Raw genomic sequence first — 144,179 nt, 5'->3', positions numbered from 1 at the left:
AGGGGTATTTCTTTCTTTTTTGAGGACTTTTATTCTGGATGGGTACTCCGTCACACTTAAGGGGTGCGCCATCGCTTTGAGGGGGGGGGGGGGGCGGTAACCCTGAATTTACATTCTAAAATCAACTATTGCACTGAAGTTTACGAAAAAATTTCCCTGACTTAAACTTTTCCGAAGTACAAAATGCCTCACAATGATATGGTAATGTCAGAATGATAATTCTACAAGATCTAAGCGAGCTCAGTAACCAAATTATTTGTGACTGGAGTTATTAAACTGTTTAGAGCGCTGGAAAACAAAATTCCTGTGCAGCATAAAAAAAGTCCAAATTGACCAAAGTTTCCCTACTTCTTCTTGATTAACTTACTTCAACTTTTCTACAATCTTTTGCCATCACCGTACGGGTGGGACAAACCGGAATTGAGACGGAATTGAGACGGGCAATGCTGCAATTCTGCGCCCTCTAAGTCGGTTGGGGTTCTCATTTGCAAACACCAAGCTACCTCTCTTTTACGCACCGCAGGGCCGCCGTTTGGGGGGGGGGACACCGGACCTATAGTACCGGGGCCCGGAGCTCTGGGGGGCCCGTAAAGTAATGAAACAGTTTTTCCAATAATAATGTTAATAATTTCTCGAAAAAAATTAAGCTTTTGTTCATGAAGCGCTAAGCTGAAATCAACCTGACCACTGGAATTTTGCAACGCAAACTTTTCTTCTCCCGCTACAAAAACTCGTTAAGTCAATTTTTCCGCGCGATCAGCGTTGCCTAGGAATCTACCTTGGCTAGCTGCACGCTGTTTGTCCACTCGGCACATGTTGATGCGACCAATGGTCGCGACATCGCGACGGGTAGGCGGATAGCGGCCTGGGAAACCACTGCTTCCAAGAACCACAAGACAATGCAAGCCAGCGTTTAGCAATGCGCTGTCGGTTACAATGCAATCCGCAAGGAGAGTCGGTTCGAAATCTCATTTTCTTGCGATTCGTGAAAGACGTAGTATTTCGAATGTGCTTTGATTTTGTTTTCACGGTAATCTACGATCTCGCTTGACGCGTGTTTTAATTTACGTGTTAGAGAAAGTTTTACTGCAGGTCTTGGTCAAAATGTCCTACAAACACAAATCAGGGGCTGAAAAGAAAAGGCTCCGAGCTGAAAAAGAAAAAAAAAGTGCTATTGGCAGGCAAGAGATTACTAATTTTTTTCAATCCTCTGCTTGTTTTTCTGTTCAACCGTTATTTTCTGGAACAACTGAACTGGAATCAAATCAACCAACTACTTCAGCGTTTGAAATAACTGAAGAAAATTCTCTGGGCTCCGAAATTAATGAAAGTAGAGGAGAAAATGTAAATCAGCTGGATTTAACTAATAATGCAAATCTGAACGATCCTGAAGTGCAACCAGTATTTTCTGAAACAACTGAACTGGAATCAAATGAACCAATTACATCAGCGATTGAAATAACTCAAGAAGATTCTCTAGGCTCCAAATTTGATGAAAATAGAAGTGAAAATATAAGTCAACTGGATTCAACTAGCAATGCAAATCTGAGTGATCCTGCAGAATGGCCGGACTTTATAAATGATACTCTTCGCTCAGAAATAATAAAAATTGGAGCTCCAAATTTTAATAAACTGTCTGCAGTTAAGTTTCCACGAGACCTAAACAAGCAACAGTTTCAAAAGAAGCTTCTATACAGCAAAAGCTCAAACCAAAGAGAAGAATTGCAGCGAGACTGGCTTGTATGGAGTTCTATGAATCAAGCTCTTTACTGTTTCCCCTGCTTTTTATTTAAAAACTCCATTTCTAGTAAAGGCAATAGCAGTCTTGCGAAGAAAAGTGGTTTTTCACCAGCTCAAGTGCCTTGGAAAAAATGTTATTCTCGATTTCCCTCACATGAAGAAAGTGCAGGACATAAGAATTGCTATGTTTCGTGGAAATCTTTGGAGCAGTCTCTGGCTGGGAAGGGTATTGACAGCAACATCCAAACTCTGATAATGTGCGAGACAGAAAGATGGAAAGCAATTCTTAAAAGAATAATTGATGTTACACTTCATCTCGCTTCTCGAGGTCTCCCCTTCAGAGGAGATAATTCCCACATAGGGCATGTGAGCAACGGAAACTTTTTAGGATGTTTAGAATTGATAAGCCATTATGATGAAATAACTAGAGATCATCTGAACAAAATTAAACTTGAACAGGAACGTGGGGAAAGCAAAAAACATACGCATTATCTGTCATGGCAGAGCCAAAATGAATTTATTTCCTTATGTGGTGATCAGGTTTTGAAATTAATTCTTGCAGAACGTGAAAAGGCAATTTATTATGCTATCATAGCTGATGCAACACCAGATGTAAGTCATCAAGAACAGAATGTATTGATATTAAGGTATCTTTCTTTCTCATCAGATAAGAATTTGTTTGAAATTCAGGAGAGATTTATTGAATTTCTGAATTTCTCAAAAAAAACGGGATTTGATATTGCTCAGGAATTGTTGAATTGCCTTAAAAAGCATGCGATTCCATTAGAGGATTGCAGGGGACAAGTATTCGACAATGGGTCGAATATGAAGGGCGCTGTGAAAGGAGTCAAGAGCCGAATTCTAAACGAAAACCCACTTGCTCTATTTTCACCTTGTGGGGCCCACTCGTTAAATTTAACTGGAGTAAATGCTGCAAAGATGTGTCCTCAAATAATGACATTCTTTGGTTCTGTGCAAGCATTATTTGTACTCTTTGCAGCCAGTCCTTCCAGATGGTCCATTCTTTTAGAAGAGATACCAATTTCTCTCATGGCATTATCAGAAACGCGCTGGAGTTCTCGCATTGACGCTGTTCGACCCATCTCCTTGCACCGTCCAGGATTATTGAAAGCTCTCGATCGTTTGTGTGATGAACTACAATTAACCGAGAAGGCCTTCAGTGAAGCTCGAGCATTAAGAAAATACTTTAGCTCTTTTGAGAGCATGCTTATGTCAGCTTTCTGGTTAAAAGTGCTGTCATGTATTGACGAACGAAACGTGATTATCCAAACACGTGGAATTTCCCTGGATGTGGAACTGAACCTTCTAAATGATATCCATAAAGATCTCCAAAAGTTAAGGGATGGTTGGCCTGCAATTTTTCAAGAAACAAAATTGGTTTCTGAAGCCATGGACTTGGAGATCGAATTTTCAAATTCAAAAAAAACGAACAAAAAAGAGAAAAGTATTTTTTGACGAAGGAGCAGAAGTTGAAGAAGAAGCAATGCATCAAAGTACTGAACTCTTACCCGGTGAATATAAATTTCGAACAGAAGTAATTTTTACAGTTTTGGACTTTATTATAATTGATATAAATACTCGTTTTGAAGAAATGAAAGAAATTTGTTCTCTATTTAAACCAATACTGAAATATATGTCCTTAGATGATGAAGAAGTGCAAAAGCTGTCTGCATGCTTGTCATCAAAGTATGCAATCGACTTAAATAGTCAACTTGGAAATGAGATTATTCACATTAGAAACATTCATTCGTCAGTGTTTAATGAAGTAACTGAACTTTCTCCCCTAGTGCTTTTGAATGAGATTTACAACAGAAAGCTTCAAACAATATTTCCTAACATATGTATTGCCCTTCGCATATTCTGCACTCTCCCCTTGACTGTCGCCCAAGCTGAAAGGGCATTTAGTAAATTAGGAAATCGAATTAAAACATGGACTAGATCAACAATTGGACAAGACAGACTAAATTCGCTAGCTATTCTTGGCATTGAGCACCAGTTGGCAGCACAAGTGGATTTTAATTCAGTCATACACGAGTTTGCGACAAAAAAAGTACGTAGGGTGAGAATATGTTAGTGAATGTTACTGACAAAAAAAAAAAAAAAAAACCCACTAAATGTCCATTCTGTAATCCAGACAGGTATATCTATATTCGTTAGAAGTTAAAGTTATGGAAACGTATGTAAGTTAATTTAAATATAAATTTAAAATCTCATGTTCGGAGAGATTATATGTATATGTTATTTTCGATTATTAATTTATATTTACTCTAGAAACTCAATACTTTCTCCTGACTGTGGATTATCTAAGTCAAATGTAATATGTATGTGTGGTAATAAATTCAGCATTTATTTCAATGATATTTCGACTTATAATATCATTACGGTACCATTGTTCCGGCTTTAATTTTTACGTCTAGAGCTTTTTATTTCGTAATTCGGATTTTTTTTTCCCTTCGTTCATCCGGCTTCGCCTTACTGAACATTCATAATTCACAATCATGTAACTTCACTTATCTCAAACATGACAAATTATCCAATTTTTACCGCATGAAGTTACTGTATTTGAAAACATATTTTATAAAAGATGATTAAATTTTAAATTAACATTAAAATTAAAAAAAAAAACTATCGGCAACTAAACAATTGAACATCACATATGAATGCAATTTTAAACTACTCATTTTGAAGTTAATAAGTGTGTGAGTGAAAGGAAATGAAGCGCGACAGTTAAAAAAAGGAATGGGGGTGCGGGGGTCATGGGGGGGGGGGCCCGGAATGAAAATTGGTACCGGGCCCCATTGCTGGTAGCGGCGGCCCTGCGCAGCTGGTTATGTGAATTATGCTAAATATGCGGACATATACTTGCAACACTATCTGAAACCTTTTAGTACATTATGCGATAAGAAAATTTTGATCACATCAAACATCAGCTAAAACATCAGCTATCCAAAGATGTAGTGATTCAACGATAGAACAAGTCTTGATGAGAGCAATGAGCAATACAACAATAGAATGCTAAATATTTACACTTTTTTAGCTCCCAGTTTGGAAATCACAATCCGTGTCTAAAGCCCCCAGAAGTTTCTTCCCTCTCAAGTTGGTAGTGGTAGTAACATCAAAGGAAATTGAAGGCAAACAATTTTGTAGCATTTCTTTGTAAAGGAGGTAAGCAGTTATGTTTTTAGCTTCTGTTACGAGAGTAGTTACTATCTGTAAAGATGTGTAAGTCCAAACTATCTTTTACACCGAATGGTATGAACAGTAAAGATGGAATAACAAATTGCTAAAAACTTCTGGTACGAGTTATGCGCTGATCCTCCATCAGTATTCGATGAATCCAGTTTCAGAAGGAAAAAAATCCTGTATCGTTAAAGTGCTATTATCTGAAGCAAAAGGTTCATCCAACATCACAGAACGAACAACTGGTGTCATATATGAGGCAGTAAGGCAAAGGGATGTAAGTGGACATTTTCAAGTTTTGAATAAAACGCGTTTAAATATAAGATTCTAGGTAGGCTTTCATTGATTTTCTTTTCTAAATCATGCTGTATAGAAGCAAGTACCAGGTCTACTAGTACCATTTCTTGCCCCAAGATAGAGGAGAGGTTCACCAACCATTTGCACTGGTTATCTCCAAATATTTAATTTTGCCACTTACATCCCTTTGCTTCTCACTGCCTCATATGTAATAGATGGAAGATACCTGCTTAATCATATTTTTGGTAATGATATGTAAGCTTCAAGGAAATGTGCCAGCAATGCAGTGTATAGGTCACTTGTAAGTATGGGAAAGCTAGTGTCATTTTGATGGGTGCAAAGAAAGCACCACAGAAATATAATCTGCGTCCTATTACAACAGCCAAGCCTCCTGCTCTAGAAGACTTTCTGCGTCTCAAATCTTGTGCTTGCTCTGAGGGGTTCATTGGATATAGTGAATGTTAGAAAAGTCTGAAAGTGGACTGAAGTGCTCAATTATATGCACAAACTGTGTTAGACATAGCTGCAACAATAACAATTTTGCTGAGGATCTAGATTCCAAAAACCATCTTGATAACGAAGACTTTTTGTTACAAGCTTAGGAGAAATCATTTGAAAGCAAAAAACAGCTCAGCGTAATTTTTCTGGCCATTTAATCAAATGTGCACCATCAGAGGAGGTGGGGGGGGGGATGGATAATATTTTAGTATATAATTTCATTTTGGGAGGTGAGCTACTGTTCTTATGGGGTGGACAGAACTGATTTAATGCGTTTTAGATTTGCATGAAATAATACTTCTACTTGAAATAAAAGGGGGGGGGGGGAGTATTTATTTTATTCGGCGGAGGGGGGGGGGGTGCTGTATCTTTGAGAGGAGGTGCACCATCGCTCTTGGAGGATGGACACACTTGATTTCTAACTTTAACTTAGCATAAAATAATGTTTCCGTATGAAATGTATGGAGGGGGGTTCGGGGGTGCTGCTTCGTTTTACGGGGATAGGGGGACTCTGTAGCATTGGTGGGTTATGTCATCCCTTTTGGGGGGTCAAACACCTTTAATTTCATGCATTTAAATTTAGTATAACATAATAATCTCACTTTAAATTTACTCTAAAAATTCTGGAAAAATACTCAAAACAGCAATTTTTAAATGCCCCCCATTCGAAAACCCGACGCACAATGGGGTGGGACTTTTTACCTGTTCTTATTGGGAGGGTAATAAACAATTTGCACCAGGTTTAGCTTTTTTTTTTGGATGTTTGGGTCCGACCCCTATTTTTACTGTACTATTTGGAGGCCGCTCTCTATTCCATCACTTTAAGTCAACGCAAAATAATGTTTAACTTCTTCTCAGTGGAGAGTCTTTTTTTTTTCTATTTTACGCCATGGGGCCCGGTGCAGTCGCTGTTTGCCCATGTCTAGCACCAGCACTGCTTTTTTATAGTCATTTTAAATGTATCCTATACTGCTTTTTTATATTCATTTTATAACATATTACAGCTCAATTAAATAGTGAAGGGGATATTGCCCGCCCCCTTCCACGCAAATATTCAAAAGAAAAAAAATAGTAATGTACCAAACAGTTTTTTTTATTTTTTTTTAAAGTCTTGTTCGTTTTACTAGCCAGTTTATTAATGAAAATAAACTTATTATACTTTGGGTGAAATTTAAGGAATAAAGCTTTCGTACTCAGAACATCTAAATAAGACAATTGCTAATAAAGCATCAAAAGTTTTTTAAATAAATAAACCATTGATTTTTTTATTATTTTCTAAACAATACACGATTCTTTATTGCTATGCATAGGCTTTTCAAAAATTTGGGCCCCCTTAGGAAAATAGTGCCTCATGCCCAGACATACACTATATGACCAAAAATATTGGGACACTTTCAAAAATTCACAATTTGACGGATTTCTCGAGAAATAAAAGATTAATTGCTCTGTAATTTTTTTCACAAAAAAGGTATACTTCAGCCACCATTTTCCAATAAAAGTTAAGTCTACTATTCATTTAGGGGACGAATAACAAATTGAGGAAACAAAAAAAGGTGTTTGATCATTTTCCAATGTAAATAGCTGGGAATAAGCTATAAATTTCAGAAATAAGTTAAAAACCAATCTCGAATTTATTTTTATATTTTCGTGAAAGTATCTCTTATACCCACGGAGATATAAGCATTTCTTTCGAAAATGCAAACTTGTTTTGAAGGTTTTCGGCTCATATCACGCAGTGCTTTTTGTCAAACGATACTAAACTTTCAGAATATTTGACAGCATATTAAGAAACATAATAATAAAATTTGAAGTTAAAATACTGAAATTTAATGAAATATGAACGTTTAAGGAATAATTTTTTCTCTGCGCATGTACGAAAGATAGCAATTTATAGCTTTTCATAATCCAAAGCTCAGACATATCTTACAACTCGTAAGAAAATTCAACCTCAATATCTTTAAAATTTAAAACAGTAATCAGCGATCTAATTAGCCGAATTTCTATAATGCTTGGATAAGCGACGAATGGTAAGGGGTCGTTCGCAAACTGGCAACGCTTTCCTGCTACCGTTGCAGAGTGATTCATGATAAGTTTTAAATTCCAAAGAAACTTTAATAGTTTTTTTTTTCCCCTTTGAAAAGGTGTGTACGCATTTTATACAAAGAAAAATGATCATTTTACATCAGAAGGGGAAGGGGCGTCAATTTTTTTTTATTCAACGGACTTCCATTAAATTTTTAGCACGAGCTTCGCTGTGCGGTTACTGCTAGTGAAAGTTGTAAATTGCTATCTTACGCGCATGCGCAGTGAAAAATTAATTGATTTAAACATTCATATTTCATTAAATTTTGAATATTTTAACTCCAAATTTTATTATTATATTCCTTTAATATGCTGTCGAATATTCTGAAAGTTTAGTTACGTTTGACGGAAAACTCCGCGTGATATGAGCCGAAAACCTTTAAAAAATTTGCATTTTTGAAACAAATGCTTATCTCTCCGAAGTTTATGCTTTTTGAAGTTTATAGCTCATTCACAGCTATTTACAATGAAAAATAGTCAAAAACCTTTTTTGTTTCCTCAATTTCTTGTTCGTCCCCTAAATGAAGTGTAGACTTTATTTTTATTGGAAAATGGCGGCTGGAGTATACGTTTTATGTGAAAAAAATTACAGAGCAATTGGTCTTTTATTTCTCGAGAAATCCGTAAAAATGTGAATTTTTGAAAGTGTCCCAATACTTTTGGTCATATAGTGTACTTGTGTGGTATTCAGGTCCTGAGAGGAAGTAGGAAACATAATATGAGGAAGGTGTCAAGCTATTAGTATATAAACATATCTAACTTTTCGTCGAACGTTCCTAATTTATTCAATACACTTGCCTAGGTTCTCATTGGGAACGTGTCTGAATTCTTCAGAAAGATTCTAAGCTATTGCAAGACCAAGTTATTGCACCAACAACTCAATATTTTAACTTAACCGGAGTAAGCATTTTTTATGTAATACATTTGATGCAAAAATTGTCCTTACTTATTATAAAGAAGTTTTGTTTCTTAAATTTTAATTTATTTTCATGCGCCACGCATAGCACATCCAAGGTCAATTTCTTGTAACGGGCTGTATGAATTAATTAATGGGTCATTCTCAAGAATGTGTAACTTTAGGGCAAAAATATTTTTCGCCTGTTGTTTTCTTTTTTCCTAGTCTTAAATGAAAGTGTTACCTACTAGAAGTAACTATAAACAATGGCTCAGTTAAATTCCAATTATTTTACTCATAAATAAAAAATAAATAAATAAAAACCTTGTTCACTGAAATTAGAAAGAAAAAAAAAAGAAAGAAAGAAACTTGTGTTTAAAAATCGAGGCCAATATACTATCAAAGGAGTAATTTTGATAAATGTGCAAACAATGAGCTATTTTAATGATTAGTGTGAATTTAAAATTAAGCTCTCGCAATTAAAGTACGGCTTAAACTTTAGTTATCCTTTTAGTTCAAATTTGTGTAAAAAATTGTATGTAGTATTAATATATTTCCAAATTAGTAAAATTAAGAATGCAATGATAATTTATAATTTTGGTAGACCATCTAATATTGAGTTATTTCCCTCCATCATTTATTCTCACCTCAAAAATAATGACATTGATAAGGTTTGTCACGGAGGTGAGGAGTTTTCCATTAATATAGGCCTAATAGATACGTTTTTCAGGAAGATAAATTTTTTCTTAGTTGCTACAATCTGCTCATGTTAAGCATATGAAAATATGGGTACTTCTTTTTTTGCATTAATTTACGTTTCTGAAATTCAAGTTCACGGAATTGAGAATTTCCAATAACCACACTCGGTTTTTAATACCAAATCTATGTTGTTTTTCAAGTAAAATCTCACAACTTCTTTATGGCTGAACAAAAACAAGGGGGTTCCATCGCATAAAGGAAAATAAAATGTGATGTCATTACTGTCATCTGTTAATAAGAAATGGCATTTTGTTACGGAGGTGAAAGTTTATTGTGTGACGTAATGCCTTATCGTTTTAAAACGAACTAAAGCACAATATTAAAAAAATAAATATACTCAAACAATTTTTGAGACACTTGTGAAAGAAATAATAAATAAAGAAATATACTTTTAATTAAACCAGTTATTAAGCAACACAAACAGTAACACCAGGTGTTTGACATACCACGGAGCTGAGAATTCACATGCTGTGAACCAAAAAATATGTTAAAATAATAATTATTATTAAAACATTGCTGGCAGCTTTAAATAGATATACTTTTGATGAAGTAAAAAAAAATATATATATTAAATGAATTGTTCCCTTAAAGATTTTACTAAAAGGTGTGTGACAGAAAAGTTACTTTTTGAAGATGACCCTAATACTTTTGCAATGACAAAACAAGTTGTAGGTTTTGAAAGCTAAGTTTCCAATGTGAAATAAACATATCTCATTTGCTGAGAAATAATAATTTAAACCACTGAAAAAAATTAAGCATGCAATTTAAGTCCACGAAAAAGTAGCCATTTTGTCTCGCACGTGAGAGTTAAGAAGCATTAAGAAGTTAGATAATTTTAAAAAAGAATGACGAAATTTTTTACTTAATAAATCGCATATACTTGTGTGGTTAAGCAACAAGATATTGTTCAATGCCGATTTAAATTTATTATTTTTAATCAAATATATGAGGTGGAACTTGCGAGACAAAATGACCGCTTTTCGTGGAATGGCCCTAATGTGTACTTCAAAAAAATAAAGAACTTGTGAATAATATGAGCAGTTAGTTTTAATTCATTATTTCTATGCTATTTCTGAATTACTAAATTTGTTCTTTATAGTAGCTGTTTTTTTTTTTTTTTTTTTTTTTTTTTTTTTTTTTTTTGCGGTTTATTTATTAAATAATAAGATAGGTTGAACATTGTGGAAATGTAGTTTGCAGTTATTTAGTTTAGATAAGAATAATTAACATTAAGGAATGTATGTAATTAACAAGCGCATGAACTAAATTCGCTTTTCATACTTAACAACTTTTCGATTTCATTATTTTTATAACTAAAACTATTTTCTTACTCAGCACATCCATAATATTCATATTCTAAATAGCAATCCCAGATAAAATCACATTTAAAATGTTTCGGTTTGGAAAACAAATGTACTGTATAAATGATATTAGGATAATTCTCGAAGAGATTCAGAATTTTTTCGGAAACACCTTTGCCTAATAACAAATTTTTAAAATAAAATTTACTTCCATTTACAGTATAGAATATGACATCTTCAAGAATCTTAAAATATTTTGAACAAAAAAACAATTAATGAGAAACAAATTGTAACTCAATCTATCTTCACATCGGACTTTTAGAGAGAAAATATAAGCATTTAGTAGTCCAAGATGGCAGGGTTGGTCGGATTGGACCCAATGGGTTTTTTTGAAAAAACCCATTTAAAAGAACCCAACCATAGATAAATTAAAACATTTGAAGTGCATTGTATCAAGGGTAAAAGAAAAAAAAAATATTTGCTTTGCTATTGGTTTAACAGGTCACGTTTCTTTGTGTCACTTTCCTTGACCTCTCTTTTGAATCCATCTGCTTAGTAAGATATTAATGGGATTACATTTTTATCATTTAAATTTTTGTTTGGTCATTATTTTTGTTTTAATTATATAAGTTTTATTTATATCGATATTATTGCGACTTTTTGACTTCTCTAACTTTGGTTTGTTTAAATTGCTTGCATCAGAGCGAATTTTCTTTCAATTTTAGTAACTAGCATTTTATTTTCATTTTGTAATTAAAAAGCCAAGAGTACGTTCATTTCAGATCGTGCTTGACCTTATTTTTAACCTTTTAAACGTCAATGTTTCCAAAAGAGAACATGAAACTAAAAAAAAAAATTCTTTAAACTAAGTTTTGCTCATGAGGATTTTCAAATATTCTCTTTTATATGAACAAAAGTTGACTTAATTTTTTGAAAGAAGAATTACTTTTCTTTCATTATTACTGTTGGCTGCAAAACTTGCAAAAAAATCTTTTTTGTCGATTTTCATTGATTAAAAAATGTACTTTTTTTCAAAGCTTAATGCTGATAAAACTTGACAATAATACTATACAGGAATCATTTTGATGAGCAAACATGAGATAAAACGGGAGCTGTCCATAAACTCACTTCTTTCACTTTCACATAGAAAAAGGCAACAACGAAACAAGTTTCTGCAGTTTCTTGCGAAGTTGTGCCTATAATCTTTGTTGAGCAATCACATTGTTTATTGTTCTTATTTGACTGTTTTGAATTCATATGATTTTATTCCCCCCCCCACCGTCAACCGGTCTCACGATGCTGCTCCTCTAGCGAAAACCGTCTCCAGGTTGCGTCCATACATACACACATACACAGACACGCATACATACACATCTACACATGCATACACATACCCACACACTCATGCCTGCACACAGACACAAACACACATGCCTACACACACACACACACTCGTGATTGCGAAAAACATAATTTGAATTCCAGATACCAAAATTCAAATTAATTTTTTTAAATCTATTTTCACTTTTCAGCACTCAGGTATTAATTTAATTCGTACTTATAATCATTACTCCATTTCTAAATTAAAATTTCCTTTAAAAAAAGTGTGTGGGGGGGGGGGGGCGTGTATAACCCCTTGGTGAGTTTTTAATCCCCCCCCCCATAACGATGATGCCCCCAATGCCTATGTGAAAAATAGTCTCCAAAACAGTCACCAGATGCAGAAAATAGTTTCTACAATAGTATTTATATCATATGAACCACTCGTTCGTGTTCTTATAAACCACAGCCGTCTGTACTGTAGGACCAAACTAATCCGAGTCCAAAAATGCAATTTTCAGGTTCTTACTGCATTATCTGTAGAATCCGATTCCCTCATAGTGCCATCCCAAAGTAATTTCACACATAAGATCATTTCCTTTATAATTATTTACCAATGTTATAAGAGCACAAGTTCCAACCTTTGTATGCACCAAACCTTTTTACGATCTCCTGAAAAGTAGTAAGAATGTGACTTTAGTTAAGCTTTGAGGTAACGAATTTTATACATACTCTTATCTACAGTTTCAAATGACATCCAGACATTTAAAAATTACATTTTTCTTTCAGATGATCCTTTAGAGCAGAATAACTTAGCAGCAAGTGAAAAGGGTGTTTTACGCCGAATGAAACATCGTTTAGATCAAATGGGACGATCCATGGTTCCTGCGGATGACCCTTTCCCAAATTTTTTCGCCATGCGAAAGCTCACGAGAATTGGAGCTCTTGTTCCTGGATGGTGCCAGGCAAAATAAAACCACCAAAGAATTCGCCAATGCCGACTTCAGCCTGGAAGCAACAGCAAACAAAATTTCATCACTCAAGTTTTATATCAGAGCACTGTGTGTAAAGATAAACCCCTGAAAGCAGTATTAGGGCTTAACCATGACCTTGAGGTCTTCGGATCAGGGCTCCCTGGTATTGGGTTTTCAATAGAGATCTTGGGTTTTTGGGGATTTTGTTCTAAGTTCTGGGGTCTTGGGTTTATTCATAAAAAACATAACTTTTAAAATATTTTACAGATAAGACATAGTATTTTCCCTCCAATATATTTTTTTGGCAAAGCAATCTAGACTGCACATGCTTAACATTTTTTAAAAGGTTGCATTGGTACAAAAAAAAAAAAAAAAAAAAAAAATCTCAGCTTTAGCCCTGGATGTTATTCCTCTTTATGTTATAAAAATTTCCTGCCTATCTCATACTATTAGTGAAAAGCTATGCTTTTTTTTTTTTTTTGCAATACACGATTTTTACACCGTTTTTAAAAAAATGGTTCCAAAGGAAAAAGTTGTTGAAAGATCAATTTTAATATTGTCACAATTTTTCACTTAATTATTTTTAAGATTAATAATTGATCAAATACAATAATAGCAACCACAAAAAAGGAAACAAAAATTCTTATTTACATGATATTGGGGTTTTCTTCCTTGATCTTGGGAATTTTATGAGCTCAATCTTGGGGGACAATCAGGGTTTTGCAAAATTAAAAAAAAAAAAATCCATTGGCAGCCCTGCTTAAGATCCTACTCCCCCCCCCCTTTCCCCATATACTGTACTTGAGCTTCTTAGTACTTATTTTTGCCACCAAACCAAATTCGGAGGCATATATATATTTGTATATAGGATTATGATATATTAAAGTAGGAGTGATCAATCGTATGATGCTATTATAAGACGATATAAGATGACATAAAATTTTGATTGGCTGCTGAAGTAAATGATTCTTTTTCTTAAGGATGTTATACAATTTTAAATGTAATACTAGTTTGACGATTTGAATATGAGCATGAATATACCATTGCGCCTAAAGTATATGTATCAAACGACCATTTCTGCATTTTTTGTTTCATTTAATGCTTTCTTGAAAAAAAAAAAAAGTGTAATGCTAAAAAAGAATAGCTACAATAAAACAAAGAATAAATGCATTTAAGTTTCCACCCTTGAGTTTTCTAACATGTGCAAAACCTAGCAACCTAGCACACTTCACTAAACTATTTAGCTAAAACAAAAAAGAAAATATTTCTTACTAATAAAATAGTTTTCTAAATTGTCTCATGAAAAACTAGTGAGACAAAAAAAATCTCCAGCTTAAGAGGATGAAGAAAACTTATACTGAAACAAAAGAAATGACGAAAAAAAGTAACACTTTTTTCTTTCATTTTAAAATATTTTTCACTAATATAAAATTCTATTGACCAAACAAATACCATCAAATGAACTGATGGTTTACAGCATTTACAATGTTTAGGGTCAGTTTTACAAATTTCAATTGTTATTTATTTTGAGAAGTTCCAGTAAATAAAATAAGTATTTCAATATGTGTTTTTGCATTAGTAAGACCCATTTTAAGATTAGTGTGGCAAAAAAAAGTTTCATTTTTTTTTTAAAATATAGAGTAGATTATACATTCTACAGATAACAGAACCATTTTCAATCTAAATGTTTTGGGAGCATAAAAATAAATGGAAAAAGAAAGTTAAACAAAGATTGTCATAAGTGGTCAGAACATTTCAATACATTTTCCAGAAATTAAGTTTTCTGATTAGACTCATTTCATGTAATCTAGTGGTCCCAGCTCGACTAGTTCTTATTTAGATGTAATTTTATATAGGTGCAAAGATGTCTTTGAAACTAACTTATGCAAACTTTCAGCTTTCGAGATTCAAGTTAAGGTATTAACAGCAACGAATATACCCAAATTGTTAGTATAAATTGTAAGATTTTTTAAAAGATAATAAAACTAAAGAAACAGTATAGCCCAGAAACTTGTTTTATTCCATTAAAAGCTATTAAAATATACATTGTGTTTGGTTCATCAATAATCAAGAACTAATTGGTTATAACATGAAAATATAACTTATAACAAAAAAAAAGGATATAATTTATAAGTTGCAACAATAATTACATGTAACAAAGGAAAAAAAAAAACACTTTTCTGTAAAGCAATACACAAAAAATTCTAACTTTCATGTTTGGTCAAGGCACAAAGGTAAACTTAAATTACAACAAACATTTGAAAGCATTTTATTGTTGAAAACACTTATAAAAATGGATTGGGATAACATTTAAAAGAAACAAAAAATGGCATTTAAGTATAAATTATTCACTCACCTGTCTCTCAAAAAGAATATATTTTTTGTCACTGCACTATTATAAATTAGTTACATAACAAAACTCATAAAAAAAGCAGATTATATACAGCGGCTTAAAGAATACAGCCATGTTCAATGTTTCTAAAGCAATCAGAAGGCAAGTATAACAAGAAAGACATAGGCTAAGTTATCAGTATAAAAAATATTTAATACAAGGTGCTTAAGTAGACAATATACAAAATGTAATATGTTACAATTTATTTTCACATGTATTACAGAAATAACCATAAAATATTATATTCTATAATGAAATTTGTATCCATATGTCCTTGCTTCATCTAGTCCATATCAGTTCACAATGACTAGTAAAAATTAATAACATTCAGTTAGCTAACATTGAATGTTTAGCTGAATGTACATAATAAAGCTACCTGCATGAATATGATTGCGATATACCAAAACTTTATATTTTCAAAGTCATACATTATAGATATGGTATGTACATTTATTATGCATTACTAAAACTGTTCAAAATTTATTTAGATACAATTTTAGTTAAGTTGCAGATATCATTGCTAAAATATCATTAGAAATGTCAAGAAGTAGAATGATGTATGAAACTCTACAAATAATAATTTATAAAATTGCTACAGGTTCAAATTTTAATCACAAATTTCTTACAAAATACTTGCAAAATTTCTTTCTAAAAAAACAAATATCAAAATGTATCTAAACAAAAATATGGAGAAAAATGACAGTGATTTACTATGTGAAATGAAATTTCATTAAAAATGGAACAGTTTGGAATGATTATATTTGCTATGTTTTAGTTGATCAAAATTTTTGCCCACAGAAATAAAGTTTGATGGACAAAAAAAAAAAAAAAAAAAAAAAAAAAAAAAAAAAAAAAAGCATTTTTGTGGGAGTGAGTTTATGATATAGGGATTTTACATGCAACGAAAAAATTAAAAAAGAAGAAATTTAAAAAGTTCCCCTCCCCTAAATATATGTGAATTAGTATTACAATAATATTTGATATATATATATATATATTCTGAATTTTAAACTCATTCATGATTCTTGAGTTTAACACAAATAAGCTTACATCGAATTTAAATATTAGACTACATTTAACAATTAAAAGTTTTAGTAAACTGAAAAAAAAAAAAAAAAAAACCTAAATAACCCCGTAAGGCACCCATCGCTTCCACTTCTTTTTTTTTTTTTCTAAATATAAACCCTCAGTTAGTTAGAGCACTGAAAAAAAATTGTGTTTTAACATAAAGACTTCTACTACAATGTGAAAAGAGTAAAAAATGAGAAGAGCTATGAAATTAGAAAACAGTGCTCAAATAGTGTAAGGAGAGTTTTTATGTATCTTCAGAAGCTTTTGAAGGGAGTAAAATATATTTTTAAAGTGCTTATGGAACACAGAAAGAACAATGAAATGAATTTCATTTGAATTTTTATGTATTTATGCGAGCATATTTACACTTAATTGTGGTCTAGATTCACCTTCCTCAATTAGCAAGCACCACTAGCTTGGTAACTAAAGAGCAATATCTCAATAGTGATAGTTACATTGAAAGATCAGTATTTGATTTCACATTTACAAGGAAATCAGTTTCAGTTATAAGGAAATATTGCATGCGCTCAAATAAATTAAATTTTGATTATTTATAACACCCAATACTTTAATCATAACTTAAGAACTAACTATAGTAAAACCCCTCCTAACGGACACCCCTCTCATGCGGACATTTTTTAATTCCCCGGTTCCAAGGCAAATAACATTATTAAACCCCTCTCCTGCAGACACCCCTTTATTGCGGACAAAAAAAAATTGCCGAGTTAGTGTCTGCATTAGAGGGATTTTACTGTATCATATGCACTTATATTTGGCTAACATGCATTATTTTTAACACATAAATGGTTTCAACATAATAATCTACTAAAACTAGAGAGTGCTATTATTTATTTTCACACATACCATTAAATTGGTAAGTAGGATAACACAAAAATCTATTTTAAGAAAGATTTTGGGCAAAAAATCTTTCTTATTTAGCCAAATTCACAAAAGGCAAAAGATTTTGCATTCTTTTGTGATGTTTCTACTGTTTTGATTAGAACTTTCGAACCAATAAATAATATAGTTGGTAAGACGTTTATTGAGTACTATTTTAAAATGAACTTTCTGTGTGATCTATTAACAATGGGCAATTAAATAGATTTCATTTTATCTTACAAAAAGCTCTTAAGAAACAAAAACACACAGTGGTTAAGCATAATAGCACATTTTACTTTTTAAAACAAATTACAATTTTTTTAAATTCACCAAGGAAAAAATACAAAATTCTTCACTAAAAATATTATTAAGAAAATAATTTGCATGCATAAAACATAACACTACCAGAGAAGTAATTGAAAACAATGATTAAAAAAATGTACTGCTTCTCCCTTTTTATTTCTCTATTATTGGTTACCATTTGATTCTAAAATGAAAAATACCTATATTATGTAAAGTAAATGAATAAATGTAACTAGAAAAATTTTGTAGAAAAATGCGTGCTTTGTAAGTTATTTAAATATATTATTCATTCAAAATAAAAATATACACCATATAATATTTTTTGAGATTCAGACTAAACGTCTAACTGCCATTTCATTGAGCTGCACAAGCAAAAACAAAGAGAGTTGTTTGTATGGTTTCTTGTGCTGATACATATAATTACGTATAAAGGTAGGGGAAGAGGAAAACATTAAGATAGATTTTATATTTTCAAAGTTATACATTATAGATATGGTAAGGACACGGGTTTGCTTATATTTCAGAGTTTTTTTTTTTTTGGTGCCTCAAAGTTCCTTAACTTTAAATTTGAAGTTTGTTTCTCATGGGGCTGCGTATTAGGGTGGAGTGAAAAAAAAAATTTTTTTTGAATTTCCAAATACTTGGGTTATTAAAAGTTGCTTTTTTGAATCACTAGATCCCCCCTAAAATTTTAGCCTCCTAAGATAATATTTTTAGACTCCAAAATCGCCCCAAAAATGCAAAAACAGAAACTTTTTGAGACCCCAGGCGTTTCAAAATTTGAAAAAAATTTTTTTTTTCACTCCACCGTACTCCGTATTGGCTTTTCACTGGCAATTTGGTTTTATCAAATATTTAGTAAGCATTCTACTCTGACTTTCAAGTATGAGGAAAAGATAACATTTGTGTTGTAATGTCCTACACTGATTTGACAGTAGGTCAGTTTGGATATCCAATATTTTAGTTTAATTCTATCAAAAATCAGGAATGAAGGATTCAGTTTAACGTAATGTAAAATATAGATAAAAAAATTCTAAAATAAATTAAATGACTAAATAAACATAGAAAAATTACATTTGAAAGTAGGGTATTGAGGTCGGAACTATTATTGAATAATATATACACATATAAATCTTACAGTGCTGTACACAGAAATGAATTCTCTAGAAAAAAAAAATCATGTGAATAAGTACAGAGCTTCTAAAAGCATAATAGGGTACAAACCCAAGTAATAAACATACAGTACTGGCAATTATATTAAAAATTTTAATTGTTTTGATCTTTTAATAGTTTTGCAACAAACAAAATAATCAGGTTGAAATTTGGAAAGAGTTGCTTCATGGGAACAGAAAATCTCTTCTTTAGTGCAAAAGAAAATTACAATGTTAAAATAGCTAATACAACCCAAATTCAAAATAATAAAATGCATTTAAGTTTTTTGCTGAAATGCTCAATATAACCGAATTTAAGTACAAAATAGGAATATAAATGGGCGTGTAACCTTTTTTAGGCTTCAAAGTGTACATTGCATTTCATAAATAGTTAATTCAAATTAATCTTAAACTGAATAATCCAAAAGTATATATTGATGATGGTTTACATAGTCAAAAAATTAGAATATTAAAAAAATAAATAATTAAAAAAAAAACATCACTTATAATAGCATCACTTTTGGCTAGAATCCCAGCTCTGATCCTTTTATGCATGAATTCCACCTGCTGTTTATAATCATCGTTACTCATACTGTTCCATACACTCTCCAGTGCTGCAATGGGTTCAGTTTTGCAGGTGCAAATTTGGTCCTGAAGCCTTTTCTTTAGACAATGCCACAAATTCTAGATCCAATCAAGATTGGGAGAGTTACTTGGTGATTTATTTTGAAATCCTACTTTCTATTACCCACGTTTGAGTCTACTTTGAACTGTAGCACAAAATGGAATCTTTTGAGGAGTGAGTATACACGTTGTTTTGAGATATATAATTGTCCTCCTCCAGCAGCACTCAAGTACCTCAATACCATAGAAGATGTTATAAGTTTGACAGAACATTTTATACAGGATTTTTCGAAGACTTCACTATTTAAATGCCAAACCCAAACACTTGTAGCCAAAAACTTCTGAACCATATGGCCACACAAGATAATGCTCACGCTTTTTTACTGGCTGTGATAATTTATGAAATTTTCCTGTTAAACAATGTAACCAGAAAACTACATGCTATAATACATGGCCCATATGGGCTGCACTATTTAGCTGCATACATATTTTAAAGCTATCGCAGTTCAGACATCACTACGTTTATGACAAAATTTTGTCAACAGTCTGAATGATGCTGTGATAACAAGGTTTGACTGTACTTAACAAATACCAGGCTTATGGCAAAAATTTTAACTGTGTACTTTATGCAAAAATAAAGAAACAATTAAAAGCAGTTGCTGAACTATATTTTGTCATTGAAGTGGTTTTAAAGATTGTATGGGTTTGTTTAGCAGTGTTCGCGCTCAACTATCCGTAACCTGGGTCCCAGGGACCCATTAATGAAATAGATTTGGGTCCTTTGGTGGAAAAAATGAGTCCCTTAAATTTTAAACAGAAAATCTTAGTGCGTAAATGAATAATATAAAAATATTTATACTTGGGGGGGGGGGGGGGGAGGCATGAAATAAAATAAATTGGTTATTTTTGCCCTAATTATTTTGTGATTTTATCATTGTAAAATTATTTTCAAATAATACACTTGCAAGACTCAGTTATGTGAGAAACTATTTGGTCAGTTACAATGAGATTAACTCAAAATTTACTTTAAAAATGGGTTTTACCATAAAATATAAAACAAGTGCCTCTGATTGATCAAGCAAAAAGCACTCCCTTAACTTTTGTTTTCCTGGAAATTTTTCTTAGTGAAAAAAGCAAAGACCCCCCCCCCCCCCTTCCCAATTATCATTGGCAATTACATAATAATAATAATAAATCGCAAGCGAATGAACCCAACGCAAAAATCGCGATCGCAAAAACGAAACATTTTCTCATATGAGTGTGAAAATTGCTCATTTGCAATCTTAAATCAGTATATTTGACTTTATTTTGACTTGTTCAAAGTATCTGTTTTGATTTTTGTTCTATTTTTAAAATCGCGCCATTTTGAAAATGGCGCGATCGATTAATACCCGACTTTTGCAAGTCCAAATAAAAATAACCCATCAGAAAGAGATGAATTATTAGAAAAAGAACAAGGTTAAAGTGCTTTTGTATAAAATTCAAGTATTCATAAGCAATTTAACAAGAAAAATGTAAAGTTCCGAACTCTTTGTGTTTCTCGCGATCTGGAAAATATTCGCCATTTTTTTCTCCCCTCTTTTTATTGGGGATGCAAAATGATGATTTTCAAAAGTAATTCTGGTTACATGAATACCAAATTGCAATATTTTTACTGTACAATTGTCTTGTATTAATCCTGAAGATTGCATTGAAAACCTCTCTCATTTTTAGTCTTCATTTCTGTTTTTAGGAATTTCCTCAAGACAAAAGTTGAGGGAAAACTTATTCTTAGAATACAGTACAGTGGGCTATTTGTGAACTTGCTCCCTGAGCTCTGCCCAGGAGGTCACTGTAAGCTCCAGTCTTATCACTAAAATTCCATTGACTGATCCACAATTGGGGTGTGTTTGAATAGCTGATAAACAGATAGGGTCATTTTAGTCCCTTTCTGTTGATTCTCCTGGTCATTTTGAAGCTTAAAAGCATTTACTAAATAGATCTTTAGCATTTTCTCCCATTTTTTTTCTGGTTCTTATCTTTTGGGTTTTCTGGGTCCCTGGGACCCGATTTTTCGCGGAAGTTGCGTCCCTTTCCCGCGAATTTGCGTAAAAAACCCGCTATAGCGCGTAAACGCGAACCGTGTTTAGTCTGCTGCAGGATCATGAAATATATCAAATAGTTGTACCAATATCATCAGTATCCCTCCCTCCCCTCCTACACAGACTATTAGGTTTCTTATAAATTGATTCTGAATGGTATATTCCTCAAAACATTAATTTCAAATAAATTTGCATTATCAGAAAATGAAAATGTTTTTTCATAAGAAATTCAAACCTTCCCCCCGCCCTCTTAGAATTAGTTCTTAAAAATTTGCAGTAGGTGTTGGTTATGCTACAGGGAATATTTCATTGAAATAAACAAGTCATTTCCCACATTGAAGGTATAATATTTAGTCTTCTTACAAAATAAAGCAAATTGGAAAGGGGAAAAAAAAAACCTTTAACCAAAATATATACTTGACTTGCTTTGAACATATCACAACGATTTAGAATGTACCTTAAAAACAGTTTTACTCATGTACATTTAAAGTGTGTAAAAAAAATAAATAAAAATCATGATAAAAGCAGTTAAATGAAGTTAAAAAATTGCATTTCCAAAGAGAAAAAATTATTTGACGAGTTCAATTAGTTTAAAAGAGTATTTATGTTTAGGTCCCATAAGTTATTCTGTATGCTTTGCATTACATAAAATTTGATTTAAAAGGTGTGAAACCATGCAAACTGAAAATATGTAGCATGAATATTAGTTTCATTGAAACATTTATTTCAGACACTTTTAACTTCTCATTGCAGTAAGAAATAACTAGTACTAAAAAGTACAACAAATTGTACGAGGGCAAATCAAAAAGTCTGCGCGTATTTTTTATTCACCAGAAACAGATACATACAGGTATTTACAAATACATGTAGTGTACTACGTACCTTACATTATTTCTCGACATAGTCATCACATTGGTTCAAACATTTGTCCCATTGCAGGGCTAACTTAGAGAACCCCCTATGGTAAAATTCTTCCGGCTGACCGTGGAACCACTGTTGAACCATGATCTTGGCTTCTTCGTCACATGTGAAGATCTGTCCTTCCAGAAACGTCTTCAGTGGACCGAAAACCTGAAAATCACTAAGGGCAAGGTCTGGACTGTAAGGTGGGTGTTCCAGATTCTCCAAGCGAAATAAATGACTGGAGCATAGCAATGGTCTGGACTACTACATGTGGCTTTGCATTGTTGTGGAGGATAACCACATTGTCCACCTTAAAGAGAGACATTTTTCCTCGTACGTGGAGTGCATGTCCCTGTGGATTGCTATGGGTGTTTGTCCCTTGCGCCATAGAAAACAAATAACATTTCACTGCTTATAACCTGTGGACGTCTGAAGAACCATGGCCATCCTAAATGACTGATAGCAATACCGCTCATTGGAGCAAACAGCAGTACGGTTCAAGGAACGTGCACTGCTGGCAATGTAAATGTTCGCTTTGTATTTACAGCCATATTTTGACTGCAAAAAATAGGCACAAAGACTTTTTGATTTGCCCTCGTATCTGTTTCCAATCAGAATAATGTTTACAGTATATTCAAACAAAGAGAGTCAGTCCAGCAACACAATATACCAGCAAACTATGTTTTGAAAATATTTAACAACAAAATAACTACTAACAACAATATTTCTTTCTAATTAAAAGAAAAAAAACCATCTATACATGTTCTAATCCACTACAATTAATTATCCCAAAGTTTAATAAAAATCCAAACTTATAACTCCATTTATGTTATGTTCATAGTTTGGTAGCATTCAAAGAGATAATTTTTGTAATGTTTTAGCAATTTATTCACAAGGATCAAACAACGAAAATTTTCAAAATTAACTTGAAAATATAATACAATAAAATTTATTTGTACTCTAGAGGCAATTGCTAATCAATTCAAATACGAAAATTTAGCATTTCAATACCTAGGTGCTCCAAATTAAAGAGGAGATGTAACATTGAAAAGTATAATTTTGTACAAATATTTACATTAAAATACATATAACCTATCAGTAACTACATTCATCATAACTTAATATGCTTAGCATTTCAAGTGCAATACATGTTTGGAAACTAAAAAAAAAAAAAGAATTAAGTAATGAAAAATGATCAGGAAACTTCTTTCAATATTTTCTTCTACTGTAAACTAATAAAATTTAGTCTTGTCCATATTTGCACAAACATGCACTGAGAAAATATCTTAAACCATGTGTGCTAATCTGAACAGAGTTACTCACTTTATGCACCACAAACGTCTCTAACTGCTCCGAAGGATATGGAGCAATTGCTTCAGGTTGAAGTGTTTATTCCACACAAGGGTGAAAATAAATGTGGATGTACGTGAAATACACCGCCAGCTCAGTCATTTCCAGCCGAGGACTGCAGTTTCGTGCTTATTAGCACTCATCAGCCCGGCATAGGAAAGTGACTGAGCTGGAGATGGAAAACCTCTCGGCTGGAAATGACTGAGCTGGCGGTGTATTTCACATATTTCTGCTTTAGCCCTGGCTAATGAGCGATAATTTACTACCTTGCCTCGCGTTCAATCTTCGAGTTGAACCGAACCATTGCTTTGGTCACTCGTCTGGTCTGTTAATTCTATATTAGCTACCAGTTTGTTTCGCACTCTTGGCTTCCTTAGAGGTTTTCCATCTCCAGCTCAGTCACTTTCCTATGCCGGGCTGATGAGTGCTAATAAGCACGAAACTGCAGTCCTCGGCTGGAAATGACTGAGCTGGCGGTGTATTTCACATATTTCTGCTTTAGCCTTGGCTAATGAGTGATAATTTACTGAATATACCTTGCCTCACATTCAATCTTCGAGTTGAACCGAACCATTGCTTCGGTCACTCGTCTGGTCTGCTAATTCTATATTAGCTACCAGTTTGTTTCGCACTCTTGGCTTCCTTACGAGGTTTTCCATCTCCAGCTCAGTCACTTTCCTATGCCGGGCTGATGAGTGCTAATAAGCACGAAACTGCAGTCCTCGGCTGGAAATGACTGAGCTGGCGATGTATTTCACATATTTCTGCTTTAGCCCTGGCTAATGAGCGATAATTTACTGAATAAATGTGGATGTAGCTTTAGATTTTAATATTTGGTCTCAAGACATAGTCCGCCCCCCCTTCATAGAAAAATCTGATCCCTATGCAAAATTTTTTGATTTTTCTAGAATAAAGTAATTCTTTAACTTTTGTCAGTTGACCACAGCCCTCATGGTTTATTGGTTCTTACTCAGATTAGATGTGCTGTACTGCATTTAACAATAGATTAATCAGCCTTTAATAATAATAACAAGTTAAAGCAACAAAATTTGTTTCCTTGATTTTTTGGATAATAATTACATTTCAGCCGGAGATTGAAAGATAACATAGAAACAAAATGTAATTCAAACATATCAATGAATTCTAGGTAATTATCAAACATATAACAAAAAAATATCATTTGTGATTAAAAATGACATCACATTTGCGATTTAGTTAATACTTTGAAAATAAAATTAATTGAAATGGCTACTACTTCATGTTCAAATTCAACTAGATAAATAAGAAAAAAAAGTAGTAAACTTAGATCAACAAAATTTGTTTCCTTGCTTTTTTAGCTCCTAATCTAATTTCAGAATTATTTTGACCGAACATTTTAACCTGTGATTGAATAACAACATAGAAACAAAATGTCATTAAAATATATAAATTAATTCCAGGTAATAGGCAAACACATTAAAAAAAAATCCTTTGTGATGACATCACATTTGCGATTTAGTTAATACTTTGAAAGTAAAATTAATTGAAATGGCTACTACTTCATGTTAAAATTCAACTAGATAAATAAGAAAAAGAATAGTAAACTTAGACCAACAAAATGTTTCCTTGATTTTTTGGATCCTAATCTAATTCCAGAATTATTTTGAACGAACATTTTAACCTGATATTGAATAACAACATAGAAACAAAATGTCACTAAAATATATAAATTAATTCTAGGTAATTGGCAAACACATAACAAAAAAAAAAAAAAACCTTTGTGATTAACAATGACTTAACATTTGGCTTATTTCACGTAAAATTGCCTAAATTTAATAGTTGGCCATGCTATCATATCTCGGATTTTGTTCATTATTTTTTTTTACGGATAGGTATCTATGAGATAAGCAGAAAGTTTTTTCAAATTTTTTGAATAAAAATTTAGCATTGTAGAATTTTTCAAAATTTTGATTTTCGCACAATTTTTGCTGTCTTATTTTTGGTAAGAGTTTAGAAAAAACTCTCTCATTTATTTATTTTTCATTCGATTGGGCTAGTTTACACATTATTTTTAAGGTATTTGTTGCCTGCTTCAATATTAATACTAAAATTGAGATTGTGAACAATAAAATGGCATCAATCATCAGCTAACGTCAGCTTCGCTGTTTTTTCAATTGGTATAGCCAATAAGTCATATCTTTGGAGTACTTGAGTCCAAAATAGCATCACATTTGTTACAAACAAATACGATTGTGTCATATTTATTAAATTGAAATATTTTATGCAAGTTATACATTTTTCTATAGCTTGAGGACTTCAGTAGTGAAAAGTCCCTACACACATTTTTCGCACCTCTGCAGTCAGGGCCGGATTTGGAAGTGTGGAGGCCACGGGGCAACGAAGGAGTAGAGGCCCCTAATCAGGGTTTGAAAAGATCATCATATTTTTTAAAATATCCGATACTTTGATATATATCTGAGTATTTTGATATATATGTATATATCCGATATTTTCGACCCGTGAAAGTTAGGATATTTTGTAAAAAATTTATTGTGGGGGCCCTTTTGCTGTGGAGACCCCGAGGCAGTAGCCCCGCCCGTCCTCCCCTAAATTCGGCCCTGTCTGCAATTATTCGTTATGCACTTCATCTGCCAATACAAATGATGTTGAAGTAACCGGAACACCTTTAAACATACTTTCAATCTTACTTTAGCAAAAAAGTTTTTGTTCCCAAGAGGTTGAAAGGATGAAAAAATAACAGTTTCCATTTTTCTTAAATCTATTTAACACTCCATTATTTGATATCAGATGAAAGCATAATCTTTCATCAATAACATTTTCAATTTTTATGATGCTCCAACAGTAGCCACAAAAGACTTTTCAGAAACAGCAACCTTCTTCATCAATGTATTTCTTTTGTCTAGTGCTTTAACCACCTTGCAGTTCTTGACGAGATATCTCGTCCATTTAACATGTAATTCTGGGACTGGCCAACCACAAGGGGGTTAAAGAAGTGGTTATCTCTGAAACCCGTTATTCGTGAGACTATTTCATATCTTTCCTTCAAAAAAATTTCATTTGCAATCACTTCTGCTGCTGGAGTGAAAAACATCTGTATCCCTTTTATGTTTTTAGAGGCGAATTCAAACAGGTCAAGTGCATATAAAATCTGCCCTTCAGCAGTTCTCTGAAGACTTGCCCTGGTTGCAAGGCATTTTATTGCGACCCCTACTCCATCACAAGCATTCTTACCATGGCTAGTGGTGAAGAAATGCTATTCAGCTGTCATATCATAATCTTCCTTATGATGGCATAAATTGATAAAATGTTTGTAATTCTTATATTGAGCTGAACTACCATCACTAAAGTATGTCACATGTTTTAAGGGTAGTAGTTCTTTTCTCAGATGCTGCAGAAGTGACTTCCGGAAAGAAAAAAATGCTGTAGCGTTGTGATTAAGGCAGTCACTAACGAAACACATTGATTTATGTTTAAGTTCCGTGTCAAGATTGTAATACAATACAAAGAGGTGTAAGGTAACTTTGATGTTGTGCCAACGGAAGCCTTGAACAGCATCTTGCAAGAGGTAGGTGTAATTTTCTGCAAAATCCGCTGAAATTATGCAGCATTTCTGTTATGCAGCAATTCTGTTTTCATTTGTTTCAAGTATCGGTCCTGGGATTTTACTCTGTAGTGGTGTTTTGTCAAATGCACTAATTTCAGAATTTAACGAAATCATCAACTGATTTTACTACAGTTTGTGGGAATACTCGATCAGTTTGGAACCACTGTTTAATAGAAACTGTCTCTTTAATTCTCGAAAGCCTAGTTCACTGGGACATTCAGGGCAATGTTGAAGCATACATTCTTCTGATTCTATGTTACATACTAATTTTAAAAGAAGTTCTTTGTAATGAATTTTTAATTGCATACTTTGCATCATTAGCTTAATGTTCTAACAATACGTGCAAACACACATTGAATGGACCCCTGGACTATTTATTGTAACACATTCTTGAGGAAGTAGAACACAAAACTTTGTGAAACCTGTCTTCTCTATGGGATTATTCCCCTTGAATAACAAATAAGCATCTTTTAAGTTGTGCAATGTAAATGTTTTTGTTATCAATTCCCTTTTTCCGTTTTTGTCGGTAAAAGTTTTTGTTAGGTTAAACTCTACTTATATCTCATCATCATAATGAAAACATCTATCTTTTTGAGCAAATTCTTCACTTTAGGTATGTCCCACCTTTTTCACCTTTGCATAAAATTCTTTCCTCGCTTAATAGCTTTCGAGCTTTTTTTTACTAAGTACTCAGAGGTTTCAAAGTAGTCAACTGTCTGTAGAATAGTCCATGATTCAGGAACTAGAGTCAAGATCTGAATTTGATCCTCTACACTTTAACATTTCTAAATTTGTCCTTTAATTTATTCATTAGGTTAACACAATCATGGCACTTCTTTTTGCTTTTGGTTCCTCTTTTTTTTTTTTCTTTTTTGATGAAGAGTCCATATTAAGAGCCTTTTTTGCTATATTTTGGAACCTATTTGCAATCTTCTCAGCTTTAGTTTACAATTAAACTCTTCTTTCTTCAATTTTTCCTTTTTGACTCTTGTGGGAGAACAGTCTATAAGTTTACAGCTTTCATTTAAATTCGCAATGACTTCATTGCTAGTTATATTGTTTGGATCATAATCACTGTCATGGAAAAATGGACTATATCATCAGTATTTTGAGGAAATATTGAAGAAATTTCTTTTCTACAAGAAGCACATAATTTTGTACCTGGAATAAGTTTGTACAATTGTTCATTATTTTTTTTTTTTTTTTTGAAAATTCAACAGACACGGCTTTTAGGCTTTTATACACATTATTATTATTATTATTTAGTGGATCGCAACATACCCTTTGTTGATTCTCAAATGATGAAAGAAAAACTTGCTTATGCTGACAGCATATATTTTCAAAATTTGCACATTTTGTACGTAGAACTAAAAGTTCTCTTTCATACTCCTTAAGCTCAGAAAAACTTACAAAGTTCCCTTGACAGCACTCTACTTGAGATGATGTAGGGATTTCTTTAAAATGATAACAAACGGAACACTCTTCCATCATATAAAGTTTGGAAAACATAACTGATATCAATATTTAAAATAATATTCAAAAAGCATTAAAAATAAAATTCAATAACAAGTAATAATTGTTTCTTCTGCTACATTTCTTTGGAATTTCAAAATATATTTTTTCCTTTAATCAACCGTATTGCCATTCCCAAAGAAAATAAATATCACGGATGGTAAATTATTTAGTAGCAAAGAAATATAAGACTTTGCAGACGATAAAAGCTAACGTAATTCGGATGCTAATCAATTTGCAAAAAACAGTAACAGACTCCGACCCATTAAGAAAAAGTTTTCAGTCAAAAGAAATGTTTTCATTTTGCTGATTCAGAAAGAATATTTCAGAAAGCTTTTTCAATAATGAATAGCTTTTAAATACGATTGATACAAATCATTTTCTTGATTTAGACACTATTTTTAATTGTTCTTAAAAGTTTTCAGTTGTTTTTAATTTCAAAAAGACTAAATTTTATCATAAACTTGATTTAAAAGAAAAATGTTTGCAAAATACGTTTATTTTTTTTATTTGAAGGAAAAAAAAACAAAAAACACCCTTCTAATTTTTTGAACATAGCAAGAGTATAAATTGTTCATAATAGAAAAAAAAAAATGATGCGTTTGCAAGTTGGTACTCTGGAGATATGACTCATTGATTATAACAGTTGAAAAAACATAAAATCTGACTTTAGCTGATCATTGGCGCTATTTTATTGTTTGCGATCTCAATTTCATTGTTAATATCAAGGAGGCAACAAATACTTTATAAATAATACGTAAACCAACTCAATTGAATGAAAAACAAATAATTGAGAGAGTTTTTTTTCTAAACTCACACAAAAAATAAGACAGCAAAAATTGTGCAAAAACCAAAATTTTGAAAAATTCTATAACATTGAATTTTTATACAAAAAATTTGAAAAAATTATTTTTAGCTTATCTTGTAAGTATCCATAAGTAAAAAAATAGTGAACAAAATCTGAGATATGGCAGCACATAGCATTAGGCAATTAGACATGGAATGACCCATTTGCCATTTACATAGCTGTCAACCTCAAGTTTAAAAAAAAATAGGAACACTTAAGGGAAAAAATAAGAGCAATGAGGGTTTAAATAAGAGTACGAAATCGTGGCCTGTGCTAAACCTTCCTTCTGTACCCTAAGTTTCCATAAGTTCTAAGTACCTTTACAATGCTTTTTTGAATTTTCATGTTAGATTTTCAACATAACTACAACCAAGTTTAAAATAAAATTATTTTACATTAAAAAGGCATAACATAGAAACATATTGAAAAGTAATAAGAACATGATCACTGTTTGATTTAATAAAACTGCAACCTTTTTTAAAAATATGGTTTAATACATATCCTACATGTATTGAAAATGCATCGTATAAGAACATATTGAAGATTAAAAAACACGATTATTTCTTATACTTGGAAGTAAAGCAACTTCATAGTAAAGGTCAAGACTCAGAAATTTTGTAAGTGGCCAGTGGCCACTAGACTCCAGAAACTTAGTGGCAACCAATGTCACCAAGTTTTGAAATACAAACTGGAGGTGGGGGGGGGGGAGTTTTTACAACTTTCATTAAAAAAAATAGATGAATAGGATTTAAAGAGAATTATTCAATACTTTTTTGAAGAAACATTTTTTTTTGCACATGGAAAATTTAAGTTAAAATAGGGTTTTGCTTTATAAAAAAAAATAAATAAAATAAAAAAAATAAACAAATAAGAAGTCAGCAGGAACCTTCATTTTAGATGAAATAGTTTCAGTGTATAGCAAAGCCTCCAAGGCAATGAGGATCAAATACAGATAAAATTTCCTGTTCAAGAAAAAAAAAACATAACTTTTGGCCTTTTGTTATTTTTAATAGTTTGCATTGAGACAAACAACCAATTCTGTTTTCAGAAACTTAGGTTATTAATAGTCTTGTCTACTTCCATGTTGCAAATGACCAAACATGGCAACAACGCGAAAAATTTAAGATGATAGATTTTTGAGTTTGTTGCAATAAAAGTAAATACAAATAATTAATAACTCTTAAAAAATTAAAATTCAGACAAAATAGTGAGTTTTTAGCACATTAGCGTCTAAACCAATGAGGATAAAATATTGTGAAGAAAAATTTTTGTATTTTTCAAGAAAAAAATAAGAATTTTCCGAAAAAAAAGGCCCATTTTGCATTATTTTCAATGATTTGCATTGCAATAAATATCTAATTCTGATTGTGAAAAGTTGGCCACTTAAGAGTCTTGTGTACTAAAATCTCGCAAATGAACAAATATGGCGACTAAGGCAAAAGTCTAGCTATAAAATTTGGAATTTATTGCATGAAAATAATTTAAAAGTAAAAAATCCCCATGAAACAACATTTTAATTGCAAATTTTTAGCCATTTGTGTCCAAAGCAATAAGGATTAGATGAAATTTTAAATAGTATAACTGTTTTCATATTTCTCAATAAAATAATTTAAAATAACCAAAAAAAAATTTTCAGCAGATTTTGCTTATTTTCATTAGTTTGCAGTTAAAAGAAACACCCAATTCTGCTTACGCACGAATTCCAATTAAGCATCGTCTACTAACTTCCATCTTGTGACCGACCAAACATGGCGGCTACGTTTTACACATAACTGAAATGCTCGATGAAAAAACGATGTTCTCTGATCGACGCTCCCCCCTCAATGTTTATCCTGAAACTAATGCTTCCAAAGCATTCAAGTTTGTGCACAATTCCTGCCTTCGAGGATAAGGAAATTTCTTCTTTTTTTTCAGAAATCGAAAAGTGTACAAACAAAGTAAAAAAACGGAGTTTTTTGGAATAAATCGGATTTTCGGAGTACGCAATAAAATTCAAAGAAACTCCAGGAAAAACGGAGCACTTAACAGTTAGCCATTTAGTTAATATTTTTATAATTAAATTAATTGAAACTTTGAGTTAAAATTCAACTAGATAAATTAGAATAAAATTAGCAAACTTATGATATTTTAAAAAAGGATTAGATTCATCTCCTGATAGTTTTACTTTCGCTTTACAATCTTCACCTCATTATCTTTTTAGATGCTGCATTTAGCAATTTCAGATTCATACAACAAATACAGGGAAAATATACAGAGTGCCTTATAAATGTGGTGAGAAATTTTAAGGGAAGACATATTATGGTTGCAGTAATGAAAATTGCACAACAAACTGTAACCGAAAACGTCAGAGGAAAGTGGTAACAGAGGCAAAAGGCTGAAACAGAGACTAGATGATGATTAGTGGGAAACATTTATTGGATATAATTAGTGGAAATGGCATACCAGATAAATGTAATGTATAACAGTGTCACAACAGACGCTTGAAGTTATCACCAGTCAACTTCAACAACCAAAAAATCAATAGGTTTGTCTGCACTCTTGGTGTCACCTAAGCATCATGTTTGTAGGTGGAAACTGAAAGCTTCTATTTTAACATTATGAGCTTTTATCTCCAAGTTCACAATTAGAACTAATTACATCATATAAATGTTCCCCATCGAACAGTCTATTTTTTCCACTTCTGCAATTACATTCCTCTGATATTTCTGGCATTACTTTCTTATTTGATCCTCATTCTTTTAGACAACTGATATCCTCTAAAAGTTTGCTGTTTCATTTTGGACACTCTGTATGCATATATAACTTTGGATTAATAAAAGCCAAAACAAACTACACTATAAGATTCTTTAAAACAACATAACAATTCCATTCAATAAGCCCACATGAGGCACTTCAGGCAAAAATGGCTGAGATAAATCAAATATAACATACTGTGGCTGAGGTGAAAAGGTTTCTAAATAAAAGTATTAGATAGGCTAAAACTATCACTAAGTGAAACTTTTTAGCAGCAAAACAGACATCAGTGTTTGATAGCTTACTCGTTGAATCTAAAGCAAGATTTCATAAATTCTCTTAGTTGCATTTGCAGTCACTCTTTGTAAAACAAAACATGACAAGCTTGTCATAGTGATGATGAAATATGTATAAATGTTACACAAAACTGCTGTAACACAAAAACTGATAGCAAAACTATAGCTTATAAAGGCAAATTCAAAAATAATCTTTCAACAAGAAAATCCATTTTTAGGATGAACTGTGCAATATGTTGCATAGTTAATGTTCCAGAACGAACCATACTTTTAGATTATGTACACAGCAAATATATGCTGAGAAAATAAACTGCGTCCCTTTGATATTCTATTTCTGCTTTAAATGTCAAATTTGGAGATCTGACATTAGGCAGTTGAAAAACAAACTTTATTGCACTGCATTTTAACATGTGCAAAAGAAAATTTAACAACAGAATTTTTTTTTCAAAGAAAGTTCTACAGTGAAACATTTATTTTCTTGATTGCATTTGGTTTAAAAATTTTACAATTTTAAACACTTTGATATTTTTACAAAGACATACATGCATATATGCATTATATTTATTCACATTTAAAAAACATTACTAACTTGATTTTTAACTAAATTGACATTGAAATTTATCATTTTAAAATCATGAATGAGGAAATGAAGTAAAAAAAAAAAGTTACTATCAGAAAACTTTAAGCTTTTATCACTGTATCATTGACATTCATTAATATACATTTACATTAGTGCAAAAATGGATGAAAAATTTTATCAGTCTGTTACCCTTTTCTTCACAGTAAAACAACGTATTTTAAAATGCTCACACATCTGTTGAACCTATGCAGAAAAAACAATAGAAATGAAAAGTGATTAGCTTTTTTTTTTTTTTTTTTTATATTTTAATGATGACAAACATTTTTAGCCTGAATTTGGAAAAGCCATTATTGAAAAACAAAGAGTACTTAATATAATTTTTTTGAATTTATAGTAATCTCTCCAAAATCTTACAATATAGAACACTGGAATGAAGTATATATACTTCTTGATTCCTGCCCCTCCCCCCCAAGAAAAGACTTTTAGCTCTTGGAAAAATATATGCATATGCTTTTAGTTTTTTAAATATATTTTGTTTCTATGAAAGTTTAGAAGGGAATTAAAAGGGGAGGAGAGGGGCTGCTACTGAGTTCGTCTTCTGAAAATAGTTGGTAGAATCCATGTCAATTCAACAAAAGGCGTAACTTGATGCACTAGAATTTTCTGGAATTAAATGTATATTAAAATTCATAAAAAATTAGGAAATGCGTTTTTTTTGTTCTGCACAAAAAAAGTCCAGGGTCGAGATGCAGGCTGCCAAAGATGGCTGTACAAAGATGGGAAAGCACATCATCTCAGGAACAGTAGACATATTTTGTAGCGGTTTGTTTTATTTAAAAAGGTATTTTTTCTTCTTTAAACCTACACAACATTTTGAAATATGTGCTTTAGTTTTTGTTTCCACAGTCTTTTGAAAAAAAAGTTTAATTTATTTTATTTTTCTCAACAATGTCAATTTCAAAAATTAAATTTTTTTTTAGTTTATTAGTATCACAGAGCACTACGTTCCCTGAAAATGAGAGCTTCCACATTTTACTTCCTTTTACAAAAAAGGAAGTATTGTATTCCCGAAAAAAATTTCACTCAAAATTTGGCCTTAATTTCCATTTTGCTCATCCCCGAATTAATGTTGAGTTTTTTTTTCAACCCGACCACACGCGGATAAGTGCCTAAGAATGTACAGGCACCCGAAATATCCAGTTTGACATTCCCAGAGTTAATTACGACGACTTTTTTCGTGACGTCCGTATGTACGTGCGGATGTGCACATGTATGTCGCATAACTCAAGAACGGAATGTCCTAGAAAGTTGAAATTTGGTACTTAGACTCTAGTTACGCACCCCCCCCCCTTTTGGTTGCATTCGGGTGTTTCTAAAGGGGTCTTTTGCCCCTTTTTGGGGGGAAATCATTGTTAATTTCGATGTAAACTCAAGTGGTGTTACAATTTGGCGATTTTTTTTTTTAACTGTTTCAATTTGGCCACTGTTGGTGATATTTAGAGTAAACTATTGAATCACATAAAAATTGCCAATAATGGGGAAATAACTTTAAATTGGTGTAAAAGGAAGTCATGTGATGCACACATCAGCCCGTTTGTTTAACAGATTTTAGAAGCATTTGAAAAAATGAGGGTTTTTAATGAACTTTTACCTAAAGGTAGACCGGAAAATTCAAATATTTTTTTTCCGCAGCAAGTGGCCAGAAAACATTTTTAATTCAGTAATATGGTGAAACTTTCATTTTGAGTTGCAAATTTATTCAGGATATTGAATTTAGTGAGAACAAGATGACACTGCGCTTAAGGACTCTTTTGGTGCTACGCTGAAAGGTTGCGTCGGGAAATGCAGTGAATTGGCTGGAGACCGCATTTTTTATATCATTAAAAATTAAACTCCTGGATAAAGTAGAGACTCAAATGAAAATTTCACTATATAAACTAATTAAAAGTTTTTCTGGCCACTTGCTGCAATTTTTTTTTTTTCAAATTTTCAGGTCTGCCATTACATAAAGAGTTTGAAACCCTCATTTTTTAAATGCCTCTAAAATCTGTAAACGAAAAAGTGGAAGCTCTTCTTTTCAGGGAACGTAGGGCTCAATTGTACTAATAAACTGTAAAAAAATTAAAAATGAAAAGCATTATTTTAAACTTTTTTTTTTCAAAAGACTGTGGAAAAAAAAAACTAAAGTACACATTTCAAAATGCTGCATATGTTTTTAAACAAGAAAAAATATCCTTTTAAATAAAACAAACTTGAAACAAAAAATGTTCTACCATCCCTGAGATAATGTACTTTACAGATTTTGACGAAAATCCCAACTGAGAAATCATGACAAGACAGCCATCTTTGGCGTCCTGTATCTCGGCCCAGAAATGTTTTTGGGCAAAAAAAAAGTTCAAATTATTTCATAAATTTTAACACGTTTAAAATTAAAAAAATTCCAGACCGTCAAGTTACACCCCCTGTTAAATTTACCTGAATTCTACCAGTTGCTTAGTATCCTCTCACATTCAAAATAGCAACCACATGCAGTTTTAAAAAATGTCTCCCAAATTTATATTATATATATATATATATATATATATATATATATATATATATATATATATATATATATATATACATATATATATATATACATATATATATATATTTATATATATATATATATATATATATATATATGGTAGAATCCATGTCAATTCAACAAGGGCTGTAACATGATGGTCTCCGATTTTTTTGAATTTAACGTCATAGATCTTTAAAAGGGATAGATAGGCCTTTCTCCTACAGCGCAGCGTATTTCGCATGGAGAAAGTGGGGGTCATCATGATTCTTCCGAGAATCACGTGATCAAGGGACATCGTGTCTCCCTCTTCTCGGGCAGAAGTGATATAACAATGCGAAGCGTCGTTAAAAGTCTAGGATTGTCTGAAGTTTTTTCATTATACTTATGTGAGAAATCTCTATACGTGTGAATCTGAGATTTTCTAGCGAAAGAGGGTTTGATTAATTTTATTAAAAAATACAGACATAATGAGTAACAGAAATCTTTCTTTCTGCTAAAGGCAAAAAAAGTCCCCATGCAGAGTCGAAATTAAGAATATTTTAAGCAATTTATTGTAGATGCCGAGCATTATATTAAATCACTAAAAACAAGCGATGGAAAATTAGTTATAGTATGCCTGCGAAGAACTGGATTTTTTGGTTTCCTAATTTCTATGAAAAGTGTGCTGGGAACATATGAAAAGTATGTAGGTGCTCGAATTCCAGTTCTAAACTGCGTAATGACTTATAAGCTTACTCAGGAAGTCAGGATCACCTTGAAACTTTTTTCAGTGCTATCAGGTTGTGAGGGGGGATTCAACAATAATCGTCGGACAATTTCGAAGTGCGAAAAAAAGATTATTCATTCATACGGAAATTTTAAAGAGTCCAGTTCTTCAAATTGCGCTGATTTTGACAACCTTCAAATGCTAAGATTAAATTTGAAGCGTAACAAAAATGCTTTGAAAGAAAGCCTTTTCTTCCGATTCCTTTGACGCCGATTTGGAAAATTCAGAAATCATCTCAATTAACATGACTCAGTATATTAATGATGTTTCTGACTACGCTGGATTTTTTGTCCGGCAAGTGCACTCTGTTGTGAACTGCGACGACTGCAACGCAGTCTTAACTACAACAAACCAAAAAATAGGCCTAATGAAATTTGAAAATTTTGCGACACATTCAAGTATGATAACTTATTACTGCAAGATTGCAGTCATTGAAATATGTAAATTTGTAAAGAACAACTGAGCGAGAATGTGGAAAAGTTTTGGGAGTAAAACACGAAAATATAATGTTACTCATGAGACCACAAGAGTTATGAGAAAAATTTCGAATTCCTTTTTTTAGCCTACTTTCCCAGTAAAAGTCAGAAAAAGCATGAAAAAAGGCTTAATGCATCTTAAAAATATCGCGAAAAACAAACAAACAAACAAAAAAAAAAGTCAAAAATAAATAAAATAGTTCAAAAAAACTAAACATTAGCGCCTACGGAGAAATTTATGGCAATTTCGAACTGTGAGGCGAATTTGCTTGAAACAAACTTTGTAGGGAAAAGCTTTTGATGAAAAACTTATACATAAAATATCTTTTTGATTTGAACAATTTTCCGTTCAATTTTGAACACTTCAAATCCCTTAACATTAGTGCCTACGGGAAACTGAAAGTCAGTGTAGATTCCGTTCTTGAAGGCGGATTTACTTCAAACAAATTTTGTTGGAAATAGTTCTTGACGCCAAACTCCAGACTCCGACTCCTAGAATTTAGGGGCACCTGACTCCGACTCCTGTGCCCGACAATTAATCGGACTCCTACTTCCTGAATTCGACTCTGCCTTCGTAGCTTTGGCAAAAATTTATACACGGAGGACAAATGACCGACTCCGATTCTTGGATATTCGACTCCAACTCCTTTATCCCAAAATGAGATTGACTCCGACTTCGCAGCTATGGTTTTAACTGTGAAATACTTATTGTTGATATGACTTGTTTTTATTTTCACGCTAAAGTTTTAATTTAGGTATTCAGTTTTCGGTCATTTATGTTTCTACATAAAGATATGAGCAGACGATTTTTTTTTTGGACAATGAAAATTATTTCTTTAAATTGACATTTTATTGTTTTTATTTATTTTGGTAAGTGCATTAATTCATTTAAAAAAATATTTTTTGGCAACAGGGAAAAAAAAAAACGATTTTTTTTGTTTATATGATGTATTTATTTTAATGAGCTTATTAATTTTAATTATAATTTTTTCGTTTTGAAAGCTGTTAAAGAATTTTTTTTTTATGGAAAAAAGTGTATTAGCTGCTTTGTTTACAAGATGCTGCTATTTTATTTGTTCGGTTTTTTTTTTAATTAGATGAGTGAGGAATATTTTATTCCTAGAAATCAGTTTAAGATATTTAAAAAATGTTTGAAACAATTTGTGATTTTAGCTATTTTTGAGAATATTGATCAGGTACTAGAAAGTAGTATGGGTATACGGGAAAGTAGGGTCGGTTAGTTCTAGTCGGAACTTCTTGTTCTAAGTTTAAATAAGCATATGTTGGAAACAGAAGCAGCAGATTTTCTCGTTAAAAAGTTTATAAAATTAATCGTTACTAAAGATTTAAGCGTTAGAATGTATCGCACAGTCAATTCAAACAATGAAAATAATTCACAAAGACCAATAAGTAAGAAAGTAACAAAATATTGTTAAGGGACAATAATCACTAGTTTTCTTCCCCCTCGAGTTTAAATTGTCAAAATTATCATATTCTGTGGGACGAAAAAAAAAAAGAAAAGAAAAATTGGGGAGGGGGCGGAAGTCAAATGACCATTCATGTAGCTTATAATTGCAAATGAACTTATTTTCTGAGTGCTTAAAAAAAATTAAAAAAAAACACTGAAGTTGCTTAAAAATTAGGGACAAACCAAAGTTATTGGTTTGGCTAATATAGTGTTGGTGCGAAACGCATGCGAATATTAGAATATTATTTAATTGAGTTGATATTCGATACTATTTACATTTATATTTCTAAATGGTTTATGGTTTTAGATAGGGTTTTTTGTTAATTGTTGCACTGGCTTCAAAAGTTGTGGGAAAAAGCATGCATTGAAACTATTTATCTGTATTTGAAAAATTTGATTGAAATAAAAGAACATTTATGAGGTCAATTTTTGTTTAAGATTTTTGAAGACGTCTATTTCTACTCAGTATTTAAAGCACTTGAAAAAAAAGTTTAAATATCTTGTACGCCTGCTTCAAAAGTTATGATGGGAAAATATCTAATGAACCATTCCATGAAAAAGCTGTCATTTTGTCCTGCATTTCATTAAAAAGTAATAACTTAAAAAGGTAACAAAGAACATTTTTTACAAAAGTTCAACAAATACATTTGCGATTTCTTAATGAAAAAAAAAATTGTTACCTTTTTTAATTATTACTTTTAGTGAAAAATATGAGGTTTACGTGAAGGACAGAGTGTTCCCTTTTTCTTTAATAATGGGTAAAATGCTTTAATTTGACTCATGCTTAAAGGGGGGTTTAACCCATGCTTAAAGCATTTAAACCATGGGTTAAATGCTTTAATTTCCCTTAATTGTGCAAATGATCGCGGCGCAAAGTGATTCTCTACGATAAGGGAAACAGTTTCTTGTAAGGGGTGTCCCTTGATCACGTGATATCCAACGGGGGATGTTGACGCGCGCTCTGAGGAGAAAAGTGGGGAGAAGACACATCTATTCTACTTTAAGATCTATGTTTAACGTATGTTAAAATTCATAAAAAAAAAATGTTTTTTATTTTGTTTTGCGAAAAAAAATTTTTAGGCTGAGATACAAGCCGCCAAAGATGGCGGTTCTGTCATGATTTCTCACTTGGGATTTTCGTCAAAATCTTTAAAGTACATAATCTCAAGAATGGTAGAACATATTTTGTTGCGGTTTGTTTCATTTAAAAAGATTTTTTTTCTGGTTCAAAAAAATGCAACGTTTGGAAATATGTGCTTTAGTTTTTTTTCCACTGGTCTTTTGAAAAAACAAAGTTTAAAATAATGTTTTTGATTTTTCTCAAATATGTCAATTTCAAAAATTTTCATTTTTTTTTAGTTTATTAGTACCACTGAGCACTACGTTCCCTGAAAAGGAGAGCTTCTACTTTTTCGTTTAACAGATTTTAGAGGAATTTGAAAAACTGAGGGTTTTTATGGAACTCTTTACGTAATAGCAGACCAGTAAATTCAAAAAAAAAAAAATTTCGCAACAAAACACTTTTAGTTAAGTTATCCTTTTTATTCAGGATATGAAATTTAGTGAGAACATTTAGCTTAACCATTCTTTCAGTGCTACCCTGAAAGGTTGCATCGGCTGGAGACCGCATTATGGTTTTCATAAAATTCGCTACATAAACTAATTAAAAGTGTTTTCTGGCCACTTGTTGCGGAAATTTTTTCTGAATTTTCAGGTCCGCAATTCTGTAAAAAATTCCTTAAAAACCCTGATTTTTTTCAAACGCCTCTAAAATCTGTTAAACGAAAAAGTGGAAGCTCTCCTTTTCAGGGAAAGTAGTGCTCAGTGGTACTAATAAACTAAAAAAAATGAAAATTTTTGAAATTGACATATTTGAGAAAAATCAAAAACATTTTTTTAAGCTTTTTTTTTTTTTCAAAAGACAGTGGGAAAAAAAACTAAAGCACACATTTCTAAATGTTGCATATTTTTTTTAAACAAGAAAAAATATCCTTTTAAATAAAACAAACCACAACAAAATATGTTCTACCGTTCTTGAGATAATGTACTTTAAAGATTTCGACGAAAATCCTAAGTGAGAAATCATGACAGGACCACCATCTTTGGCAGCCTGTATCTTGGCCCAAAAATTCTTTTGGGCAAAAAAAAAAAAATATTTTAAATTTTTTTATGAATTTTAACATATGTTAAATTCAAAAAAAGTCTGAGACCATCATGTTACAGTCCTTGTTGAATTGACATGGATTCTACTATATATATATATATATATATATATATATATATATATATATATATATATATATATATATATATATATATATATATATATGTATATACACTGAAGAGAATGAAGAGCCAAAACATCATGACCACCCCTAACTTTTTCAAAAAACTTGTCTGAATGACATGGAGACCTCAGTGACAGAAAGTTTTGCAGCATTCTGCGACAAGCTTTTAGAACTTCATAATCTGTCTGCAAAATTTCCTGCGTGGTTTCAATTTAAAAAAAAATAAATAAACGAGTCTTTTAAAATTTATTATTTTTGAACTAAGGCAGGAGGTGCCACCCTCCGAAAGACGATGGTACACCTCCCTAAATTCTTTGAAGAACTTCCCATTCAAGAACGAGACACCCCCCAAACTAAGACCAAAATTTATCTCAAATTACCTCCCCCTAAAAGTTTTAATGGTGCAATCTGATGACCCCTAACCCCCCAGTACTTGGTGGGCACCTGACATTTGCAAACATGTGTTGACTATTGAACAGGAGTCTGTCCAGGAGTTTTCAAGGGTCCATTTTATTTGTGAAAAATCAATTCATTGTGTGAAAAATGAAATAATTTTGCTAATGGCAAGGGGGGGGGGATTGTAAAACGAAATTTCAAAGTGGGTGTTTTTGTGATATTTTTTCTTTTTTCCGTTAATAATATTAATTTCCGTTAAATAATTGAAACAAAACAATAAAATTCAAGCAGTGGTTGAGGCATGTAACTCTTTGAAGCTCTTAAAAATTTCAGAATTTCGTTTAAAACTTCTAACTTTCGTGACTTCAATAAAAATAAAAAGATAACTTATTTGTTTACCTCTTAACAAAGCGTACTAAACATCAAAAATTCGTAAAATTCGGTTTTCAGAGCGGATGCTAAGAGATCGCAATTCTCAAAGTGAAGGCTCCAAAAGTATAAAAATGGCTCATAAAAGAATTAATTTTTAAAAATTATTTTAGAATTGCATTTTAGAAGCCTATGATATACCAATCATTAATATATATCAACACAGTTGCAGCAAAACTAAAATTAAACCATCAATTCAGCATTTTTGGTTTTTGACTCATAAACAAAAATGGAATTTTGTTTTAAAATCTTGAAATGATGGTTTTAATAGACTTTTCATTTATTTGCCTCCATATAAAGTGAAGTTAGGTAGAAAAAGAAAGAGTAAAATTTCGATTCTCATATCTGATGCAACAAGATTGCATTTTTCAAAATGAAAGCACTAAATGTATAAAAACAGTAAATAAAAAAGTTTACTATAGTAAAATAATTTTAGAATTACCATTTAACAGGTCTGCATGATGAATTTTATTAATATCACTGACAACATATTCACCGAAAATTCGGAGTCGGTGAAAAAAACAGATGAGTAAAGCTTTAACACCAGGCACGAAATGGTGATAATTTTAAAGCTGGTAACCCTATTTGAAGCGATCGCATTTCAATGCGGTTTTTAAAAATTATTATTTATTTTTTTTAAAGTCATTAGCGGGAAGAAAAAGTTCTTACACTGCATTTTTAGAGAACTTTATAATAACACCACTGTTATCAATATGATGAAACAAACAAACAAGCAAAATTATTCACTATGTTAGTTATTTATTACTTGCATCACAGAAATGTGCTGACTTTTTTTTTTTTTTTTGTACACAGAAATATGGGTTATTTTGATTTCAGGGGGATCATTCTTTCCCCTTTTTTTTAACTCTATGAAGGACAATTTTATTTTTTATAGGGTTCATTTGTCCGCCACATTGTCACCGTATTGCAGCGTTTCTGTCACGGGGGGGAGACCACCTGATGAATTGGTATATAACTGGGGCTGGAGAAGGTCAGGCTTCATTCCAGCACTTTCTTTTGCTAGTTATGGAAAAGGGTAACGATCTTAGCGAGTTTTACAGAAGACAGATTGTGATGGCAAGAAGACTCGAAACTAATGTCTCAGAAACTGCAAGACTGGTACGTTGTTCACGATCTGCCGGTGCTTGTACTTATGCAAAATGGAAAAATGACGTGAAACCAACAGTAGGTGTAAAGATGTTAGAGGGCAACTCCTCATCAAACATAAGGGACGTCAGAGACTAGGTCGTTTCGTAAAGTAAAATTGGAGGCTGACAGTTGATCAACTGACAGCTCAATACAATGAAAGGAAATGAATTAAAGGGGGGGGGGGGCTCAAACAAACCAAGCACTGCGACCAGAGGTCTATTGTACTAGTCCCCAAGCAGAAGTCTTAAAAGAGACTAGCAGCTGACGCAGAATTCAACAAACACCTAATAGGAATATCATGAATCTCCCATGGTTCAAGCAAATGATGACCAAGGTGTTCAAACCTATAGGCAGAAAACACTTCACAGTCACACAGGGTGTGAGTAAAAGTTTCCTCATTAAAGAGGTAACCTCTGCAAATTGAATCATTACTGACACCCATTATTGCAAGGTGCCGCTTTAAGGTGTAAAGTCCAGTGAGACCAAAAGCCTTCCTAATACTATTTTTGTTACGAAGCCTATTGCATTTCTGGCATGCGATCCTCAGAGAGAATCAGGTCTGTCCTCCTTAACCCATAAGGCGCCAAAGCTCCCATTGCGGGAACATCTACTTTTAAATTTTTTTCTCTGAAGAAATTGGAGTTATTTATAAAAAATAAATTCCATGTGAATTTTAACAAAACGGAGTATATCATTAAAAAAATTCAGTAGATTTATTGAATTTTATGAATTTTTCTGCATTTTTTCAGAAGATGGAACTTTGCTTGTTTTACACAGATGTAAAAAACTAAAAAAAACTAAGTTAATGGATTCTTAATTTTTTTCAAGTGCTCTGCATATTTAAAGAAGATATTTTAACAAATAATACATGAAAAATCCGGAATGAAACGATTAATTTAAAGCAATGCTAGAAGCGCTTAAGGTTTTTGTTCCCGGAGTGGGAGCTTTGGCGGGAACCGGTAGCATTTTTCCTCTATTATGCGCGAGGGCTTACAAAGAAGAAAGGAATGCTGCTAGGCAGAAAGGGGCAACCTACGTCACGAAGCACGTGTGTACCCCTGTCTGGGTCTTTTGAAAAAGGATTCTTGGAACTTTGTTTTGTGAATAGTGAATGTTTCTACCATTCTCAGGATAGTTTGACCGAGAACAGTATTATATTTTTCCTTCTCTTGCAAATTTATCCTTTTGGCAGAATTAGCTTTCAAATTTTGAGATCTTTATCTATAAGAAAAACAATGCCTGTTAAATTTTTAACAGTGTAACAAGCTTTGGAGTATTTTAATACTCTAGATTCTGATGAGTATTCAGATGAAGGTAGTATTGTATGTTTGCCCCTTGATCCTGCCCTTGTGACAGATGAAGAGGATGTAGCTGAAAATGAAATAATTCTAAATACGGATTTTCCTAAAGACGTTTGTGGAGAAGTAGAAGTAACAGTTAAAAAAAAATTGAGAAGAAAAAAACGGGCCCTAAATTCTAAAAAAAGAAAGATAACTTTACCAGCAGAAACAGAACGCAATGTGGACGGAGCAAAGTCGAGCTGTAATTTTAATGATGCCACAGATAATGGTATCATGCTTAATGTGGACACTCCAATACAAGGAGAAGCTGAAGTTTCCATTAAGAAGGGTCAAAAAAGAAAATTGATATTTCCCTTAAAACCACAGAAAAAAAAAATTATCCATGAAAGCAAAAAACGCAATGAAAAGAATGATAAATTGAGTGAAAATGTCAGAGTGAAAAAAAAGTCAAAAGAAACCATTTGTGATCCAAAGTGGAAAGCTTCAAATCTCTTGCCTATTAATTTTGAAAATATCTCCAAATTGGAAGAAACTTTTCCTGAAATTGCCACTAAGACACCATATGAACTTTTTATGATGTTTTTTGATGAGCAAATAATGAAACATTTGATAGAGGAAACACAGCGGTATGCTTCACAGAAGAACTCTACCGGTTTCACTTTATCGGAAAATGACATGAGGAAGTTTCTTGCCATCATACTCTTCAGCGGCTATCATTCCTTACCGCAAGAGGACTTATACTGGAGCAATTCTGAAGATTGCAGTATACCATTTGTTCAGTCAGCAATGAGTCGACAGCGATTCCGGGATATTAAAAAGTTTCTTCACCTGTGCAATAATGATAACATAGACAAAACTGATAAGTTGGGAAAAGTCAGGGGCTTCCTTGACATGTTCTGCAAGAAACTGCAGCAATTTGGAGCTTTTTCGGAAAATTTAAGTGTGGATGAGGAGATGATACCCTACACTGGCCATCATTCAGCGAAAATGTACATGCGGGGTAAACCAATAAAATTTGGATACAAGCTGTGGGTTTTGGCGACCGCAGAAGGTTATCCACTAAACTTACAAGTTTATGTTGGAAAAAACACAGCAAAAAAGGACAGTAAACCTCTGGGAACAAGAGTTGTTTTGGATTTAATTCACTGTATCGAAAATCCTCGAAAGCATACAATTTATATGGACAATTTTTTTACTTCCATAGAATTGCTGGAAGAAATGAAAAATCGAGAGTTTCGCGCTACAGGAACTATAAGAGAAAATAGACTAAAAGACTGCCCTCTCACTAAAAGTACTTTACTAGTAAAAAATGAAAGAGGGTGTTTCGAATCCATACAAACTAAGAACTTATGTGTCGTAAAATGGAAAGACAACAAAATTGTATGTTTAGCGTCAAATTTTTAGACAGAAGCCCCCCTAGGAACAGCCAAAAGATGGTGTGCTGAAGAAAAAAAGAGAAAAGATTTGCCTCAACCACATTTAATATCCTCATATAATAAATATATGGGTGGTGTGGATCTCTTAGATCGATTTCTAAGCACGTACAGACCTCGTATAAAAGGGAAAAAATGGTGGTGGCCTTTTTTTACAAATACATTGAACATGGCTGTTGTAGCAGCCTGGAGGATTCACAGAGAGCTCAAGGGTGAAATGACACAACTAATATTTTTAAGGGATGTAACTACAGCCTTGATGAAAAGTTCAAAAGAAGATTTCGTAAATCCCCAGTCAGGGCCTTGCGGACCAGTGAACTCTTCTGTACGTTTTGATGGAGTAAACCATTTTATTATAAGCGCGGAAAAACAATCTCGATGCAAATTCTGTAAAAAGAACACTCGAACCAAGTGTAAAAAATGCGATGTAATGCTGCATCAAAATTATACTACATATTTTCATAAAAGGAATTGAAGATTGATGAAATGGGTAAGTTCTTTTTTCTTTATAGTTCGTTTACTTTTAGTGCTTCTCTTTTCGCGCGAAATGCAAAAGAAATATAGCTCCCATTTTAGAGTAGAATAAGCACAGATACACATATGTACATAATTTTTGTGATGGATTTACATGTTTCTTCATAAAAGAACAAGAATATAATGTTTCAGACGCGGCTCTTTTAAAACTCGATTGGAAAAATAAGTACAAACGAAACCGAATGCGGTAGAAACACTGTTGAGATAGCGGAATTTTTTTCCCCTTCAAAAGCGCCAAAGCTCCCACTACGGGAACAGTCTATAATTTCTAAACGATTGCAGTTTTTTAAAAAATTTCAACTGCACTGTACAATAAATATATATCTTTCATGAAAGTAGTAATTTTTTTCTAGATGCTTTATGTAGTTTATATAGCGGCGTTTAATGGGTTAAAAAGACAAGCTGAATATGCTCAATGTCATCGCGAGATAATCTCTCCGACGGGAAGGTTTCTCTCACAACAGCCATCTTAAACATACGCACTGCTTGAGCATAGGAATGTGATTAACCAGTCCTTCCTCTTCAAGATGCAGCAGTTTGTGCAGGGGAAGGAGTTGAAACCTCCGATCGATGACGTTTGGTTTCACCTACCTTGTCAGGAATGGCTGGCCCAGTGGCTTTTGCCTTCTGTAACAGCCTGCCTTCTCCTGCCTGCACCTGTTGCATTTTTGTGCATAAACGAGTACCCCCTGCCCCCCTACTGTAGTGTCGGTGGGTTGCAGAAATGCCCCCTCGCCAGTTGGTGGGTCCTCACCTTCTGCAGCAGCAAGGTTGCTGGTTCTCTCCTTCAAGCCAGTATCCAGCTCCAAAGAAGCTAGACGGTGGTAAAAGGTCAACACCCGCACAACCACCCTGTATGAGAGCAAGGCAAATTACAACGAGGTTTTCCCCGGTTCCTCAAGAGGATCGTTTAGACATCATACAACCCAGATGCCATCCATCCATCAGCGCGGTGCCTCACACCTTAGACTGGGCATCCATTTTAGTCGCCTTTTATGACACGCATGGACTACGTTGGGACTATTCTGCTCCGGTCACCACACCGAGCAGCTCAATACAATGCAGGTGAGAGTGGAAGTGTTTCTAAACACACAGCTCAGCGAACACTGTTGGATATGGGACTGAGCTGGGACCGCCGCAAATCTTAGAGGGAAGGGGAAAAAATTTTGTGGACCTGGTCCTCTCAAAACGGGCGATTTGTTAAGCGATGGAACTGTTTGTTTCGTCTAGCGGCGTTTTTATAAATTTTCTTTGTTACGTGAAGTTTCTCCAGTGAAATAAGAAGAAATTGTTGTTCTTGTAAACTTTTTGTACCTAGAATTAAATAAAAACTTTAACGTGTTATTTTGAATAGAATACTTGCATTTTTAGTGCATTTTAACATTTTGAAATGCGTTTTTTTAACTATGTTTATTTTTACCAGAGTCATGTTTGTCTACATAAAAAAAATAGCATTCCCGAGAGGCTCCACGGGAAGGTATGCTTGGTCTTTACTCCCCCTCCCCCTGCTTATTAATTCGATAAGGCTTTATTAAGCGTAAAAATAATTTTTCATCTCTCATTAATGTAACTAGATATTTTTTTCCTGTCTTGATAAAAAAAAAAAAATATCAAAAACTATTATTCTGCAGCACTAGACTTTACAATCCTGCAAGTGTCAATCCTCTGTTTACATTGGGATAATTGTTCATCCTCGTGTAAATGTTCAAAAGCATATTTAAAAAGGCAGTAACACATTTTAAAACAAGTTCTATCATAGGACGATTGCAGCTTTCACATTCTTCATTCATTTTGTCAAATTCTGGAAACTTTTGTTCAACTGCACTTTTTAAAATACCTTTCACATTTGGCAAAAACAATAATTCTTCTTGGTCTCTCAAAATAAACTGAAATATTTTATGAAAAATTACGAAGCTTTCTCAATTTCTGGATTGAGATGGGTTAATCGCCCCCTGTTAATACCAAGCAGATTTTTTTATTGTTTCTTTTGTCACATCAAACCAAACTGATTTGAGGCTAAACATTAAATGCAAAAAGTGCCACTGCAAGTGATTTTTAATTTTATGTAAGGCATATCCAGGAACATAAATGTAAAAAAGTTCATTATTTTCCTTCTCTTGGGTGTAATTACAAAAACCAACATCAATCTTTACTAAATAAATCAATATTCAGGTTGATATTATAAATAATAATATACTGACAGATACTTTGAACGAAGGTGAGTTGCTAGCAATTTTGCAAAATTATATTTCATTCATACATTAAAAAATATGTTCATATACTTCCTATGAAGACGTATTCTGATACAAAAGTTGCAAGATTAACGAAGTCAGTTCTTCAATACGAATACATCATTTACGATTTCATTAAAGCACAAAATTAGTGAATAAGTGTATCCTCATACGTTAAAAATAAAAATGGGACGGTCTAAGAGCATATAAAACATTTAAAAGAATTCAATCCCTTTACCTTGAATTTAAATCAATTTTTCATGCTCTAATCATTTCGTCGAAAAGTAAAAATATTTCTTGATACTAAGGCAAAGAAAAGAGTAATAAAAAACTAAATCCAAATTAAAATATTAAAAAATGCAAGGCATAATGAACGCTTACGGCCTTAAAAAAATCAAGCGGAATATGATACTTTTCGCAAAATTTGGCCCATATGCAATTAAAGAACACAAGAAATCCACATGGTGCTATACCAGACGAAAGAAATTTCCCATTGCTTAGCACTAGTTAAGATGGCCTTTAACCAGCTTAGCCCAGGCCCACAAGATGTTTTCCCCTTCTCTCTAAGATTCGCGCTGGTCCCGAATGAGCAGCAGACATCCTACTCGTGTACCTCTATTGATCAATCGTTATCGCAAACTACGCCTACAGTGGGCCCAAAAACACCGAAACTGGTCCTTGCAGGGTTGGCAAGTTTTTGCCGGGGGCGGAAAAAACCATGGAAAAAACCACGGTTTTTACCGCCCGGCAAAAATAGGTTTTTGCCAAAGTGGCAAAAATAAATTTTGTGTTAACAACTTACGAACAGTTTTTTTTTCCTTTTATATAAAAGTAAAAGCATGAAAAGATTTTGATAAAAAGCTTTGCCATTTTCTGTAGAGTAAGCTAGTATTACTAAAAAGTAGAGTGAATATAGAATGCACATATCGATCAGCTTTTCTTTCCTCTTTTTAAATTCTTCTCTTGGCTATCCATTTTCCCAGTAAGTGAGAAAAAATGCATTATTTCTTTAGTGAGGAAAAGTTAATATTTTTCTATATTCAAGTAAATATTCTGTTATTAATTAAATGCCTTAAAAATCTTAGTGGGATTAAAAAAAAGTGATTAATTAAATATATGTATATATAAAATTAGAATTCAATCTTTTTATTAATTTACTAAGCTTAAGTAAACATTCTTTGTTTTAGCATTGAAGGACTTGGCTCATTCGGAAACAATTGTTTTAGCTTACATTTAAAATCTTAAGTTTTGCAATCCCAACATTTGTTTTTTATTTATTTTTCACCTTATAAATTAGAAGTAACACGGAGAGACATAACTAATATATTAAAGTGTATTACTTATATTATATTGATACTATTTCTTGATTAACACTATAATGCTACTTATTTGCAATTAGGTTTTTGCCCTTTTTACCATTTTTGCGGGTTTTTTCCATTTTTGCCATGGTTTTTTCCACTGTCCCGGCAAAAATACCTTTTTGCCGGCAAAAAACCCAACCCTGGGTCCTTGGATGATAGGAAGAGTTGTATGGTCCAACAAATTGCGATTTCTCGTTCATCACGTAGATGGTCGTGTAAGGGTTCACCATCTTTCAGGCGAACAGTTGCTCCCATCTTGTACGTCAGTTGTAAACAGGCTAGTGGTGGTGATATTATGGTTTGGGGGACTTTTTCCTGGCAGGTTCTGGGACCCTTAGTTATGGTAGAACATGCCATGAAGGCTGTGAACTATCTGAACATCGTGGCAGATTAGGTGCACCCTTACATGACATCGGTATTCCCTACTGGAAATGGCATCTTTCAGCAGGACAACGTCCCATGTCACAAGGCTAGAAATGTGCTGGAGTGGTTCCAGCAGCATGATGAAGAATTCCAATTAATGCCCTGGCCACCAAACTCACCGGATTCAAATCCAATAGAGCACATTTGGGATTTTATGCAAAGGCAGCTCATAGCTGAAACACCACCATGTCAGGATATCTCAACCTTGCGTGACCACTAGGGTGGAACGAAAAAAACAAAGTTTTTATTTTCGAATTGTAATAGTGCAGAAAAGTTGCGATTGGTGAAGAATTACGAAACAAAACAAAAATTTTTAAAATCGGATAATATCTTCCGATCCCGCAACGAGCCTAAAAATTTGAAAAAATGGAAAATTTTATGTGTTTTTAGCGATTTTTTAAAAACTTTGCTCCAACGTTTTTTTTAAATACTCTAAGACGGAAAAGTTACGATTGCTGAAGCCTTCAGAAATTTTAAAAAACATATTGAAATCAAATAATACCTTCTGATCCAGGAACAAGCATGAAAAGTAAAAAAAAAGGCAGAATTTCATCATTTCTTATAGTGATTAAAAAGTAAATTGTTCTTCCTGTTTTTTTCCCCCGGTGTTACAGGGAAAAGCCTTTTAAAAAACACTGTATTACACATAAACATTAATTTATTTCTTGACTTTTAAGGTATCTTCTAAACATGCAAAACTACCATTCTTTACAACAATGAAACATTTTCAAATAATAGAAAGTTATAAAATATTTACCAAATTTACAATCCAGTATACAAGTCTTATTGTTTTAAGCGTTACTTGTTAAAGCTAATTTATAATCAAATTTTTTGGAAAATTTGGACATAATTGACCTAGATTTCAATGTTGCTCTTTATGTAGCCATCTCTTGATTTAAATCCACACACTTTGAGTGAAGCCTCCGTCACTAACTTCACACATCTTTTGACAGCTTGCGTATGGCAGGGGAATAGTGTTATATCCCAGTCAGGTATAGTGCCTGTTGCAATAAGATTTTCAATGTCTTTGTTAGAAACTTTTCGAAGAAAAGGTGGAGAAGATAGCTTTGTCGTGTTCCAATTAATAATCTATGTGTAATCTTCTGCTTCGAAATTTAGAGATGGAATGACAAAGTTTTTAATGCTTTTGACTTTAGAAACAGACTCCCTGGCTTTTACGACATTTTTGAACACTAGTTCTCTTATGTGCCTCCTTTCATCAAACACCATTGCCATTAATAAGTTTTCGGGATGCGCGAAGAAAGAGTTTCTTTCAATGACAGGGTAAACAACTTGTTTTAGATTGTCAGGTAAGTATCGAAAGGTTTGAATTGTTCTGTAAACATGAATGGCACCGTCTGTGAAATTTTTGCGGTTCTTTATTTCAAACACGACCGGCATGTAACATCTCAAAATAAAAGTCACTATGTCTTTTAAGTCACCTGATGGGATCGATACACTTACGTACAGTCTAAAGGACTCTATTTGCACAAGTGAGCCATCTGGAATGTGGGAGTGGGCCAGGGTCACGATTTGACAAATCATTTGGGCAATTGCCATCCTTTATTGCCTGAGATATATCTAAAAGATATCTTTGATCCTTGCTCAAGCACTTTCTGTTTACATCTGGAATTGTACAGTCAATTGCTTGAAAATCTATTACTGGCAGTTTTTCGCAACCTCTGAGTTGTTCTCCTATTGGTCCAGAAAACGAATTTGAACCAGTTGTTCCACCATTCAAATACCGAAAAAGATGGCGAAAAGGCAACTCAATGAAATGTAATAAACAAATAGCCCATTGTAATGGTCGTCCAATATAAATTTCAAATTGATGAATTGCACCACTTTTCCACCCAGTATTGATTTTAGTACCATCGCAACCTACGATGGCTAAATCATCCAGTGAAATTCTTTGTCCATTTAGATATGAAACAATGCTATTCACTATGTCTTTGGCTGATCCAGAGTTTGGAGACACGTAGCCAATATAAACGGAATCAGGTTCTTTGATAATAGAATAATGCTCTTCTTTCACTGTTCGCCGAAATTGCTTTGATTCAATCTTATCTATATATAAAGTACAGTGACCTCTCACTTATACGCGACCAAAGGGGACAACGAAATTTTCACGCACAAGTGAGATTCGCGCATAAGTGAAAACCCTCAAAAATAAGCTTAAATACAGTAAGTTATCAACAGTTATAGTAATACTAATATCACACTACTAATACTAATGAATAAATACGCACATAATTTCCATTTAAGCATTGTAATTTAATAAAAATGTAAAATTTGAAGTTGCACGTTTTGTCATTTTTTATGCACTGTACAGTATGTAAGCGAATTTCACAAAACCTAAAAACTGTCGTGTGATCAGTGTCATAGTCTGTGAGGATACAAAAGATCCTCGATAGGCTATGTCAATGCTTTCCGCTTCACCACGACTTTTAGGAAGGTCAACCTTTTCGCATGTAACCCGCTCTCCCCTCTCGATGTCAATCACAAGACAACTGCACACCCAATCGCACACTTGCGCGAAAAAAAAAACGCGTTCTTGGAAACATTTTGAACATTGGAATAAAGGTGTGTGAAAGCATTCCAAGAGACATCAAGAAGGGTATAAATCTTCCGATAAGCAAAGCGTGAATAGGCGATTTAACTAAAACTTGAAAAAATTTTATCGTGCATAAGTGAAAGGTGCATTTAAGGTTTCGCGTATAAATGAACAAGAGTTAACATTGTTTTCCTATATTGCTGGCCGGGCCCGTGAGAAAAACGTGCATAAGTGAAAAACGCGTATAACAGAGTTCGTGTATAAGTGTATCACTGTATCATCTTTTCTTCCGTCAAAATAAATACCCCGAACGGAGTCTTGCTTAATGCCACCTTACAGATCTTTTCTATTTTGGCTCTTTTCTCTCCTAAGTTTTTGTCTATCAACAACTTTAGAAGTATCTGTTTCAGTCACTAAGGCAACGTCTTGAAGCACACTGGATGCTATGGCAGCAGTTACACGATCAGATACGCCGTAACGATCGCTACTTAGTGCCGTAGTTTTCAGCTTAATCCTCATCTGCCACCGGGTTTTCTTCTCTGGGTCGGTTGACTTGTAATCATTATCAGGTTTTCTCTTGACTGAACAACTTGGTTGTTCTTCATTTGAAAGATCAGATTCATCCTTCATGACTGAAACGCACTCAGTAACTTTTCGTTTTAAGGCATAGGCTTTTCTTTGAAATCTTTTTTTCAACCTTTTTGTTTCCTTTTGGTCCAAAGTTCCAATTTTTCCTATGCCATGTTTCCTCTGAAGAGAGAGAAATCTTTGTTCAGAGATCGGCATCTTTTTAGATTTTTCACATGTACATTTCATGTAAATTGGACATTCACAAATGTCTGGGGTCTTTTTACAAGTGCAAACAACATTCATTACGCACTTACACGCAGAGACGTCAAAGAGTTTCCTTGCTTCACTTTTAAATTTATCAATCCTTTCTTTAAACTTTGGTTTATCCTTGTCTCGGTTGTAAGATCTCATGAAATTGAGATATTTTTTGTAGAAAACATCAATGAGCTGAGCATTTCTTTCCACGGAAACTGTAGGAATCGAGGCCTTATCAAAGATACATTTAACTTTTTGCGCCACTATGTCCTTAACAATGGAAAAACTCACTTTCGTGTTATTGACTTTTCTAGCTAACTCAAATCTCTCTTAAAAGCAACTTTGAAGTATATTTTCATAAGTAGGGAGCTTATTTGTTGGCAAATCTCGGGTGGCCAAATATAGGGCACTCAAAGGACTTTCTCGTAATTCTTTTCTGAAAAGATGGATTCATGTTTGAAACACGTTTAGCAGAGCAAATCGACTTCACACGCAGATTAGAAACAATGAGAAATACTGATGCCAGCACGACTGCTTCATTCATTTAAGTAAGATACCTATAGACACAAGCCAACTAAAAAGCTCATAAATTCAAAATCGTGAGGTGCTAATGGGGCGTATTAGATGCATACACTGTACTGAGTGGCATCAACAAATATAAGTCTCGCGGGATTAAAGGGCCATGTGGACAATTTCAGAGGCAGGCTAATACTAAAATATCACATTTGTTTTATAAACAAATGTTCTTCCATTAGTATTTCATACCGAACTTATGAGGATCGTTAAACTAAAATAAAAAAAAAAAGCTGAAAAAGGGCTTAAAGTTTACATTTTTTCGAACATGTAGGTTCGTTGCGCGATCGGAAAATATTGTTTTATTTCAAAAAGATTTTTTTGTTTTTGTTTTGAAGTCTTCACTAAACGTAACTTCTCTGTTCTGTAGCCTGAAAAAGTACATTGAACCAAAAATGTTAAAAATTCGGAAAAAAACCTGAAATTCTCAACTTCTTCGATTTTTTAGGCTTGTTTCTGAATCAGAAGGTATACCAATCGCTTTACCAATCGTAACTTTTCCGTCTTAGAGCCTTAAAAAGAAACATTAAAACAAAATTTTTGAAAAATCACTAAGAAAACACGTAATTTTCCATTTTTTCAAATATTTAGGCTCGTTGCGGGAGCGGAAGATATTATCCGATTTTTAAAATTTTTGTTTTGTTTTGAATGTCTTCACCAATCGCAACTTTTCCACACTATTCGGTTCGAAAATAAAAACTTTGTTTTTTTCGTTCCACCCTAGTGACCACCGCATTAACATTTGGCACCATATCCTCCAGACATCTACCAAGAGTTTGTGACATCCATGCCAAGGCAAGTCGCAGCTGTTTTGCAGGCAAAAGGGGGCACAATGCATTATTGACAGGGTGGTCATTAAGTTTTGGCTCATCAGTATATATATATATATATATATATATATATATATATATATATATATATATATATATATATATATATATATATATATATATAACAAGCTGTCTCAACCATGCATTGCTGTGACTCAGAAGTTATAATATATAAGAAGTTTTTGCTTAATGCAAAGAGTGGGGATTTTCGAATATCATCCATTTAAATTGTAAGCTGCAGTGTTTACTCTGATGAGGATTTGCCAATGCGAAAGGGTAACTTTTCTGTAAAGGTTTCCTAAACACAAATCAAAAATAAAGCAAAGCCCAACTGTTTTAAAGAAGCACTAACGAAATAAGTACTGACACTTTCTGGTAATAATTTCTCATTGTCTGACTGTTAATTAAATTAAAAACTGACTGCATAAAAAGAAACAGAAACACTGTATTGGCAAAATTTCCAACCAAGTGGAAATTAGCACTAAAATGTACGTAATAAAGATACAAAAAATTAAAATGCAATATTTTACTGACATTCATTCAGAATGCAAACATTTAATGAAAATAGTAATAATAGAAAGAAATTTTTTGCAAAAATTGCAATGGCAAGAACAAAACTTTTTGTATAAAAATATGAACATCACACATTTCATATTTTTATTCAAAAACGTAAATGTGTTTATTATATTAAATTTTTCTACTTTTAAAAAACTTATTTTCAAAATATTGGGAAAGAAATCCTGATTTTTTTTCCTGATAGTAGGAGGTTAACTTACAAGCAAATTATTATTGAGCAATCACGATTTCTTATTGTTCTCACTTGACAGTCCTTGATGTTCCGGTTCCTTTTTCAGCTTGGACCAGGCCTGCAGCACCACCGTCCACCAGCGGCGGCGCGGCTGGTCCTGGGCACAGTCCCTTGGAATCCCCTTTTGCTGGGCGGTGGCGTCCATGTCCTACACACACATGCTCATACACAGTCGCTTACGCGTGCACGCCTTTACACACATACACACGCCTATGTGCACACACGTAAGCCTACACACAACTATATACACGTAAGCACCCAGGAGGAGGGACATGCTTGGGCGGGGGAGCCATTTCTAGAAACAATAACTCTAACCAGTAGAGTTTTGTCGCAACTCGTGATTGCGAAAAACATAATTTGAATTCAAAGTTTCGGAATTCAAATTAGAGTTAATTTTTTTTTTTGGTTTAAATTTTTCCATTATTGGCGATATTTAGAGGGTTAACCATTAAATCATATTAAAATTGTCAATATTGGGAAAATTAATCTGAATGAAAGGTTTTTATTATTTTTTTTTAATCCTTTGCTTTAGGAGAAAAAAAAAGGGAGTTTAAAGGTACAGTTATCAGTGGCAGCCCTGCTATAACCAATATTATTCGATCATCAAAAGCAGTAGTTGATTCTGTCAAGAGGAAGTAATTGTATGGTTTAGAAGTGAACAAACAGAATAGTTAAACAATAAAATGAAGCTTTTATATTAGAATAAATCTAAGGAATAATGTACAATGGTAGTCAACTTAAAAGATATTTTGCGGTGATAATTAGATGTTATCCTACTATAGTTTTGCCTGTAATACTAAATATGAAAATACTCTCCTTGTTTTACCTGTGGTCTATTCAAGGGTGCCCATATAGGGGGGCAAGTGGGGGCTCAAGTCCATCCCCCTTAGAAATGAGAACTTCCTTGCTTTTAGTGCTTTTTTCTTTGAAAAATTGTAAAACAATTTCTTTTCCAGCCATTAATGAATAAGTTATTAAAAATGTTCAATTTTAACATCTAAGCCCCCCCCCTTAAAATTTTGCATATGGGCGCTCATGGGTGTATTGCTGACAAAATTGAAATTATCGGCAGGCGATTGACTACTTTTTATCTCTTGTTGAAGCTGAGTTTGAAATATAGGGTGAAATGTTTTCTTCATTCACATTTCAGGGAGGAAAATTTCAATTTTCATAATCTTGTTTAGCATTGTTACAGCTAATATGTTGGTACAAGAACAGTCAAGCTTTTAAATATTATGTTATACTCAACTGAATTGTTTATTATACCAAAGCATATCAGAGCAACATAACAAGGACTCTTTCTAAATGAGCAAGGTATCAAAATTTTCTAATTTAAAATAAGATACTTACAACACAAACTCCATAATGAATATGAGCTAGAACAGACAACAACAACAAGGCCCATACAATTTGAACTTCAGTTTCACTTTGATGTTGATAGAAAAACACATAGACTAATGCAGCTCCAATAGGATAAAACAACCAGTTGAAAGTTTCACACCTTGTTGAACTCATTTGACTAACAATGAGTCGGCACTAAAATAAAAACAAATAATGAAACAAAACTTCAGGATAAACACCGCAAAGACAGGGTTCACAAAGCAAATTCAAAATAAGTTTTGATTTCTCAGACCAACAACCAAAATTTCACAAGACAACAGGTACGATTTCTCTATATTTTTCACAGCTCTTAATTTTTTTAAATTCTTAATAACAAAAGTCAAGACTCATGTTCTCCATGTGACAACCTAGCTTTAAAAAGTGGTAAACCAAAACACTTGCCTAAGTAGCACACATTTGTTATACCTTTAATTTCCAAGAAAAACAGTAAATGAAGGCCCAACATTGAACTCATGTTTTAACAAAATAGGGTTTAGCTGAATTTCTATCAAACTGTAGTACATAGTGAGTGGAGTATTTTCTCAAAAGTCACTGCCCCCCCCCCCCCCACACTACCCTTCTTAAGAAAAAAAATTTAAATTTTTGAACAAATACTTATAGTTTTACGATATTTTATTCAAATCTTAAAAACTTGACATATTTACAATCCTTATAACATGGTAAATGAAAAATCGCTTTTAAATGTTTATACATTTTATGCTTTTTATTTTAAAATTTTTTTATAGTTTGTTGAATTACATCATTTTTCTTTATTTCAGTGTTTCTCATGATGTAATGTTTGGTGTTTCTCCCATCTGATATTCATTGTTCCAAAAAAATATGAAATGCAATTTTAAAAGCAGTTTCTAAGCTTTCTAAAGATGCATACATGTAGGGGAGACCGGGGCAAGATGACTATGTTAACAATTTTTGTTGTTTATTAATTCATTTTTAAGGATAGTAAAATTAATTTCACATGAGCTGTTAGAGTAGTCCTTTGTGGTATTAAATATATTACCATTTAATTTTTCAAATAAAAATAACGAAGGATATTTTTATTTTTTCATGACCTTAACAAATCGTCATCTTGCCCCAGTAGTGGGGCAAGATGACTTTGACCTTGGGGCAAGATGACAACGTTGAAAAAGGTTGAACACATTTTATGTTTTGAATATGTTACCTAGTTTTAAAAATAATAACTGTGTTTTTACATCTTACAAAGTATCAAATTAAGCGTAACCCATTGGAGCCTAATGTAGAAGAAGTGGATGTGGAAGTAATGTAGAAGTTGTGCAGCGAACAATAGACACAAGTAAAAATGCCATTTTCATAACTCGAACATGCCTCATGCCACCACTCTTGACTTTTATAGCACTGGGTCCGTTCTTCAGTTGGAGGGTCACAATATTCCTCTTTACAAGCAGGGCATCTTATAACACGATTTTTTGAAGTTGATGCAAATGAATTGCTTGGCATGAATTGGGACCTAATAGACTTGCACCTAAATGAACTTAGTTTCAGTTTTTTTACTCCCTTTTTAGCTTTACGAGCTTATGTTCCCTGTTTTTTTTTTAAAATAATCCTTTTGTCCTTCCGCTTTGCTCCTTTGATGGGTGTGCTTGTCAGAATGTTTGAGCTCATTTTTCTGCTTTTTTTTTTCTCACATTGTGTTGCGTTAGGCAATACATTGAAATCAGAAACACTAACAGGCTTCTTTGGTGCATCGGAATCAGCATTTGCCATAGCTTCTGCTTCGTCTGGAGGGTTTTTATTTTGCATTTCCACTCCCAAGGTCTGAGAATTAGCACTAATATTTTCAGTTTAATCGCCAACAACATCATAGTCCGCTAAAAAAAGAGAATAATGAGTCTTGATCCCTCATTCTTTAAACCATTTATCGTCATTTCCAACTGTAGCTGGTTTGAAGTAAGCGGTGCTAAAAAGCCCACCAATTTTTTTGTCTGTGATAGTTTGTCCTAGATGAATGATCATAAAGTTGTCACATGCTTAGTTATGGAAGGTTTTTAATGGGCAGAAAAATGACACACCAGGAGCTAGAGTCGATGTGATGTGTGGGGTGGCAACCCAACAGCATGATAATGTTTTTTTCACTGCAATATAAGATAGCCTGCAAAGTTATGCGAGATTTATGATTGTCATTAATCAACAGAGCAGGAGTTTCTTTGCTTGGTTTAATTCAGTCAACTAGCCATTTGGTCAACTAGTTTAAAAATAGCCTCTGGTCACCGGCTTTCGAACGACACCTCCCATGATTCAATGCGTCCTTTAACCTCAGAGGAGAAGCGCAAGGTCACGTGGACAAACACACAGCGTTTACAGGAACTAAGTGGACAACATAGTCAGTTTAATAAATTGTGAAACACGGGCAATAGGCAAGCTCGTCATCTTTTCCCCGCGTTTCGGGCCGTCATCTTGCCCCAGACTGCCTGTTTGAACGGATTTTTCTCCATTACCATAAAAGAAGGCGATTAATTGACATTTATTTATGGTAATATGTGGTATTTAAACTAAGTTACTCATAAATACTAAACAGATACGATATAACTTATCTGTATCTGTAGCAGAGCTTATTTACAAATGCATAAAAGTTAGATCGTGGCAACGGGGAACAACCAGAGCATCAGAACTAACACAAATATGGCGATTTCAGCGTCTCTATGCTATTGCTGAACGAACAGCAGATAGGAGACCTTATAGTATGCTGTAGATGCTGTTAACTGGGGGACAACGGAAAAAATAAGGAATTCGTCATCTTGCCCGGCTCGTCATCTTGCCCCGGTCTCCCCTACAGAATTATATAGTCAAGATCATGCATACAGCACGTGACAAAAAGGCAAGCGTCAACTTGCTGATGCATTAGAAAAATTCCTTTTTCACCTAGATAATAGAAGATTTGTGTTGGAAGAAATTGGGTACAAGCTGATTATTATTTTTTTTTTCAGTTATTAGTATCTAATTACGCAAGCATTCCCTCAAAAGTTGACGCCCCTCCACCTTGTGCTCCTCAGACCATTGAGAGAAAGATGAGCACTCCCATTCAGTTGCTATTGTATGCGCTGAAGCAAGAGTAAAGGCAACCCAGATGATCAACGTTCAAGCCATCCAGGACAGTACGTGAGGAAGGACCGCTGAGAAAACAGTCGGTTGCCACATTTCGTGCTTCATTCAATCCTCCTAGCGAGAATTTTCTCCCCTTCACCCTGCAACTCGAGACGGGGAAACGATTGCCAATCAAATGACACCATATCTCACCTCACTAGTGTTTATCCAAACAGCCACGCGTGTTTTATTAGTCTGTAAGGGTGAATCAGGAATCACAGAGGCAGATTTTAATAAGGGGGTGGGGGGAATACCACCACACACAGGGATAAATTAATTTTTCATTTATTATTTTTTAGTTTACTCCTCTGTGATATGAAGAAATTTATTTTAGTTATTTAAAAAGAGCACACTACACAAAGCATATTCGCATGAAAGCATTTTTCTTTGCTAAAGACGTAATACTGGAGTCATTGGGAGTAACTCACCGGTTGCGAACTCAAAGGAAGGTAATATCGTGGTTTGTCCAGTAATTTTTTGTTGATGGGATCAAAAATTTACATTTTTAAAAATATGTGTAGAAGTACCTAGAAGAGCCACATTGATCCGAAGCTATTTGCGAAATGCTAGATTAATTTCTCAGCTTATAAAAATGCCAAATGAAAGAAATTGCATGGTTATTTCTAGACAAAATCAAAATGTTAATGCAAACGGTATGCAGTATCAAAATGATATCTCAACTGTATCATGGCTTTAAGAACAAATCAGCAACCGCTTTGAAATTTGCAGAGAAATAGTTTCTAAATTCTTCAATTAAGCTTATATGTTATGAAGCTATGATTTTCTCAATTACATAACATTTTATGGTTAAAATATAAATTATCTAAACTCAAATGAGGTATGAGTTTATTTAATAACCATGCCCTTATGTTATAGTCATTATAACAATGTTCCTTTTAGCATTTAATTTGTTTGAAATGTTGAAGATATTTTACGCCCCTGTTCAAAGTATATCAGTGAATAATAATATTTATGTACTTATAAGTATATTAATTGGCCTTAAGGAGATCTTCAAAAACATCTAAAAAGTAAAGTCATGAAAACTTGTTAGTGAAACAGTGTAAGGAAGGGGGGGGGGCACTTTTCAACTTCTGGGGGGCCCTCCAAAAAATTTTGTATACCCCCCCTTAGTGAATCAGCTACTTTTATCATAAAAATGGACAGAAAAAAATGTCAAAACCAACAAGGCCATCACCAGATTTTCGTATCAGGGAGGGTTTTACCAACACATTTCTCGTGAAACCTATACAAGACGAATAAAATTTGATTTTGTTCACATATTATATTGGTTTTTGTTACAATGCTTTATTTAAATGAGGGTAAGGGTATCAGTATAAGCAAATATAAAAGGGGACATTTCCATTAAATGGAAGAAAAAAATTATGTAACTTCACCCTTATTAAATATTCCATGTCTATTTAAGAACTCAAAAAAGGAGGGGGGGGGGGGTGGAGAAATAAAATAGATCCATGTACTGATGTATACGCATTCAAAGTAATACTTCTTAAATTCATACTGCTTGACACTTTAAAAATGTAAAATGTAGTTTAGCTCTTTTAAATTAAAAAAAACTTTGATGTTTTCGTTAGCGTCAGGTATTCAAAATCTGAAGAAAACTAGTGTTTCAAAGGAAATGATATTCACAACAATAATAAAAATAAAGACCGCAGAAAAAGCACTTAATTTGTACAAATTTGTTAAAAAAGTTTTATTTTTTAAATGGAATTGAAAAAAATAAAAAAATAATAAAACAGTATTAAGAAGTTTTCAGCAAAACAGTTTTATAAAAACCATATTTTTACTTTGTTTAAAAATTATTTTGAGGGGGATTGAACCCTAAAACCCACTCCTTAGTTACAGCCATGGGAATCAAGAAACATAAGTTTAAAGTTATTAGTCAGAAATGGAAAACAATCACTACTTAAATGCAGGGATGAAAACAGCCCGAAGTCAAAAAAGAGGAAAAATTGCGAGACTTAAAATTTGAATAGATATATATTTCTTACATTAAGTGAAATTATATCAATACTATACTGTCTTTCAAATATTAAAAGATAAATGTTTTTTTTTTTTTTTTTACTAGTAGAAATGCTAACAAATGAATAAATAAAATAAGCTTGCATTTATTTAAGATTTTAACAGATATATCAATTCCATTTACTATTTTCATTTTCCCATAGCCCACAAATCAGGTGATATTAAAACTTTATAATGTAACATATAATGCTATAAAACTTCCGTATAATTAAACACTTAATACAAGCTGAATCATTGGACACCATGATTACAAAATGACATTATCAGTGTAGCTAACCTTTTTGTGGAGCAGCTGGGTATATTCTATAAAAATCATTAAAAAACAAAATCCAATCTAAAACTTTTTGAGCTTTGATGGTCATTTTAAGCACTAGCATAAAATTGATTATTTTTAAATTGATAAAAAAGTTTTAAACACTATGTCATGATTTGAGAAGATAAGCATCTTTAATTTGCTATATTTACATGTCTGTTATAATAAAATAGCACATTCTAATTAAAATAAATTTGAATGTATTAAGATCTTTGGTAAGCCTGATATGCATTAAAACTAGATTTGAAGAACGATGTTGGCTTAAATTAACTTGGATGGAATAGAATAAACATATTTGAATGGGCTTGGCAGTCTTCATAAAAAATAAAGTATAAGAAGGGTTGAAAATATTAGTCAACAAAAAGGTATTAATGTCTAAACAGTAGAATGGCATAGCAGATAAAAATGAGAGAGTGTAACAGAAGCGGATGCAATCGGATTTCAAAAGCTACATCTAACAATTGCTCCCACCATCACTCTCCAGCATTCCTCCCCCTAATATACTAGTACGCCAACCATCTTAGGATCGGTTCGCCGTTCCTATACTAGTATTGGCAGTCCTGTTACTATCTTAGGACTGGCAGTCTCCCTCCCCTGCCCGGAAATTGGCAAATTAATATTTTTATTAATAAACCGATAGATGTGTAGGGGTGCTCTGCCATTCGGGAAACACGGGCGAGTCATGTATTACGATGTTTTCCTCTAACGCCACCTGACCCGACCTCTATTGATGCAATTCTACAGGATTGAGGCGAACGCGGAGAAAAGTGCTCTCTGTTGTCGCCTCGGCTTCCCATCTTCGAACGACCCCCATTCTTGCGCGGGATTTCGCCACCAGGGTGGGAGGAGCCATCCTCTCCTCTGATTGGCCTATCCATTCACTTCCTTTTTTTTTTCACTTTTAAATTTTTTAGTCGTTTTTAATTTTAAACTTCCTATTAGACATTTTTATACAGGGAATTAAGGAGCTCTAAGCTCCAGGCGTTCCAGAAAAAGACATATGTTCATGTTCATTTCTCCCTCCATTCCTATTTCACCCTCTTCACCAACACAGCAAAAAGTTCCTTGCTTCTTTCTACTCAAGAAAGAATGTATGCCTCAGCAAGAATCCTGATGGGAAGGTCGGGGCAGAAGGGAGGTGAGGGGGTATTTGCGCGATCGCTAGAAAGTGACTGTGAAATGAGTGTGGCAAAACAATGAGCGCACAAGTCTTCAGCAAAAAACAAAATACATACAAGAAGGGTTGAAAATAATAGTCCACAAAAAGTTATAAAGAAATAAGTGATAGGATGGCATAGTAGACAAAAATGAGCGAGTGTTATGGAAGCGGATGCAATCGGATTTCGAAATGCATAAACACCGACGCTTTCTATGTCATTCTCGAGGATTTTTCCCTCCCCACTCACAAAACGAAGCTCCTTCCTTCTTTCTACCTTAGAAAGAACACGCGAGTCAGCAAAAATCTTGACGGGAAGAACGCGATCGCGATCGATCACTGGAAAATGCTCTGCGTCCGGGAAATGAAAAAAATACAAAAAGCGGAAAATCGCGGATTCGCGGAAGATTTTCATCCCTGTAAATGCGAACAAATTAACTGCAAAATATTAAGCATTAGATCGGCAGAGAGACTAGGAACGATTAGTTGAAAAACTAAACGCTGCAGGAATTGTTAAAAAGTGAAATCTTTGCAAAAGAAAAATTATTTTGTATTATTACTACCGTTTTTAAATGCACTCATTTTCTAAGAGTCAATTAATGTTATTAGTTTTAAATTTGTAGCTTAAGTTAAGATATATTTATTAAACTACTTCACAGGCGAACAACAGAGGCTTTCAATCTATTTAGAATTACATTACTTAGGTGGAAAAAGTACTTAAAAGGCACACAATTTTATTTCCATTAATGTTTGAATTTGATAGGTACCATTTTGTTTAGCTATTTGTTTATATTTGTCATATAAAGCTAAAGAAAATTCTTGTAGGTTAAAAGTCAGTTATAAATAACTGACTATTTGGAATTATAGACTGAAGTTCAGGTTTTAAAAAGCTCAAAAAATCATGACGCAGAGTACTTTGCTTAATAATGTTCATCAAAAGCGAGTCAGTCAAATCGAAGAATCAGCATAAACAAGCAACTTCTGACTGCCAAGTAAGAGAAGTCACCCACTTTGTCCCTGCCCTCCAGTTCTTGCCAGCTAATTAAGGTATTGAAACTTAAACGTGTCTTACTTAGAGCGTAGTGCAAAACTGCAGCTCACAAGTGATGTCACGCAGGAGAAAAAACTGGTTTACTCTCTAACGAGTTTCTTTTGGATACTTTGAACATAGATCGTCAGGAGTGAAAATCAAAGAATTTCGACATTGTGTATGAAGAGGTTTGGTTATTTAGTTGCAGAGTATTCTTACTAATGTATATTTCTGTTCTAGGATATGAAGCATGAAGTCAAAAACCAGGCGCTTAAAACCAGTGCAAGCACCGAGACCACCGGTCTATTGTATTATCCGTGTTAAGACCAATAGCAGAACCCAATAACAGAAATGAACTTCAGCAGTTGTCTAACCAATATGTTAGGCAGTTCCCAAGGATCCACATAGTGATATTTAATGTTCAAATCTTTGTGCAGAATAATAGTCACATTTAGACAGTACATAAACTGAGCTGTCTTCTGCCACAACGCATCCTCTACAGGAAAGATTGTCAGTAATATCCATAATATTAAGATACCTACTAAAAGAACAATGTCCAGTTAGTAACACAACAGACATTTTATTTTCTTTCCTACTCAGACTATGCAGCTCCCTGGATTTAAACCAGGGAGGCTACTGGTTGAGAACTTTGGCCTGTCTCTGAGAGTCAGACTAAAGCCACCTAACATATGATTCACCCATAAGTATGTTCTTTGGAGTAAACCTGATTGCATTGTAATGCAAACAAAGGGCAGGCTCAGGTCCCACAAATGGGGTATTGGAACTCTGCTTAGCTAATTGATCAGCCAATTCATTACCCACAATGTCACAGTGACCAGAAACCCAGTTCTAAGAGATATTTCAACTTTTAACATGCCATATTGCCATGTGCATAGTTATTTTAAGATGCGAATAACACGAATGTATCACTTTGTAAAAAATATAAATGAATCCCAATGTACAACAAAAGCAGCAAATGCACTAAATTCATTTTATTTAAAAATCAGCAAATGCGGGAAAAAAATATATTTTTCTCAAAATTGTGTAACAATTTTATAAGCTAATCATTTTTTCTCTAAACAATCACAAGTGCTGAAGAATTTCAGGGGAGATAATGGTATTTGAAAGTTGAAAGAGTAATACTGGAAATTAGAATTAATTCAGATATACAATAACATCTAGCTCAGCAAAAAAAAAGTAGAAGTATAACCATACATAAATTATAATTTGAAAAAAGTACTTCAGGAAAATTATTCATATCAAAACCTTTTCTCGCCTGTCCTAAACTTAAAAATATTAAAACTTTCCTTCATTTCAATAACCACTTTTATATGTAATGAAATCAATTGCCCTTTACATGCACTTCGCTAAAAATCAGCCAATTTTCAATTTGTGAAGTCTATGGGAAATTGCATTTCGGTTTTACTCAAGAATTTTTTTTCAGCAAAAAAAAAAAAAAATATATTATGAATTTCTAAAATTTTCTGGATTTTTTAGCGCTCGATATTTTTTGACCAAAAAAAAAAAAAAAAAAAGGAAAGAATACCTTGGTTGAAAAGTAAAAATATAAGTAAGGTTAAAAGAGCGCAAATTTGGAAAAAATTGCAGTACATGTTTCGAAAGGCTCCCCACCCCCCTTCCCAACATTTATTTAATTTACTTGTCTTTGAAAATTTTCTTTGTTTAGAGATGATTTTGTGATGCATTAAACCTTTATTTTATGAATTTTCCTGTTAAAAAAACTTTTACGGGGAAAATAGGCTAAAAAATAGTTTAATAATATTATACATGTAATGAATGAATTAGTAATAAAACTAGCTTCAATTGTAAAAAAAAGGGGGAGGAGGGGGAATGCAATTTCCATTGAAAGGCTTTCAGACTGAAATTTACCATGTCTCGAAATAGTGTACGAAATACGAACTCTCTCAATGAGCACAATCTTTATTGGTTATTTTTTTAATCGGGATAGCTCAACAATTTACTAAAGAAATAAATTTTTAAAAGACTTATCCACTAATCTATAAACTATACACTTGTGGGTGATATAAAACAATTATGTCAAAACATTTCTGGCATAAAGTAAAAACTCCAAGTTGATGACTTTTAAAATCCCTACAAGAAATAGCACAGCAATATGAAACGCTCTTCCGTGGATAGTCAAGCCACATGCTGTAAACATGGTTAAATACAGAAAAAAGCACCAATTAGAAACAGTAAATGAAAACAGGAGACACAGAAGAATAAAAAATATATTTTACATAAACAGAAATACAAGCAATAACTGCCCAGTTACTTTGTTTCAGAATCTCTGAAACATCCCCTTTTCTCTGAAATAGTATTCTTTGCATACACTGTCAAGATCATTGCATTGCAATCCAAAACTATGGGAATAACTTTACTAATACACAATGCAAGTAATAATATTTTGGAAGGGTGTAATATGTATGCATCCAAAGATATTGCATGGGCTGAGCAAGGTATTTTTTTTTGCTTTGGTAGTTATGGGTTTAAGTAGAACAATTAATTTTCAAGTTAAAAAAAGGGGGATTTTTCAAAAAATGAAAATTTTATTAATGTTATTTTTGTGAATGTGTTGTGATTTTTCTTACTAATTTTTAGGAAAGCACCAGTTTTATTAGAACAATTTTTGTAAAAGTACCAAGTACAACAGGACTGTATAGGGCTCTGCACTTGATCTTTCAATCCTTTAAAAATTCACTTGATCATTAACTCATTCAATTGTATTATTTAGTTATCAATTCAATTACTTGCTTATTGATTCATTCATTTATTTATTAATCATTCAATTCAATCTCTGCATTAGAATATAGATACAGTCCTAAAAGTGTTTAATAGGTTGTCTGCACAGTGATGTAAGAGTGTAATGGTAAAACTTACTGTTACCTGCATGGCGAGTTGCAAGTGCAAAGGGGTTAATCTCATTGCTATATATTATACAGAAAAATGATAGTAACAGCCTCAATAACAATCACTCTACCCTCAAAAAAAAAAAAAAAACCTTCATATTTTTGGAATAATTTAACCAGCTCTTGAACAAATCTTTCAAAACAAAAATTCTTCCGCTACATACAGCAAAATCTCAAAACCATATAACATTTATGTGCTGAATGCCACAAAAGAATACATTTTGGCATGTTTATGCTCAAAATATGCATTTAATTTTACAAGTGTATAGGCATACATTCAAAATTATAGCACTAAATGCCCGAAAAATGATGAAAACAACTTACAGCAATGTTAGAAAACACAGTTCCAACCAACCAATAAAATACTCTTGGATCATTATTTATAATATCTGTAGGTGAAGACATTGCCCACAATGTGGTACTAGCAAATAGTAGAAATATAGGCACTAATGGTCGCATAGCTTCCCATAGTGACTTCTGCTTCAATTCTCCATTTTTATAAGCACTTTAAGGGGAAAAAAATAAGTCAAATTAATTCTATAGCATGATCGAACAAAATATAAAACTTTTTCACCAAAATTTTAAGCATGGTTTTTTCCAGTAACCTTTATCACATCCCAAGACTTTTATCATTGAATAAATTGAACTCTGAATAGAAAATTCTCAGTTTTAAATTCAAAAATTGCATCTCCGCATCTACGAAAGTAATGTAGAGTCGTGCTCGTTTATAGAAAAGTCAGGTATAGGGAATTTAAGGCTATATGCATATATTTGCACTTTATTCCAAGAATTTTAATCTTTGAATATTAGATTTTACAATTTGAATATAAAGAATAAGTATGGATGTCAATATAGAGTATCAACCTTCTAAAAAAAATGTGTATTCAGTTATCTCTCTCTCTCTCTCTCTATATATATATATATATACATGTGTGTGTGTATACATTGGTAGACAATTGCTAAGACCTAATAGCAATAGCAGCGCAGCAATAGCAACCACAAAATAGTAAACAAGGAAGAATGGAAATTAGCATATGTGCGGTATATATATAGTAAGACATGCTGTGCATATGCAAATTTCGGATTCACGACACTATTTGTCACGTGATAGTGCTGACAAACGATTTAAAGCATGCGGCATGTAAGGACCATTGTTAGTCAATGGCAGAGTTTGACGGAAAACAATCAATTGAGGAACTTGTAATTTTTGGTATGTCTTCCTGACATCACTTAGATGATTTTACGGGTGGCTGTATTGTTGGCAAGAATGAAACGAGATCAAAAATTAAAGATGTTAACAGGGAGTTTGACCTCAGCCAGTGTTGATTTGAGGCGTTGGAAATAATTTTAAACAAATTAAATTAATAGCAAACCTCAAAGGGGAGGTCCTGTATGCAGTAGGACGCCTTCAGAACAGAGGTATGTAGTGCTAGCAACAAAAAGGCACAGCGACTGAGGTAGCAGTTTCTTGCTGCTACTATCAAGCCAATAACCCTGCAAAACTGTAGCTAGACATTTGCGTGCACCACTATATGCCGCCTGCTTGTTGATTACAATCCCATTGTCTACAAGTCAGCATTCTGCATCTTTTCAATGGTGTCGTCAGCATCATAGCAATTGGAGGGAAGTTGACAGGGCTTGTGAAATACTCTCTGATGAAAGCAGGTTTGGTCTGTTGCCTGATTGTGGATGACAACTGATCTGGCCTGAATGTGGTACTGCACACAGGCCAGCAAACATTAAAAGGGCCAATGTCCTAAAAGTGGTGTGGGATGGGATCATGATCAATGGCCGTATGTCGCTCATGTGTTTCCAAAAAGGACAATTACTGGTCAAAAATACGTTGATGCTGTTCTGCTGCCTTATGTTTGTTTTGTGCTGAAGAGGGTAATAAATTTGTTTTCATGGATGACAATGCAATATGTGATCAAACAGCTGCTCTCCAGAATTAGCTACAGGATAAGAACATTCAACCTGTCGGATATGCAGCACTTTCTCAAGATTTCAAACTCATTGAAAATGTTTGGGAGGATTTAAGGAGGAGTTTTGCTGGTCAACGATGTCCTCCAATAAACAAGGAAGCCCTCACCCGTGACTGATAAAGGAATGGGATAAATTACCCTGAATGCTGCTGGAATGATATTGTGCAAAGCATGACCCGACATGTGGAAGCTTGCACTGCCCACAATGGTGGCCATATCCTGTACTGACATCATACTTCTATCCGCAGTCCGTAATTACATTTTTTCACTTTTACATATGTAGCACAAAATGAGTTTTGTTCTTTGAACGCTTATCAAAACCTCCTGAATTTCAGAGCATACCCATTAAACAAAGCAACAGTTTTGCCAATTTTCACAATACAATATGATGAATCCCATATACCCAATAGCCTATTAAGAAATCATCTGCTGTTTACTACATGTTAATTGCAGTCAAACACTTTTCCGTTTCAAAGCATTGTTAACATACATTAGTTTTTTACTTTCTTTTCCAAAAAAGGAAGTATTGTATTCACGAAAATTTTTTCACTCAAAATTCGGCCTTAATTTCCATTTTGCTCACCCCCGAATTAATGTTGAGGTTTTTTTTTCGACCCAACCACACGTGGATATATGCCTAGAAAAGTACAGACACCCTAAATATCCATTTTGATGACCTCCGTATGTACGTGCATATGTATCTCGCATAACTCAAAAACGGTATGTCCTAGAAAGTTGAAATTTGGCAGGTAGACTCCTAGTGGGTCTAGTTGTGCACCTTCTCTTTTGGTTGCATTCGGATGTTCCTAAGGGGGTCTTTTGCCCCTTTTTGGGGGGAAATCATTGTTAATTTTGATGTAAACTCACATGATGTTATAATTTGGCGGACACTTGGCGATATATCGCCAGTCTTTTGAACGCCAAGTTTTGTCGCCAACTTGGTGACAAATTTGGCGATTTTTTTTTTTTAAATCTGGTTTCAATTTGGCCACTGTTGGTGATATTTAGAGAGTAAACTATTGAACATATTAAAACTGCCAATAATGAGAAAATGACATTAAATTGGAGTAAAAGGAAGTCATGTGATGCACACATCAGCTCGTTTTTATATGGTACAGCAAGCTTTTTTCTTTTTTTTTTTAAAGGAAACTAAACACTGTTAATAAGTTCACCATCACTTACACAAAAAAAGCAATCAAAAGTTTTCATTTACATTTAAACATTAAAGTTTAATATACATTTACAGTGAAATGAAAATAATGAGAGAGAAAAAAGACTGAATGGTGTATGTTCATTAAATAACATAAGGCTAACATTGCACCAAGATAATTGTAATGATTATTGCTCAATATGTGGTTGAAAGAATTTAACAAGTCACCAACGAAAACTTTTCATTATTAATATGGTTTAAATGTACTTACAAATGTTAATTGCATTTATTAGTGAAATCTAAACTACTTCTTTTTGTACCAGGAACAGGCCCGTAACTTAGGGTGGTCGGGGGTGGGGGGTCCATTGAACCCCCTGGGCTTTGAAAAAATAATGTTTCTTCCGAAAGTGGGAGCAAGTTTTGTTGCTTTCCGATAAAATTTGCATTGGGTACACAACTTATGCCCCCCCCCCCTCCCACCCTGTAAAAATTCGAAATGATGGGCTTGACTAGCAAGTACAAGGCTGTAATTGCCAACCTACAAATCAAAACTAATACATAGCTACCATCCTCAAGATAAAAAAAATAGGAGCACCAAAGGGAAAAAATAGGAGCAACGAAGGTTAAAATAGGAGCAAGAAATCGTGGCCTGTGCTAAACCTTCCTTCTGTACCGTAAGCCTCTATAAGTTTTAAGCACCATTATAATGCTTTTCTAAATTTTCATGTTTAATTTTCAGCAAAACTACAACCAAGATTAAAATAAAATTATTTAAAAAAAAAGCATCGCTACGTAGCTACATATTGAAAAGTAAAAAAACATTAGTTTGGTTTAATAAAACTGCAACCTCTTTTTAAATATTTTTTAATGCATATACGTGTATTTAAAATGCATTGCATAAGAACATATTGAAGAATAAAACACAATTACGTCTCATGCTTGGAAGTAAAGCTCTTATGTATCTTCATAGTAAAGGTCAATCCTCAGGAATTTTCCAAGTGGCCACTAGACCGCAAAATTTTAGTGGTCAATACGATTGCTAAGTTTTGAAATACAAACTGGGGGGGGGGGGGGTTAAAACTTTCATAAATAAATAAATGAATAGGACTTGCACATTCTAAAAGAGTATTATTCAAAATTTTTTTACACATGGAAAATTTAAGTTAAAATAGGTTTCTGATCTTTTTGCAAAAAAAAAAAAAAAGAATCAATAAATGAGAAGTCGGCAGGAAACGGCAGTTCAGATGAAATAGTTTCAGTTTGTAGCAAAACCTCCAAGACAATGAGAATCAAATACAGATAAAATTTTCCCTTAAAAAAAATAATAAATTTGAAAAAAAAAATTTTTTTTGAATTTTATGTTATTTTCAATAGTTTGTATCGAGATAAATGTCCAATTATTTTCGGAAACTTAGGCAATTAAGTCTCGTCTACTTCCATCTTGCGGCTGACCAAACATGGCGAATATGAAAAAAATTAAGATTTTTGAATTAGTTGCATAAAAGTAATTATAAATAATTAATAATCCTTAAAAACTATAATTTAGATGAAACAATCAGTTTTTAGTAGATTAGCATCTAAACCATGAGGATAAAATAATATTCTGAAGAAAAATTTTGAATATTTCGAGAAAATAACTAAGAATTTTTTGAAAAACGAAAAACATTTTTAATTATTTTTAATAGTTTGCATTGCAATAAAAATCTTATTCCGTTTTTGGAAAATTGGTCACTAAAAGAGAATTATGTACTTAAATCTCATAAAATGACCAAATATGGCAACTAAGTCAAAAATTAGGATAGGAATGTTTGAATTTGTTGCATACAAATAACTTAAAATCCTCATGAAACTACAATTTAATTGAAAATATTTAGCACAATAGCTTCCAAAGCAGTGAGGATAAGATGAAATTTTAAATAGTATAATTTTTTTTTTTTTCATTTCTCAAAAAAATTATTCAAAATAATTTTTTTTTAAAATTGCAGCACATTTTACTTTACTTTAATTAGTTTGCAGTTAAAACAAATACCCAAATCTGCTCTGTCTTTGAAAACTTAGGCACTTAGCATTGTCAACTTCCATCTTGTGAATGACTAAACATGGAGGCGAATTTTACACTCAGTTGAAATGCTTGATCAAAAACCGATGTTCTCCGATCGTCGCTCCCCTCAGTGTTTATCCTGATACTAATGCTTCCAAAGCATCAAATTGTCTTCTCTTTTGTTGAGTTTGTACATAATTCCTGCTTTCAAGGATAAGGAAATTTCTTCAGAAAACAAAAAAAAAGTGAAGAAAAGTCGAAAAATCGGAGTTTTTTTGGAATAAATCGGATTTTTGGAGTATGCAATAGAAATCCAAGAAACTCCGGGAAAAATGGAGCACTTGGCAGCTATGCTAATATTATGCTTCATGAGACTATTATTGTTATTTTTGGCAAGAAATATACATCAATCATGTAGATGGCACTAGGAGAAAAACACCAAAAAAAAAAAAAAAAAGAAAGTCTGCGTCCTTAGCAATGAATAAGCAGCAGCCCATTTGGCGGTTTTTCACCTAACTTGGCAGATCTGAGTGAAAAAATAGGCAACAAATGTTGGAAAAATTCTCAAATTTATATAATTTGCAATGTTTTTGAAGTATTTAAAAATTTTACCCATGACAATATCCTGATTTCAATATTCTATTGCTGCCATAAGTGTCCTTAATTCTTTAAACAAATTTTATTTCTAATATTATAATCATAATAGCTTCATTAATTTAAGTCTACAGATAAACCTAATGATTACTTTTACGAGTCTCTTAAATCAACTTGGCTGCATTTCGAATCAGATTGACAAAATATACTAGTCCTCAATTATACAATAAGACAAATAAGAAAAATTAAAAGTAATGCTAACCACAAAATAATTAGTATTCAGGCATTAGAATCTATTAGTAAAGAACAATGAGTGAGTTTTATAGAAATGGATGCAGTCAATTTCGAAATGCATACAAAACCGGGACTGATGCGTTAAAGGGTCAGAACAGCTAATAGAAATGGCTAAGATGAGTAAATTTTACATATAATCTGTAAAATATGATAAGTACGTTTGTTCTTAAACCCAAAATTCAAGACTATCTGTTACAATGAATTTTGACCTTTTTTGCTGAAAATCAAGCCTTAACATGACATTTTTTATCATGGGCTGAATCCAGGACATTCCAGGTGCGCTGATACTGTCTGTATATAGAAAAAAAGAACTTTTTTTTTGTAGAAAATTGTAATCTTTAAGCTTTGTGCAAGAGATCAACATATTTTTGGACTTGAATATAATTTTCTGTAGTGGATTTGAGTCTGTATCAACTTAAAATTTTGAACTGCCAAAAAGGTTATTTTCTTGATACAATGGTACTATTAACACAGGTTATTCAAAGGTTTTAGATAAAACTGTTTTCATGTCTGTGTGTGAATAAACACATAATGTTGTAAGTTTACATATTTCAGAGAGACAAAAGAGCAGTTGAAAATTAGTTTGATTAAAGGAAAAATTTGCAAAATATGCAGTTCTTAACATTGAAACAGGATTAAAAGCCGTTTTAGAATGCAAAAAGGGGGAAAAGGGGGGAACAAAAGAGCTGTTCTGTTTCAGTTTTAAAAATGCATTACTTAATGACCATTGTTGTAAAAAGAAATTATGACAGTATTATATTTGTTACACTTCAATGTATCAGATAAAAGCTGAGCCAAAAAAGTACAAGTTAATGTAACACATTACTAAAATAAACACACAACAGAAGAAAAAGATTAGCCTTGATTCAATGAATGCTTAAGATTTAATTTACATCTTTGAATATCTAGTTTTTGAAAACTGACAGTAGATATAAATTTATTTATCAACTATCAAACATTTAGACATTTAAAAGAAAAAGAAACATTAAAGACTTTTTGATAAACAGTGCAAGTTCATAGTTTATTTTATTTTACTTTTTATTTATTTATTTATTTATTTTTTTTTTTTTGCGGCTCTCAAAAAAAAAAAAAAAAAAACTACACCATATCAACAGGGGTCTGTCCGGGATTTTTCACAAGGTCCATTTTTTGTAAAAAGTCAAATAATTTTGTGAAAAATGAATTAATTTTCTGAAAAATCAAATAATTTTGTAAAAAATAAATAAATAAAAATTGTTAAAACAAAATCTAAAAAAAAACCTTAAGTAAATGAGTTTATTTAAAGTTAATCATCCTTGTTAGTCTCGAAAAATCAAACCCATATAATTTTCTCTCAAAATAACTGTTAAACATTGCGCCACACTCACCATTAAAACCCAAATATTGACAAGCAGGTAAAATTATGAGAATACTTTCTAATCAAGCCATTATTTAAAGGTTTGACGCCAGACGCAATTTTGAAGCTGGTAACCCTATCTGAAGCGATCATATTTTTCCATCACCCTTACTATCCCTTTGCAGTTCTAAGTTCATTTCGCTGATATATATTATTATTGTTTATTATATCATGAGCAGGGAGAAAAGTGCTTACCAACGCCGTTCCAGAAAAGGTTACAACAACACTGTTGCTAATCAGCTGTGATAAAATAAGCAAACAAAATTATTTAAAACCAAACTTATTTTCAGCTGTTAATTTCTTTCCAAGAAACAAACAACAAGCATTATATTTATTTGGCAGTAGCAATTATTTATCGCTTGCAGGAGCATCACAAGAGTGCCGATTTTTTTTCTTTGCAAAATTAGCAGATTTTGTATAAGCTGATCCCTCTAATTTGACTTTAAAAAAGGTTCCAAAAATTATCGGTTTTATACACGGAAATATGCTATTTCAGATTTGCTCTTTCAATAAATAATTTGTGAGATCCATTCTTGTTTATCAGAATTTTGTGAAGGGTCCGTTTTGATTGATCGGGATTTTGTGAAAGGTCCGTTTTGGTAGATTGGATTTTTGTGAAGGGGCCGTTAACGGACCCAAATATCTTCTGGCCAGACTCCTGATCAACTAGCAATGAGACGGGCTTAGGCTTTAGACCAGAAAATAGGTTTCAGGCTTGGACTCAAGCAAAGAAATTCAATCGCCGATCTCCAAACAAATTCAAAGCAAATAAACAGAACATGCAGTGAGAAAAAATAATCAACATTTAAATCAATTAAATCTATGTGAAAATTTAACCAAAAAAGAAAAAAAACCTGAAAATAAATTTACGCTCTTTTACAATATATTCTTTTGCGATTACTATTGTAACATTTCATACAGTAATGCATTTGAAGTGGAGCATTTTGAGAAAATTTAGAAACTTCTATTAATGAAGAATATTTGACATAACATTTTTCATTAATGGAGATATTTAAAAAAAAATTAAACCAATCGCAGTTGCAATAAAAGTACCTATATTTGTTTGTTGTAAAACAACAGCTGAGACTATCATTTCATTAAATCATGTTAGACTGTAGAAGGCTTGATTTTTGATACAAGAAAGTTTTCTTTGGACTCGGATTTTGGTCCGAGAAAAATATCACCTGGGCTCAGTCACATTTCTCGGGTTAAGACAGGCGTGGGTTTTCAAAAATGAGCCCGAACTCATCTCTAATAACTACTTTTCATACAAAAGAATTTCCTGTTGCGGGGGATAAAACTGTTTGGAAGATCAAAAATAGACTTTACTGGCAAAAATTTATAAAATACTGACCAATACTGACTAAAAACTGACCAAATACTGACTAAAATTTAAAGACTTAACTAACTTTGGCATAACAAAAAAGAGTATCATACTAAGTGAAATAGATGCTAGCTTTATTTGTAATTTTCATCAACATAATGTAAAGCTTATTTGGTACAAATTTTGACTGAAAGATGCGAGTTTAATTTATATATTTAGTGAATAATGAATAAATATTTTTTGAAACTACGAAAATAAATGAAAAGATCTTGCAATTGGTCAAAATATTATCAAAAGGTTATGAATAGTATTTCCTTCAGAATTTTTTCCTTTGAAAACTCACAGGAAAACAATTTCAGGAAAAAGTTTAAAAAAATCTTTTAAATTGTACACATTTAAAAATACTGTTTGACTTATTTTGGAATAATAATCAGCAATATTATGGGTTTTAAAAAAGATGCTTATTTTATTTGTAATGTATGACAATGACACTTTTGTAATGTAAACATAAAATAAAATTTTGCCTAAAAGCTATATTTTTAGTTTACATACTTTCTATATGATGATGAGCAGAGACCTACAAAAACTTTTAAAAGTTAGGAGTCCGGAAATTTTTTTAGACGCCAGACGAATTATTATTAAGTTTAAAGAAATACTAAGTGCAACATGGCTTCTGAAAAAAAAAAAAAAAATACTGGTTGATTGGGGTACCTATTAAGTTGTTTGGGCAGACTGGCACCCGGATTTGATCAGTTCCTGACCATAAGAATGACGATTTTTTACTGCAACTAGGAAAATATATTAATTTAAAAGGTTGTTCAAATGTTCAAAATTTTACTAAATAATTGAGAAAAGTTTTTCATCATTATTCACATTAGTTTTTCATTTTAAAACCACTTTCAAGTATAAAAATTTTGAAATCAAGAACAGAAAGAAGATAAAGTCTATAAATTGTACACTCAGCGCTGTTCATTTTTTAATTAAAAAAAAAAACAGTATATATTTGTTAGCGTGAAAATAATAGTACATGTTTCAAAAAGTTTTTAAGCATTTATGTTTGAAAAAGAAGATCAAGAAGAGGGATCGAGAGAGAGAGAAACAGCCTAAAAAGAAAGTCTGAAAACTTTATAGTAAAAGCAAAAACATCTCGTGTTCAGAAGACTTTTAATTGCAAATAAGAAGTATTGGGTAGAAATTGAATTCCCTTGTATCATGATAAATTTATTAACACAATGAAAGTTACGCGATATTTAAAAGAAGCATAAAAGTATATTTTGTCTTTCTTGAGAATAATACACCAAAAATTCTCTCATCCAATTCTTTCTTTGTTACATTTGGGACAAAAATAGGGAAAAACATCAATTTGATGAATCAATATTTTGAGAAATCACACCTTATTTACCATGTACCGCATGAGTAACGGTTTTGTACACATTCAAAAATAAAATATGAACGCTGTGATCTTATGCAGTGATAATAGGGAAGTTTTTGATTTTTCAATTTTATTTTTATATGATAGAGTAACATGTATGAACATCATAGGTGAAAAATTCTTTGCGATACGATAAGTAATTTTGCTTTAATTAATTTTTAAAGTTCAAGCTCTTGTGACGTCAAATGGCATAGGAAGTGACGTCATGCCCTCTTCCGATAGGGGAGAAGCCGAAGGTCACACATTCGACTTCGAAGACGAAACGTAAAAGGCTTATCTCCTCGCATTTAACTCCTCGTGTTTCTGGAACATTAAACCTCTCATCCTCTCGGAAATATTCGAATAAAATCATTGATGTTACATGAGGAAGATTATTTAGATTGTGCTTTAACCAATCCGGTCTCCATAGTGTGTTCAAAAGGATTATTGAATTTCTAAAAAATAAAAATATCAGCACGCTCAAAATGTTCCTAGCGAAAACGAGGGATCTTCGGCGGAAGGCTGCTCATTCGCGCCCTATGACGTAGGCTCGTGACATTTCAGAAGCGCGCACTTTTGCGCGTGGATTTTTAAAAAATCATTAAAAATCAACCACGGTGTTTTAAAATTCGGTGATGGTGAATTTTTTAGTTTTGAGGGTCAATTAACAATATCCCATAGCCAACATATGAACATTTAATAGGTTGCAACTTCCCTATTGATTACTTTAGAGGCAAGTGTATAAGATAATATTTATTCTACTATGAACTTTAAAGTATAATGGAAGAAAGGGAGATTTCTTAAAATTAACAAAATAATAATAAATAAATAAATAAATTAAATAAAGCAATTTTCTGCTAAAATGATATTTATGTTTTATATGCATTAGAAGCAATTTTAATCAGATAACTTTAAAATACATTTTTTTTCCTGAAAACTTACTTTTTTTTCAACAGAGTTCTTGATTATCCTTTTTAATCATTGCCAAAACAAAAATGAATTTCGTAGCAATTTAAACATTTATTGAGGAAATAAAGATACATAAATATCATTAGTTAAAACGAAAAAAAAAAAAAACATTTACAGCTTTCTCATACTTTAAATTCCCTTCATTTTTATTCTATCAACCAATCATCAACTTTTGTCAATGCTGTAAAACCATTTCAATTAAAGAAGATAAAGCTCTTTGTCTATTTCTCAAAACTTAAAAATTATTAAAATAAATAAAATTAAATTTAAAAAAAAACTTTAAACATACGCCTACTTTCTAATAAATATTTGCAACAAAAAATTACTTTTAGCATTGTTAATTTCTTAAATAAAGGATTTAAATCAGGATTAATGTTAATGTTAAAACATTTTAAATTTCTCAAAAATATCCTTAAAACAACGAAATTTGAGAAATATTTTTCATGTGTCACGCTATCTTTAAATAAATTTGTTGAAAACAAATCTCCCTGCTAGTTCGAGATTTATATCTTTCTTAAAATTTTTGCATAGGTAATTATGTTTTATTTTACCATTGAGGAAAAAGGAAATGATGCACCCTCTCTAAAATTTTTTGAACAAGAAAGGTTTTTTACAATGGGGGGGGGGGGGGGAATCAGACAGACCATTAGACACACATTTTCCCATCCCAATACCTTACTTTCAAAATATTTATTTTGCAGTATTCATTAACTTAGTAATTCATTTGACAATTATTTCTTTTAAGGATTTTTTTTACAACAGATTAAGCATACATTTGTTCTCTCTTAAAAGTATTTGTGGAAAGTAGACTGAAAAGAAGCTAACAGCAAATTATTCTTATTTAAAATAATTCAAACTTTACCTGGCTTGCAAAATTACGTAGCAGCATTAGTAATGTCTCACTTTTTTGGAATTTTAAAAAGTTTATCAGAAAAATGGGAAAAAATACCAGTGCCGATATTTTTCTTAAAATGAATTCTTGGGCAAATTTGCAAAAACATACTGACTTTACTGACTAAATTTTGAAAAAACTGACAAATACTGACCAAGATTAAGAATACTGACTTGTACTGACTTTTACTGACCAATTGATGAGCTGTTGAAGTAATTACTACATTGATTTTAATACTCATTCAACAAGTGATTCATTGTTTACATTTTAAATCAGAAATAAATTTCCATCCTATCTTCAAAAACTTCTTTTGAAGAAGTGGAATGAATAGAAATAAAAACTTTGCCAAACGCAATATTTTAATCTGTAAAAATTTCTCAGTTATCAATAATAAGAATTTTAATTGCAACTACTCTCTCTAAAGCAATATCCTCTCATAAAGTACATAATATCCTCCAGACAAACTTGATGAATATATTCATATAACTTAGAAAAAAAAATCAACATCACATATATTGTATAGCCTGGATCAAAAAAGAATCAGAGGGGACATGATTCAATTGTTTAAATTTATCAAAATGAAAGATGTTAACGGGTTAAGTTTTTGCACAGAAAGCAGGACAAGGGGTCATTGTTTTAAGCTATTCAAATCTCAGGATAACCCGGAAATTAGGAAAAAAATACATCTTTAGTAGAGTTGTAGGCACTTGGAACAGTTTACCGGAAGAAACGGCAACAAGCAAGGGGGTGGATAGCTTTAAGAGAGCCATCGATCCTTATTGGGGACTTATAAACTGCCTAGGACCAGCCTAGCTGGGCCTACAGCCTGATGCTGGTCGTCACATTTGTATTTCTATAATACTGCACTTTAAAAAGAAAATTTTTATACATAAATTCTTTTTTTCAATAAGAATTTGACATCTTGATATAAGTACAGTAGATCCTCATTTTATGCGGGTTTAAGATTTGACACACCTTTATTTTATTTTATGCGGATGCGGCAATGCAAATAAAATTTTCCCCCCTTTCAAAATCCAAACTCTTAAAGATTGCAGATTACACGTAATAAACTGCATTTTGGCGTGCTAATAATCGAGCTTGGGCTACCAGAGACCTTTTATGTAATTGGTTCCAAAGCTCTTCCCAGAAGAGCTTTTAAGAGTGACAAAGGCGGCCAAAACCAACGAGGATACCGACATCGGTAACACACAACCAAAAACATTCACACTGAAAACTTTGAGCCATTCCTAGACAATAGAAATGATCTTTCTGAGTTATTAGTGAAGGAAGATTCTATCATGGAAATGACGCAAATGATCATGGATGCGTTAATGCTCTGCAAAGAATTACAGAGAAAACTTCTTAATGACTGCCAAAAGACTATCATTGCTAGCTCCTCTTTATAAACAGAACATGAAATTAATTAATGTTTTCTTTATACATGTTGTGCATAAAATCGATATAAGTACACATTAAACTTATTATACAATTAATCATCACTATAATGAAGTAGTTTTTTTATCTATGGAACCTAACCCCTATTTTAACACTACTATTAAGTCTCAATTTACGTGGTTTCGATTTATGCAGCATTTCCGTGGAACGTAACCCCCGCGTAAAACGAGGGTCTACTGTACATAACATTGCACAAAAGTGGATGAAAATAATATTTCAAATAACTTTTTCATTAATATTTACAATGAATTTTCAAAAATGTTTTTTGCCCAGTAAATTAACCTATTTCTGCATGAAGTCGTCTATTTAAAGCCCAATTTAATAAATTAGTAAGTTGAAATGTACGCTATTTGCATACGAACATACACTGATACAAAATGCAGTTCAAGACACAACACAGTAAAATTATAAGTGCACAATTAAAAACAAGCATTTTCAATATATTTCTTTTTAAAGTTTTTAGAAATCTCTCATAAACTGAGAAATATACCTACCAATGTATGTTATATAGACTGACAGGTAACGACATTGCAAAGGTTCCCCCTAAAAAATAATACCTTAATAAGTATCAACAATGAAACTAAAGGAGGAAATAAACAAATATCAGGGATATATTTCCCTTATAGGCTTTTATAGGCATTATCTTATTATGCAACATTCACAACAATGTCAGTGAGACTATTTTAGGTAATAGTAAGAATCAATCATATTACAGATGAGTCAGAAAACAATTTTACTTTATTTCTAATCTTGAAAAACAGATCAAATAGTAATAATATGATGAGCTTGGTTACAAATTTTTCCAATATCTAAAATTTCTACACTGGAATTTCTTGAAAAAAGAAGAAAAGATGATTTTTCTTTCTGCTTTGGGTTCACGCCATTATGATTTAACCCTTTCATGAACAGTTGATTTGGATGCAAACTTTCAACAAAAAAAAGCTTAAAAATATTTATTGATATAAGTTTTCAGTATAAAACTGTATTATGAGTACAACAAAAATGCACTAACCTTCTTTCCTTTTAGTTCAAATTTGTTTTAGAAAAAAATTTGATTACTACATGTCAAATTTTCTCAAAAAATCCAGAAAAGATATAGGCATCTGTTACGGCTAACTTTCAATACGAAAAATTATAAATTAAAATTCAGTTTAGTACACTCTAAAAATATATATTTCACGCTTTTAAATGATATACAACACTTATAGTTTTGTTAATACTGAAATTTTGATGCTCAGGTTGACATTTTTGTAGAATTGCCCAATTAATTTTTAACTTTTACAAATTCTGTAAACAAAAATTATTTTTGTGATTAATTTGTTGTAATCTGGCTAAATTAAGCATTTATTCCATTATTCTTCATCTAAAAATATTATAGTAACTTAACCTGTAAATATTTTCTTGTAATGCATATACAACCCCCTTACATTCGAATGAAGTATGAAGAATGAAGTCCCTCCATTTCTCTGAAAGATAAGATTTGTGAATGGAATAAAAAGAAAATATGAAAAACTGGTAGTACGAACTAGGATTTTCTGGATATTTCTTTGCTGAGTATAAAGCCATGTGGCATTTGAACAAGAGTGAGTTTTGCTTTTTAGACTGGTCTGAGCCGTTGCGTTGAGAGCATGTATTTGGCTGTGTTTTTGCATATTTTGAAGTAAATACGTGTGTGACCGTTGAGTTGCGGTGTTTAATTGATATTTGCTTAATTGCTGATGATTGATTTAGCAGTTGTAACTATATTTCCTGTATACAGCTGTAAATTGTGTTTTTCTCAAGAACTATGTTGTCTTTGAAAGAAAGTTTGAAGTTGTTACGAACGCCTAACATAACTAATCAAATACCATATTCAAAAAGTTTTTTTTTTTTAATTAGATATTAAAAATAAAGACAATATTTAAACATACTGACATTGAAGCATACTTTATGGATAGCTTTTTGCCTTCGTGCAAATTCCCTTTTGAATATTGCAAATTTTTCATTTATTTTGAAATCTGGAAATTATTTTATTTATTATTGCCCTAGCTTTGAATGACTGTTTAAAATAACTTTTCTTACTTTACTGAATATATTACCAGTAGTAAGGTTTTTTCTTTTTTTTTTTCTTTTTGCGAAGTGCTGAATTTTTGAGGAATTAAGTTGCTGAACTTTTCATCTGTTTTAAAATTAAAATAAAATTAAATATATAATTTTAAAAGCCTTTAAAAATCAAATATACAATTAAAATTTTAAGTTTTTATCATTTAAAAATTGAATGTAAGATTAAAATGCAATTGGACACAGAAAATAGCTTGCTGTGCTTCACATTTTGATGCTGTAAATTTTTCAGTTCTTTTGAATTATGGAAATAATTTTACTGTATGCTAGATTATAATGGCTTTGTAATAATAATTTTTAATTACTTATTCTCCTTTTTATGAGCTATTGGCAGTTATATTGCATTTTATTGCTTAAAATTTTTGTAAAATATTTTTTAAATTGATACTTTACAACAATAAAGAATAAAATAACATTAAAAAAAAAAAGGTTTTTAATCTATTTTGCTTCCATATTTAGTTGGTAACAGAATATTTAACTTCGCCCTCATTTTGAATGTTTTTCTTCTCTACTTTTTTGACTATTTTTTTTTTCATAGTTTTAAATTTCTTTTTACTGCTTTTTGAACCGTCCACCTTGTTCCAAGGACTGAAATGGTCTATTTGTTTTCAGTCCGACTACATGGTCAGGTGGGGGAAAGTAGGGATAAAATAAAGGGGTTTTTTTCTTTTAACGAATTGCCCTAAAACCAGAAAATTAAACTTATTTCATTGAAAGTTTTCTTGCATTTGGACTCACAGAAAATAAACAAAAAGCATAACCATTCAATCTTACTGAATTGTGTTCTTATAGTGATACATTTTAAAGAGCATGTTTTAATATCTCCACTTTACCCCATAATGGATAGGTGAATTAGAATATAATTAGAGAAATGTTTTCAAAAATTGTGCTTAAAATAAGAATATACTTAAGTGAAATACACCAGCCAGCTCAGTCATTTCCAGCTGAGGACTGCAGTTTCGTGCTTATTAGCACTCATCATCCCGGCATAGGAAAGTGAAGGTTTTCCATCTCCAACTCAGTCACTTTCCTATGCCGGGCTGATGAGTGCTAATAAGCACGAAACTGTAGTCCTCGGCTGGAAATGACTGAGCTGGTTGGTGTATTTCACGTATTTTTGCTTTAGCCCTGGCTAATGGGCAGTAATTTACTGAAGAATATACTTACCAAGATTCCATAATTTAAATTCTTGCAAAGATTTTAATATTGCTGATGTACTAATATTTATCATTCAAGTTATATAAAAACCAATTTCAGAATTTTTTTTTTTTGAAAAGTTATGTAAATCCTGTTTGTGTTTGGAAACCTTATTTCTTTTGAGAATACCCAAGAGTGCTTTTTATCTCCAATCCCTTTTAATGATTGTCCCAACGGTGCAGGATGTGGAAGATGACTCCCTAGGGTATAAAGAATAATACTTCATTGAGCTTCCGGAAAAGGATTGACCGATCAAGAAACTTCAATGTAAAACATTTTAAAATGCTACAGGAGAAATAATATCAGAAGAAGAAAAAACTGACACAAACAGCAAACAGGAGTCAATCCAGGATTTTTTTTTTCTCACTACCTATTTTCTTGAAAGTTTTTTTTTAATCAGCATTGACTTTGTGATTTTTTAAAGGCACATTTTAATTTTTTAAAGAAAACTAGAGCAACTTAAACATTACTTTGAAAAGTGCAAATGTCATCTACTAATATTGCTAACAGTTTTTTCTTTCCTTCTTTTTTTTTTTTTGGAAGGGGGGGGGGGAGCTAAAAACCTAAGAGGTAGGGAAAATACCATTTTATCTCAGCTCAATAGGCTTTGTACTTTGTACAATTCAGGAAATAATCAGACCCCCCCCCCCCCATTGATGCTAGGATATTGCGTAAATGCAATTTGGCAAAATAAAAGCTAAAAATGAGTTAAAATACGACGAAAAAATTGTTACCTAATCGATTGTTCATATTAATCATCTTAGCATTTTATTTTATGGATAAACTATGTTTTTAACAGAAAAACAAGGTTTCTATTTAAAAATGCAGCTTTTAGTGAAACTTTCGATTTTTTAATGCCGTTTTGCGATTGTGTCGATTTTTAAAGTTTGGTGAAGCTGCTGATTTTATTACATGATTTTTGTGAAAGTACTGATTTTAAAATAAGATTTTTATGAAGGTTCCGAAAAACGGTAGTAAAATCAACTTGTATTGGGCCTTGGAAAATGGAGGTCAACTTATAGTAGTTCTTATAAATGTGTGTCAAGTTCAGCCTTTATTGCAAACTGAAATTAGCACTGGTCCAACCATAGGAGGAAAAATGTTGACTTACTTGGGTTGTCAAAATACCCAATTTTACCTGTGTTCATATAATTCCCAAAACTTATTGTTTAATTTTATTTCTTTAATTTCAGTTTTTATATGATACACTGTATGTCTTTCCTTAATTCAAATGCTTTTTGGATTTTCTAACATAACTTTTACAAAAGAAAATAAAATCAGCCTGCTCCTTCTAGACTACATTTAAAAATATGTTTGTCAGTGATAAAATTATATCTAAGGTTAAAAGCAAATTAAACTTAACAGAAACTTAAATTACCTGCCATATGCAATGAGCATAAACAAGTTAATTTTAACTTCAAAAACTGAAACAAAAATAGTTGTAACACCTCAATATATGTCTGTAAAAAAAGAATAAATGAAAAATCTTACTTTAAGTACGTGTGTTTCAATACACCACTACTAAACGATGTGGGTCCACTTTCCAGGGTTCATACCCTATTCGGATGAAAAAATTCCATGACTTTTCCAAGACTTTTTCATGACTTCATAAAAAAATTTCATGACCTTGTTACATGATGAGAATAGCACTATTTAATTTCAAACTGGAAATTTTTTGGAAATGAGCATTAGCGAAACTTCTACGTGAATGCTTCTACCTCATCGAAACACTTACTTGAGATTGAAAAAATATCAGTGTACACCTAAAAACTAAACTCTATTCTTATTTGTCTTCATCATATAACTTTTAGTAAAGTTAGTAAAACTACAGTGAATGAAATATAACAGTGTTTAAATGTCTAATAATCTTTATAAACAGGTAAAATGATAATGAATGGGACATAGGTTGAATGAGTCATTAAAACTAAGTTTCAATAAATTTGCTTCAAAGGCTGCCTTTAAGCATCAGCAGTGCATTTAAGTATACACATAGCTTGACAGTACTTTGGTTCATTAAAGAAAAGCCATTCTTCAGTAAATTCATGTTTCTAAACCAAATATTTATATTTAAAAAAAGAAAGAAAAACATTCAGTAGCGAATAAATCTTCTGATTCAAATGTACTTGTTTACTTATTTGCACATTTTCAAATGCATATAAATTATTAGGTTCAGAAATTCCTGAACATAGGGTTTGATTTCTGACATTGAACGTAACAGGGTCGCATGGATTAGTTCTGCGGGCCGTTTGTTGGGCAGTACTGTTTCAGAGCATTAGAATTCCCCTATTTCTGTGTTTTATCACCTGACTAAAGATCAACATTTTCAAAAACTTTCAACAAATTGAGATCAACTCTGATAAATTTAGTAATAAAGTTTTTACGAGTGATGGAAACAAACTCGGATGCAATTGAATTGCATTTTTTAAGTGGGCGTGGCAAAATCAAGAATGTGCAAGTTAGCTACTACAGAATATAAAAAGTCTTGAAAATAATGGTAAATGCAAAACGAGTAATGTCCAAGTAGTAAAATCACATTGCAAAAAAAGACGAGCGGTTGCTACAGAAGTGGATGTAATGAGATTTCAAAATTCAGAATTGTTTTTGCGATCATTCAATTTTCTAGTTTTAATATGTAAGACTGTTAAATCACTCAATATTTCTGATGCTCTTTTAGCAACTGTTACTTTCTCTTTGCCCAGGACATTTTTTCACGACTTTAAATATTTTTCCATGACTTTGAACAAAAATTTCAATTTTCCATGACTTTTCCAAGGTCTGAAATTTGCTAAATTTTTTTCCATGACTTTCCAGGATTTCCATGACCCGTACAAACCCTGACTTTCCCTCACCTGACCCTATTGCTACTTGGAAGTACTTTCATTAAGGTAAAACTAATCAGCAATATTCTTACCGTAAATAAGAATCTCTATTACTTGTCCACTTCCAATGTTTAAGAATGGCACAGTAAATTTCCAAAATTTATAAGAGTTAAAATATGTAATTAAGAATGTAGCTAGGAGTACCTGAAAGTATACCCATAGCATTAAAACACGAAAAAACAAAAATATATACATTACAAATACTTTCATGATAGAAATTATGCAAAACAGGGCATAAAAAGATAATAAACTTGTCAAAAAATAAGAACAGCATCAGTTTAAATTGCAAAAATCAATTCCTTAAGCGATACAACAAAAACAATTTTAACGCTTGCTGAAAAAATAAACTCACCAAAATCAAACCAAAAATAAAAACATGCTTAGTCGCCACTCGCTGACCTAGTTCAAAAAAGTGGCAACTCAAAAAAAAAAAAAAAAAAAAACTTCCTCAGTTACAAACTTTTTCCCCATTAGTTCCTAATGAATTCCCCCGGGGTAAATGAAATTATGCACCAAATCCATCAGGGTGGAAGACAATTTATTGCATTGGAAGTACAGCTGGGGATAAACACCAAGATCACTCGGGGAAGATCATTTTTTGACCGGAAAGGCGAGTGAACTTTTTGATACAAGTAAAACGTAGTCACCATATTTTGTCACTTGCAACATGGAAGTAGACATGATGCTTAAGTGGATAAGTTTCCAAAAACAAAGCAAAATCAGATAATTATTAAACTGGAAACTAATAAAAATCACACAAATAGGCTTTTTTTCTTCAAAAAATTTTTACATTTTTACATTTTTTTACTGCTTAAGGTAACTTTTTTAAGAAAAGAAAAATTTTAGTTTTCAAACTTTAGTTATCCTCATTGCTTTAGACATTAATGTGCTAGAAACTATAATATTTCAACTAAATGTACTTTATGAGGACTTCTTGTTTTTTATTTAATTTTGTACAGCAAATTCAAGAACCTGTCTTAATTTTTTGTTTCGTCTCAGTATTTGGTCATCTGAGGGATAGTAATAGACAGGGCTCTTATAAGGCTAAGTTTCCACAAAAACGGAATTTAGTAAAATGTGCAGCCCCCCCCCCTCCCCCCACCCGGATAAGTTTAAACCATTTTCTCGAAAAAATTAAAGTTTTTCCTTCAGAATGTTATCTTGTTGTCATTGCTTCAGATTAATGAGCTAAAAACCGACTATTCCATCTAAATTGTAATTTCTTATGGATTTTTTAATTGAATTATTTTTATGCAAAAAATTAAAAAACATATTTATCTTAAACTTTTCGCGTAGTTGCTATGTTTGGTCATTCGCAAGATGAGAGACACATGATGAGACCCTTAACTGCCTCAATTTCCAAAAACAAAATTGAATGTTTATCGCAAACAAACTATTGAAAACAGTGTAAATTATGCCAAAAAATTGTTTTCTTTTAAAGTGAAACTTTATCTGCAAAAAACCCACGCCTCTTAAAAATTTTATATGTTTTGATCAGGCTTGGAGTAATTGTAATCTGCGTAATCGTAATCATAATCTGGCAATGGGATGTTCGTAATCTTGTAATTGTAATTTTAATCTAGTGTTTCTTGTATATAGTCCAAGTAACCTAGTACATTGTAAGTTGCATCAAATGGGGGTAGTAGGTTTCATGTTTTTTTCTTGTATGGGATGTAACCAAGATGCAAAATCCAAGTTTTCGACCTCTGCGACCTCCTGGAACACTTTTGAAAATCGCCAAAACTGCTGAAATTTCGTACTTTTTCTACCCCCATTTGATGCAACTTACGATGTACTAGGTTACTTGGACTATATACAAGAAACACTAGATTAAAATTACAATTACAAGATTACGAACATCCCATTGCCAGATTATGATTACGATTACGCAGATTACAATTACTCCAAGCCTGATCAAAACATATAAATTTTTTAAGAGGCGTGGGTTTTTTGCAGATAAAGTTTCACTTTAAAAGAAAACAATTTTTTTGGCATAATTTACACTGTTTTCAATAGTTTGTTTGCGATAAACATTCAATTTTGTTTTTGGAAATTGAGGCAGTTAAGGGTCTCGTCATGTGTCTCTCATCTTGCGAATGACCAAACATAGCAACTACGCGAAAGCCCAGTTAGCATTAGGGTGTAGGCCAGTTGTAGATGGTATAAATGTTCCAGAGATTCAGGGGGAAGTTTCAAATGAGGAGTTAGATTGGGAAACTAAGGGTGTAATTTTGGGGGACTCTATGGTAAGGGAGGTGGGTAACACAGTTGGGAGAGTAAAGCGTAAGGTGGCTAGGTGTTGTTTACCAGGGGCTCGGGTAAAAGACATTAATATGGTTGCTGAAAAGAAGGGAGTATTAAATAAGGAGGACATGGTTACTTTGTGGGTGGGAACAAATGATGTAGGCCACAGTAAAAATGAGGAGTTTTCTAGGGAATGGGGAATCCCTGTTGGATAAAGCAACCAGCTTTTCGACGAATGTCCAAGTGGTTGGTTTGCTTCCCAGGTATGGAGTGCATGGAGCTGGCTAAATCAACGTGCGAGGTGTATGAACTTGCAACTGAAGTCAATTTGCGAAAAGCGCAGTATCAGGTTCATTGATGTATGGAGTCATTGTAAACGGGATTGGATTGCTAGAGATGGCCTGCATCTGAGCTCTACAGGGGTCAAAATGGTTAGTGGTATAATTTTAGGGGCTTCGGAGTCAAAAAACTAAGTTGGAATGGGGGGCATGGTTCAAGCATCAGGTATCGAGAGAATGAAATTTTTTTGGGTATTGCTAGAAATGGAAATAAAGTGACAAACAAGAGTAGTAATGTTAACAATCGTAATTTAGGAAATTTCAGGGTGTTAAATAAAAGCAACTTAGGCATGCTTAAAGTTTTCTATACCAATGCTCGCAGTATTAGGAACAAGATGGATGAATTGAAAAGCATAGTTATGGATGAGAAGTTGGATGTTATTGGAATTACAGAGACATGGGCTACCGAATCTGATGCAGAGTTATTACATATTGCTGGGTATAATTTGTTCAGACAGGACAGAGTAGGTAAAAGAGGTGGTGGGGTTTTATTTTATGTTAGAGACAATTTTATTTGCAATGAATTGATCATAAATGATAAGCCTACTGATATTGATATGGTTTGGCTGGAGTTGATGGGCAGTAAGGGCAAAAAGCTATGCTTTGGAAACATTTATAGGCCACCTAATTCAAACCAGGGACAAGATGAACAGATGTACCATATTATTAGTGACATGTCCAGTAAGGGATCCGTTATCATAATGGGGGATTTCAATTTTCCGGGTATTGATTGGAATAATTTTTATCCTGGTAATGGCAAAGAAGAGGAATTTTTAAAAGTAATTGGTGATTGTTTCTTAGATCAAGTTGTAACTCAGGGAACTCGACAGGAGGCGATTTTGGATCTAGTTTTTTGTGACATAGGTAGTTTTGTTCAGGGGTTGTGTGTAGGGGAGCATACTGGAGATAGTGATCATAACAGCATTAGGTTCTGGGTTAAATTTCAAGTGTGCAAAGATGATAATTGTAGGTTTGTGCCCAATTTCAGAAACACTGATTTTGTTGCACTTAGGCAGAGCTTGAAAGAGGTTTTTTCGTCAGGATTGGAAAATAGCGACATAGATCAGCAGTGGACGGAATTTAAGGATAAACTTACTAAGACGGTTGGGGACTATGTTCCATTTAGGAGAAAAGGTGTTAGTACCAAAATTTGGCCCATGTGGTTCTCCAGGGAGACTAAAGAAGCTCTTAATTATAAGCAAGCCACTTTTCGTCAGTTTAAAGAACCTGGTCAGAGTGCGGAGAGGCTCCAGTATGGTAAGGCAAGGTGAAATTTTAAGTATTTGGTACGAATTCAGAAAAGGGAATTGGAGCAAAGGCTGGCAGATGACATTGATGGGAATCCTAAAAGGTTTTTTGCTTACGCTAATTCTGGGAAAGCTCGAAACAGTCAAATTGGGCCTTTGGTTGATGAGTATGGAAATTTAATCCAAAACAATAGGGATATTGCAAATGTTCTAAATAACTTTTTTTCCAGTGTGTTTAACGATAACTGTATCTCAACAGCTGACACTAACAAGACACAAGCTATTATACAGCTTGAGGATTTTATATTTTCCAGGGAGGAGGTTTTATTTCATTTGAAAAAGATTAAAGCAACTAAAGCTCCGGGACCAGATAATATTTATCCAAAAAATTTAGTTGAATGTGCAGAGGAATTAGTGGATGTTATTTTGAATATTTTCAATGCTTCTTATAACTCGGGGACGGTGCCAGAGGATTGGAAGCTGGCTAACATAACGCCACTCTTCAAGAAGGGGTCTAAAGGTATTGCTGGGAATTATAGATCTGTAAGTTTGACTTCGGTGATTTGTAAGATTTTTGAAACTTTGATCAAAATTAAGATCATGAAGTTCTTAGAGACTAATAGTCTGTTGACTAGTTTGCAGTATGGTTTCAGGAAAGGTAAATCCTGTACTACTAATTTATTGCATTTCTACGACAAGGTTACCTCAGCTTTAGATAACAAAAAATGTGTAGATGTTGTTTATATTGATTTTCAAAAAGCTTTTGACAAGGTACCGCATGTTGCTCTTCTCAGCAAGTTAGCTGACATTGGAATAGGAGGAAAAACTTTACTTTGGGTTAGAAATTGGCTTACTGGTAGGAAGCAAAGAGTAGTTGTGAGAGGAAATCATTCTAATTGGAGTGATGTTTTAAGTGGGGTTCCTCAGGAATCAGTTTTAGGGCCTCTTTTGTTTATTATATTTATGAATGACATCAATGAAAATATTTCTGGAAGCATGAATTGTTTTGCTGACGATGTAAAAGTTATGGGCGTTGTCGAAAATGAAGAACAAGTAAAACAGCTGCAAGAGGATTTAGATCATATTACTAAGTGGGCAGATCAATGGGGTATGGTAGTTAATGTAGGGAAATGTCAAGTGCTACACTTAGGTCATGGAAATAAGCGTATGAGATATCGTTTACAGGGCTCAGTCATAAATCAGGCAGAAAATGTTATGGATCTGGGTATCTTTATAAATTAGGACTTCAAGTTTAGTCAACAGTGCAGTATTGCTAGTAACAAAGCCAACAAAATGCTTGGGTTTATCAATAGATCTATTTCAAACAAATCTAAGAAAGTTCTTCTGCCTTTATATAGGAGTTTAGTAAGACTTCATTTGGAGTATGCTGTTCAGTTTTGGTCGCCTTATCTGAAGAAAGATATTTTTGTATTGGAAAGGGTTCAAAGAAGGGTAACTAAATTAGTAAGGGGACTCTCAGATTTAGATTATGATACCAGACTTAATAGGCTTAACATGTATAGCCTGGAGCAAAGGAGAGTCAGAGGGGACATGATTCAGTTATTTAAATTTATCAATATGAAAGATGTAAATGGATTAAATTTTTGCGGGGAAAGCAGGACAAGGGGTCATTGTTTTAAACTATTTAAATCTCAGGCTAACTTGGAAATCAGGAAAAACTACTACTTTAGCAGGGTCGTGGGCACTTGGAATAGCTTACCGGAAGAGGCGGTAATGAGCAAGGGAGTGGATAGCTTTAAGAGGGTTATTGATCTTCATTGGGGACTAATTAATTGACTAGGACCAGCCTAGCTGGGCCCAGAGCCTGTTGCTGGTCGTCACATTTGTATTTGTATATTTGTATTTTGACCATGAAAGAAGCACGTTTTTGACAAACATCATTGCATACGCATTTAAACTAGATTAAATTTGCTAAAATTTGACACCAGAATGGGCTTGTTATCCCTAATAGTTTTCAAGATACAGATTTTCAAAGTTTCGCAAGTTCTCCAAACTTGGAAATTTTCAATCAATTTCCTTCTTTCATCATACATGCAGAAAGCAATGTTGTAGATTGTGGGCGAAAATTTCCGAGGGGTTAAATTCGAGCGTAAATCAAAAGTTGTGTCTCTTTCCTGTACTCTTTGTACTATTACTGTTGGCAGTAAGGAAGTGACTATCGACCCACTTACAGTTTCACAGGATATGCGTTTTGAAGCAGTCTGACGAAGAATTAAAGAACTACTTCACATACGAGCTTTTACCATTCCTGATGTCTCTATGGACTCAAAAAGGAATGAAGAAGGGCAATAAGTAGGTACTCTTTCTATGCAGGTTTCCAACCAATCAATATTGATGAGTCATATGGGAAAACTAAATTTGTGGTTGTAGATGGAATAGAGAAGATAGAATTAATTGTGTGGTTGGAAAAAAATATTTTGCAATGACACTAATTAAAAAAATGGTTATTACATACTAGCTCTGAAATTGCCATTTATTTTTCGGGATAATCCACAGTTAAATATTTTCATTCCCTTTCAGGATGTCCAGGGCGAGGGAAATGGCAGTGAAAAAGACCAATTGGCAAATTTACTTGGTCCTGGTTCATGGGCCCCACATGCAAATTTTTAAGGGGGGATCAGATATTTCCCCCATGGTTTAGCAGGAAATTTTCCCCATAGAAACGGATTTCGGTACAGATTAGAGTTACTAAAATTTGACATTTTTAATAACTTATTCATTAATGGCTGGAGAAGAAATGTTTTTACATTTCTGCAAAGAAAAAAGTACTAAAAGCAAGGAAGTTCTAATTTTTAAAGAAGGGGCTTGAGCCCTCCTTCCCACATACGGGCACCTATGCACCGGGCCCTTCAAAAAGGAGGAAACACCTTTGATTGTTTTCTCTCTTTTTTTTAATTAACACTTCTTGTATACACTAAATATAAATGTATGTAAAATAAATTTTGTATTCCAATATCAGTCCTCTGGTTGTGAATAGAGACCCCCCCCCCCCCCCCCCCGATAAACCTTTCCCCTTCCCTCAACTCCTTCAAAATGTTTAATTGAATAAATGTTTACCTAGGCGAACACCCTAAATACTTTTTTCTTCAATAGTCAATGCATCTTTCTAAAACTTTACACAATTATTAAATATGACATAAAGAACACATTTTGACTACTTATTTGTCGAAAAAAAATTGATCGTTTTTTTTAATAAAAAAGCCATACTTTTTAGCAAAAAAACTACCATTTCCTTAACATTTCGAGAGCATTCAGTTTTTCATACTTTTTAAGACATTTTGTATCTATCTCTTCGTTAGACACCAGAGAGTGATATGACCCTCCAATTTGGAAATAATTAATTAAAAACAAGTTTTATGGGTAAATGTTTGAAAATTTTCCCCAAAAAACGTGCTTTTTGAGTCTTAAGTTTAATTCTTAGTTATTTCAAAACCACATATTGCATGCACAATAACTTTTTGAGGTTTATATCACAGTAATATGTTGAATTACCATGTTTGCAAAGTTTCAAACCTTTAGAGTGAATACTTGTTTCTATAGAGCTGTTGGCGTAAATAAAAACTTGAAAACGTGGTAATGAGAAAAATCAAGAAAGAAAAAGTAAATATCAGTTATAAGCAAAGCATTTGAGTTTAGTATATTTCTTCTAGTTTTCTTAATAATTCACTGATTTAAAAAACAATTGTGAAATTAGAAAGAACATTGGGGCTTTTTAAGTTTCTCAAAATCGATTTTTTTTTTTTTTAATTAGGGTGTTTGCCTACCTTACTAACTCATATCATACAGGTTATTGAAGATATAAAGACAACTGCATTGCATGTATGATAAAAAAAGGAAATTGATTGAAAAATTTCAAATTTGGAGAATTTTCGAAACTTTGAAAAGCTGTATCTCGAAAACTAATAGAGCTACTAAGCTCATTTTGGTGTCAAATAGCAGAAAATTAGGTAGCAAATAGGGGTCTAAGGACCTTTAACCTTCAAAATTTTCGATTTTCTGGAAAAAAAATATATTGTGCATAATTTAATTCTGAACAATTTGATACCTTATTTATTACCATATGCCAAAAACTTTTCAAGTTATCGTAAAAATGTGTAAACTTTCCCCATAGAGATTTATGTTAACAGCAGCTGTTTAAACCTCTTATTCTCAGGTGCCGGTTTGTACGGTTTTTCTCGTTTTGCGCACAAGATATATCTCAGAAAGTTTCTTACATATTTCTGTAAAACTTTTCACTCCTGTTTGTCTGGTATATTTTTATGATCTGAACCTAAATTTCAACTAAAAATAAAAGTAAATATTTATAAAAAAAAATATTTTTGCCCAAAATTTTGGAAATTTTTGATATTAACATATAAAATCTCAAAAGTAATAAATAAATAACTTTAAAAAAATAAATAAATTTAGGTTCAGGTCATAAACATAAATCAGATAAACATACATTAAAAATTTTACGGAAATATATAAGAAACATTCTGAAATATCATGCGCACAAAACGATAAAATCGAAGAAACCGGCACCTGAGAAAAAGCGGCTTAAAAATCTCTATGGGGAAAGTTTACGTATTTTTACGATAACTTGAAAAGTTTTTGGTGTATGGTAATAAATAAGGTATCAAATTGTTCAGAATTAACTAGGCTAACATATATTTTTTCCAGAAAATCGAAAATTTTGAAGGTTAAAGGTCCTAAAAGATTTCATTTTACATCTATGCGTAATTTAGTACTACAATATAAATTTGTGGAATAAGGGGTCCTTAGACCCCTTAATTTAGTTTAAATGTGTAAATAATACTGTTTGTCAAAAACGTACTCCTTCATGGTCAAAATGGGAAAATTCCGAACAAAGTACAAAAATTCAGCAGTTTTGGCGATTTTCAAAAGTGTTCCAGGAGGTTGCCGAGGTCGAAAACTTGGATTTTGCATCTTGGCCACATCCCATACAAGAAAAAAACATGAAACCTACTACCCCCATTTGATGCTACTCAGGTCCCCCTTTCCAGAACAAGGTTACTGGACTAATAATCGTAACTGTAATCCAAATGTAATTAATCGTAGTTTACTCTTGTAATTGTGTAATCCTGACTTGTTGAAAGTGAAAACTTTTAAGTTGCGATTCTGCAAATGGAGGAGATCAAACTTTTTAGCCACAGCCTCAGGCCCTGCTGTTTAGTGGTCAGGCTGTTTCTAAACTGTTTTTCTTAAAATTTCTATTCTTTATTTTTTTTCTGACCGTTCCCACCTTTAACCATGTATATTTTTCATAGCCATATCAGAGGGTAAAGAACTGAAATTTTTACTTTGTTTCATTTCTGAAGAATAACAGTATCATTTGGAAAAACTACTATGTGATGAAATCACAGACACACAGGTCAGCCTTATACCTTATATCAGAATTACACCTTAGCTAATTGAATCCAAGGCTGTAAATCAACATATTAAATATTTAGAACAACACATACTGAAACTGCAAAATCAATTTTAATGAAAAAATTCAAAATGATTTTAACATCTTTTTTTTTAATCATTTGACTTAAAACGTGATTTGAAACAGAATTTAAATCAAGCTGATTTAAATAATGAAAAGAATAAAACAGGGTATACAGTCAAACCTTGATATCTCGAAACAAAATTTTTCCCCAGCATTTTCTATCAAAACTCCTATGTATTTCCATAGTTATCTCGAAATTTATTTTTTGAAACCCTCGATATGTCGAAATTTTTGCACAGAAGCAAGTTTCAATTGTCGTTTTGCTTTGGCAATTTTTGCAGTAAAATTAGTTCCAGGGACAACTGCTTAATGTTTTTTCATCCCTTTTCTTGGAAAATTTGTGAATAAGGGATTGAAGCAAGATAATAGGAGAGTGTTGGCATGAAGGGGGTGCAGTGTTTTCCCCAGAGTTTAGAATCTTTGTGCATTTCTCTTGAACATGTTGTCCACTTTGAGGAAAGGGGTTCGATTTTTCGTCGGTCAGTTTTCAAGTGAAAACGGAAAATGCGTTCCTCATTTTTATCATTCAGCTTTTTTAACTCCTACAAAATGGGTGCTGAGAACTTTTCAAATTGTTATTCATTTCAAAATCTCATCCTGTGCACTTCCGACAATTAGAAAATTTCAAATCTAGTGAAATATTGAAGGCTGCTTTATTGATCGTAATTTGAAGTGGTCCCATAGTTCTTATATAAATGCATATAGCATATGCATGTGTAAACATGAGTTACTAGAGCATTTTTTTTTAAGACCTTGATAACTTGAAAACTCGATACCTCGAAATTTTTTCCCGTCCCAAGAGATTTGAGATATCGAGGTTGTACTGTATATGTATACATTACATAATTTAAAAAAGAAACTGAATGTGTTGTGCAACTTACCATTTGAGAGATATCATAGCCCCATGGTAGATACAACACTCCAGTGTTGTACTTTTCCCAATGAGAAAAAATAAAGCACAAATGGACACTCCATAGAATAAAAAATACTCTGAGTGGACTGCAGCTGTACTCTCCACATCCAAACACAGAATACATACAAGTAGGCATAAATAAAGCTGCCCAACTATCGAGTCCATGATCCATTAATTCCCCTAGTGGACCAGATGAGTTTGTTCTACGAGCATGCTTCCCATCAATGCCATCTATGAAGAACATATGACTAATTTACCAGGTAATAAATCACCAATAACATTTAAAGAAAAATAACTTCATGGAAAACACCATAATAAGCACTGAAATTGCTTTAAAAAAGACAGCGCAAGGTTTTTTTTTTTTTTTGTAATAGGGTCAGGTGGGGTTGAATGAGTATAAACACAGGTATTTTTGAAATGATTATCAAACTATTCAACTCTGATATCCAACAATGAAAAAACCATAACTGAGTTTTTTCATTTCAACAATACACTTCACATATCCGTAGTTATCATTACTGAAATATTTTTATTGTTTAGTGAAAGAGCTGTTATTTCAAAGTCTTTTTAAACTGATTCTACCCCATGGGATGGGGTGAAATAGGTAGTATCATTTTAAATTAAATTTCACAGTGAAAACATGAATTTATTTATTATTTTTTCACAAAAACATATTAATATAGGGGTAAAATATATTGAACAATATATTCTGTAATTTCACTGCAATCAAACAGGATTCATACTCAACTTTGAAAATAAAGATTCGTAGGAGTTCTTTTTAGTTTTTAAAGACTAGTTTCTTGTTTGAAGATGCATTTTTAAAAAAGTTTTTCCGAAAAAATATATACAACTCTAACATTATTTATTTTTGCTTTCATACAATACATTGAATGCACTAACACAGCAACAAATTCATTTACTGCTTCTTAGACTTGAGTCATTTCGAAATCAAATTCAAATACAGGGATGGGGGGAGGGGGGGTAACCATTGAAATGTGTTTTATTAATGAATAAAAAATAAGCAATAATGATTGAAAATCAGTATTTTCTCAAGAACAAAACTGGTTCTAACAACTTCCTAACCAAAAAAAGGCTTTAAAAAAATACAACTTTAGGCGAAGCTTGTGCTTGACTTTGGCATAGAAACATAAGGTTACTCATACGAGATTGAAATTCAATTTCAATATCAGAAAACTTTTTGAAAAAATTGTACAAATTATTTTAACTTTCAAAATGGATTAAAATTTTGTAGATCATTTTAAAACTTTTGTGTGACTAGGCTGATAAACATTGAAAACTGACAAATTAAGAATTTTCCTTCTAAAAAGTATGAAAATTATAATTCTAGGAAATAGTGGTACTACTGTTTAGCTATTAAGTTGCTCTTTCATCTATTGTATAAAATATGTTCTGTTTACACATGTTATAAGTAATTAATATCTACAAAATTTTAAAATTAATATTTAAAAAAACTGATTTAAATAAAAAAAGTTAGATTTATTTTTTAAATAAAAAAAGTCATAAACCCTGCCAACTACAGATGTTACGCATGTATTAAAACACGTAAAGAAGTTGAAACAAAAATTAATTTCAGCCAGCAATTCCGTACTTAACTTTCTGACATTTGACTCTTAAAGAGCATGAATTTCATTAAAAACATTTCAATTTAATGATTTCAATGAAAATACAAATTAGCTTAATTTCTGTGCCTCTTCACAAGGCATAGTAAGCATCATAAATGCAAAAAATCTTACACCCATGGCAGATGCACAGAGATAGCGATTTTCAAAGTGAATGTGTTAAAGGCACATAAAAGAATTTAAGGAAATTATTTTAGAATTGCATATTAGAACTCTGCAATAAACATATTAATAACAATCGACCTAATTGAAGCAAAAATCAAATTAGACCAGCAATTTAGATTTTAAAATTTTGACTCTCACAAAGGGCACAGAATTTGGCTTGAAAATTTTAATGTTGTGATTATTATAGGAATAAAAAGAAATTTCATTTATTTGCCCTCCAAAAAAGCATAATAAGCATCAAAAATCAGAAAAATTCGAATCTCACACCGGATGCAAAAAGATTGCTTTAATCAAAATGAAAGCGTCAAAAGTCAAAAAACGGTAAATAAAAGAATTTATTAAAGCTAAAAAAAAATGTTTAATGGTACTTTAACAAGCCTACAAGATGTCATATTGTTAGTAATTATCGACATAATCGTCATAAATTTGGAAAACATTTCGTATGTGGGAAAGAAAATAGTCTAATGAAAAAATCGGATTTCTGGTATTAAAAAAGGAAAAAATAGCGGAATTTCGGTAAAATTCGGTATAACCTAATCATTAATCAGTCGAATCAGATTGGCAACAGCAGAATATCTTTAAGGTCATGTAGAATAAAAAAAATGAGTTTGTAAGGAGATAATATCAAAATTCAGGAGTTTTAAAGGCCCTTATTTTCTTTTCTTACAAAGCAAGAGTTTATAAGGAGTTTGAAAGGAGCATACAAACCCTGTTAAAGGTATAATGTCTATGATTATTGAGGATTGCCTGACTTAGTTTCTTGATGTAGTTTTTAGTCTTCAATCTCCATTTTCACATTATTGGGGAAGGTAAAAAAAATTCCCATCAAAGGCAACCTAAAAAAACGTCTTCACTCGCCACCCCTGTTGTTCCCAAGAAAAAAAAAATCTTGGGATGAACAGGAAATATGCACAAACTCAAAAAGGTGGAAGAAAATCAATTGCTTTGGAAGCATAAGCCTGAGGAGAAACACTGAGGGGAGGGGGGGGGGGGTTGCCAAGGAAGATCATTTATTGAAAAGAACGGCACTTTTCAGTTACCTGTGAAACAGAAATGCCATATTTGGTCACTCACAAGCTGGAAGTAGGCAAGATACTTACTAAGTGCTTATGTTTTCAAAAACAAAGCAGAGTTTGAGGTTTATTCGTATTCAAATTAGTGAAAAAAACACAAAATGTGTTGCAAAGCATTTTATTTTATTTATTTATTTATTTATTTTGTTTTGTTTTTATTTGAAATAACTTTCTTGAGAAATGAAACAGTTTGTGTTTAAAATTTCATCTTATCCTAATTGCATTGGATGCTAATGTGCTAAAAGCTATAACAGTTCAACTAAATTGATGTTTAATGAAGAGTTTCTATTTAATAACTATTTTTATGCAACAAATTCAAAAACCTAAATCTTAATTTTTAGTGCAGTCGCCATATTTGGTCACTTAAAAGAAGATGGAAGTAGATAGGATTCTTTAAGTGCCTGTTTCCAAAAACAGAATTGGATGTCTATTGCAATACAATGGAAACTATTGAACATCCCCCCAAAATGGGTCGTATTTCTCCACCCCCCCCCCCAGACCCTTGATTATTAGCTGTTTTTTGAAAACATTTTTTTTTCCTTGAAATTTTATCTTCAGAATACTGTTTTATCCTTATTGCTTTGGATACTAATGTGCTAAAAACTAACTATTTTCTCTAAATTAGCACTTTGAGGATATAAAAACATTTATAAATACTTTTATGTAACAAATTCAAAAGCCTATTATGTTAAATTTTTCGCGTGGTCGCCATGTTTGGTCATTCGCGAGATGGAAGTAGACAAGACTATTAATTGCCTAAGTTTCCAAAAACAGAATTAGGTGCTTATCTCAACGCAAACTATTGATTGCCAGAATTTTTTTTTTAATTAGTTATTTTTTGGAAAAGTAAAATTTTATTAGCAATTGTGTTTGATCCTCACTGCTTCAGAGGCTTTACAATAAACTAAAATTATTTCATCTAAAATGCAGTTTCCTGCCAACTTCTCATTAGTTTGCTTATCTATTCATTTTGAAAAAAATTTTAAAACCTATCTTAAATGTTTTAAAATGTATGTTTATAGCTTTTAAAATGTACTCTGTAAAATTCTAATTACTGTTTTTTTTATTTTAATGATAGTACCCCCCCCCCCCCCCCCCGTTTTTCACTTCAAAATTCGGTGACGATGGTGGCCAGTAGGTTTTTTTGGGTCTAGTGGCCACTGGCCACTTGGACATTTTCTGAGTCTAGCACCCAATCTCCTGTAGATATTGTACTTGTAGTCGGGGGGCTACGGGGGAATAAACTGCAAATTGTGATAAAATTATGAAACTCGGCATGCTTGTAGACATTGTATAAATAAAAATTTTAGGAAGGGGAGGCATTCCAAAATCCCCGGCGGCCATTTTTGGTCCAAAACCAAAAACGGCGATTCTTTTTAAATTTTCGTTATTATAATTTTTTAAATCATTGGTTGTGTCATTCCATAGGTGTTTATTACATTTTTTTACTATTTAAAGCTCCAAAAAATGTCTATTTTCAGAAATATTCACAAAAAGTGGTTTTTAAAAAAAATCGATATTTTTAAATTGTGAGTTCCCTGAAGTGAATTCCCCCCCCCCCCAATAACAGAAATACAGGTTTCTTAATTTAAAGATACATTACATTAGTGTTATATCAAAGTAGGGTTCCAGTTATCCGAACTCTATAATTGCCCGAACTGTCCAATTATCCGGCCATGATATCCCTGGTTTTAAATGATTGAGCACGCATAATTGAAACTATTTGCGAAGGGTATAATAGAATAAGAACTTGAAGAAAAAAGGGAGAAATCAATTTCATTACTATTCTAATAACATAATTCTAATAGAAAGAAATTTAAAGTTGAATTTTAAATTTCTGTTTATTATTATTATTATTACTATTGTTGCTGTTGTTAATTCTCCTTCACCCAATTGATCATCAGTAAGCTTTTTCTCATTTTATATTTAAAAAAAACATATATATAAACAAATTCAAGTTTTGGAGCACTGTATTAAAGCTGGTGCTTTTAAAATTAAAGTTTATTAAATCATAGGTTTCATCCAACTTTAGTATCTTTACTGAAACTTTGAAGGAGTTGATTTTGTTTGTGTGTGTGTGGTTTTTTTCCTTTTATTGCTATAAGCTATACATATACTTTGGTAACTATACTGGATGGTTACCAGGTTTTGCTCAAAATCTTTTTCTTTAACCCACAAACCTTCCAGACGTACACAAAGCCTTTGAAAAAGGAACGTTTGTTGTAAAAAAGACAATGTGTTTTCTTTAATTGGATCGGACCATGCTAAGCAAAACAATGCGATAGTGAAAGGAGATGGTGGGGCTATTGGTTTTTCCCAGATCCAACTGCGTTAACCGTTTAACCGCCGAACTATTGACGGATGATCAAATTTGAGTAATTTTTTGAAATTATATCTATTTATGTCTAGTAAATATAGAAATAAAATAAAATTTCCAGAAAAATTTTTTTTACTATGTTTTTCAGTGTGTTCCATTTTTGGAACATTGGCGCTTTGCATGAAGTTTTTTTTTCAGAGAATTTTTTTAAACTAAGAGGTTTTGAATGCGGTTTTTATCTTAGCATACTTTATAAATTAATATTTTAAACTAATAAATTAATACTTTAAAAATAATATTTTAAATTGCATTTATGTACATATCAGAATTCAGAAAATCCAATACAGAAATATCTAATGCCCATCATATGAAAGGAAGAATTGCATTCCTTCATTGTATCTCTTGATAAGATGAGGTTGTGGCACATTTATCTTGCATTTCTGCGCATTTGAGTAACATTTTACAGATGCAAGTGGCTCATGTGTATAAAAATTAGATGCTAATGTAACCACTGCATTATCATTCCAGCTGCACAGGTACACTGATCCATCAGATCGATAATCAAAATTTCCTCGATCTTCTTTAGAAAGGGCTTTTTTAGATTTCAGTGGACAATGGCCAGTTCGGTTTTCACGAATTGTTCCTGTTGCTCGTAAACCTTTTTTGATAGCTGAGAAATTAAGTCATATGATGTAAAAAAGTTATCAAAGTATACTTCATGCTTAGACGTGTCAGTCAAAACTGATAATAGATCATTTACAACTCCTGGATCCTAATTGCACATCAGGGGATCCTTCTTTTTTGCCTGAATAAATCTCCATCGAATATGGGTATCCACTTGAAGAGCACAACATCCAAATTTTGAAGCCGAATCTTATTGGTTTTCATCTAATAAACATTTTACATGAATGCCGACCGTAGTAGGGAACCATAGATTCATCTATGCTCAATTTTTCATGAAATACACCAAATTGTTGAAGGTTTTTACACAATTCTTCGTAAATAAGGTATACTTTTCTTAGTTTGCCATTTTGTTTTAATTCATGGTTGTCCATCAAATGAAAGTTGTTTTTTATTTTTCGAAAACGATTTTGAGGCATAACTGTTGGTACAATTGGCACAGATGTATCTTCTGCACTGCTCCAATACATATCTTCAGAAGGAACAGAATGGTACCCACTCAATAGCAGCAAACCAAAAAATTGTAGGATTTCATCTCTGTCAACATCTATTCTTCCTCAGTGATATTGCCTGGTTCATCAGGGGGTAATTGGCATATATCTACATCTGACAAATCCGAATCTGACAATGTCTCTAAATAAGCCACAGCTTGTTCTACAGTAAGAAATCTTATAGACACTTTTTAACATTTTTGAACAGTTGGTATACATCAAACAGAATTTCGTTTCGCTCGAAAACAAAGCAAGCAAATTATTGAACTGCATTTAAAATATGAAGAATAAAACGCTCACTAATATTATTCTTTATTATCACGTAACAATGTAGCTTTCCGAGCAGGTGTGGATTCGTCGCCATATAGTCCGTCAAACATAAGACTGTTATTATTTTCTTTGCTAACGAAACGTCATATCCTTTCAAAATATAAACTTACTTGGTTTTGCCAACATCTACATCAGAGTACATTCAAAATTAGAAAAAAAAAAGAAACATATTACAAAAAATGAAATTTCCCCTTTGAAGTCGAACGATTTACTTCTTGGAAATTTGACTCCCTAAAACGCCAATGTTCCAAAATTGGAACATGCTATTTTGAAGGGGTACACCTTTCGGAAATATCATTGTACATTTCTATAAGCATTTTAAAATCATACATTGAAGTATTTTTCACAACTATAATAAATATCATCACGTTTTCTGAAAAAGCCAATTTTTGGTAAATTTTATAAGAAAAAGTTGCAAAAAGCTAAAAAAACACTCATCTTTGAAAAATCGCAATAAATAATTTAAAACATATGAACAATCAAGCAGGAAATCAAAAAATACTTTGAAATAAGACTAAACTGTGTTAAAAAAACTTGTTTATTTTAACGTTATTTCTTGGGAAAATTTTCACTTAAATATGATGTTCCATTTTTGGAACATTGGCGGGTAAACGGTAAGAAGATGGATGTTGGCTGGTCTTCAAAATATCGATTTAATTACACAGTTTGAAAAAGTTACCTTTGCTGATTTAAAGAAACGCTGTATATGCACGATGAAGAAATGTTAAGTTTCCAAAGCATGTTTTCAAGAAAGGTCTTGGAAAGAAATAGCTAAACATGAGAATCCATTTTTAGAGTCATCGAAAGAATTGTTCTCATTGGAGACGAATGTAGCAGTAGACGAAGAATATGTGGAGCAACTGATGAAGATTGGGCAAGTTGAGGAAAAAAAACAGTGCAACAAATTTATAGAGAAAAGAGCTGTGACTCAAAAGTCACTTAATGTTCACGGGTAGAAAAACAATAACTTTTTAGCATTTCATTTTTCCAGAAAAATCAGTAAGTCTGCTCTTTTACTGAAAAGATTAAAATCCGATACAGATTCGTTTTCAAAGCTTTTCATTATTTGCAATTCCGTAAATTTCAACCTAGTAGAATTTCTCCTCTATGAAAATCAACCTCACCCTCCATCGATTTCAATAAATGGAGCTCTTTGAACGGGAAATAAGTCTGGTCAATAACATTCCTGCTCAATGAGTTAAATTATAGTATTCCTACTGATGAAAACAACTCGAGAGAAGAAGAAAACGAGTTAAGATGGGATGAGGAAGATGCAAATGATGAACGCTAATTTTAAAATAAGTGCGATGGAGATACATTGTGACGCCATTGTCTATTGATGGTTCTTTCATCGTTCATATAAAACGACCTAGGACAGAAAATTTTTCGGTGGAGTACTGCATTCTTTTCGGGATACAACAAGTAAGACATATAAGAGGAATAAGAGAAAGATATCATTTTAGAGAAAATGGTTTGCTTTCTATAAGAACTGGTTCAGTTTCTACGAAATGTAGATAAGACAGAATTGTTTTCCATGATTGCACTAGCTATATGATCTAATGTTTGCTCTTAATGATGTGACGGTGATTTTCATCGAATAAGACATCTCTAGTGCCATAAAATCACGAGGAAGCTAATTTCTGGATCTTCGTTCATGTTTTGCATGCTGCAATAAGAGGACACATGAGCATATTCGTTGGAACTGTTGACAATGATGCTTCCATCAGCTGTACAAAAAGGGGATAAAGAAGATTTTGGAGCTGGAAAACACTTTCGACTTATACTAGTCCAAGACTTAGCGTACAAATTCGGTCAGCAAAAATCAATTGTTCTAAGAGAATTCCACTCATTCTCAGCGAAACTCTCATGGTTACCTCTTTTCTTGCAGGTCGGAAAAAAGTGACAATGTGGAATGATGAAAAGACTATCCTGATGTTATTGGTGTATTTTCATGTATATATCTTAACCTAAAAAAAATGCACTCCTAATTAAAATTTTCAAATATCTTAGCGATTCCTTAATCTTTGCTACTACTCATCTGCATGCAACTTGCCGTCCGTAAATGAAGCTGGAAACTGTTTTTCCACCTGCGAACAATGATCAATGAATAACTTACCATCACCCACAGCTGAAGCCCTAAGGCAAGTTATTTAGTGCTTATCAAGGTGGTCACTAGTGGGACAGTATGTCTAAAAATTTAGTTAAGTTTGAAGTTTTTAGTTATGTTTTCAGCAAGAACTTGAAACTGAAGTTTCAAGTTCTTGCTGAAAGCAAATTTACGTTATGCAAGTGTTAAAAAAAAAAATTAAAAAAAAAAAAAAACTGCTCTCAAATAACTTTTGGGTGCTTCAAAAATGGGCTTATCAAAACATCTATGTGTAAATGCTGCAATGGAAAATGTTATGTACTTGTGTAAATTACTTGTAAATTCAAACGTTTTAAATTGCCTTCTATATAATCGTTGTATGCATCACTTAATCAGATGTATTACAATTTAGTTGTACACTGCTTGACAATTGCTAGGGAACAATTACATTTTTTGGAATACTTAGGAATAGATAATGATTAAAGAAACAGAACGAAATATATAGTTAGTAGGGAGGATGTGCCTTTATTATGAGTACAAAATAATACAGATATTACTGCATTAAAGAAGTAAAAACTTAAAAATAAAAAAATAATCCTACTTAGATGATTTTCATACAACACCAAAAAAATGATCTAGGTCAGAATGATGGAGACATGAGTACCTTAATATGATGTATGATTACCAGGGACACTGATGCACAATTAACATCTGTTTTCCATACTCCCCATTAATTATTGAGGAGTTCTTGGGGGATGTTTTCCCCACTCCTCTCTCAATGCGGATTTGAGTTCTTGTACTGTTCTAGGAGGGACAGCTCTTCGCGCAACACGTCTGCCAAGAGCATCCCAGGCAAGTTCAGTTGGATTTAAGTCGGGAAAGTAAGTAGGCCACTGCATATAGAGAATGTTTTCATTTTGCAGTGTGTCCGACACTTCAATGCTCCAGTGTGGTTGTGTATCGTCGTCCTTAAAGAGAAAATCTGGACAGACAGTTTCCCTAAAATGACGAACATGGTTCAGCATAACATCTCTGCAATACATTCGCGACGTATTGTTTTCTTATTCAAAAATGTGAAGCTGTGTTCTGCCATTGTGCATGATGCCTGCCCACACCATGACGCCTGGGCCGTACCGATCACGTTCGCAAACAAATTTTTGTGCATAACGTGTTCCATGCTCTCTCCACAGTAGTTGGTGACCAGAATCACTTGTCACACTGAAACGAGATTCGTCAGAGAACATCACTTTAGACCAACTTTGATGATCCCACCAACATGTTCCTTAGACCAGTGTTACCTCCCTCAACGATCGCGTAGTTGAACTTGGATGCAACGTAGGGGCTTCCGTGCATACAAACCGACATTATTTAGTCGCCGTAAGATTATTCTTGCAGAAACATGCGTACCGGCAGCGGTTGTTAGATTTGCAGCTATCTGTCCAAGAGTGAAATTTCTGTTTCTTTTTGCTACGAGGGCTACATAGCGATCCTCTGAAGGTGTGGTGCTCCTACCACGACCCCCGGCATGCTTTTGCAAAACATTTCCACCTTCAGCGGCCGTCTTTAATCGGGAGATGGCACTTTTTGACACACCCATTGCAGCAGCCACAGTGGTGACACTTTGACCTGCTTCCAGTTGTCCAACCGCTCGTCCACGATCGTAGGTACTCAAATGATGTCTTGCTGACATTTTACTCCTAAGTATTTCAAGAACCAAACAGAATTTCAGAGAAAAACCTTTTTTAACATCCAGCAATATTTTTGTTGAAAACCAAACAGCGTGAATTTTCGTACGAATTTTGAGCGTGTATGCACTGTCTTTTATACAGATAACGAGTCTTGGTCTACCACGCCATCTGAACTTGAATTTATTTCCATTGGCCAGGTGGTTGAGGTACAAATTTGCATAAATCATTTGTTCCTTAGCAATTGTCAAGCAGTGTAGTTTTTGTAACAGTGAATTATATTTCAATAAATAACTTTATTAATAGTAAAAATATTGCTAGCTTAATTAACATAGCACTAAACTTTTTATTGTAGAAATTAAATATTTCTTCCTCTTACATCGTTTAAAACATAGAACAAACGCCTTAAATCGTCTAATGAGAAAAAACTTGAAACTTGTTTTAAAGCGTTTAATAATAATAAAGATTGGAGTTCTGTAAAAACAACGTCCGTGCCCTCTCCCCTTTATTTCAAGTGCATATATGACTGGTAAAACTGCAGAATGTGAGTGAAACTTCCAAAAAATTGCGTACTTCATTTCCAAGTGTTTGAAGTTTTTTTTTTTTTTTTCACTGATAATGAAAATTGATTTCCTTTCAACTAATCAAAGTGCTGTATTTATTCTTAAACAACAATTCAAATGCTTGTTTCAAGTTTTGAAAAATTACTAGCTTTGTTTATAGATTTTAATTTCTAGTTTTATTCTTAGTTTTGTAATCAATTTTTAATAGTAAACTTGAAAACATAGGTTCGGATTTTCTGATGTTTCGGATTTCTAGGGTTCGGATTATTGGGTTCTACTGTAAATTAATTGATTTTCCTTAACACAGTGTTTTAAAATGCATGAAAAAACATTTCTCAAACGACCCCTCAAGAAATGTTAAAGACTTGATTAGTTAAAGTTTTGTTTAAAAAAATCAAGTTTTTAAAATTAATTTTAAAATTAGGAGGTTTAGAGACATTTTGATGACTTTTTACGCTTTAGTAAGCATAATAGAACTCCCAAAAGAAGATACAGTGGGTATTTTTCAAAAAATAAAAAAGAAAAGTAGTTTTGGATTTTTGACCAAAAATGGCTGCCAGGGGGGGGGGGTTGGGGGGATTTTAATTGCCTAGCCTTCCAAAAATGTTTGTTAGTACATTGTCTACATGCATGCCAAGTTTCATGATTTTATCACAAAATGCAGTTTCCGGCTATTTTTTCTACCATAGCCCCTCCCTCTACTATTGTACATAAGCTTAATGGAATGAAATTTTAATCAGACTCGTTTTCAATTTATTTAGTCAGCTCTGGCTTTGTCTAGTTGTTGTACGGCATGACTTGTATTAGGTGGTAGGCAAATGATAATTTCATTATTGACAGCATGCTTTACAGTTTCATATGTCAGATGGTTTTTGTATGTCGTTTCAGATGCCTTGTGAGCAGTTTGATCTTTCAAAGACTAGAAAATCACCCATCAAGATATGACAGGAACAAAGCAATTGCCTGTTTGGTGATATTTTGCTAGTTGAAACTTTAACCCTAACTCCAGTGAATTAACCCTAAACTCCAGAAGATAGCATTCATTGTTGACCACTTTTTCGTTTCTTCATTCCCTTGAATCAGTCTTACAAGAGTAAAACAGTTAAGTCCAGTTCAGCTTTGTCACAATTAAGCCTTTCCCTGCATTTTAAACATATTATCAAATTATCATGCCGTGGCCCGAGTTTCCTTGTTGATGATGTCAGGAGCGTTACTCGATCATTGGCTATTATATATATGAGGATTGTGTCTTCCATCCGACCAGATTTAGTGCAACCATAAGTAACTTCATAACATAAAGATTTCTGAATGTAAAACTTACGATAAAGTGAACAACTTACTTCAGAGAAAACCTTTTAATGAGAAAAAATGTTAATTCTACAGCATGTGACATTAAGCCTAATAATATACCCATTCCACCCCACCTAAATTTTTTAAACATATTTCTTAAAATGTACGGAATTTTTCTTTTCTGATTTTTTTCAGTTGATAAAGGAGACTTCCTTAAGTGAAAATAACAGCAATAGAATGCAATATAAATTCAAACAAAATCCTGAAAACAAAGTTTTAGAGACATCAGTTAGTTTTGATTTTTAAAATGTAACTTTCAAGAAGTTGTTGACTGTTTTCAGTCTAACTGTTTCCACTCAGTTTTTTCTTGAACCATGGGTGCCCACCCAGGGAGGGTCAGAGGGCGTCATTGAAATTTTTATGTGGAGGGGGAGGTGTTTTGAGGGGTAATTTTCACATTTTTGGAGGGGAGGGGTCTTTGCAATATTTAGGGGGTGCACCCTTGATCTTACGGGGGTTGGTAACCCTGCTTGAACCAAAATAAAGTTAAACTAATGCAAATAACATGAATCTTTATTTTTTTTTAAATTGCTTTTTTTTCTGTAACTCAAAGATTAATAAACTACCCATTCCACCCCACCTGACCCTACAATGTTGAATATAATATTCAACTAAAAACCGCATTCGCAATACTTCCACCACCACCATCATTAAATATCACAAATTATTTTTCTCCTTTCCTTCACAGTATTAAAAAAATAATAATAATCTTTCTCTTAACGACACTATTTCAGTACTAAAACAGAACAGATTTTTATTGTTTTATACAGCAGGTAAAAACATCATTACTGTCAGCCATTAAACAAAAGTAAAATATACACATTTTGCATTCTTATTTACCTCTGAATCTTAGCTATCATTTTACTTAAAAAATAGTGATTATTGCGTTCATTTAATGAATTTGAATTTTACTCTCTGCATCATAATAACTTGTTCAAAATCTCATATAAGTGACTTCAATTAATAAAATTGATTGTCCTTTCTCCAGCTTAATAAAAAATAAGATGAAAACTATTTACATACATGATTGATGTAAAGTTTACTTAAATTTAAGCAAGCAAAATAATTGATCTTATTTACTTTTTTAAAAAATGTCTTACCTAAAGTATGAGCGAGAAAATGATTAATAGCACAAAGTAACCAAAGCCATTGAGGAATAGGTGACCAATCTAAATATAAATCACTGGAAGCACAAAAATGATAGTCATATACAGCAAGAAGAATGGCATTCATTAATGTAAGAAGAAATCCTGTAAATGTCAAGACATTAGGAGCAAGCCATGTAGGAACTAACTGAAAAATAAAAATACACATGTTAGGAATTAAGTATGGAGGTGAAGGGGAAGGGACGAAGATATCTTTAACATAATTCAAATAAAAGGTATAAATATATATGGGGCCACTTCAGTTTTTGAATGACACAGAATTTATATTTCACAAAGTTTGAACATCAATATTTATTGATTCTTTTTTGCCAGTGTAGAAGTTCTACCAACACACAAACTCAAAACAAAGTAATGTGCTAATTAAAACAGAAATTTATGTAGTTATGGCAAAAAAAAGTGTCATATTGCAGACTCTACACATAAAAATACATTTTAAAGTTGATTAAAATTGAACTCCCTTGCCTCTGAATCTAGTAATTCTATGCTATCAAACTTTCGTTTTATTAAACACTGGTACACTACAGATGATAAGAAGGCAACTATTTCATTTTTTAATTGAAAAAATAAATTTTAGAAAAAAAAAACTGTATGTACGCCGAAAAATGCTTAATGACACAAAGGGTGAGTCGCCGGGAGTTGACCATAAGCCAGTAATTGACGGCTCGAGCACTAAAATGTATAAAACAAGAATAAGTAAGTAGATACTTTTAATCTGATTGCTAGGACTAATTTTTAGCGTCCCATGAAATGTTTGGTTATTATTTATAGTCAGAGCTGCCAACTGCTATGAAAAAATCATAGTTTCTACGAAATACAGCATTGAACTACGACGCTACAAAAACACGTCCAAAAATTATGATTTTCTTTTTTTTTTTATAACCCTAAAAAAATTTCCAGCAATACAAATAGTGCCCACATAAGTTATCATTTAGTTAATAATGCTTTTGTGCTAACTAATGTTCCAAATTTTTGCTTAAAAATAAACAAAAAGAATTTATCATACTAAAAATAATTAAAAATTAAATATTTTTTTCAAAATTAACTGGAACTTGTCCTAGTGTGTATTTATCATGAAAACCCAAAAGTAACCATTCTATCAATTATACCCCTCCCCCCTCCTCCTTTTAACAGAAAGTAAGATCATTCTATAATCCAGTATATTCTCGTAATTTTTACCAAACATCTTTATTTGCCACTCCCTCCAGAAAAAAAAATACGCACACATACGCACAAAACATTTTCAGCTCTGTTGAACGAGCGTTAACATAAATTTTAAAATTAGGTTTGTTCATAGAGTAAAAATTTACAACAGACTGAAAAATCTAAAATTTCCTAATGTGGTAGAACATACTTTTCATAGTAACAATTGAAAATAAATAAATAAATATGTATATATATATATATATATATATATATATATATATATATATATATATATATATATATATATATATACACATACATATACATATATATATACATACATACATATATATATATATATATATATATATATATATATATATATACACATACATATACATATATATATACATACATACATATATATATATATATATATACATATATATATATATATATATATATATATATATATATATATATATATATATATATATATAAATGATTAGTTATCTTTTTCAATACATTGAAACCCAAAATTTGGTTTTAAAAACTTCCTAATACAATTTCAGGATCAAAAGAACAACTTGCAGCTGCCTCGTTTAATTATGAAATTCCGAACATTTTAACAGGCTGTAAAGCCTAAACCATTGGAGATTTACCATGAATATGTTTTACACTTTCTTAAATACATAAAAAAGTAACCATGCCAAGTTTCAATACAATTCGAGACAGCGATTTTATGCCCTAGCCATTTTTTGATTGACAAGCCATTTTTTAATTGACTTTTGCATTTTTTCTTAAATAAATTAAAGAAATAAAAATATTATTGAAATGTTGAATAAAATAAGCAAATATAAGGTAGCATGTAGTAAAAACCCATTCAACAATAAAAATGATTGAAATATTTGCAGTATGCACAAATATTGAAGTCTCAAACGAGGCACGCAACTTTCGGCGCAGCACGTGTTTGATGTTGTTGGCGTGATTCCAAAACATACGCTTTTGGCAGATGTCGCGGAGGATAAAGATACCAAGTGGAAAAATAGAAATAATAAGAAAATGGGGAGCAAAAATTGAGAAAATTCGGAATCTATTCCGATTTTTGAAAAAAATAAGAGCGCTATGATGCCTGAGAGAGGCAAAAAAAGGGGGAAGACTTTAAAAGCCAACAGAAAAAGCCGGAAAAATCTCATCCCTGTAAACTAAAACAAATCATGGTTTCAACAAAAAAAAAGCAATTTAGATTTTTTTTTTCAAAAAAAAAAAAATTGTTTTTTTTTACCAACCCAGACTTGCCAGAGTTACTAACATTTTTCCAAAGATCCCTAGCATGTCGTACGATGATATCGTAAAACTACCGATACTATATCGTTACGCTACGTAATCACGATATTTTACGATGTCTGATTCAGCAAAGGGTGTGATATTGCGATACAGTAAACGACATTGTGACGATGCAGTACAAACGATATCTCCATGATATTGATTTGTCGACATCTACCTATATTGTATATGCGGCATAGCGAGGATGTCGTAACCTACAGTTCTGATATCCCAACATAACTTCACATTGTCTCGCCGACGATGTGACCGATATATTCTGTTTTTGAAATTTGGCTTTTAAATCACTTTCACAACCTGAAAATCGCGGAAATAAAAAAAAAATACAAAAAGCGGAAAATCGCAGGTCTGCGAAGATTTTCATCCAGCAATATTTTTGAAACAGGGTGTATGTCTCCAGGAAAGCAGTACCAGAACGAAGCGCTGGAGCATTCCAGCACCAATTCACCCTATACATACGCATTCAGAGATAATCATAAATCATACAATCTTAGGAGCAAGGAAAAATGTTTAGGCATTAGACAAATTATTTCTTGAAGTTCATAGGAAAATTAAGTGTAGCATGGCAGCTGAAAGATTCCTGAACAAAAGAGCAAGTTGCCAAGGTATTTTTATTATTATTATTATTTTTTTTTTTTAGCTGTCTGAGATTTGTCAGAACCAGTATTTATATATACATACATACACACAGTTTTTTTCATCTATGTAAATTGGAACATATATATACATGAATATAGAAACCAAATAATAGAGGAAAATATTTTTAAAAAAGATTATACCACAAGCATAAAAATGTGCTAAGCAGCCAAACAAATAAGCCAGGTTAATATCATATAAATACAAATCATATTTAATTTATTTTGTTATGTAACCTTGTGTGCTTGCTATTTTATTTATGTTTATATAATATATATATATTATATATATAGCATGTGTGGTAGATAAACAATAAAAGTGCAAATAACAAATTAATAACAGCAATACAAAAGCAAAATGAAGAGTCTATGGAGTTAAGTCTCATCAGCAGTGGAGAAACTCCACCTTAATGTGTTTCTCTGTCGGGTCCATGTCAAGTGATCAAAAATTTCAGAAATTTTTTCACTCACATTTTTCTATTTCTTTGAAATTTGGCTCATTGATTGTACCTTTCAAGGAAATAAAAAGTCCAAATTTTTAGATTTTTATCTCTTTTATTTTTTCATTTATGAGACTTTTTGGAAAAATCCTTTTTTTTTTCATGGATGCTTGAACATAAAATGGACGATAATTCAGCACCAGATATAGATAGAAAGATTTGGTAAAAAGCAGGGGCGGACTGGCCCTAAAATTTTTATGTGGAAAAATATTTTTGCCGGCCCTACCCAAAAAATTTTGGTTGTATTTTTCTGAACCCAAAAAGTTTCTAGTGGGGTTTTTCATTAGAAAGAAAAGAACAAGTTTTTTCGAAGACAATATGTCTCCCCCCCCCCCATCTTGTAGTATGGACAACTTTTCTCTGGCTGGTAAAGGAGGATATATATTAGTTTGTTTAAAGTCATGCTTTACTTTTTTTGTTCGTTTTTAATGTGTGTTGGCCCTGGGTATAGAATATCCACAATTTTAGGTGGTCCGGGGGTTTCTCCCCCGGATTAAAGTTTGAAAAAAGGTGTAAAATTCTACATTTTGAAGCCTTATAAGGGGTAATTGGAATGAAAAAATATCAGGAAAAAAAGAGAGCAAAACTTTTTTTTAAAAGTTTATTTCATTAATCTATATACTAATATTATAAAGAGAGAGGGTGGATTTTTGTGTGTGTATATGTTCAAGGTTATCGCCAGAACCACTGCACCTATTTGAAAAATTCCTTCACTATATGAAAGGTGCTTTCTTACTGAGTAACATAGGCTATAATTCAAAAAAATTCAATTAATCCTTTTTTTTATTCCAATTTAGGCCCAAATTTCACGTAAATTGCCTATTATTGGCGATTAAAGGGGTGAAAAATTACTTCACATTATATATTGTTGAAAAGGGTACAATTTTCCGCATTCTTAACAATTTGTTTCAATGGCTCTAACTTAATTACGGCGGGAGTAATTTGCGTTTTTAGTTCAAACTTTTTTAGGCTTAGCTGAAATTTAAGCACGACTTTCTTCATTAAATCTATCAGTAAAAAGTGAAGGAATTGTGCCACAGTTTTCTTTTTGACAGCATTGGAAAAAGCAAGATTTTTTACTCCAGATCTCTCTCGACCTTTGGTCGAAAAAATTAGCTTCTATCTTCAAATGAAAAAAGTTACAAGTGTTTTTAAATCAAATTCGAAACATGTCATTTTGATTCAAGTTGTCAACCATTTTATTTTCGCATTTCCATGCTTACGCTTTCTGAATTCATTGTTTCTTTCCTTATTTTGCATTTAATTTCTTAAACTTACTTTATACTATCCATAGTTACGCTTCTAAAATCCATCTTTCGCATTTTAATTTCTTAAAATTATTTTAATATCTGTCGTGATTGTTTGGAGGGGTAATTTTGCATGGTGTTTTTCTTCCTTTTATTTAAACCTAATTGTTAAATATAAGTCACTTAACACAATTTTTATTCTCAAGGTAGACCGAGAAAAGCCGTGCAACGCAGCTCTTAATATATATAGATTTGAAAGCTACTGTTAAAGTGATTTTATACTTTTTTGTTTGTTTGGCGAAACATTTATTACCAAAGAAAAAACATCTGCTTCACTCGCAAAAGGGCTGGGTTCCGGTAGCGTAGTCGCTTGGCGCAGAGCAGTTCAGTCTAGTATTACTTTTTAAAGCAACCGTAAATGTAATTCATTGTTTTGGCGATTTGTTTTGAAAGAAAAGAAACTTTTGATTTGTTTTTATCCTAGTGAAATGTACGACATTTTCTTCTTTTTTTCTGACGATGATTTTTTAATGTTTCACAGGATGTATTTTTTTTTTAGTTAGACAGATGAATTATGATAGCGTGGTTGCTGGGCGAGTTTGGCGATAAACAATAGAGTTGCGGAATAGTTTTTACATTTGAAAGATATTATTTGATGCTTTTCTTTTTGTTTATTTGGCAAAATATTTTAAATTGCAGTAAAAACCGCTTCAAGGCTAAATAGAGTTTTAAAGCAACTAAATCTAATTTAATGATTTAGCAAAAAGTTTTAAATTCCAAAGAAACTTTAAAAGTTTTTTTTTTGAAAAGGTGTGTACGCATTTTATACAAAGAAAAATGATCATTTCACATCAGAGGGGGAGGGGGGGGTCAATTTTTTTATTCAATGGACTTCCATTAAATTTTTAGCACGGGCATCGCCGTGCGGGTACTGCTAGTTAAGATAATAAAACTTGCTTTATGTTCGACAAATCAATAACAGCTGTCGACATTCAGAAAGAGTCAGGGAGGAGAAAAGATAATGCACTGTTACTTGCTCCAATGGGTTACGGTACAATAAGTAATTTGGTCACCCAGTGGCGTAGCGAGAAAAAATCCTTGGGGGGGGGGGGGGTATTTTTTTTCTGAAGTTTAAAATAAAGCTATGCCCTCGAGTTTACACACACACATATTTGTATATATATATATATATATATATATATATATATATATATATATATATATATATATATATATATATATATATATATATATATATTAGCCCAGTCAATAAAGGTTTCGTGTCGCAACTAATTTAGGGAAAGCTGAATTTTTGTAGGATGTGTCGCAACTAATTTAGGGAAAGCTGAATTTTTGTAGGATGTGTCGCAACTAATTTAGGGAATGCTGAATTTTTGCAGGATGTTAGCACATAAAGTAGACACTAAAAGAACACGAAGTGCTGACCCCCACCCCTCTTGTTTTTCTCCCTACCCCATTCGAAACATTGCAAGAGCAGTACTATGATTATTCGTTACTTGTGTCGCAATTAATTTAGGGAAAGCTGAATTTTTGCAGGATGTTAGCACATAATGTATACACTAAAAGAACACAAAGTCCCGACCCCCCACCCCTCTTGTTTTTCTCCCCACCCCCTCCGAAACATTGCAAGAGCAGTACATGATTATTCGTTATTCGTGTAGCAATGAATTAAGAGAAAGCTGATTCTTTGCAGGATGTTAGTACTTAAATTACACGCTAAGAAGCACAAAGTCCCGACCCCCCTCTGCCTCCCTCCCCAATCCTTCCGAAACATTGCACACTGATCAGTTCAGTACTATGATTATACACTTACAGCTCAAAAATTAATCATGTTACTGAGGAGTTTCTTTTTTTATTTCACTCCTAACAATATGAGAAACCAGTGGTGCCCAACCTATGGCCCACGAGCCACATTCGGTTCGCGAAGCTGATCCACGTGGCGCGCTGTTTGCGAAATGTTACAACTCGGAGAGTACTATTAATGACAATGTTCTAAATTTGGAGCCAAATATTTAGAAATTGGTTTATGAAAAACAGGTTGCATTTAACAAAAGAAGCATCAAATAATGATAAGAAAAATTTGTTTGCAATTTTCCTTCCCTTTTCGTATTTTCCCATGTCATTTAGAATAGAGTAAAACATTTTGAAATTTTATATGTGCTCCAGCCCGCGAGAACGATTTTAGTATGATCTGCGGCGCTTATGGGAAGAAAAGGATTGGGGACCACTGTTATAAACAAATTATATTACATACACTTTTTATGTAGATAACTAAGTTTCGCCGTTTTACTAACTTAATCACATACAGAAAACTCACTACAAAAATAAATTCAACAAACAACAGTTTTTTATCATTACGTCTTGGGAAGAAATGTTTGAACAAAACTTATAGATAACAGGGTTCATACCCTTTAGGCAGAAAAAAATTCAAGCACTTTTCAAGTACTTTTCAAGGTAAAAAATTTTGTTTTCAAGGCAATATCATAAATTTGTACTAAAAATATTGTATGCAGATTTCATTTACTACAAACGCATAGAAATAAGGCAATAATACAAAAAAGTATAGGAAAACAAAATTGCTTTTTCTACAACGAGAGACGCTTTGATGAAAGATCTACTGCGTTGAAAGTTTTTCTGAAAATGTTTGAAAAGTTTGGTCATAAAGAGAAGCAGATACCAAGAGGTTTGATTTTGAGGTTTTTCAAAGGCTGCAGCAGTCAGAGGTTTGTATATTTTCTAGAATCAGCAAATTAATACTTTAAAAAAAAACCTTTCATAAGTGCTTTTAACTTTTATGGGAAGAAACTAAAATACCCATGTTCAATGGCATTGCCAGAGAGGAGTTTTTGAAGTCACTCCTCCCCCCCCCCCCTGGTTTCAACATTTATTTCCAATATCTATACAGTGGTTTATTACAATATAAGGGCGGTTAGGACAAAAACACTACCCAGAAAGTTATTTCAGTTTGCACTATTAAGTTCTAAAAATATTAGGTTTGCAAATCATTTATAAGTATGCAAATCAATTATTCGTATGTATTTATTAGCTGTTCAGCCAATAAGGCATTTCAACTGTCCTCGAGTAAATTTAAAAATTAGGAAGTAAGAAAAGTTTATGAAAGTCCACAGTCCAGTCTCTACACCTCAAAATATACAAAAGCAGCTTAAGCAGTGATAAATACTCTGAATGCAAACTTGAGCCTATTCCGCTTTCATTGATTAACTTGCAATAGACAATAAATGTGCAAGTTCAGATTTATAGAGCCATATTTCGAAATTGAAAAGGTTCACAATAAGTTGACATATATTATGACAAAAGTAGTTTTATTTTGGGAAAAAAATGGGTTATTGTTGAAATTAGAATTTAAATTTAGAAAGGCAATAATGTTCAGGTGTAATTGTGATTTGTGAGTTCATAAAAAAATTACCTGAAAGTTTCAAAGAGCAAAATGGGGCGAGGGGGGGGGGGGGAATAATTTTTAAAACTAAGACCCCTATTACTTGAATATACATATGTACAACAATAACTTTTGCTATGCATACAATTCATAAAATAGTTTATTAAGTCAAAATATTCTGCATAGAAATACAATGCCCAGTGCCTGTTGATAACCAGCAACAGGTACTGGGCCTAGCTAGGCTGGTACTGGTCAATTTATTAGATCCAAATGAAGATGAATGACCCTCCTTAAGCTATCTACCCCTTTGCTGATTAAAGCCTCTTTCAGTAAGCTCCAAGTACCCACAACCTTAATAAAGTAGTAATTTTGAACATTTGAGGAAAAGGGGAAAATTCTAGATATAGGGAGGTAAAAGCATAAAAACGAACACTACTGGATTTCAAGTGAATAATCATTACACAACCACCCCTGTTATACACCTTATTTATTTTAGCAGACATAAAAAATGATGTACTTATAAATAAAATTGTATAAATCAACTTTATATTTAAAATACAAACTTTAAGTTAATTTGTTAGGTGCTCAACTGCTGAAATTTAATTTTTTTTTTTTAAAAATCTGTTATGACCAAAAATTAGGTAAAGATAATCATTCAAAATTGCAAAAATAAATAAGCAAATAATTAAACAAGACCAAGGTAATAAATTCTTTAACTCTTTAGTTATTAAAATAAAATAAGCTAATCTGATGTAGCAGTGTCAAAATAACTACTAATTGCCAAAAATATAAAATATTTACAAAATGCAAAAGGATTGAAATCTCAAACAAGGGAAGCAAATTTTCGCGAATTAAGTTTAATGTTGTCATGTTTCCCATAAAATAAACTTATATTTTACTGAAATTAAACATAAAATATGCTAATCTACGGTAGCAAATATGAAAATAACATCCGATTAGTGAATATATTTAAATATTTGCAAGATTGAAATTTCAAACACGAGAAGCAATTTTTCGCAAAGTCTGAGTTTGTTCGACGTGGCATGTTTCCCATGAAATAAATTTATTTGTTTTTTATTAAAATTAAACAAAAAATATACTAATCTAAGGTAGCATATGCGAAACTAACATTTGATTAGCCAAAATATTTAAATATTTGCAGGATGCAAAAAGATTGAAATTTCAAATACAAGAGCAATTTTCCGCGAAACCCGAGTAAGTTCAATGTTGTCATGGTTTCCAAATTAATTTCTTTGTTAATTAATGAAATTAAACAAAAAATAAACTAATCTAAGGTACCATATGCCAAAATATCTTTCGGTTGTAAAAAACATCAAAATATTTACAAGATGCAAAAGGATCGAAATCCCAAACACGGAAGCAATTTTTCGCGATGTTGCATACTGAGCACATGTTCAGAAAATTGCAGTGGTGAAATACTTTTTTAAAACTTCTAAGCACAATTCGTTGATTTTTGAGAGAATATAAGCACTAAGAAACTTTTTCAAGGTTTTAAAACTTTTTCAAGGTTTTCAAGCACTTGAAAATGAACTTTTTTTTTTCAAGCACTTTTCAAGGTTTTTCAAGGTCGTACGAACCCTGGATAATAGTACAATGGATGATCTGCAATCAGGGGTCTGCCCAGGATTTTTCACAGGGTCCGTTTTTTGTGAAAAATCAAATAATTTTGTGAAAAATGAATTAGTTTTGTGAAAAATCAAATAAATTCGCAAAAAAAAAAATCAGAATAGGGTTCAGCAGTTAACTTTTTGACCCAAGACACTCTTAAAAAGCACAGAATTTCTTTTAAAACTTATAAATTCCGTGATTTTAACAAAAACAAAAAGATATTTTAATTGTATACCTCTTAACAAAGCGTAATAATCATCAAAAAATCGAAAAATCGAATTCCCATAGCGGATGCAAAGAGATCGCAATTCTCAAAGTGAAGGCACCCAAAAGTATAAAAACGGCTTGTAAAAGAAATATTTTTGACAAAATCAATTTTAAAATTGCATTTTAGAGTCCTATGATAAACATTTCATTAATATTTGTGGACACAGTTGACGCAAAAATAATCGGATGTTAAAAGATTGCATTTTTCAAAATGTAGACATCTAAAGGAAAAAAACCGGTAATTAAAAGAGTTTATTTAAAGTTAATCATCCTTGTTAGCATCGAAAATTCAAAACCCATATAATTTTCTCCCAAAATAACAATTAAACATTGCACCGCACCATATAAACGCAAATATTGACAAGCTGGTAAAATGATGAGAATATTTTCTAATCAAGTCATTATAAAGGTTCAACGCCAGACGCTAAGTGGTGATAATTTTGAAGTTGGTAACCCTATATGAAGCGATCATATTTTTTCCCCACCCATATCCTCCCTTTCCCCTATCCCTTTGCAGTTCTAAGTTCATTTCGCAGATATATATCATTATTGTTTATTAAATCATGAGCGGGGGGGGGGGGGAGAAAAGTGCTTACCAATGCCTTTTCAGAAAAGTTGACAACACCGCTGCTAATTAGATGTGATAAAACAAACAACCATTATATTTATTAGGCAGTAGCAATTATTTATCCCTTGCAGGAGCATCGCAAGAGTGCCGATTTTTTTTTTTTTTTTTTCCAAAATTAGCCGATTTTGTATAAGCTGATCCCTCTAATTTGACTTTAAAAAAAGTTCCAAAAATTGTCGGTTTATACACAGAAATATGCTATACACAGAAATATGCGTTATTTTGCTTTCACATTTGCTCTTTCAATAAACAATTTGTGAAAGATCCGATCTTGTTTATCAGAATTTTGTGAAGGGTCCGTTTTGTTTGATCAGGATTTTGTGAAAGGTCCGTTTTGGTTGATCGGATTTTTGTGAAGGGTCGGTTAACGGACCCAAATATCCTCTGGCCAGACCCCTGGCAATAGTCATTTAGTTGAAATGGAGCATCAATGTAATTATGTTCACTTTAAGGTTTTACAACGAAAACGCAATATTTTGTTACAAAAGTTTATAGTTCGTTTGTGTCGCTGATGGTCTACAGAATAATGTTTGGTCCAAAAATTTTGCTACAGTGCATTCCACTACAGTGTCCACAAATAGACGAGCAATTGAACACAGCTTTAGGACAGTTACAGTTTGTAACACACAAAGTTTTACAATTGCAAGATTATTAGTATAAGTTCATTATTTTGCAGACTACTATCGGTGACACAAACAAACTATAAACTTTGGTGACAAAAAATTGTACAATGGCAGTAAAACTTAAAGTGAACGTCATTATATTGTTGCTCCATTTCAACTAAATGACTGTCATTACATTATTACCTATACATTTTTTCCAAACATTTCTTCTCAAGACGTATGGATAAAAAACTATAATTTGTTGAAGTTACTTTTTGTAGTGAGTTTTGTGTATATGATTAAGTTATTAAAATGGTGAAACTGAGCTATCTACATAAAAAGTATGTAATATAATTTGTTTGTAAGAGTGGTCCACAACATTTTCTTCCTGAGAGCCGCAGATCAAGTAAAATTGTTCTCGCGGACTAGAGTACATATAAAATTTCAAAATATTTTTGCCTTTCCTAAATGAAATGGGAAAATACGAAAAAGGAAAAAAATTGCAAATCAATAATTGTTGTTATTATTACTTGATGCTTATTTTGCTCAATACAACCTGTTTTTCAGAAACCTATTTCTAAATATTTGGCTCCTAGTTTGTAACATTGTAATTAATTGCATTCTTCGTGTTGTAACGTTTTAAAACAACGGGTCACACGGATTAGCTTTGCGGGCTGGATGTGCCGTAGGTTGGGCACCACTGGTTTATAATATTGTTAGGAATGAAATAAAAGAAGGAATTCCCCCGTAACATCATTAATTTTTGAGTTGTAAGCATATAATCATAGTACTGCTCTTGCAATGTTTCGGAAGGGTTGGGGGGGAGGGAGCAAGAGGGGGGTCGGGACTTCGATTTTTTAGTATATAGTTTAAGTACTAACATCCTGTAAAAAAACAGCTTTCTTCTTATTTTTTGCGACTCGAAAAGCGTATAATCATAGTACTGCTCTTGCAATGTTTCGGAGGGGGTGGGGAGGAAAGAAGAGGGGTGGAGGTCGGGACTGTTTTTTTTAGTGTATACTTGGTGTGCTAACATCCTGCAAAATTCAGCTTTCCCTAAATTAGTTGCGACAAAGTATATTTTTTTACCTTCATTGACTGGGCTATATATATAATCTTTTGGGGCTCATGGGGGGTTCTAACCCCCTATCCCCCCATGGCTACGCCACTGTGATCCATGGGTGCAAGTTTGGTGATGTGTTCAAGATGGAAAATATTTTCAGCCCCCCCCCCCTCCCCCCGCCCGCATGCGGGCTTAAGGAAAAATTTGTATGTACAAATGTTACAGATTTTAACAATGCCATTTTTGGAATCTGTTTGATTTAAATTTTAAGCATTAAAATTAATATTTAAGTGTTTTGACATAATTCCAAAAAATCTAAAATCCGGTAATAAGGGGGGGGGGGGGTCTGGGGGCTCTTCCCCAGAAATTTTTTCAAATTGAAGTCCAAAAAACGCTGTGGTAGGCCATTTTGGTAAAGTTCAGGGAAAGGAGGGGTTCAGCGACTCTTACATCAATTATTTCAAACTGATAGTCCCAAAATCACAATATTGGGCAACCTTCAAAAAATATTAAAGAAAGAGGAGGGAGGGGACGCTATGGGCTTTCCCTAAATCGAAGATTTAAAAACGAAATTGTAATTTAAATTTCATAACGTTTATACGCTTTTTGAATGCACTATTGAAGGGATGGAGTTCAGGAAAACTCCTTCGGCAATATTTCGAAATTGAAGTTTTAAAAACGCAATTTTAGACGATGTTGGATAATGTAAGGGGTAAAAGCGTTTGCAGCACCCCACCATTAGTTTTTTGCCGATCCTAAACGTTTTTGTTGTAGCAATAAAATCGCTTAGGACATAAGATTTTCACTTTTGCAACATAAATCAGTTCTGATTCGAAAGTCTACCCAAGGTAGTGCCAACAAACTAGAAAAGAAGGAAAGGTGGGGGAAGGGTAAGGCCGACTTATAATGAACTGTCACCATTCCCCCACAGTGTTCATTTGAAAAAGAATTCTTTTATTAGATAGCAGGTGGTGAAATTAGCAATAAAAAATCGCTTCAGTGAAGTAGATATATTTTTTAAACAAGGTACCCTTTCCAACATTCATTAATTAAAAAAAGAAATAGGGGAACTGAATCCTAACTCCAGGCAGGGTTCCCGAATCGCATCCCTCTTAAGGCACTCAAATATAGCCTAAAGTGGCGCTTTAAATATTTTTGAGCATCAAAGAATTTTCGGAAGAGAACTCCCGAACCCCTTCCTCTGAGTTCACCACAAATGTCCTAAATTTCAATTTTTAAGGCTTCACTTTCTAAATTGTTTTGTAGGAATAGCACCCCTCTTACCTATAAACATGACTTATGACCGCCTAAAAATTTTAATACTTTAATTTTGGAAACTTTTTGAAAAAATCTTCCTACACCCTTCCCCCTTAAGTCATCCAAAGATAGCCCAAAACAAAGCTCTTAAAATTTTAGAAACTAAAATGTTTCGGGCTGGGGGTGCGGAATACCACCCCCCCCCCCTCTCATTGTGTTTACTAAACGCAGTGTAAGTTTTTGTTTAAGATTTATTTTTCTATTGAGAGAGCAACTCCCTTCCAAACATCGCCAAAGACAACCCAAAGTTTTAAGACTTCAATTTCGAAAATGTTTCGAGAAAGACCCTGAATTCCCTAACTCTTAACTCACTCAAAAATAGCCAAAACAGCATTTCAATACTTCAGGGAGAGAGACCCCCCCCCCCCGAACTCTTTCCTCTAAGTTCATTAAATTTTACTAAAATTTGCGGTTTCCCTATTCATCACCGAAGATTTAAGAATTTAAATTCTGAAACGTATTGAGAGAAAACCTTCGAATTCCCTCTTCTTAAGTCATCCAAAGATTACCTAAAGCTGAGTTCTGAATACTTCAGCTTTGAATATTTTTTGGGAAAGGAGAACCCCGAACCCCAAGACGGTTTAAAGTTGCGCTTTTAAGACTCCAGTTTCGGAATTTCGCCTAAAGAGAGCCCCCTCCCTCTCTCTTGACATTGCCAAAGACAGCCTAAAAGATTTAAGACTTCAATTACAAACAGTTTTCGGGAGAGGGTCGCAAATGCCCTTTAACTTAAGTTATTTAAGTATAGCCTCAAATAGTTTTTAATACATCAGCTACAAAACATTTTCATGTTAGAACACCAAAACCATCTCTCATAAATTCACCAAAGATTGCCTAAATTAGTGTTTTTAAGACTCCAGTCTTCGATTCTTTTTTAAAACCCACTTTTATATCATTAGAGACAGCCTAAAACTTTTTGACTTTTAAATTTTTAAGAGTTTGCACTGGAGAAATATCGAACCACTCCTAGCTTCAAAAATATTTTCAATTCAGTTTTTCGATATTTTTTACTGTAACCCGTAACCCCACACCCCCTAGATTGTCCAAGATATCAACGTTTTAAGACCTTAGTATCGTGGGTTAATTTGCGGACAGATTACCCTCTTTGCAAGAGCAGCAATTTTTCGCAAACTCGTGCTGCCGTTTTTTTTCTCCTTTCCTTTCTCTCCCTCCCCCCACCCATATTTCCATTCTAGCGAGTGTTCGAATCGATGACATTAGAATTTAATGATTCCTCAAGTCATTGTCAAAAATGCAGAAACGGTTTTCCCATCGGTGTTTCCAACCAGCTAGAAATCCCCCCCCCCTCGATTATTTCCAAAATTCCCATTTTCATTAAAATCTTCAAAATCTTGATAAGTTTCTGTTTTACATGGTATGTGGACGCCCTTTACTGTGGCAAAAATATTTCATCTTGTCAGCAATCACTCTCAATCAGTGATGCAGATTCAACTCTTAAGACATTTTAAGAGCGTACATAATTTTCATTTATGCGTGTCAAGTTTGCAAAAAAAAAAAACCCACAAATGAAAAAAACGAAAGGATGATCGAAAATAGCATGGGAAAAGGCTAAATTTTCAATTAGAGCCGATTGCTTCGAAAAATTAGGGAGAATAGCGAGCAACTCCTCGGTCTGCAATGCAGCGAGTTGAAAATAAAGCTATACCTAAAAAAAGTCAAACGGCGCGAGCCGAAAAGTCACTCCTCCAAAAGCACGTTGCAAACAAAACAAGCACAAGGCGGAAAACCGCGAGAATGTCGATGTAAATTCGTGGTTATGGAACGGTCCAGTAATATTAAAGCATATTTTTCAAACACTCAATTTTTCTTTTTTCATTCAAAATTAAAAGAAAGTCATTGAATTTCTTTCCGTCCCGACCTCCGTCTCGGAAATTTTGTCAAGACGGAAATCCGTCCTGAGACGGAAGGTCTTGCACCCATGCTGTGATCACCCCTCAAATCCATCAACAAATACAACAATGAATTAAATACAAACCGACCAATAGTGAAAAATGCTTTAAAAGAAAAGGTGTACTCTACAAATTTCAAAAATGGGGAACGAGAGGGTTACATGTTACCCATTTTTACTATTCATAATTCAAACACTTGATGAGAAATAAAATGAAGCACACTTTGCTTAGGAGTTTCAATGACTTATCTAGTTATTTTCAAGGACTCTAGACTCTAGGTGATGTAGTTTTAGACTCAGGTCAGAAAACCACCAGATCTAATCATTTTGTTTAAAAGTTTAATCATTTTTGTTTTCGGTCTCGAACATAAAACATTAAGATTCAACAACTCTAACCCTTTCAATTCGAATTTTTACATCACGTATTTTTCGAAAATAAATATTTTAAATTTTCAATGGAAATAAAATATAACAAACAGAAAAATTAAACTTGTTTTTTAAATTTACGCTACAACACTCTCAAATTTGAAAATGAAGCAAATGGTATTTCTAAATAGTAAAAATGTCTATCAATAATTTCTGCTGGTCTGTAAGAGAATTATATTGTCTTGGTTGTCTTGGCTCGAACATAAAATGAATTTAAAATGTTAATTAGAAACTTAAATGGATAGATTGTACTTGTAAGCTTTTAGTTCTATACATATTAATTCCTACTTTTTGTAATAATGAGAAAAAAGGTTTTTGTATTCAGCATACCACAGCATTTACAGGTTAAAAAAAACACGTTTCGGCACTACAAGCTGCAATTATGTCTCGAAATTTCGCGAATTGTCGGACAAAATTTGCTGAACAATTAATTTTTTGGGCGGTCACAGCGACCTCCCGTGACCTCTCATTAGGCGCCTCTGGTTAAATAACATTCTTTTTTGCATTATTTTTTTTACTTTTGTATGCATCTAGAAAACATGCAATAATCTGCTTGATATCCAAACTCGTTGTTAAACTTTAAAAAATGAATAATTGAAAAAAAGCATTTTTTCCCAGGTTATATTTGCATTTAATTATAAATATGCATCAAAAGTACCGAAACAATGTTCAAGTTTGAGACCTGTGATAAAATGTAAAAAAAGTTTTCAATTGTAAAGACTATATCTAAAAGCTTGGTTCGTACTAAAAGGTATAAAATAAGTATATGGTTTCTTAATTGCAACACTGGAAAAACTGCAGTTTATCTTAATATCTTTAGTTTAGGGTTATTCTAAAGCATCCAATAAAATTTAAATTAAAAATTCAGAAGAAGAAATAGAGGCGGTATTATATAAAAGTTATTCATAAAAAGCTGCGTACCGCCTTCTTCTTTTTCTCTTAAATTTTCAAGTGGAACTTTATTGATTGCTTTAGAATTTCTCTAAACAAAAAATATTATGATCAACTGTAGTTTTTAGTGTTTTAATCAAGAAATCATACTTATTAGTGCGAATCAAGCTTATAGAAATAGTTTAAGAAAAAAAAAACATTTTATCTATTTTATTTTTATGTTTTGAAATTTATTTGAGATGTGCCTTTTTGAAATTAAAAACCTATTTACTAGTTACCTATCCTTCTTTGAAAAAAAAAAAAAGATAAACCAACGGTATTGACTTTTGTTTAAGTATAAATGAATTGCTCATCAAGTGAGAATAGCTAATATTTACTATTCATCAATATTTTCAATATTGTTGATTTGTATGCTCGAATTGAAAAGCATTTTGAACAAGTAGAGAAAAAAAAGCACTTTTAAAAACACCCACAAATATAGTGTTTCTTAAGTTCAGCTTTGAAATTAATTTGACAAATTTATTAATATTTCATTCATTATTTTTTGGCAAAAATTAAAAAGCAGAAGTATGATAAATATTTTTCAATGTTTTTAACAACAATTAAAAATTAGAAGTAAAACGCCGCGTTTATGACGAAGAAAGTAAAATGAAAAATAAGCCTTTAATAATAAAAATACCTGAACTAAGCCCCAGAGGAAATGACATACATCCCCCTCCTCCCTTCCCTCATACACAACCTTGACTCGAAGCGCAGCGAAAAGAATGAGAGGGGGTCAAAACACTCATTAAAAAAATCATAAAACTACTATACGTCATACAAACACCGACACACGCACATATAAATATGAAGATGTGTTACAAGGGGGCCACAGCCGCCGAGAGTCGATGCGGAATTCGTAAAATGTATACTGCTTGGACCGACAAGAGGCCATGTCAGCCAGCCTGCCAGGTAGTTGTAAACTAGGCACCCGGCACTTGAAAGGGCCTGGATCGGAATTGGAGTAGCATAAGTTTGATAAGTTTTTTGTGAGAGTGGGCCCAATGACCAGACTGACAAGGAGCCCGTCTTGGCTCTCGGCGGCCCTGTTTCCAATTAGGCTAACATGGCCTCTCGTTAGCACTGACACAAGCCCCATGAAAAGTTTTTCGGGACACCTCCCTGAGCTATCGGTATCCCTTTGGGGCCATAGTCCGAAAATTTCGCTCCTGCTGCTCTGATCTCTTTTCGGGGGAACCAGCCCGTCTGGCATTTGCCCTAATGCCTACATAGCCAGTCCACCCCTGCACCCCACAAAGTGATTGTTTCCTCCCTTCGTAACAAGATACGGCAATAGTTCGGCAAGAAAAGTGTGACCACTGGACAAGGAAAACCATCTATCAACATCCTCTTCCCCCAATTAGTTATGACTGACTCTAGAAAAACGAGAACAGCCCAGGGTCTTAGAACGGCTGGCCCAGCTAAAATATTTTTTTTTGAAGTAAAGTTGACAAAAACGATACATACACGTTGAAAAAAAGAAAATGACCCAAGTTAGGTGCGCCCCATGTGCAATTTTCCACATCTCCCACATGACCAGTCCGCCCCTGGTCAAAAGCATTTTAAAGTACATTAGTTGCTGTTTAATATGATATGCAACATGACCAATTTTGTAAAAATTTTCATCTTTAAAAATTAAATTTTAAACTTCTTAGAAAACATATAATGAATTTTTGTAGAAAACTCTCAAAAATTTGTGTGTATTTTATCTTTGTTTGTGCAAAATTTTAGGTTGGGATCTCAATGGGATCATATGCTTATGAATTTTTGAATAAAATTTGACTTAAGAAATAATGAGAATTTTCTGATTCTATTTAGTTAAATATGGGATTCTATTACTGGTGATGGTCAAATGAGTAGCAAGTGAACATGACTATGCTTGAAATGAACTGGCATGAACTTGCAGATTGGTAACCCCCCCCCCCCCCCAACACCACTTTTAATCTTTTTTTAGTTTTCAAAATGTAACAAAATAAAATAAAATGTAAAAAATTAATAGTAAACTTATTCAAATGTGGTTAATGTTCTTCTTTAAAACAAGGCGAAGTATACCCCCCCCCCCCATACATGTGATTAACACTATACTAGTATCACGCCTTACTTGGGGATTGAATTTAGAATTATTTTTGACCCATTTGTTTTCTTTTTTTTTCAGACCAAGTGTTTCCTTTTAGATCAAAACTTCACAAAGTGTACTTGATTAATTCAATATCTGATAAGGAAAGTTATGATTAATATCATTCCCTACCCTAGCACCAACCCTCAATTTTGGAAAGAGGAAAGAAATAATTTGCCCCAAGTTAAAATAGCAAAATAGTGTTCCCACCATGTTGTTTTAGTGTTTTTCCATTCTTTTCACACAAAAATACAAATAAATCAAAGTATCAGATCATACGTCTGTCGACACATAACTTTCTACAACATCTGGAGTGCAGCTGTTTTTTCTATTCTTTCTTGCTTGTTTTCTTTTTAATTTCTGTTGTGAAGGAGAGTAATGCAACAAGATCTATCTATTCAAAAATGAAAAGCTGTTATAGATCAAACAAACTTTGCTATTTTGAGCATGACCTTCCATGTTGTTAAGCTTCATTCCAGATTGCTCCCCCTCACTCTACCATCCCTATTTCCGAAAAAAAAAAGCTGCAAATGAGTGTGGTTCTATTCAGTGATGTTCCCATCAATTTTTCTGAGGGTATACCCAAAGTAATCCACTATGCACAACATGTGTACGCATCATATACTTAATATGTCCGAAAAATGTTTGAGAGCATATGGTGTATCTAGAGTATAGCCCTGGTTCTTTTTATCTGTTAAAGTTTTCCCAACTTTTAGTGTTTTTGATTCCCCCCCCCCCCCCTATTTATGAGCCTCAGTCACTTCTGACGTTTGGCAGCGTTTGTTTTGATTATTACTCTTACCTACCAGATTTTTTTTTTGATTTGAAAACAGTTTTGAAAAAAAAAAAAAAGATAAAAAGTGGCGGGGGGGGGGGGAGGCTTGAATCTACAAGTTTATTTCTGCTCATATCAAGCATAGTCATGTTTACTAACTACTCACTAGACAATCACCAGTAAGAGAGCCCCATATTTAACTAAATAGAATCTGGAAAATATCATTATTTCTTAAGTCAAATTTTATTCAAAAATTCATAAAAATATGATTCCATTGAGATCCCAACTTGAAATTTTGCACAAACAAAGATAAAATACACATTTTTTTTAAAATTCATTATATGTTTTCTAAGAAATTTAAGTCTTAAATTTAAATTTTTAAAAATGAAAATTTTAACAAAATTAGTCATGTTGCATATCATATTAAATAACAACTAATGTACTTCAAAATGCTTTTCACCAAATCTTTCTATCTATATTTGGTGCTGATTTGTCTATTTTATGTTCAAATATCCATGAAAAAAAGAGGGTTTTTTCCAAAAACCAAAGCCACATAAATTAAAAAATAAAAAAGATAATCTAAAAACTTGGGATTTTGATTTCCTTGAAGGGTACAATCGATCAAGCCAAATTTCAAAGAAATACAAAAATGTGTTGAAAAAACTTGACACTTGGATCACTTGACATGGAATGACCCTGTCAGACTATTTACTTAGCTTATATTAGTTTAGCTGCTTTTGCACATATTTAGGCTTCAAGTCTTTTTGTAACTTTCAATTTTTATGTATTTATTAACATACACATAATACACAGTGTTTTTAAGTTTTTAAAATTTGGAAAAAAATGACTAACCTTTACAACTTGGTTCCAAAAGGGGTGCATTACATAGTTGCTTAAAGGATTGGTATCAATTGCACTATACTAGAAAATGAAGTGAGAACTTTAAACATACGTGTAAATAGTATACCACAGTACAAAAAACAATTATTAATAAATTTTTTCAAGTAAATCTGGAAAGATATCTCAAAAATGAAAAAAAAAATCATGAAATTATGAGCAGTTGGTAATTACATTTCATTAACATAGACTAATTTAAACATCTCTTTAATTTGACAAAGGCCAACAGTATCTGAGAAAGAAGCATTTTGGAGGCCTAATTGATTTAACATTTCATACATGTTTGCAGAATTCTTGAAAGCAGTAGGGATTCACCCTATATCCAGCATCCAGCAGATTTTTGACTATCTGATAACCGATAGATCAAGGCAAGGTATTCCGCCAGTTACCTGGTATTGATTTACAGAGTTCCCACTCTTTCAGCAGATTAAAAAATAGGGCCTTTATATGGCCTTTTTACGGCCAATTTTTAAAACTATTTAGGGCCACTTCACGCCAAAGGCGCACACCAATTCTCTTAAATTTATTTATATGTTTTTTTTAAATCTATCATTCATAATTGATGAGTAGCTTTGAAATGTGTTAAAAAGCATTTTTTTTTTTTTTTACTTGACAGCAGAGCTTTAAAATGTTGTTAACATGTTTAAAATGTCCCATAAAACTAAAGTTCTATGGCAGCTATAGAGTTGTATGATAGCTCATTTTAAAGACAATTACATGCATATTAATTTAAGATGTTTATGTAACTTCTTGTTGAATAATTGTTGAGAATTTTTTTTCATAAAAAGTTCAAAGATTTTAAAGATAACGTGAATTTCAGAGTGGGACCAGGAAAGGATCAACAGTTGCAGCAAATAATGTAGGATACATTACTGCAATTTTAGCTATGACTTTTTAGTAACTGCTGAACCCTTCATGGTCCCACTGAAAATTTTTGGACATTTTTATAAATATGCATTAAAATCAAACAGTATTAAAAAAAAAAAAAAAATAAAGGACACAATCACAAAAATTTTTGAATTTTTATATTTTAAAATTTTGAGGAAAAAAATGTTCTTTAAAATTATTCAAGTTACAAACTAAAGTGAATGTAATTCTCTTTAAAATGAGCAATTTTAAAACTCTGTTGCTTTCATATAGCATGAGCTATAACATTTGAAAGTGAAATTTTGCAAAATTTTTGCACATTATTTGCCATAACCTGCTGAGCCACTCTTAGTCCAACTCTGAAACATGTTGGATGAAACGTAGAATAATATATATATTGATACTTGAGGGGTGTCCATCTCCCAGAAAACAATGCTGTCCTCCCCCCCCCCCAATAGAAAAAACACCCAACTTCAAGTTTCAATGATGCAGTTAGCATCAAAGTTTTGAGATTTTGTTTTTACAAAAAAATTTTTTTTTTTTTGCAAAATTATTTGATTTTTTATAAAACTAAATTGGTTTTTCACAAAATTAATTAATTTTTCACAAAATTATTTGATTTTTCACAAAAACAAACTTGGTAAAAAAAAATCCTGGAGGACCTGTAATAATGTAATCCTGTAATAATGTATTTGAAGGGGAGGACACGACACATGGAACATGCGGCGCAGATAAAATTTTCAGCTGGGTATTTTTGCAGCATTTTTTTTCTGGGGAGAATATAAATCTTAGGGGGGGTCTTCATAGCTTTGAGGGGGGGACGTCGCTTTTCTGGAGATTGGCATACTTGATGTATCACTATGTATATACTGTTTCAAATTATTCTAAATCTTCCTGATTATATTACAAATATGAACTTGAGACGTTTAAGCTTAAGCTGCAGCAAAACGTTTTTTTTTTGCTTCTATAGTAAAATCAATGATAAATAAGCTCGAAACATTTTGAAATTAAAGTCTTGTTTCCAAATGAAAGGAAAATTTTGGTATTGTATGATTGTAAGGAAGAGAAAAATGAGAAATTTTATCTCAAGAACTTAGTTGGATCAGTTAATCATGGCGGTGAAGGTCTTCTTCAGTGAGTGTGCATATCAACAGACTTGGTAATTTCGAATTTATTGATGAAATAATGAATCATGCTGTTAAGTTAAATATTTTAAACTTTATTCCCAACATCCCAGCAGTTGGTTATTGGAAATAACTTAGTTTCTATCAAGATAACGATAACAAGCCCGTGACTTTTAATATTTGCATGTGGTGGAAAACATCTCTTAAATTCGAACTGGAGGTTAGATTACCAAAATACGACATTGAAACTAAATGCAAACAAGAAACAGTAACCCTCAATGTGTGGTTTGAACACTCAATCAGAAATGACAATAAATAAATAAATAAATTATGAAATCTAATAGTCCCAGATGTTTAAAAGCTATTTTGGATGCTGAATAATATCCTACTAAACATGGCCGTGTCCAAGGGAAGTGTTTAAAGAGTTAAACCCCTCCCATTGGGGAAAATATAATTAAAAAAAAAAATAAAAGGTAGAAAAGGGCACAGCTGGCTTAAAACTAACTTTAATGTCAAAGTTTGTACAGCAGCGGCTCCCAACCAGTGGTGGCAAGAGGTTTTCAGGGGGTTCGTGAAAAAAATATTGTAATGGCGGAGTTTTAACATGCCTGTTTCTGATGAAGTTTCATGTTCAAGTGGTTTCAGGGAAATTTTACTCCTTTTTTATTCATTTGTCTCTCGCACATTAACACATTTGTCTCGCATATGCACTCTTAACACGAAAATATTTGCATACTTCCTGGCATATTTTACATTTAAATAGTTTACTCTTCCATTGACAAAGATAGCCTTGAAGCCATGCTGAAAAAGCTCTACTACTTATGAATACAATGTCTTCCAATGAAAGAACTTGAAAGCTTTCATTTCCTAAGAAGCTTTTGATTTGAAAGATTGATTAAACTTGATGAAAACATTACATGGAGCAGATATGAACATCTTAAATATTTTGATGTTTAGTTTCTTTACCATTTGAGTCCGAGGAAGAGCTATCGCTCTTCTCATGTGTTGAGTCAAAAATACATAGAAGTGAGATCACGCTGTTGTTTGTTGCTATGATTTTCACACTATATTGACACTACAATTTACTTGGAGCTTTATTGTCGAAAAAGGGAAAGAATGGCTAGCAATCCAAGAATACCACAGGAAATATGAAAAATTAATATTACAGAAAATGTTCGTGAGATAAAGTTTGGCAGTGTGAAGTTTACACAGTAAAAAAAAATCAACGGAATTTAACCATGCAATTTAATTTGTGATATATGAAAATAAGGAATTTATGAAATTTGTGTAGAAAATTTCTCTTGTAATAAGTGAGCTTAAAAATATTTGTGTTGTTAAAAATTACATATTGTATAAAAATTAGAGTAAATGCGAATATTGAAAATAGAAGTTTTACTGCTCACTTAAAGCATAATTACAAGAAAATTCTTCAGCAATAAACGATTAACGTAAGCAGTGTATATCTTTATCAAACAGCTAGGCTCATAGTCTTTTTCAAAGAGACTTAAACCTAGAGATCTTTCTTATTTTACTGCAAGAAAACAAGTTCATTTAGTTAATCTGAGGTAGTTTAAAGATCATTCTTTAATTGACTCATGGGCGGAGTTAAAGGGGGCTAAGCCGCCTTTGACTGTTCATTAGCCTCCCTAAATGAAAAAGTACAAACTAGGTTTAAAGCCCTCTTTCTACACATATTTCTTGTTTCAAAATTTACTACTCTCCTAGCAATTCCAAAGAGAGTAAGGTGACAAGAGATGTCCACCAACTTAAGAGCAACGGCACTCTCCCCTAAATGTCAAAGATCCTCCCTTAAAAAAAAAAAGCCCCCAAAGTGAAAAAATATCCCTCAAAACATGCCCCCTTAGAAAATTCCAATGGCGCAGTCTGTGTCATAACCCTCTAATGTGCACCCCTGAGATGACTAAAAGATTACCTTTCTTAACATTACCACAGAGAACTTTAACATGTGTTTTAGAGCTTCAAAATATTACTGCTTTTTAGCTCCCCCTGATTCCCCAAATGAGGGTCCTGGGGCTTAGCCCCCCTAGATACAAAAGTCTAACTCCGCCCATGAATTGACTACTGATTTAGTGGTTAGAGATAAATGTACCCTATTGTCAGAAAAATTTCAGCCAAACTTTTTTGAGCCTCTTTGTTCCACAAATATCCTATTTTCCAAACTTTTTTCAAAGTTGGTTGAAGCATAAAATGATCACTGTGTTTATTTTTTGGAGAATTTGTTTTGTATTCATTTTTTAGTGGTCATTTTAATTTGTAGCAATATTTGTAATTCTGTATTTTGCAATTGTGGTTTCGTTCTTGTTATAAACTACGGAGCAGCATCAAACTTCAAAAATCTCCGAAATTTTATTATCTTTGCCCGTGTGTGTGTGTGTGTTTTTTTTTTTTTTTTTGCTTGTTATTTTTTACCTAGTACCCAAGGAGTTCGCCAACTGCTTTCGGAGTTTTGGAAGGGGTTCGCAAGGGGGAATAGGTTGGGAACTGCTAGTGTACAGCGTTCTTCAGTAATGGAGGAACCGTTAAATGGGCTGTCAAACAAAGTCAACAAACCAACACTGCGTTTCATATTGCTTCTCATAAGGAGGTTATAATGACTTGGGCGTTTAACAAAAAGAAATGTGTGCTGCCTCTGAAGATGCAAAGTAATTGTGTTTTGGTAATGTAATTTGCATTTGTAACAAACTCCTTCTTACTTAGTTTGCTAAGCATTATCCTACAACATAAAACCTGAAAATGTATGTCATAAAAGAATTTGTGATTTTTTTTCATACTTGGTTGCAATATAACAGAGAATAGGGTTTGAATCTAAACAAGCAATGAAATGAATAAATACCGACATTATTAGCACGTCTAGAATTTGCCTTCTGAAAGATGGGTTTTATAAATGTTTTTACAAAATTGTTTATCAGGACTTACTAGAAACAAAAACAATCGGAATAAACGAAAATTTGAATAATTTGAATAATAATCAAAAACATTCTCAAATATGCATTTTATCTTGTATTACAACAAAAAACAATGCTTCCTAACACAACTTCATATGACCGTTTCTCGCAAATAATGCTTCATCATTTATGGTTTAGCTGCAGCTGTGTCGGCTGATGCTCCCAAGTACGTCATGATGTTTGTTAAGCTAATGTATGTTCTAAGTAGGATTTGTACATTAATCAAAAAAAAAAACGAATGTTTGGCACATTTTTAGTTTCGTTAGTGCAATTGTAGTTAAAAATAATTGTGTAAGTAAACAGATCTTTGTTTAACCCTACAAATTTGATCCGGATAAACGAGGTTCTACTGCATATAAAAATACAATTAAAGAATTGGCAATTCTATTATTGCATTGACTACCCCCCCCCCCCAGCTAGGCCTTTCATTGTGACCATTTAACATAAATGAATTACCTATTTGACACACTGTTGTATTTTACTGACAATGCAGGTAAGAATGAAAAAACAATGAAAGCAAAATCCTTCCTTTTATGCAACCCTGGACACAGGCCAGCTATAGTGAAAAGTTAGATTATTACTAAACTGTGCAGATATAGCGAGATCAAGTTTTAGGTACTATTTGATCATTGATTTCTTAAAAATCAAGTTTTGTTCCATTATTTTTTTCATGTAGTTTTGTTAAAAACAGACCATAGATCTTATGATAAAATACCTATTCAGAAGTATTAATTTATTTATATATATATATATATATATATATATATATATATATATATATATATAATATATATATATATATAGGGGTCTATTTCATTAAAAATGGTGACTATACCAGCACTAATTGATGTTATTGATATAATTCTGTCCTGTGTACACATTTCGAGTTTTAGTGAAAAAAGTAGCATATAATACTCTGGTGTACAAGGAAACCAAATTATCTTACAGCTTGAATTAAGTTTCTTTTCATGTAGAATAATTATTATTTTTTTTTATTGAAAATAAATGTTATTAACTTTCAAATACATTATTATGTGCAATACCTTTTTTTAATTTTTCAGGAGTGGAAATAAACTTTTCCGAAAAAAAAAGCTTTTTTTCCCCAAATTTCCGTTTTTTTTTTTTCTGACTATTCTCATCGCTAAGTAAGGTTAATGTAATCTGTCATAAGTGAGGAAGAGAAAAGCAACTAAACTTTCAGTTTAACATCTGAGTGTTTTCCTCTGCATTAAAATAACTTAGAATGTGATAACATTCGTAGGTAACAATTTAAATTTTGTACTATGATATTTTAATATAATTTTCATTTGATGGCATAAAAAAGCATGTTTTGTCGGACAATGAAATTTGTTAACTATTCGGTTGCCGAATATTCTGTTTTTGCCGAATATGCAGTAACCGAATATCAACAGAATATTCGATGCGTCTCTTAATTCTTACTATCGATTTGGCAATTGATTTCGTATAGCTTGAACCACAATGAATCAAATTCTTTTTTAGTGGAAAAAAAGGTACGCCAAGATTGCAAATATCTATACTCGAAACAAAGAGCATAAATTTTACTCATTACCATTAAACGATGTAACATTTCGTATTCACATAAAAACTGGAGCAATATTGATTAAAAGACATAGAACAGAAAGACAGGGGAAAAAATCACAGCCAAATGCTATTTAACGAGTTTGATTACTAGAATATATATTTCAAAAAGCAAAAATTAAAAAATGAGTAAGATATCAGAGATCGTTTTCAGATATGATTAAACGAAAATAGAGAATTTCAAATACCTTGTAATTTTCAAACCCCCTAATCCTTTCGGGGGACAAGTACTGGTAATACATGACCAGCAGAGAAACACTTTTTCGTGAGGCCCTATGGTCAGTGATGAATTTTATTTAATGTGCACACAAATTTCTCTCAAATCTGCGACAGGTTACAGGATTCCGAAAAACCACGCCACTTTCAGCTGCGAAAGATGAAAACAAACTACGGTTATGATTATGAGCAAAGAGGACTGCTGCTTCCGCATTAAAATTATCAAAAGATAATAAAGTGCGGACGTTGCTACTACTCCTCGAAAATAAGCAGCTATGATTGGCTAACGTAGTCTACTCCAGTAGGGACTACTTATTGGCAAAATAATCGCTCATTTTGGCGAAAAACTTCTAATTCTACAGGAAATAAATTACATGACGAATTATACAGTTGAGTAATATTGTCGGTTGCCATTTTTTTCTTGCGTGCAGAGAAATACACTCGGAATTAATGTTACAAAAGCTTTGAGGCTTTGTCGTAAGCGAAAGCAATTTAAATGTTTCCTTTTTGATTATTCTTTAAGAAATGCTGATGTGTATGAGAATTTTGTGGGATCCTTATTGCGATGAGGACTTCCCTTGAATTTGCTTTTTTCCTTATTGTGTGTGTGTGGGGGGGGGGGGGATGCACTAGTACTAGAGTTCTCATGGGTTTTCGAACTAGTATTATAGAGTCCCTACGGAGATTTTTAGAGGGCGGAAATGGTTAAGAGGAATGTATTGGAAAGGAGATCTCTTAATACTCTAATGGAGACTTTTGGGGAATGTTTTTCTTTTTATAATATAGCTTGAGTTCTTGAGTATTAAATGTCCTCCTTCACAGGGGGTACCCACCTAGGGGGAGGATCATGGCGTTTTTAGGGGGATTCTTTTAGGGGTATTTTTTTCATTCGGGGGGACTCTTGCTCGGGTGTTTTTTACGATATTGAGAGGAGATGCGCCCTTGCCCATCGGGGATGAGCACCCCTGTCATTCAAATGAAGCTTTTCAGGGACTATTGTCCTTAATTTGATGCGTCGCTTGAACAGGACCTTTGACGTTATTTATTAGGAAGAAATATACGCGGAGAGAGAGAGTTCATGGTGCACAGGCTGCATTAATTAGGTTTTTAAGGGGGTAGTTTTAAGTGATATGTTTATCCTCATTTTAGAGGGACTCTCTTTATGGGGGGGGGGGGTACTCCGGTCATAGACGCTCATATGGGTGGCAAGTGAGGGCTCAAGCCCTCCCCCCTTAGAAATCACAGAGGCGTCACCCTAAGGGCAAGGGCGCATCCGTCTCAATATTGAGCTCCTTCCCCCAAATGAGAAAAATACCCCTCCCTATAAATATTTTAATGGCGCAGTATGCGCCATGACCCCCCCCCCCCTCCATCCCAGGTGGGCACCCTCGGAAATCAGAACTTCCTTGATTTTAGTATTTTATCTTCGCAAAAATGTATTAACATTTCTCTAGCTACTAATGAATAAGTTATTAAAAATGTCAACTTTTAATAACTCTAATCTGTACAGAAATCGGTTTCCACCGGGAGAATATATCCTGCTACACCATGGGGAAAATATCTGGTCCCCCTCTTCTCAAAATGTTGCATATGGGCGCCCATTTTCCGGGATCAATATGATATATCAAGGGGTTAAATGGAGTTAGGACATCGCTCATGAGAAAGATTTAGGCACTCTTTTGATACTATTAAATTGTTTCTTCATTCCAAGATAGTCACTTTTGGAGATCGGGAGGTGTCGACTGCTCCCCCCCCCCCCCGTTATAAAAAAAATTTTTGGACTAATGTCAACTATACTTTATCTTAATGAACATTGGCAAGGTCGATGCTTATTCCGAAACTGTTGACTTTTTTTGTTCAGCATCATTTTTAGTATTTCTTCAGGAGAGAAATCCGACACTGCCTCTGTTTCGGTTTCTGACTTTGTATGCATATCGCGCGTCATCAGCATTACGTTAACGTTATATGTTCCTAAGAATGAATCTTGCTTTGCAACCATGTTTCTGTCTACACACAGTCAGCACAGCTTATTTGGATGATATAGTTATGAATCCCGTACTGTATATATGCACAATGGGAAAGGGGAGCATGAGTGTCCTCGGTTCCAGAGCTGGATCTGCGTACTTGCAGACCCCGCGTTGCGGGGGACCCAATGTCCCAAGAAATTGGGGAAAAAATTAAAAAAAATAAATAAATAAAAAACTACACAAAGACTTAATTACGTCACAAACATACTACTAGGGGAATGGACCTACAGATTTTGGGGCACAAAATTTATAGATCCGGTCCTGCTCAGTTTAAAGTAAAATAAAAAACAGAGCCCCTTCAAGAAAAAAATTGGGCCTACCAATACAGGGCCGCCAGAGCTTGAGTTTTCCTTCAAGATCTTATAGTTTTTTTCAATCGGAGACTACCTTTTTTTAAGATCAAACTATCCAAATAACGAGCTTGAACCTCCCTCCCCACTACCATATGGCCTATTGTGGCAATTGTCCCTGATAAAAAAAAATACTTTGTGCTGATTAACTAATACGAATACGACGACCAGCCAGCAGGGGCGGATACAGAAAAATCATTTGGAGGGGGTACGGAAAATTGAATAGCCCCCCCCCCCCGCATCACCTTTGATGTTTCATAACAAAGCTTTAATGACTTTATTTTTAAAAGTGCATGTTTTTTATTTCTTCTTTAGATCGAGGAATCTACTTCGAAGTACATGAATATTATGCACTAATATACTTTTAATGTAGACCGAAAACATGTGAAATACATGAACCGAAAACATATTTAACGTTTCAAGCCATTTAAATACTAAACCCAATATAATGTCACCGAGATGCTAGACAACGAGCAGTTTTACTCAGGAACATTGCCGTTAAGGTTATAACAAAAGGGCAAAGTTATTAAATAAACCCATACCTCACTTGAAGTTTTTTAAATTAATTTATAAAGAAAATCATAACATATAAGTTTTACTGAAGAATTCAGAAACTATTTTTGTGTGAATTTCAAAACAATTGCTGATTTTTTCTTGAAACCAGGATACAGTTGAGATAACATATTGATACTACATGCCGTTTCCATTAAAAATCATGGTTTTTCCAAGAAACTACCATATTTCTTTCATTTTGCATTTTTTATAAGCTGAAAAAGAATCGCAAATAGGTTCCTGGATCAAAATGACTCTTTTAGGTGCGCCTACAAATTAAAAAAAAATAAATAAATAAAATTTAAAAAAAATCAAAATAATTATTGATTTCACCAAAGAAGAATTAGTGGACGAATCGCGATAATACGGTCCCTTGAATTCGAAACTAGTGAGTTAAATGTATTCTGCAACTCTGAGCCTCTGACTCCAGTAATACATCCTTAGCAAGCAAATATGCTGTGTGTGTTTTGTGTTCTTTTTAATTAACTACGTAAAAAATGCAAAAGAAAAGTCAATCAAAAAGTAATAACTAAAATAGTGAAATTAATTCATCCTTTGGAGGGGAGGGGGGCGCAACTCCCAGCCAGTCTAGCATAGATTAGGGTTGGTGACAAAACCTCTCCTGAAACGTTGGTCCAAAAAAAAAAAAAAAAAAACCTCAAAACCATTTATTCCTAGAAAGAAAAAAAAGTGCGATTTTTCCGTTCACGTCATAGTTAGGAACAACTGCCTTAGCACATTACAGAAGTGGGAAAAGCAGATTCTGTAGGTCGAATTTGGAGTTAAGGTTAGGGTAGGGGGGGGGGGGGGAGCATCTTTTCACGGATTAATCGGTAAAATAAATTTAAGTGATCGATACGCTAATTAATGGACGTATCTCAACTCCACATCAAGGAAAATTGATATTCTGTTGAGATTCTTGAGTCATTAAATACAAAATTAATCAAAAAATTTATTTTCCTTTTTTCTTCCCATAATAGGAGGAAACAAACATTAAATATGTATACTCAAACCCCAAATAATGAGGGAATTAACAAAATATTTATAAACGAATAAAAATTTTATGTTTTAAATATTTATTTAGCGAGACTTATTTTCGTCGTCATGGTTACAAATCGTCTGCATTCAAGGCTTATCTCAAATAGTTTTTGCATAAAGGGTTTTTTTGTGTAAAATCAAATATTTTCAGGAAAAACATCTAAAAATACTTAATTCGGGTAAGGATAAAAGTATAACATTATACGTTGTAAGTTTAATCTTTATGAAAAGTGCACGAGTGCAATTTGGTCATATCTTTATTACCTCATATTAATTACTAGTTTTTTTTAAGAATATGCCTCCTTTTACTTAACCTAGAAAATCACTGGTCATGATATGATGAGTGTGAATTTGTCCTCTACTTCCATTCTATACATAGAAACAAGAAACTCAACGAGTAGGGTCCTATCACAATTTGTGATTTCGAAAAACATAATTTGAAATCAAGACGTCAAAATTCAAATGAATGCCAGGGCCTTTTTTTTTTTTTCAAGTTACAACAATTTATACGTTTTGAAGTAAAATTGTGAAATCAAAGTTTGTGTGTGGTCTTCGTATTAATGTGGGGTCTCTTGACTAGAATGTGCTATGCTGCGAATGCTTGAAAAAAAATATGACAGAATCTTGAAAAAGAGAGGAAAGAAACAAAATTTTGAAATTAAGAAATCATGGCTAAAACTAAAACAAGTGAAAATGTGTGAGGGCTATCAGCTAAAAATAGATAAATAATTATAAATCATGTATTATTTTGAAAAAGAAAGGCATATCCTCTCTAATATGCACACTTGAAGGATCCATGAGCAGTGCATGTCTGAGACAATTTCTTTTACTCATCATTTGTCCTAACATAACTGAACCCACACTTATTTGCAATATTAGCAACCAAACTTCAAATTATTAAAATGTTTTTTTTTTTCCACCACACTTCTAAGATTTATATGAAATGGCTAGATGTAGCTGTTAAAAAATATCGTAGCTAATTTGAGAGGTTGCTGAAAATTTATAACAATCTGGTAGAAAACATTAAATATACAGACACAGAGATTTGATACAAGAACTTTATTTATAGCTTCCAAAAATATACGCATAGTAGGTACCAATTCAAATGATCAAATCTTTATTTCTTCATGAATGAAACAGAAATATATCTGTTTAACAAATTGGATTTGATCAAGGGAAATGGAGCAAGCCTCCAAAAAATGTGGTAAAAATCTTTTAAAAATTAACCAATTCCTCTTAAATGAATTGTTATGAGGCATGTTATGTCTTCAGATACTTCCACCCTTTTTTGATGACGAGCAGACAAATTACACAGAATAATTTCAATATTTTGCCCCAA

The 144,179-nt window shown here is 32.8% G+C and overlaps 1 protein-coding gene across 1 annotated transcript; it reads right to left on the bottom strand.

The window, feature by feature from the left end:
- Positions 1–55,243: 55,243 nt before the first annotated feature.
- LOC129218324 (ethanolaminephosphotransferase 1-like) lies at positions 55,244–138,975 on the bottom strand. The gene is made up of 9 exons (XM_054852560.1): positions 138,846–138,975; positions 132,057–132,125; positions 111,190–111,382; positions 97,677–97,939; positions 87,487–87,598; positions 81,773–81,821; positions 68,095–68,275; positions 57,158–57,343; positions 55,244–55,297 (listed from the first exon to the last, which is right to left on the bottom strand). The coding sequence occupies exons 1-9, from the start codon at positions 138,897–138,899 to the stop codon at positions 55,244–55,246; spliced, it is 1,161 nt and encodes a 386-aa protein (XP_054708535.1). The 5' UTR covers positions 138,900–138,975.
- Between the last annotated feature and the right edge of the window lie 5,204 nt (positions 138,976–144,179).

This window comes from Uloborus diversus, chromosome 3 (genome assembly GCF_026930045.1).
Source record: "Uloborus diversus isolate 005 chromosome 3, Udiv.v.3.1, whole genome shotgun sequence".
Taxonomy (NCBI): Eukaryota; Metazoa; Arthropoda; class Arachnida; order Araneae; family Uloboridae; genus Uloborus; species Uloborus diversus.
The sequence above is the reverse complement of the archived record's forward strand: the minus strand, read 5'-3'. Positions and strand labels throughout refer to the sequence as shown.

What these genes read in the sequence shown, in the direction of transcription:
- LOC129218324 (XM_054852560.1), bottom strand. Translation starts at nt 138,899, where the DNA reads ATGTATTACCAGTACTTGTCCCCCGAAAGGATTAGGGGGTTTGAAAAT. An exon ending in TTTGGAACCAAGTTGTAAAG is followed by an intron (nt 111,383 to 132,056) that starts GTTAGTCATTTT and finishes TTTATTTTTCAG; the next exon opens with TTAGTTCCTACATGGCTTGC. An exon ending in CTGTGTTTTCTAACATTGCT is followed by an intron (nt 57,344 to 68,094) that starts GTAAGTTGTTTT and finishes TTTTTATTTTAG; the next exon opens with TGCCGACTCATTGTTAGTCA.